Source organism: Vipera berus (assembly GCF_964194415.1).
Source record: "Vipera berus genome assembly, chromosome: 6".
Classification (NCBI taxonomy): Eukaryota; Metazoa; Chordata; class Lepidosauria; order Squamata; family Viperidae; genus Vipera; species Vipera berus.
The window spans coordinates 41,554,958-41,699,136 of NC_138208.1; the positions used below are offsets into that span (position 1 = coordinate 41,554,958).

The 144,179-nt window shown below is 40.6% G+C and overlaps 1 protein-coding gene across 6 annotated transcripts; it reads left to right on the forward strand.

Annotated features, from left to right (window-relative positions):
• The first annotated feature begins 9,602 nt into the window (after positions 1-9,602).
• Positions 9,603-120,405, forward strand: MON2 (MON2 homolog, regulator of endosome-to-Golgi trafficking). Of its 6 annotated transcripts, none has more exons than XR_014026975.1 (36): positions 9,603-9,932; positions 31,034-31,097; positions 36,280-36,407; positions 38,639-38,770; positions 46,078-46,207; positions 46,852-46,949; positions 48,409-48,534; positions 48,938-49,132; positions 49,519-49,643; positions 49,927-50,066; positions 50,845-50,998; positions 53,715-53,950; positions 57,304-57,385; positions 59,137-59,318; positions 59,816-59,928; positions 65,007-65,111; positions 65,502-65,582; positions 65,674-65,747; positions 65,939-66,029; positions 68,455-68,556; positions 71,020-71,130; positions 72,934-73,109; positions 74,781-74,943; positions 76,080-76,373; positions 84,002-84,200; positions 85,438-86,066; positions 91,038-91,181; positions 91,625-91,642; positions 91,893-92,021; positions 98,945-99,135; positions 100,780-100,840; positions 101,085-101,208; positions 102,204-102,411; positions 103,562-103,702; positions 116,516-116,598; positions 118,756-118,883. XR_014026975.1 is itself a non-coding variant. In XM_081331627.1 (36 exons), the coding sequence occupies exons 1-36, from the start codon at positions 9,822-9,824 to the stop codon at positions 120,093-120,095; spliced, it is 5,208 nt and encodes a 1,735-aa protein (XP_081187753.1). In that variant the 5' UTR covers positions 9,603-9,821; the 3' UTR covers positions 120,096-120,405. The 6 variants fall into 6 exon arrangements, 4 of the variants coding, with proteins under 4 accessions (XP_081187753.1, XP_081187754.1, XP_081187755.1 ...); XM_081331627.1 differs by lacking the exon at positions 103,562-103,702 and adding an exon at positions 120,030-120,405 and having other exon boundaries at positions 118,756-118,898; XM_081331628.1 differs by lacking the exons at positions 91,625-91,642; positions 103,562-103,702 and adding an exon at positions 120,030-120,405 and having other exon boundaries at positions 118,756-118,898.
• Positions 120,406-144,179: the final 23,774 nt, after the last annotated feature.

Here is a 144,179-nt window from a genome sequence, read left to right on the forward strand (position 1 = left end):
GCATCATTGGTATTGCACATGAACCTTGGACTGGCCAAATGAAGCTATCAAGTACTTGTCCCAATGTTTGGATGTAATGAAAATTTGGATAGGGAAAAATCAGGTTCAACCTTAGCAAGACTGGCTAATTTTATCTTTAATCCTAAGTAGAGTTGCAACTCCCTATTTAGGACTGGTACACAATTTGTGATTTTTCTGTTTTCCCTTGATCTGCAGTCCTGCTTCAAAGGGCAGGTGGAAGCTGTGGCCAGGAAAATCTTCTGCACCAGTTGCACCCATTCCTGGACCAGGAGATCCTACAGAAAGTCACTCATACCTGGATCACTGCTCCTGTGGATAACTGCAATGAACTCTATATGTGGCTGTCCTTAAAGACCACTTTGAAGGTGCAGTGTCCAGAATACAGCACCATGGACAGTACTGGCTATTCTCATGTAATGCCTCTGATTCATGAATTGTACTGGCTGCCAGTTAGCTTCTGATTGAAATTCAAGGACTGGTTGCTACATTCATCCACAGCAGAGTGTCTGGCTAAAGGACTGCCTCCATAGTTTCTGCCCACCCTTTACAATTGGACAGAATTAATACACACCAAATTGATTGATCAAGCAGTGCCATCTGATGGGATGCAGGAAATAGTTATTCTCTGTTGCAGTCTCTGCTACCCGGAACAGCACTCCCATTCCCAACCCCAGATATGTGGATGGCCCCTGCCTTGTCTGTAAACAGTCCTTTAAAAAGGGCTCTTATGGGAATACATATACAGTACTCATCCTTAATTGGTTCTGGGAGCTGCAATGAGTACTAAAAATGATGAGTACCAAACAAATTGTTCCCATAAGCAATAATGGGAGTCACAAGGCAGCCAATACCAACAAGTTCTAGCTTGTGGCATTGAGTACCAAAAAGTATTGGGACAAAATTTTCATGTCAAAGTGTGTTGAGTTTAAAATTCAATGAGTTTCAAAGTAGTTGAGCACTAAGGTACACTGTATTCAGTTATGCTTTATTACTCTACCCATTTCATTAACCTGTCTTCATTATAATTGTGCTGTTTTTAGTGTTGTACATCAGCAGAACTATGGCCTGTTAACTACACAGATATATATGCATGTTCAAGTAAACCTGCCTACAAATGTATCTAAACAGCTCGTAACTCAGGGATTACCTGTAATGGATTCTTTTCATGCACATACAGTATGTGGCAAATAAGTAATAACTGAATAGTGTTTTAATTAGTGACTCCATAATAATTTGAATAAAGATAACATCTTCAGTATAAATGGAAGAAAATATCTTCAAACGATTTTCAGAAAAATAAATCTCACAACATTGATTGACTGTTTATGTGCCATTGAGTCATTTTCAACTCCTAGCAAATATATATATATATATATATATATATATATATATATATATATATATATATATATATATATATATATATATATATACACACATATATATATATATATGTGTGTGTGTGTGTGTGTGTGTGTGGAGAATTGAAGGTATAGGAGCAACGTTTCAACGGAATCCCATCCGTCATCCTCAGGCTGGTGGCTTTAGCTTCCTTCTTCTGGGAGAAGCATGTGGCTGTTTGTTCCTCTTTTTTAAACTGCCAGAGGGGGTGTGTTCTGTGGGTGGAGGTGTGCTCTGATTGGGTGGGGGATTAGGTGTGTTCTGATTGGGTGGGAGTGTGTTTTGAATGGTGGGGGTGTTCTGATTGGGTGGGGGTGTGTTTTGAATGGATGGGCTGGTCTCAGCTGCCAGCCTTAGACTGGATGACTTCCTCACACACCTCAATAGCCTACACCCCAAAATACAATTCACCATGGAAACAGAAGCTAACAATCAACTTCCCTTCCTTGATGTCTTAGTCTACAAGAAATCTAACGGCTCCTTAGGACACACTATCTACCATAAAAAAAACACACACAAACCGCTATCTGAACGCACTCTCACACCACCACCCAGCACAGATCAACTCCGTAGCCAAGACACTCATCTCCAGAACAAAACACCTAGCTGACGAACAACACCTAAAAACCGAACTACACACTCTCACTAATGTACTAATAGCCAATGGATTCCAAAGAAACACGATTACCAACTTAATCCGAAGAGAGACACCCACAAAAACCCAAGACAGAGAACAAGAAAATGGCAAAGCCCTCCTCCCATACTTAAAAGGGACCACAGACAGAATCAGCAAGATCCTCCAAAAACACAACATCAAAACAGCATTCTACACAGACAGAAAAATATCCACCACCCTAAGAAACCCCAAGGACATAATTGGGTTAGAAAACCAAGGAGTATACGAAATCCCATGCACCACCTGCCCCACCACATACATCGGACAGACCAACAGAAGAATAAGTGCACGCATTGAAGAGCACAAAAACTCACTCAGAAAGGGAGAACAAACTTCATCGCTGGTCCAACACTTTGAAGCCACGGGACATGAAATTGATTTTAAAAAAACCAAAACTATCGCCAAAATTGAACATTTTAACAACAGAATAATCAGAGAAGCCATTGAGATAGAAAAACGCCCCCACAGCATGAACAAACGAGATGATACCTCTCGCCTACCAGCCATTTGGAAACCCGCCTTGATTGACAGACGAGTCCCAACCACCAAGAATGATACCAGACCCAAACTCATGATAACATCACATGACATCACCACCACACAACCATTCAAAAAGCAAATCCGAACCCACAATGATAACGAGGCACAACCACAAAACAGAAACCTAACTACAGCTGCAACATCAGCCACTTTAAACCCCTCCAAACCACACAATAAGCAAACTGACACCCACTATAAAAACATGGCACCACCACAAACACGAAGCCGAACAAAAGCATCACAACTCACCAGCTCAGGTCTAAGGCTGGCAGCTGAGACCAGCCCATCCACTCAAAACACCCCCCACCCAATCAGAACACACCCACCATTCAAAACACACTCCCACCCAATCAGAACACACCTAATCCCCCAGCCAATCAGAGCACACCTCCACCCACAGAACACACCCCCTCTGGCAGTTTAAAAAAGAGGAACAAACAGCCACTACCACATGCTTCTCCCAGAAGAAGGAAGCTAAAGCCACCAGCCTGAGGATGACGGATGGGATTCCGTCGAAACGTTGCTCCTACACCTTCAATTATATGCGGGGAAAAACCCGAATGACCAAAGATCCACATATAAACACACACACACACACACACACACACACATATACATATATATATATATATATGTATGTATGTATGTATGTATGTATATATATATATATATATATATATATATATATATATATATATATATATATATATATATATATATATATATATATATATATATATATATGTATGTATATATATATATTGCAATATAGAACTTATAATTAAAAAGTTACTATTTACACTTAGTAAACTACAAATGGAAGAAATGAAATGCCAGTCATAAGATCTCATGAGTTCTAAATGACACACACACACGCTATTGGTAATATTCAGCTAAGTATTATGTAACAGTAATTTAATGTAACAATCTATCTTTAGTCATATTTAAAGGAAGTATGCATTCAGTCTGGAAATGCAAAAAGATGAATCACCTTATAAGAAAAAGATCTTATATGCAAATCATAATACTAATTTTAAACAGTAAGGAAAATATATTGTTTGAATGTTGTTTTCTCAGGTAGATCTCTATGACAGTCGAGACAAGAATTTTGGTCATACGTCATGGTCCATGGTCGTTAAGATGCCCACATGTCCACTTTGCTCAATGAAGTATAGTAAATAGTATTCAAATTGTTTTAGCTATGTTTTCTTTTCATAACTTATGCCTTTCTTTAGCTTACTATTCCTTATACACTGTCTTGTAGGGACCCTGCCTTAGTCTAATTCAGACTGGAAATATAGCAAAGGAAAATATTGTCCCCCACTGCTTTGTCCTCTTTTCCCCCCTGGAAATTGGCTGTTAGCAAAACACAAGGAGGGGATACTTTCCTAAGAGTTCACAATTCAAGAATACCAATGTTAACTTGGATTGCCAACAAAGTTCTGTCTCTGACAAAAGAGAACACAAAATTGCTTTCTCCTTTGAACTGGGGCACTTCCAACCAAGTTGCCTTCCTTCCTTCCTTCCTTCCTTCATGTTTCCCTCCCTCCCTCCTTCCCTGACTCACTCCTTCCTTACTTCCCTTCCCTTCCTTCCCTTCCCTTCGCTTCCCTCCCTCCTGCTTTTTTTTAAGCTGCCAGAGGCTCTGGGCAGAGATGGCAACAGCCAGGCAGCAGTGGGCAGAGGCTTCCCATTCTGACCCCTACCCCTATCGTTGCCTCTGTGTGGCTCTCAGTTCATCTCTCCCAGACCTGCGCACATGTGTGTGTGTGTGTGTGTGTGTGTGTGTGCGCGCGCGCGTGTGTGCACACATGCGGGAGGTCTCACCCCTTGCAGCCCCATGTCCTCAACAGAGACCTTCTGCAATGGCAGGCTGCAAACTAATAAAAGCTGTTTTTTTGGAGTACTTGTTTCTTTTTCTCAATGTGCCGACAATCACATCGCAGCCTGCCCCCCTCAGCTCCTGCCCCCAGCCCCGTGGAAGGCTGCAAGAAGCTCCCATCACAGTTTCTCTCATCTCTCCCGTTCTTTTCCTCCCCAATGTCACAGTGTGGGCTGCAAGAGGTGAGTCACCCCCCTCGCCCATACACAAACACGTACACGGGTCTGGGAGAGGTGAGCTGAAAGCCACGCAGAGGTCCTTCAGGCACAGAGGCAACAATGGGGGGGAGGGCTCAAAATGGGAAGCCTCCTGCCCGGAGCCTCTGGCAGCTGAAAAAAATGAAGCTGCAAAGCACTCAGAACGCAGTCCCTTTCCCAGCTCCTTCCTTCCTTCCTATTCCCATCTCTCTTTCCTCTGCGCTCAGGAAGGGATGAAAGGAGGGGGAGAGATTGCTAGCACTGCCGGTGGCCATGCTGCCGCTGGCCATAGCTATCCCACGCAGGCAGGGGTGGTCCCAGTGAAAGGGAAACCTGGTGGCTACAAGGCTAGGTCAGCGAGCAGGCATGGCGCTGATCTACTGGTGGGGACCATCAAAGCCACAACGCGCTGAACCTTAGATCCATGGGGCAGCCCTGGAGCCAGCAAGCCCCACCACTGCCATCTTTGCCCCGCCCTCTGGGGCTGCACATATGAGGAGGCGAGCGTGCGAGTGCTGGCGTCCTGGGGGAAAGGAAAGCGCTTCTGCCTATTTTCTTTCTCAGTGGCCAGCAGGGACGGTCAGCAGGGATGCCGGGTGCGCGCCACCTCCAGTGCGCGTACCGGAGGGGGGCAGCCCCTCACTGGCCCTTTCCTGCCCAAACCTTTTATATCCTCTCTCCACCACCACCACCTTTTCAGGGCACCTCCAGCTTCCGAAAGCGCCGATCAGCTGGATCCCGGCGCTGATCCTGGGGCTTCCGCTGAGCTAAGCCCCAACAGTCCTGCAGCAGTCTTTCCCTCAGGCTTGTGTGGCGCTGCCGCCGCTTCAGCTCATTCGTCTTCCCCCCTGCTACCTCTTCTCTAGGACAGTCGCGTACCACCTGCCAGGTGCCAAAGCCTTGTATTAGAGATTGAGTTACTTGCATTTTCCTGATAATTGCACAAGATGTGTTAAAATCCCCTTTCTTCCTAAATAATCAGCCATGGAAATACAGTTAAATTATCTTGTTCTGCCAACTCCTCTATGCAAATTGGAACCCAGTATGAAACTTTAAAGGATTTTGCCAGACTACTGCTGTTTATTTTAGAGCAGATGTGAAAAAACTATGGCTCCTCAAATATGGATGTCTAAATTCCATCACTTCAGTTTTGCTAGGAGCTATGATTGGACTAGCAGGGATGTCAAACTGTCAGCCCACGGGCCGGACGCATCATTGGGAAACCACGCCCACCCCATTCCACTGAGTAGAAAAATTAAGCAACTCACCTTTCATATTCAACTCAAAGTATTGCTACAATAAACATTAAAAGAACTGTCAATGATATCATGTGATATAGATTACTTTAATAACATGACAGTAAAACAGGCATATAATTAAGGTTTATGCATATGATTAAATTGTGTTTAGCACAGCTATTCACATGCTTAAGTCTTAGCTTCTGAAATATTTTAATTACCATATCCTGTCACGTGTCTTGTAATTAGATCTTACATTATGTTGAGGTAAGAATGCTTATTCAAGAAACTAAAGGTAATGCTGATGAGAACATATATACATTAAGTAATAGCTCCCAATTTTATTCCATATGTTGAGTGCTGCTTTGAAATGAATTGTGAGACTTTGTCATATTGCTTTAGTTGCTTTAGTTATTGAACTTATTCCCTTTTAAGGATTATGTATTAATAGAAATAAGGGACGCGGTGGCTCAGTGGGTTAGGATGCTGAGCTTGTTGATCAGAAGATTGGCAGTTTGGTGGGTCGAATCCCGAGTGCCACGTAGCAGAGTGAGCGCCTGTTACTCGTCCCAGCTTCTGCCAACCTAGCAGTTCGAAAACACATAAAAATGCAAGTAGAAAAATAGGGACCACTACGGTGGGAAGGTAACAGCGTTCCGTGCGCCTTTGGTGTCTAGTCATGCTGGCCACATGACCACAGAGACATCCTCGGACAAACGCTGGCTCTTCGGCTTTGAAACGGAGATGAGCACCGGCCCCTAGAGTTGGAAACGACTAGTACACATGTGCGGGGGAACCTTTACCTTTATTAATAGAAAAGCAACTAAACTATCTCTGCTCCTAAACACTAAAGCTTTTGCGCATAAAAAACGGAGGAGTTCTGATCAACTATCACAGCCACCATTTTGAGAGTTTTGCTGTACTGTAGTCTGTGGATGTCCCCACTAAATGCAAGCACAAGATAAACTGAGGCTGGTTTGTTCTCAATCTTTTAAGTAGCACAAACTACTAGGAAAAGTGGCATTTGACCGCAAGGCAAGGAGGCATCGAGAAATACTTCCCCTTTTGCATTTCAGCATCCAAGAAGGGACAGAAAAGGAGAAAGGGAAAGTGGAAAGACAAAGAAAAAGAAGGAAAGAGGGGAAGGGAGCAAGGAATGAAAAAGAAGGAAAGAGGGGAAGGAAGAAAAAGGATATGAGAATGAAGAGGGAAGGAAAAAGAAGAAAAGGAGGGAGGGAAGGAAGATTATGAGGGAGGGAGGGTCTAAGCCTAAGGAAAGTTCTGCTTTAGCACTTGGCCACAATGAGCCCTGCTACCCTTTTGCCATCCCCTTGTCCCCTCCTCCTGATCTCCTGGTAGTCTCCCATCCTATCGCTGAGGATGCTTTGGTTACAAAGTCAGGTCTCCTTGCATGGAGTGGGCCTCCCTCTGACCCACATATTTTGCCCTCCCGCACACACTATGCGCAACCTGGCCAAGGAGAGTGAGCCAAGCAGCAGCAGCCTTGAGGAGAAGGTAAGTGTATCTGGGCACCCCCTTGAGGAGGGCTGGGCTGAGCTGGGCACTTGCCCTCCACTGCCCAGGGCTCTGGGGAGCCTGCACCGCTGGGGGTCCTCCGCGTGGCCCAAGAGCAAAGGAACCACCACTAAAGAAATTAAAACTGGTATTTTTTTCCTTTTTTTACAGTTTGTAACATTTTATTAGATTATGGAATAAAATACAAAAATACAAAAGCAAATAGTAGGACACAGCGCGGAGGAAGAAGGAAGAAAAAAAGTGAGGGGGAGAAAGGGGAAAAGAAAAGGCACTGGCTTCCAATTTCCTCTGTCACAGTAGAATGAAGCCTTAACATCAAACCTCAACTTTTTACTTTTCCATAATAGTATAAACTAGCCATTTCTATAACAACCAATGAATCTAATCAGTAAAACACAAAATCCCACCCCTTTTTTCAGTCATCCATTTTTGACACTTTGCTAAACATTTGAGGGAAGTCAGCTCTCCAGAAAAGGAAATATTAAAAGGGCAGAAAAATATATTTCCTAAAAAGATATTGAAGAAACAGAAAAGCATGCCCAGTTTGCTTAATAGCCCTAACTCTCCCTCCCCCAAGTTCTATAGATATGCAAATGTAAGCCATCAAGGCTGGAGCTAGAAGCTTAGGAAGACAAAGACATACCCCAGCTCCAGGGAAGCAGGGGCTGGGACATACCCACAACCATCAAGAATCCTAGAAGGGCACACCTGGACTCAGGTCAGGATACATGATACAGGAAATAGCCTCAAACAGGAACAGGAAATAACTCAACAGCAGAGTCCAGGGGCTATAAAAACCCACTACCCACATGTGCTCAGTCCTTTTATCCTGAATCCATCTTTCTGTCTGGCTTTCCTCTACAATAAACTGTAACCTTCTTCCTAAAGCAGTCTCCATGTTGTTTATCCCCAGCTTGGATGGAACCATGATGAAGACTTTTCTTCCTACACATTGGTAGTACTGAAATATTGTCATGTCCTAAAAGTGGTACAATCTGTGAAAAGGTTGGAAAGCCCTGCTCTAATACAATAAACATTTTCATACAGGAAATACTGTTCCAGGGAAGCAGGTATAGAAGTTCAACCAGAGTGCAGAGTCTTTAAAAAGACACTCAGCCAAGGAAAACTTTTGGTATCTCCCAAGAAGACATTGTTTTATTGTTTTGCTTTTTAAATACAGGTTGCAGGATAATGTGCAACATATGCATTTTCATATAGCAACATTTATTAATCTCCTGAAGCAGTTTCCATTTGAAACAAGGAAAGCATCCATAGACCAGGGGTCCCCAACTCCCCAGTCCATGGACTGGCACCAGGCTTCAGCATGCCAGCAACCGGGCAGCACAAACAAGCAAAGCCCCATCTGTGGCATCCAGGCAGTACATGAAACCACACCCCCTCCGGTCCACGGAAAAACCTCTCTCCACAGAACCGGTCCCTGGTGCCCAAAAGGTTGGGGACCACTGCCATAGACCATTAGACGACTGCCAGTAGGTAATGCAAAAAAGAAAAAAATAGTTTAGGTTAAAACTGTGATGGAAATACATTATTATACTGCATGAAATAGCTGAAATATATGAGGAAGGATCAAAGCCCACAATACTCGCAGAGAGAAATCTAACTAAATGAAAGTAAAAACATAGGCAAGTAGATTTACTTCGAAAGCTTAATAAAGAGCATTTGTTTGCTGATCTTATTCGTTAGCTGGCAATCTTACCTATACTGTACCCAACAGAAAAGCCTACTGAACTACAAATAAAAGATATACGCAGCCATTCACTTTTTGCGCCTTATCTTTAATAGAGCAAACTGAAAAAGAGTGCTTAGAACCATAGACATACATCCAAAGCCGATGCTATAGCTGAAGACAATACCGGATGTCATGACTGAGTCCTGACACCAATTAAGCCCCGATATTGGCACTCCGCCTGCCGCGGAACCAAAAGTCACGGTACTCTCAGGTCACGGAACCCACCCGACCCCGAGGCCCGCTTCAGAGACCGTTCTCCGAGTCGCCCTATCGTCGTCCAGCTCTTCCGCTCCGCCTCTTCCTCCGAGGCCCCGCGGGCGGAAGCGGGGCTGACGTACGCAACGCTTGGCATTGTGGGAGCTGAAGTGGACGTGGACTGGGAAACGGCCGGACCGGCCCCTGCAGGGGGGAGGAGGAGGAGGAGAAGGTGTGGGACTGCCTTCTTGAGGCAACAATACTTTCCTCGATATTTATTGACTTCGGGACGCCCACCGAAAAACGGGTGAGGCTGCTCAGCGGTCTGGTCACTTGTGGGCCTTCTCTCTTTGCCCCGCTACTGTGCTCATCCCTCGGCAGAGCCATGGCCGGCACCAGCAGTCCTGAGGCCGTGAAGAAACTGCTGGAAAATATGCAAGGCGACCTACGGGCCTTGAGCCTGGAATGCCGCAAAAAATTCCCTCCGGTCAAAGAGGTGAGCGGGACTTGGCGCGGGGAAACGGGGAGGGGATGTTTGTATGGTACTAAGGTTCCTTTTGACGCGTGTGTGAAATTGTTCTGGATTCTCTTTTTCTTTTGTCCTGGAAGGATTTTCTCGAAGTCCTTGGATATGACAGTGCCGTCGCTTTTCTCCTCTGTAAACTGAAAACAGTTGGATTTAGACGCGTGGGTCTCTTTGCTACAGTTGTCCGATTGCATTGCTTTCCTTTACATTGTTCGCGCTGTCGGTTTCGTGCCTTATTCAGATTAATTTATCTCCTGTCTCTTGTACTGAATGTAGGATACTGTTCTGTCTCCTGCACGATGTCTTTTCGATAACTTTTTCCGCTCAAAATTGTCTCTCAATATAGAATACATTGTACTTAATTTGGCTGTCTTTATAGGGCAATTTTCAGTTCTGTTTGAAGATGATCTGATAATAGGAGTGTTGTCGTAATCAAAGGAGACCTTTGTTTACACACACATATACACACACACACACACACACACACACACATATATATATATATATATATATATATATATGTAAAAAATTTTTGGATTGCTAACAAAGAATTAAGGGAGACTGATATGCATTTCAAACTTATTTGTTCTCATCAGTCAGCCATACCCTTCTGAGATTCGAACCTGGGCTGATTGCACATTAGGCAGCAGTTTCTAGGCCACAGGCTATTACTATTTTCCCCCCTTATTTAGATAAATAGGTGTCTGATTTACTTATCTCTATATACTATAATATTAACTCTCCCACTTGTCCAGCAGTGCTGGCATCAGAAGTATGGTAATCTTACACAGATTTTCGAGATTTCAGATTTGTAAGATGTATTTACAATAGTTGCTGATAAGTTTGCATATGTCATTTACATATTATTCTCTTCCATGCCTGACATGTTAGGATATAATAGTTACTGATTAATTAAGGATCAAATAATATCAGCGTGTAATTAATAAATTTTGTAATACTGCCAAGTATACATTGTCAAAATTTTATTTATTTAGGATGCAGTCCCAGTCTTGTTGCTACATCCCAGCAGACATATTATTCAGATTCCCTTTTCTAGCTTCAAAGAGAAAAAGAGCTTAAATCTAGAGAAACAATATGAATGGTGGATGTAATAATATTAGTCTCATCTTCTTACTTTCCCAACAGTTTCTACAATTGTAAAGCAGAGAAGGTCTAAGGCAAAAACAGTAAATTTACAAAATACAAAATGATCCTAAGACCTCCAAGCCGAATTCTTAGGAAAACAGGTTGCTCCTTGACTGGGTAAAACAATAGGACCAGGAAAAGTTTTATTTAATGTTCCTTATTTCATTGACATATTGCTGTTAGCAGAATCTTAGTTATATCATTGGACTCCTGCCAATGCTTAGTATTGTTTTACAGTTAAAGAGTTTTGATAATTCTTTAAAACACATAGCTGATATTTGCAAATATTTCTTTATAATTTCTATTCTGCGATTTATGTAAAGTAGTATCATTTTACGTGGTTTGCCTGTTTCTTAGGCAAATAATGTTTGAGGAGCATTGTGTAAGAACTAAGCTAAATCTCTTAAAAATTATTTCATTAGTTAGTCTTCTAAAATATCACTTATCTGCCTATCAATTTTTGTTCTGATTTTTTTCATTTTCAATATTGAACTTGGTTTTACTTAAATTGTATTAGGAATTCTTACATTTTAGATTGTATATAAGCAGGCCATGCTTTATGTAAAATCATACTTATAGAGTAAAATAAATATTGTTAGATGAATAGCAACTATGTCTGAATCAGCCCCATCTGCCAATTGTTATTTATACCTTGATTGCATCATGCTTAAACTATTATGATATCCTCTGTTGAGGTCTACCCTTTAAGAATATCTAAAAGCTTCAATTGCCAGAGGACAGTTATGTTGTCAAATTGTACAGTATTGTGATTTTAGCTCTCTCCATATGTAAAGATCCTAAACACTGGACTTAAAACTTTACAGCCTAACGTTTAGGTAATTAAAGAGCTTCTTATTTCATTGCGTTCCCATAAACAAAGACCTACCTTTAGCAAGTATTAACTCATGTATAGTAGCATTACTAAGCAAAAAAAGTGTACATTTGTTGTAAGAGTCCTCTAAACATTCTAAGACTTAATATGGTGGAACCTAAAACAACCCCTTGCTGCCTCAATTTTCATCCTGGAGCCACAAAAATGTGTGCAGTATGGTCTACGTCAGGGGTGTCAAACTCAATTTCATTGAGGGCCGCATCAGCATTGTGGTTGCCCTCAGGGGGCCGGGTGGGTATGGCCTGGGTGGGTGTGGTCTACTGGGTGGGCGTGGCTAGAGTGCATATGGCCTACTGGGTGGGCGTGGCCAGCTCTACATCGTTCCAATCAAGGGTGCCTATGGGGACCTGGGCAGGAGTGGGACAGATCTGAGGGTCTATGACAGAAGTAGGGCCTCTGGGCCAGGGCCAAGGCAGTGGGGGCCGTTCCCTCACTGTTTCCAGGATGGCTTCGCGGGCCACGTGAAACCACTTTGCGGGCCGCATCTGGCCCCCGGGCCTTGTGTTTGACATGTCTGGTCTACGTGGAGTGATATTTTACCACTCCGTAATATTAGTCAAGGAAATTACTACATTATATAATAACGTACTAATTATTTCTGCCTACCCGATCTGGCAGGAAGAGCCTGCTTCAGGTACCATTGGCAAGGGAGTGTTGGCTGGTGGTGCCCAGGAGAATCTTTTCTGCCATGGCAACTGTCCTATGGAACATCACCACTCCTGAGATTAGATTTTTCTGTTACGGTTAGACTTTTGTAAGATCTTGAAAACTTGCTCTTGTGCCTAAGCCTGGAGATAGCGCTCATCTGCTGGCTGTGAGGATGATGGGTTAGATAATGTTTGGCTGCTATGTGTTTTATTTTTTGTTTTACAATTGTAATCTATATTCTACTCACCTGGAGTCACATAATAGTGAAATGGGAGGAGATATAATTTAAATAAGAAAATTAAATAAATAAATTAGTATTTTGCACATGACTTGGCTAAAGCAAATAGACACTTTTCAGTAAAGAAGCAACAACTATATATTTATTTCAACAGAGTCTTTGAGCAATATAAGAATAGCAAAAATATATTTATTTGACTGATTACTTGAGATTTTTTCCTAGAGCATGTTTGCACACTGACACTTTTTACATTAGATAATCTGCTTGCAAAGATAAACATGCAAACAAGACATCATTTTTTAACTTGGCAGCCTGACAGCCCAACTGTGTAGCCACCCTATGTATAAGGAGATGTAATAGAGTGCACATTTTTACATTCAACAGTTTGCTTAAAGCACAATCCACAAAGAAAGTATAGAAATGACATCAACTATAACTCATGAATTTTTAAGTGTAAAATTTGCAGTAAAGGACTTTTCTGCCAGGCAGACTGTTTTTCCCCCCTTAGTCTCTGAACATTTGTTTAACTGAATACCATCTCACTCTCAAGACTCCTTGTTTCTACCCAGTGTCAACAGGTATGGAACCCATGCCTGCTATACTACTGCCTAATGAAATCTCTGGATTTCTATGGCTTGGGGCATTATTTCCTTGTCACACTCAAAGCAATATGGAATTAATCTTGTTAGTTTTGTATAATAAAGGATTATCAAACCTTTACTATTTTTCCATCTAGATCTTTTCAATTTTCGTCATTTCTCAAAAACATTCTTTTTACTTCATTCACAAGCATAAATGATGTAGATATGGGGAATACATTTGTATGAGAATCATCTTAGAAAAAAATATTAAGAGATGTTTGTAAACTGATCTTTCATTAAACCCTTGTGAAATTGAGTGGCATAATATATAATCACATGGGAAATAACTAATAACCTTAATTTTTACATTTCAAAAAGACAGAAAAAATAATCACCGTTACACTATTTGACTTGCCTTCCAGAGGAAAAAAAATAGCAGATTGAAGATTGCTCCAAAAAGTGGAGCTGATGACTGTGGTGAGTAGACTGGCTTTTCAGAAATTCCTCTCTGGACAAAGAGAGGACTAGATCATTCATGAGTGCTCCAGACAGATGTTCCTTCCAAGGAGACTACAAGTTAGCAATCTCTGGCATGTTTAGAACTCTGGGAGATAAAAGAATAACCATTTTCTTCAAATTATGATTGGCATCTTTGAAAGGACACCAAGTTTGCATATTTCCTTTTCTAATCACTCTTGGAAATTGCTTGTAAGCTGCTTTTTAGCTATTATGGTTTGGATTAATAAGCTTTACAGCACTGTGAGTTTCCTTCAATCCTTAGCAATATAACTTTTAACTACAAGTTTAAGATTTTTTTTTTAAAAAATGGAATAAATAGTAAAATTTATAAATGATTAAAATTTTGATTTTAGAAAGTTATAAATGGACTAAAGGGCCATATAAATTTGAAATAAGATTTTGGAATTAATTATAAAGAATCCTTCCTGTGGGAAAATGCTTTTGTTTTTATTTTATTTTTTAAAAATAAGATTTTAAAAATTGTATACTACAGGGAACTAAACTTTATAATTAAAGGAAAAGAACATTTAAACTTGACTTACAATTGCAGAATGAAGCAAGATATTCTAACATTGGGTATTATTGAAGAATATTTTTGAACATGGACCCAGAGGTTTATTTTAATATTATCTGGCTCTATGGCTAGACTGTGTATAGCAATAGCACTTAGACTTTTATACTGCTTCACAGTCATTTGTAAATCCACTTTAAATCGCTCAAGGTTGACTCAGTCTTCCATCCTTCTGAGGTTAGTAAAATGAGGACCCTGATTGTTGGGGGCAATATACTGACTCAGTAAACTGCTTAGAGTTTACCAAGTCAGCATATTGCCCCCAACAATCAGGGTCCTCATTTTACCGACCTCAGAAGGATGGAAGATTTTTTTTTATTAAAGAGTTTTACAAAAAAAGATTTTACAATACATATCCCCAAAACCCACCCACCCCAAACCACCCCTTCCCCCCCACTTCCCAGAGCTAAATACAGGGTTATAGATATAATAATCATATTCTAACTAAAATTATCCATAATATAAAATTAACCAAATTCATAATGTGCTTTAACTCCCCTTTAACATAGATACATACAAAGTACTAACACTAAAATTAATAACAATATCCCTCTAAAATCTACTCATAAGCTAAATGGAACTTTTTAGTCCCATATTTATTCTGAATATAATCTATCCATCTCCTCCAAACTGAAATATATCTTTCTTGTGAATGATCCTTCAAATAAGCAGAAATCTTAGACATTTCTGCAAGATTCGATACTTTAAACACCCATTCTTCTATAGTAGGCAAACTATCCTTCTTCCAGTATTGTCCCACCAGTAACCGTGCTGCTGTTATCAAATTCAACATCAAATTGGTTTCTTTAACATCACAATCTATAACAATGCCCAATAAAAACAATTGCGGAGAGAACTTTATCTTTCTCTTAAAAATCTTTTGAATGTTCCACCAAATTTTAACCCAAAAAGCTTTTACATTTTTGCAAGTCCACCACATATGAAAATAGGTGGCTTCTAAACTACCACATCTCCAGAAGGATGGAAGATTGAGTCAACCTTGAGTGACTGAAAGTGAGTTGAAAGTGGATTTACAAGTAACAGACTACTAGAATGACATACAAAAAGTTGTAACACTGGATATAGAAAAGAAACTGACAGATGTTTTAATAATTAAAAAGGATTTCAAATAATAAACCAAGATAATGAGTTGGATAAATGTACTATGTTGGATTTACAAATTTACAAAAGGCTTATTAAAGTTTTGTAGAATCTTGTAAGAAGGGACAAAGAAAAAAATGAAAAGAAATAAAGTTCTATGACATTATTTGAAGACATTAAAGATTAAGATTGTTAAAAGTAAAAGGAAGAAATATAAAGTTAGTTTATTTGGTCAAAGTTAAAATACATGTTATCTCTATTAGTGGATAGATTAATGGATTTTGCTGACGTCAGGCCTGAAATGGCATTGCTTTATGGATTTGTTTACAGATAAGATAAGGAAAAAGAGGTCAACTTGTATTGTAAAAGAAAGTGATAAGTTATTAAACTGTTTACTTGTTGTGAGGAAGGTAGGCATCATTTTTATATGTTTTTACTATATTCTTATTTTTTCTTTTTTTCTTTTTCCTTTTCTGCACTTCTCTTTATTCTATCATTTTCAATTTGTTTGGTTTTTACTGTTTTAATAAAGTTACTATTAAAATATGGCTAGTTCAATCAATAGTTTGTTTTACAAATCATCAAATGAAGCCTTCTTAAATTTTCCAGGTGTATCTATTTCTTTGTCTTTTCCTAGAAAAACATTAATTTCCCAGAAAATTTATGCATTTAGAAGTTATTCTAATCTGATCTGTCATTGCCTTTTAAAGAAAATGATGGGTCTCAAGGAAATGTTTGTTACCTCCTCATCTTCTATAAAATACTTCCATAACTTTGCCAAGTGTATTTTGTGAATCGCCAGCAGAAATTAATTTAAGGACAACTTTATTACTTACATAATGGTAATAGCAAATGGACTATCTCCATAGTTAAGCCACTTAACATGATTTCATTTCATTTTAGAGCCACCCAACTCCAAATCATCACTGGGCAGCTCACACAATAAATTCTACATTCTTTTATATGCAAATAATTTCTGAGAAAATACTAAAAAATATCATGGGGGGGGGTGTACAGGAATGGCAAGAATGCCGACTTGAAGCCTGGGATAATGTCAGCTACCCAAGGTCATTTGGGAATGTCTGCCAGAATGAAGAGCCTGTTCTCCAAACAGAAAAGAATGCAAGTGATTGAACAGTGTATAATAACTATGAGCAGACCAAGGGAAAAAGGAAACGTTAATTATGCTTTTTGCATGCAAAAATATCATTGGCTTCACTTTTCTTCTGTATGTCAACTTCTGAAACGAGAGTGGCTGAAGCCATCTTTGTTGTTCTAAGTTGCCACATAGGTTGTGGGGGGAAGGGGGAAAGAAAACAAAAGTATGCTAGACTAAACAGGGAGCGATTCCGTGGGAACCAAAGTCGTTTCCACAGGTACTGAAAGGAGGAGCAAAGACAAGTTGCAGAGCCCGCCAATTACTTTCATTGGGTAGCATGATTTATAGCATAATAGAGGGGAGGGGAATGTTACATTTAGTTACATTGAATCCCTAAGAAAAAATTTAGAGTTGGTTTCACTTTTGACTGTGCCGATATTATGTATTCAATAAACATGTGCTATGAGGAAACTTCAAGCTTTGGTTTCATTAGTTGGAACCTTGACATTAAACCAACTCTCAATAACTTTTTTACTGCTCTAAGATAGAGGGCTATCAAGGAGCAATCTTAAGAGTCCTGAGCCCCAACCACCTACCCGATTCTTTTGGGAAGACAGTAAAGACTTGGAAGATTCCAGGATGGAGAAGAAAGGGGAAGCAACTGCTAATCTGGTGCAGCCACTGCAGATGGAACATGGATGACTGCCCAGGCTGGGGACGGAGCCCCACTGACCGGAGCACAACTGAAAGTCCATGCGGACAAATCTGACAGGCCAGTGATGTGGGAGGAAGCTCTAGCCATCGGGGATCTTATCGTGCAGACGAAGGTTTCTCACACAAAAGCAACCCCAAGGCTGCTGAGGCTGTTCCCCTTGATCTCTACCCATAATTCTGTATCCCCTATGCTTAAGTGCAGGGTGAAGAGGGTGGCTGGTTGGGATGAGTTGGGAATGGAAGTACCTAACGGCAGTGCATGGTCACTGTTGTGATTCAGCATCAGCCTGTGATACCGGCAGCTGAGTCTGATGATTCTGAAGAGGAGGAGGAGGAGGGGTTTGGAGAGCCTTTGCTGTCAGAGTAAGGCTCTGATGCACTGCAGGACTCTCAGCCTGGCCCCTCCCATCATGTTCCTCATCAGACTCAGCCGTGTAGATGATTTACAGCTGGATCTATTCAGGGACACTAGGAGCAGGAGGCAATCCAGCAGAGTAGAACAGAGAAAGGCAATGAGACAACTCGGTGAGAGGAAGAGAAGGCAATAAGAAGCCACGCCTTGGGACTGCTGATAAAAGGGGAAGGTGTGGGAGGTGCTGGTTGCTGAAGGCAACCATTTGAAGATCTGCTAGAGTCCTGGTCTGTTATTCCTGTTTAACTCTTGTTTGAACTTTTGGTTTAATTCTTGTTTGAACTTTTGATTTCTTTGTAAATAAATTTGGTTGGGTTTTTCCACTATACAAAGGGGTTGTCCCTGACATTCAAACAGGGCCAGTCGTAGGCTAGAACAGGACAGTCACTCAGTCAAGAAGCTGAAGGAGAAATTTGATTGGTTGAAAATCAGGGAAGTGACCCCGATCACAAGATCTTAGCCGGAGCTGAGGCCAGAGCAACACAACTGCTTCCTACCTGTCGCAGCCCAGGTCCAGTTGTCATAGCTCATGTAGCCTCCCTACTTCCCGGGTTGGCAGCAGCACTGAGCCCAGCACACGGGCAATGCTCCCACATTCAACAGCAAGCTACAAATCCAGCAGGGCAACTGAGAGAGTTCCAGAGGTCAGCTGAACCTTAACCACGGCCTCAGTACCAGAAGCTTGGCTGGTGCCTGGCTCACTGGGCACCTCCGCCCCCTGCGGATCCCCCTTCGATCAGAGCCATATTTGATGGGAACTCGGATAGGCTGACGTTCTTTATGAACCAGGTGTAAGCCTCCCTGGATTGCTACGCTTCTGCCTACCCTGATAAGAAAGTGATGGTGAATGCAGTGGCAGCAAATCTAGATAGGGAAGCCACAGAGTAGGTGACCTGTCTTCACGATGAGGATGCACCGGAACTTGGAAACATCTTTTCCTGGAGAGTTGACAGCTAGGTTTGAAGATGAATTCCAAGTGGAAATATGCGCACTAAAGCAGAGAGACCAACCAGTTTAGGAATTTGTATGAGAGGTTTGAAGGGTCACAGGCAGAATAAGGCAGTGGCTGAAGCGATTACTCATCCAGTGCTTTAAAGAGGGCTTATATCAGGCTTGCTCCTACCGGGAGATTCATGAACAAATCCATGAGTGGTACGGATGGCAGTGACCTTAGATATCAAACATAAGCGCTACAAGAAGCCCAGTGCCCCAGAATCAAAGCCCAGGCGAAGCCAGGAGGGACACCAGTTTGGACGACACCCAGCAGTGGCTTCAGTGACCAGTGCTCCCAGAGCTCTTACTGGCCCCCTATCAAGCAAGGACATCAGGCGGCTGAATGCCCAGGGGAAGAGCACCCCAGCCCCCACATCAACACTGAAATAACCACAATGGAGAGGCCGAGAGAAATCGAGCTGAGCACATCAAAGCCAACCCATTGAGGTCTCCTCCCCTCCAAGGGTGAGAGAGAGAACTCTGGTTGAATGCTAACCACTACCAGCCCTGTATGACAGTGACGATGAAGACAAGAGTGATCCAATGGTAAGTTAAGCCATCCCTCTTTTTGCCATCTCTGCTAAACTTACAGTACCTAAAACAGGGGCCTAAATAGAATTAGAAGTCCTAGTAAATTCAGGCTGCACCTGATGCCTGATCAACCTCCAAACTGTGCTTAAGTTAGGAATCCAAACCAAGTGACTGTCCCTAGCCATGAAGTTTGAGCAGGTCGACGGGTCATTAATTGGAGGTCACCTGCAACACACCTAACTGAACCAGTACACCTGGAGATCTGTGGGAAGTTTACTACCAAGTAAGAATTAAGGAGGGAGATGAATGGAAAACTGCCTTTAATTGCCCACTGGGAAGATTCCAGTTCAAGGTGATGTCCTTTTGTCTCCAGGGGTCTCCTGCTGTGTTCATACAACTGATAAATGAGGTGCTACATGACCACCTATACAAGGAGATTCCTAGTTTATCTTGACAGCATCCTCATCTTCACAGAAACAATGGAGGAACATGTGAACCTGGTTCACGAGGTGCTTAAGAAATTACTAAAAGCAAATCTTTATGTCAAACTGTCTAAATGTGAGTTCTATCAAACATGCCTCGACTATTTAGGATACCAAATCTCGAACGAAGGGGTGGAGATGGACCCAGGAAAGATTAAAGCTGTTCTGGAATGGCAGCCCCCTCGGACTCGCAAGCAGCTACAGAGTTTTTTTTGGGTCCGCTAACTTTTACCGGCAATTCATCCCTTCCTTTGCAAAAATTGCCTTGCCAATTATCAAACTCTTGAAAACGGGGGGGGGGGCAAAACCCCATTCTAGTCAACCTTTAAAATGAACTAAAGAATGTCAAGCAATGTTTGAACAACTCAAAAGGTTATTCGCGGTAGCACCAGTCCTCAAACATCCCAACCCCGAGGAACAGTTCATCATCCAAGCTGATGCAAGCGATGTTGCAGTGAGTGCAGTTCTCCTTCAAAAAAATAAGGGAGAACTGCAACTGTGTACATATACCTCTAGAAAACTCACCGATATGGAGCACCATTGGGCTGTATGGGAGAAGGAGGCATTTGCTGTGCGGTGGGCATTGCTAACTTGGTGTCACTTCCTAGAGGGGAGTAAGATACACTTTGAAGTGTGAATTGACCATAAGAACCTTGAGGCGCTAAAAAGTGTGCACAAATTATCCCCCAAACAAGTTTAATGGGTGCAACATTTCAATCACTTCAGCTTCTCCCTCAAGTATATTCCTGGAGGAAAAAACTTCCTGACTGATTCCTTATCTAGGATGCCACAGTATAAAAGCTATCAGGAGGAGGTGGTAAACACTGTCATCCCCTCCTCAACAAGTTTCTTAAGTCACCATTAGACATCAAGCCAGAAAGCAATGCATCAGCCCTGACAGCAGCTTAACCCAGAAACTCAGAACCAAACTGAAATCTGACCCCTAGTTCAAAGACAACAGACAACTGTTAATTTATAGGGATAAACATGGAAAGGTTCTAAGTTGTACCTTCCTAGCACCCTCAGGGTACAAGCCCTGCAACAAAGCCACAATGCTAAGCAAGCTGGTCACTTTGGATTTTTAAAAACTTTATACTTAGTAAGGCAGCAGTTCTGGTGGCCTGGGATGAAAAAGGACATTGAAAGCTATGTTAGAAGCTGTGTGATTTGTGCCGCCATGAAAAAAAGACCAGGAAAATCCCCGGATTGTTACAGCAGCTAGCAGAAACTCCCTGAAAATAGCAGAAATATCGTAATTTGGACTGTGGACCTTTTCTCAAACCAGACTCACTTTATAGCCTGCCCTGCTCTTCTCTCGCCTCAGAGACTGGCAAAACTGTTTTTAAAACATATCTACCGCCTCCATGGAGTGCCAAGAAGAATCATATTAGATCGAAGGATCCAGTTCACTGCCAAATTTTGGAGGGAGTTCATGAAGCTGATCCGATCCACCCATTTGCTCAGCTCAGTTCTTCATCCAAGTACGAATGGAGCTATTGGAACGAGCAAACACAATGGTGGAGCAATACCTGAGAAGCTATGTTAACTATCAGCAGACTGGGCAATCTCCTGCCTTTTGCTGAAGTGGCATACAACAGTACTATGCACAGCAGTACTGGACTTACTCCTTTTAAAATAGTTACAGGCAGGGAGTTCGTACCTATACCTGAATATCCTCAAGAACCTCCCCCCTCCTCACAAACACAAACCGAGTATGTAAACACACTGCAAAGTGATTGGAAAAATATTAAATGTGCCTTAGTGAAAGCCACAAAGATTCAAAAGGAGCAAGCCGATAAGAGGCAATCCCACCAGAAACCCTTTCATATAGGAGAGAAAGTCTATCAACCAAATACTTAAGATTAAAATTGCCTTGTAAAAAGCTGGGACCTAAATTTATTGGTCCTTTCCCCATTGTAAAGATTATTAACCCTATAACAGTTGAGCTAAGCTCCCATGGCTATTGGGGAAAGGACATCCAGTTTTTCATTGCAGTTTGTTGAAACCAGTTATAGAATCAACCATGAGACCAATATCTTGAACCACCCCAGGTCCCATTATAGTGGAGGGTGACACCCATTATGAAATAAGAATTCCAGACTGTATAAAGGGAAATTGTAGTATCTAGCTCAATGGAAGGGTTACCCTTTGTCAGAAGCTATGTGATTGAAGAGTAGAGAGGTAAAGGCAGAGAGGTTAATAAAAAGTTTCATGACAAACATACCCAAAAGCCTAAGAAACCATCAGGAAATAGAATAGAGGGCTTCTGGTTTGTTCATGCGGTGCTGGCGATTGTGCAGGAAGAAGCCTCTCCCCGTTGTCCGGTCTTTCTTCCTCGGAGAACCCTGAAAAGCGTCAAATGTTACCCTGGAGGGGCAACCACCGTGAGGAGGCTCTACCCGCGATCGCAGAAGGGTGGCAGCCCTCCGTTTGATGCAGAGCAGCTCCTCTGGCCCGAAGATGAAGAGATCACTCCCTGCCGAAAGCCAAAATCACTATCAAGCACAACGAAGCAATCTGGAGGATTTGGGTGATACCTTACCTTTCTTACTTCCCTAATTACTTCCTTGTGGGACTTTCCTGAAATTCTTCTCCCCCCTTCTTGAAAGATTGGCAACTGCCTACTTGGGGAATTAAAACCTTAAAGCCTCAAAAGAAATCAAATGACTAAGTTAAATAACTAAGCAACCTTATTTGTACTTCTGGAATTTTGGGGCCACTACAAAGTTTTTAATTCCTTATTTCTGCGGGGACCTACTACCATATTTACTGCTAAAAATGGATTAATTGGATAAAAGCCTTATATTAAGTCTGGAAAAGGATTTTACATGCTATTGATGACATCTTGTGGTGAAAACCTGGTATAGCAAATAAACCTTTTTTTTTACTCTGAGAGATGGCTGTAACAGATTTGTCCTTTGACGTTATCTTTAAAGGTAAGAATTGGGAACACCTGGCACTGAAAATAACCTTTAGAAATAGTGGAGGTGGACATTTACTGACTTTTAATAAAATAGCCTCCACTAAAGGCCTATCTGTAAATACTAAAGAAATGGAAGAATATATTCCACCACTTGACTATAAACTCATACTTGAAACAATTTTGGCAATACCGAAGAAATGAAACCCAGACTTAAAGACAAATCTGACAGCATAAACTCACCTAATGAGACTCTGACTTCAATTGACGAACTGACAACCCAAAAACTAACAGAGGATGAGAAAATCAACAACAAAATAGGGGACTTTAAAGAACTACAAGTACAATCTACTGAGAGCCGTGATGCCCAAACTTTGATCTCAACTATAAAACCTACAATTCAACAAACAACAGAAGCTGAAGAAAGCAATACTAAGATGGAGGATGCCAAAGGCCTTCAAATACAATACATTAAGAATCTAACCAACCAAACATTAACTATAACACCAGACATGACCTCTTACCTAAGCCAGATGGAATTGAAACAAGAAGACCAGACTGAATTAATGACAACTGTACTATGCCAAACATGGAGATTTGATTTATTAGAACGAAAATTTAATGACTATAAAGGGGTCACTCTCTTTGAAAAAGTGATAACTGGATGGTCTCCCTGGATTCAAACAACGTATGTAGGAAGAAAGGAAGACACACTTGAGAAATTAAAGGCAATGATACGGAAGCCTGCCTGGCACAAGTAAGCTAGAGTCAGATTTAAAAATGGGTTATTTTTGTTGTTGTAAATGTTGGGATTTGTAATAATAAAGCTTAAATTTTCTTTTGATGGGCCAAGGGGAACTGTTAAAAGATATAAACTGACTTTATATTTAGAATGAAAATTAGCTACTAGAGCATAACTTTGAATTATTTATAGAACTTGGAATGACACAATAAAACATACTTTGTTAATTATAGATAAATTGCAAAGATGACAAATAGAATATGTTTTTGAAATATAATAAGAATACACTTAAATGAACAGTGTATGTATTTCAGATATGATAATTACTTTATAAAGAAATAGGGGAAATGTGAGGCGACAGTGGCGCAGGTCCAGCACCGGCTAAGTCACCAGCCTGGCTGACATGGGTGAGCACAAGGAAGGAGTGTGCATGGACTCTGCAGAACCCACCTCCCACACCTTGTCCTCACTTACCTAGTTGAGATGGTGTAGTTGGGCAGCAGGGAGGGATGTAAAGTTCCTGCCAACTCACCTTTGCTGTAGACAAGTTGCCGGTGCAACGTTTGCCAGCCGGGTCTTCTGGCGCGCTCAGTAGCAATTCCTATTGGCTTTCGAAAGCCAATAGGCTTTCGAAAGCCAATAGAGGGAGTAGCATAGCTTGGGCAAAAGCTTTTTTTTTGTGCAAAAAAGGTGCCGGAACGCCATTCTGAGCGTTCTATGAGAAAACAAACCCTGTTTTTATGTTTTAATCTTATGATTTTAAAAATATATTTTTTTCTATTGTAAGTTGTCCCAAACCTTGCCATGTAGATTGCATACAAATGTTATATAATCTGTAAATAAAGGTAGAACATATGTTAAATATACATCAAATGATAATATGCTTCCCTATAAAGTCAATTCTTGCTCAGTGATAGACCAAGGAGTTAACTCGGAAAGGTAAGAGGAAAATCTAGAACAGGTCTGTGCAACTTGTAGAAGGGAAAGACCCTCACTGATAAATTAAAAATCTTTGTGGTCTGCAAAGGAATGCTGATGGGCTAATCAGTGATTTGGTGACTAGAGGAGCATCTACAGGGTTGGAGCTCATAGTCATGGTAAGCCATGGAGGCACTAGGCAACATGACTTTCAGGGCAGTGGTGGTGATTTTATTACTTTTTTTTTAAAAAAAAGTCTGTGCTCTGTCCAAGGGTGCTTGGTAGGCTGCATGTACAGGCCTGGTCTAGAATTCGTTTTGGAGCATTCAACTATCTAGAGCAGGCATGTCAAACTCGCGATGTCATGTGACATCGCTGTGCTTCATTAAGTCCAGGGTCAACACAGCTGTTTACCAGGAGATTTTGGAGCACTTCATGCTTCCTTCCGCAGACGAGCTTTATGGGGACGCTGACTTCATTTTCCAGCAGGACTTGGCACCTGCCCACACTGCCAAAAGCTCCAAAACCTGGTTCAATGACTGTGGGATTACTGTGCTTGATTGGCCAGCAAACTCGCCTGACCTGAACCCCATAGAGAATCTATGGGGCATTGCCAAGAAAAAGATGCATCAAGAGCCACCACACACAGACAGATCCTGGACATGGGCTTCAAATGTTGTATTCCTCTTGTCAAGCCGCTCCTGAACAACAACGTCAGAAATGTCTTACCTGGGCTAAAGAAAAACAGACCTGGTCTGTTGCTCAGTGGTCCAAAGTCCTCTTTTCTGATGAGAACAACTTTTGCATCTCATTTGGAAACCAAGGACCCAGAGTCTGGAGGAAGAACGGAGAGGCACACACTGCAAGATGCTTGAAGTCCAGTGTGAAGTTTCCACAGTCTGTGTTGATTTGGGGAGCCATGTCATCTGCTGGTGTTGGTCCATTGTGCTTCATTAAGTCCAGGGTCACATGACGTCGCGAGAGAAAGATGAGAGACATGAGACTGAACTGAAGGCCGCTACTGAAGCATCCTGGTGTTCCATAACACCTCAGCAGTGCCACAGGCTGATAGCTTCCATGCCACACCGCACTGAGGTAGTAATTGCTGCAAAAGGGGCCCAAACCAAGTACTGAGTACATATGCATGCTTATACTTTTCAGAGGTCCGATATTGTTCTATGTACACTCCTTGTTTTATTGATTGCATGTAATATTCTAATTTTCTGAGATTGTGGATTTGGGGTTTTCATGAGCTGTACGCCATAATCATCACAATTATGACAAATCACGGCTTGAACTATCTTGCTTTGCATGTAATGAGTCTATCTCATATATCGTGAACTTTTGCACGATATTCTAATTTTTCGAGTTTCATCTGTATATATGCAACTGCCATTATTTTTCAAGCTACATTAATTGAACACATGGCACACATCACAAATCAGATTTCTTTGTAATGCACTATTTCTTTGCATGAGTATAGGACATTTAGAAACACAGTTAAGTTCTTATGCTTCCAAAGCATTCTTCCTTATCTTCCTGTTACATTGATCACCATAAAAATACTCAAGGTCTCTTGGGATAAGATAGAATAAGTATGGTATTTAAGGAACGCAACAGAAAGCATTCACAATGCACGATGTATTTAAATTTCATTTTGTTTGAGGCAACTTCTTATAAAAGAATTGCCATTAATTTGTTTTAATAAAATAATTTAAATCAATTTTTCACTTGATTTCAAATTAAATGAATTATATTGGTTGACAATGAGATTTTTTTCTTAGTACAATTGCCAAATGCAGTAAACTGGTTTTAGGTATATGTGTGCACTAATTATTTCAACACCAATACATTTTAACAACATATTATGAATGTAAATCAATGCAGATGCAAATTATACAATTTTTTGTACAAAAATAAAACAAAATAACAGATTTAAGAGCTGTTATCATTAGTTATCCTTAGATAAAAAATAATTCCATCATCCAAAACTTTGTTATACTGTATTTAACAAACAGATGCTTTGGGATTAAAAAAAAGACTGACTACATTTGATTGTGTATCACCATGGCATTAAAACAAAATTCGAACAGTGTATGAAAAATAAAGGTTCCCTAAATGTCTGCTGGCTATATCTATACTTTTTACTTGATAGCACTCTATTGCCTTCTTTTTAGCATTTTTTTAACTTCCTAGCTTAAAAAAGGCAAGTTACCGGGATCTGAAAGTTACAGAGACTATTTAAGCAGGTTGCTAGGCAACCTGTTCACACTCGGCCCTTCTTACCCTCCCACTTTTGAATTAGCCCGTACGGATCGCATTTCCTTCAATTTGAGCCATCTGAAGGCCCGTTGCTGTGATGCATTCTGGTGCTCTGCAACCTGGCTGCCTCCTTGGTGTGCTGCTGAGGAGAATTTGGCTCTCCAGAACAGTTTCCTTCAGCTTTTGTGTGTGTGTGTGTGTGTGTGTGTGTGTGTGTGTGTGTGTGCAAAAAAAGGTGCCGGAATGCCATTCTGGGCGTTCTATGGGGGAAAAAGCCCTGAGTATATGTGAAAATGTATAGATAATTGTTCAAATTGATTCTGCTACAACCAGAAATGTATTATTTTGATTTTGATATTGTGATTATTATTATTATTATTATTATTATTATTATTATTATTATTATTATTATTATTATTATTATTATTATTATTATTAAATTTTTATACCGCCCTTCTCCCGAAGGACTCAGGGCGGTGTACAGGGCAATAAATATCAAAATGTAAATACAAAAGTTAAAAAAGAGATTAAAAAGAATTAAATAATTATGCCCAATAATACAATACTAAAAGTGTGTTAAAACTAAATCCAACCCCAAACTCATCAGACCAGGCCAGATTGTTCAAATAAATAAGTTTTTAAATCACGCCGGAAGGAGCGCAGGTCGGGAGCCATCCGGAGCTTAACCGGCAAGCGGTTCCACAGGTCTGGCGCGCCCACAGAGAACGCCCTCCCCCTGGGGGGCCACCAATCGACATTCTTTGATCGGAGGCACCCTGAGGAGGCCCTCTCTGTGGGAGCGCACTGGACGGAGGGAAGTTGATGCCAGCAGCAGGTGCTGCCGTAGGTAATCCGGACCCATGCCATGTAGGGCTTTGTAGGTCATAACCAGCACCTTGAATCTCACCCGGAGGGCAACCGGCAGCCAATGCAGCTCGCGGAGTAGAGGTGTAACATGGGAGTATTGGGAGACCCCCAACACAACTCGCGCGGCTGCATTCTGCACCATTTGAAGCCTCCGGGTGGTCCTCAAGGGCAGCCCCATGTAGAGAGCGTTGCAGTAGTCCAAACGAGAGGTCACGAGCGCATGAGTGACTGTACGCAAGGCATCCCGGTCTAGATAGGGCCGCAACTGGCGCACCAGGCGAACCTGGGCGAAGGCCCCCCTAGTCACAGCTCCTATATGATCTTCTAAGGAGAGCCGTGAATCTAGAAGGACCCCCAAGTTGCGAGCCCTATCTACGGGGGGTAATAGCTCACCCCCCATAGAAAGAGATGGAATATTCTGAATATCCTGAGATGCCGGCACGTACAGCCACTCAGTCTTGCCAGGGTTGAGTCGAAGCCTGTTCCTCCCCATCCAGACCTGAACCGCCTCCAGGCAACGGGACATCACATTGAGGGCATCACTGGGGTGGTTTGGGGTTGAAATAAAAAGCTGGGTATCATCAGCGTACTGATGATAACCAACTCCAAAACCACGAATGATCTCACGCAGAGGCTTCATGTAGATGTTGAACAGGAGAGGCGAGAGGATTAAGGTAATTGGAGAGGGAATTTATGTTGATTTACCTTGACGTATGTACAAAAAAAAATTGTTATTGGACTTGATTATAAATATTTGGATGTAAAAATAGAAAATAGAAAATTAATAAAACTTGTTTTTTAAAAAAGGAAATAGAATAGAGGATAAGCAAATCACTAATATGTAGCTATGCTTGTCATCTTTCAGGAACTACTCTTTTGAGGAGTCTGACATGTCAACTTCTTAAAGAAGCCTGGCTGAAGCCATCTTTGTTATTCTAAGTTGCCACAAAGGGTTGGGGGGGGCAAGGGGAAAGAAAATGAAAGTATGCTAAACTAAATACAGAGTGGTTCCATGGGAATCAAGGTCATTCCCACAGATGCTGGAAGGAGGAGCAAAGACAAGTTGCAGAGACCGCCAATTACTTTCATTGGATAATACGATTTATAGTATAATAGACAGGAGGGGAATGTTACATTTAGTTACATTGAATCCCTAGGTGCCACATGCTACTCATAGTCATCCACCAGTCGCTCAGCTAGTGTCCCCGGTAGCACAGATGGCAGGCAGGTCCCTGGCTCCAGGATTTTACCTGGTTCACGAAGAGCATCAGCCATCTCCCTTTGCAGCCCATTTTGATGGGTGGCGAAAGCGTTTAGCCCAGGGGTCCCCAACCCCTGGTCTATGGACCAGTACCAGGTCATGGTATGCCAGCAACCAGGCTGCACAAACAAGCAAAGCCCCATCTGTGAGATACAGGCAGCACACCAAACCACGCACCCTCTGGACCACGGAAAAACCTCTCTCCATGGAACCGGTCCCTGGTGCCCAAAAGGTTGGGGACCTCTGGCTTAGCCCATTTCTTAGCCTTTGCACCACATGGAGTGCTACGAAACATTGTATCCAGTTGGTGCAGCCTGTGTCAATGCCATTGCCATCAACCTAGAGGAAGATGCCTCAGAATGACTGGTATCGCTAGATGATGGGGACACCCCACAGTTAATCAACCTCAAAGCTTTTATGTGAGCCTGGCAAGAGCATTTCAAAGACCCTCTTGCAGCCTGGCGCACAGAGACCCTCATCCGGGCCATTAAGCTGGTGAAGTAGCCAGTAACAGTACATTCAAGAGTTTTGCCAACTGGCCAGCCACCTGGGAGACTGCCTTAAATGCCTGTTGATCAACCATTTCCAAGAAGGGTTGAGAAAGGAGATGTACCACACCTGCCTATCCCGGGGAATGCCGTAAATCCTACAAGAGTAGAATCGTCTCACCACTGATGTGAAAATCAATCAGAGAGTTCCATGAGCATGCAGAATGCGAGAACCAAGGTCACCATCTACTCAAGAAGTGAGGGGCCCCAAGAAGAGGAAGAGGAGTGCGGCCCCTGTTAAGATGGTCAAAACATGCCAAGGCCTTTCCAGGTGGGAGGAAGGGCACAGAGCAGCCAAGTATCCCACATCACACCTGATGACTGCTCCACAACCCTGGGGCCAATCAGAGAAGGGGAAAAACTTACCAAAACAGGAAGAAGGTGGTCATGATCCCTAGGGTAGAAATAATGGTGGCTTCCTCAGGGTGAAAAGGGCACCTGATATTCCTGCTAGACCCAGGGTGCACCAGGTGTCTAGTTAGCTCTGATGTGGGAAAACTAGGGATGTGACTAAGGGAACTGAAAAGACCCATAGCTTTCTCCAGTGCCATCCATGGATCAGTAGCAGGGGGGTGCCAGCTACATTCCTAACCAAAGTGGTGGACATGAGGTAGGGGCTCATGTAGAAACACTCCGACTCATTGTGACAAGGAAATGATTGAAACACTGATCCTGGTTTATGTGGTTCAAAAAGTGGAACCCCTGTATAGACTGGGAGCGAAAAGAGTGAAGATGAGAAAGAAAACCTCAAACCATGAATTTGGCATGAAAGTGCTAAAAAATGCCTACAAGCCACTAATTAGAAAAGCAAAAGCTGAAGGTGTGAGAAAAGCTCAGGCGGGGGAGGGGGCAGATCCATCCTTTCCTAGACAATATTGGGATCTGGCCGAGATGTTCAGTGAAAAGTAGTATGACGTACTTCACTTCCACTGCCCCACGGACTGTGCCATCAAGATTGTCCTTGGGGGCAAACTGCCAAAACCTAAGCTGTACTCGATGGCACCTAGAGAAATGGAGGAACTCTAAGTATTCATTGACAAAAACTTAGCCAGAGATTTTATTCAACTGGCAAAGTCATGCATGGCAGCCCGCATGCTCTTCAGAGAGAAAAAAGACTTAGGATATGTGTGGACTACCACAGATTAAACACCATTTGCATGGAAAACGTGTACCTATTCCTCTTAATGAAAGATATGTTGGGAGACCTTGCCAAGAGGAGGATTTTTACAAAATTGGACTTAAGGGAGGCATATTATCAAGTGAGAATCAAGAAAGGCAATGAGTGGAAAATGGCATTTAATTGGTCATTGAGTTGTTACCAGTTTTGAGTATTGCCTTTCAGACTGCAAGGGGCCCCAGCTGTCTTTATGCAGTTGATAAATGAAGTCATGCACAAGCATTTGTACAAAGGGATTTGGTATATTTAGATGACATTTTGATTTACACCAAAATGATGGAAGAACAGGTGAAGTTATTCAAAGTGTTACTTGAAAAGCTCTGAAAAGCCCATCTTTACACAAAACTTTTTAAGGTGCTATTAACCTTTTAAGGTGCTATTAAACAAATAATTACTTACTGTAGGTAAAGTGTAAAATAAACAATGACTTCTTAATTATTTTTTCACAGGCTGCTGAGTCAGGAATAATAAAAGTAAAAACAATAGCAGCACGGCACACTGACATCCTAGCAGGTAATTATTTGCAAACAGAACAAATAAAAATATTTGTTTTATTAAGTGATATGAGTCAGATCTGTTATGTTTGATCTGAAATTAAGTGTCATTATTTTTAGAATTTGGAAGTAATGGTTTTAACTTTTTAACTCAGTTGAATAGTTTGCTGGAGTGACTTCTAGCTAAAGCTAATAAAACTGTATTAATTGATGTCCCACATACTAATACAAAAGAAACCTATCTTTAATGCTACATAATTTAGTAGTTTTTTTAAAAAAAAATAGGATATATTATATTATTATATTAATTTAATTTCTATACCGCCCTTCTCCCGAAGGACTCAGGGCGGTGAACAGGGCAATACATAAAAACAAGATACAAAAATTAAAAATTATTAAAAAGTAATTAAACAGTGCCCATAATAAATTAATACAGATTAACAGTTAAAATCCATTTATAAAATCCAACCCCATCCCATCAGGCCAGGCTACCTTGTTCAAAGAGATGGGTTTTAAGATCGCGCCGGAAGGAGCGGAGATCGGGCGCCATCCGGAGCTTGACCGGAAGATGGTTCCAAAGATCCGGTGCACCCACAGAGAACGCCCTCCCCCTGGGAGCCACCAGTCGGCATTCTTTGACCGGTGGCACCCTGAGGAGGCCCTCTCTGTGGGAGCGTACTGGGCGGAGGGAAGTTGACGCCGGCCGCAGGTGCTCCCCAAGGTATTCCGGACCCATGCCATGTAGGGCTTTGTAGGTCATTACTAACACCTTGAATCTCACCCGGAAGACAACTGGTAGCCAATGCAGCTCGCGGAGCAGAGGTGTGACATGGGAGTGTCGGGAAGCTCCCAACACAACTCGCGCGGCTGCATTCTGTACCAGTTGGAGCCTCCGAGTGGTCTTCAAGGGTAGCCCCATGTAGAGAGCGTTGCAGTAGTCAAGACGAGAGGTCAAGAGCGCGTGAGTGACTGTACGTAGGGCATCCCGGTCTAGATAGGGCCGCAACTGGCGCACCAGGCGAACCTGGGCGAAGGCCCCCCTAGTCACAGCTACTATATGGTCTTCTAGGGAAAGCTGTGAATCTAGGAGGGCTCCCAAGTTGCAAGCCCTATCTACGGGGGGTAATAACTCACCCCCCCCATAATGAGGGGTGGGATATCCTGAATGTCCCGAGATGCCGGTACGCACAGCCACTCAGTCTTGTCAGGGTTGAGTCGAAGCCTGTTCCTCCCCATCCAGACCCAAACCGCCTCCAGGCAACGGGACATCACATCGAGGGCATCACTGGGGTGGTTTGGGGTCGAAATGAAAAGCTGGGTATCATCAGCATACTGATGATACCCAACTCCAAAACCACGAATGATCTCACCCAGCGGTTTCATGTAGATGTTGAACAGGAGAGGCGAGAGGACCGACCCCTGAGGGACTCCGCAAACGAGAGGCCTCACGGTCGACCTCTGCCCCTCTGCCAACACCGACTGCGAGCGTCCCAGGAGATAGGAGGAGAACCACTGAAGGACCGTGCCTCCCACTCCCAATCCCCTGAGGCGCCGCAGCAGGATATCATGGTCGATGGTATCGAAAGCTGCTGAGAGGTCTAATAGGACTAGGACAGAGGAATATCCCCTGTCCCGAGCCCTCCAGAGATCATTCACCAGAGCGACCAATGCCGTCTCCGTGCTGTACCCGGGCCTGAAGCCCGATTGGTACGGGTCTAGATAATCCGCTTCATCCAGAACTAGAGGGAGCTGATGCGCCACCACACTATCAACAACCTTCGCAAGAAAGCGAAGGTTGGAGACCGGACGAAAGTTATTCAACACAGCTGGGTCCAAGGCAGGCTTCTTGAGGAGAGGTCTCACCACCGCCTCTTTCAAGGCAGCGGGGAAACTACCCTCACTCAAAGAGGCAGATATAACCGCCTGGAACCAGCCTCATGTCTCCTCCCGGGCTGCATAAACCAGCCAGGAAGGGCACGGGTCCAATAAACATGTGGTGGAGCTCAGCCTCCCCATAATCCTGTCCACTTCCTCCGGAGTTACAGGATCGAACTCCTCCCAGATAACATTGACAAGACCACCCGTGTCCTGATTGTCCGACTCTGCCCAGTCGGAGTCCAAACCGGTCCGAATCCGAGCGATTTTGTCCGACAGATGTTGACTAAACTCCTCGGCACGCCCCTGCAAGAGAGATTCACACCCGACTATCTGAAGAACGGTGGCCTCCTGCGGACATAAGGTCTCCCTCATAACCACAGCCACTCCCCCACCCCTACCCTGAGTCCGAGGCCGGTGTAGCACCCGGAAGCCTGGTGGGCAAAGATCAACCAGGGGGATACCACCCTCTGGGCCCAACCAGGTCTCCGTGATGCAAGCCAGGTCCGCATGCTCACCCTCGACCAGATCCCGGACGAGAGGAGCCTTATTAACGACGGACCTGGCGTTCAGGTACACTAGCCGGAGCTCAGGTGGCTGCACATCCTCGCTCCCGGAGCCTTGGGGTGAAGACAGAGGGTCAGAGCGCCTCACCGCTTGTAAATAGCGGGGATGCCCTCCCGGATGTCGATACGGCCCTCTGTTCCTACACCTGCTGCCATTCCCTAATGTCGTGGGAATAGGTAGTCCCACGACCCGCTCCAGAGCTCCGGAGGCAACCGACCCCCGCTCCCCCCCTACGCGATCAATCCCGGACCTGGCCCTCCCCCTTAACCCCTTAAATTTTTTTGCTAAAAAACAGATCAGGGGTCTCTTCCTAACAATAAACTGGAGACCCCAATCCATACCTGACCATCTCTCAGGGTCCCAACAATTGGGCCCGTCATCAAGAGGATGAGTGCTTTATGTAAATAAAGTAAATTTAATAGGGCGAGTCATTGAGAGTTAAGGGGAATTCTATTGTATTATATTATGATTGATCATGGCACAGACAACCAGATGTTCAGACTGTGTTTGGCATTTTGTCTACCTGTTGAGTCCTTACCAAGGACCTGGGATAGGCAGATGTGGATGTTTAATAGTGTTACAGATATCATTGCAGGATTGAAGCTGTTCCCAGTAAAGCCATCTTTTGCAATTGATTGATGGTGCTCCAGTTGTTTTGGGATTGCACCCAAGGCACCTATTACTATATTACGATATGATACGATAATCTTTATTGTCATTGTCCTATACAGAACAACAAAATTGAAAAATCCACATCAACCCCACAAAACCCAACAAAAAACAACAAAATACATATCAACATGCCACCCACCCCACATATACGTACACATTTAACCCCTAGAAACACTCTCTCTAAAAACTAAATACAGAAGTTCTCTCAGAAACTGCATTCTGTTGCATTCAAAGCCAAAACCGCTTTTGGATAAAAACTATTTCTCAAGCAGCTGGTCCTGGTCTTTATGACCCTATACCTCCTTCTAGAAGGCAGAAGCTGAAAGAGATCATTTTCGGGGTGCGTGCAATCCTGCACAATCTCCACAGCTTTCTTATAACACCTGGAGGCATAGATTTGATCTAAAGTAGGAAGAGTACACCCAATTATTCTCTCCGCAGTCTTTATGACCCTGGACAGCATTGTTTTTTCCTGACTGTACAACTCCCAAACCACACACACAGACCATAGGTTAACACGCTCTCTATGGTACAGTGGTAGAATGCCAACAACAGGTCTTTTGAGAGATTATGCTTCCTGAGAATTCTCAAGAAGTATAACCTCTGCTGTTCTCTCTTCATCACAACTTTGGTGTTTGCTCCCCATGTCAGATCATCTCTTAACTCCATTCCCAGAAATCGAAACGCCGAGACCTGTTCCACACAATTCCCTTCAATAATAAGTGGATGAATGTTGTTGTTGTTAATATTATTATTTAGGTCTATGATGGTCTATTACTATATCTTAAGCTAATAAGCATAAAATGTTGGAATAGTATTGCAGAATTTTGAAATTACAGCTCATCAAAAGTGATATATAACATAATCAAGTTTCAAAAAACAGTATTTGCTTTTATAATATGGGAAAAAAATGTGCAGAGTAAATTTACCTGGAATGGCAATATTCGCTTGCTGTATGAAACGTTAGCCCAAGTGTTCTGCATGTTTGTCTATCAGCATGAAAAATAATTGGCTGTAATTTAGCACTAATGTAATTTGTTTTATTTTTTATTATTTTTAATGTATTCTGGAATGCAGAGTTTAAATAAAAATTGGCACTACAGTAGTTGGTTGGTTGTTACAATCTTTACTTGATAATGAAGATATGTTTTAATAAACTGAAATAGGTGTAAACTGTATTTGAAAACGTATACATGGTATACATATTAAGTTTTTAAGAAAGTTTCTTGAGAACAAATTAGTTTTTATACAAGATTTAATAAGACTTTTATCCATTTTCCCAATTTGTCTAATTCTGAATTCAGTCATCATCATATTATTAATACTGTAACTCCAATATATTTCTAGAAATGCTGTATTTTCAGCAAAGGTAATTTCCATTTTCATCATAAATGGACCATTTTAATCAAAAGTAGACTATTACCATAGTTATCTAATATACCAGATCTTTTATCTGAAATAAATCATTTATTGTAATAGAACTAAAACTAAGAACTTTTTTATAGATGAATTTTTTCAAAAATAAAATGCTAATACTACTAGCAATAAAATTATTTATTCTACAATTAACTTATTGTACTATAAGTTAATGTCAGGATATTCTTTGGTAGCAAAACCAATAAGGAGGTTACGTATATATTTGTTACTTAAATTTTGAAAAACTATGTAAAATCATGTACAAAAATATTGTCAGTTGTAACTTTTTTTTCTACTTTCACTATTTTTAACATCCACTAGGGTTTTTTTATGTTTGTGTTCATTACATCCATTAATAGATAAGAAAATATAGTCTCGGGGACAGCTATATAACACTATGATATTTCTCATTTGAAGAACAAGAAGATACCTTAAATAATTTGATAACTGGTTATATTTGCAGCTTCATCATAGATATTGAGTTATTACTGTTTTTCTACTATTATTTACTTTAATTTAGTTTAATTGGAAGCTGCTTAATTATTGCATAGGTTAAATAGGGTACTAGTCTAAATAGGTTATCAAATGTCAAATTTTATCATTAAGATATCTTTAGAATTCCTGATTGGTTTTTTATTTGCTTGCTTGTGCTTTCTCTCTCAATTTCAAAGCTTTGAAAGAGAATAGCTCAGAAGTGGTTCAGCCTTTTCTAATGGGTTGTGGAACAAAAGAACCAAAGATCACTCAGCTATGTCTAGCTGCTATCCAGAGGCTCATGTCTCATGAAGTTGTTTCAGAGGTAAGGTTAAGGTAACCAAACTGATTGATTCATTGATACAATACATACATACATACATAGAGGTGAAACTCGAAAAATTAGAATATTGTGCAAAAGTTCATTTATTTCAGTAATGCAACTTAAAAGGGGAAACGAATATTGTGCAAAAGTTCATTTATTTCAGTAATGCAACTTAAAAGGGGAAACTAATATATGAGATAGACTCATTACATGCAAAGCAAGATAGTTCAAGCCATGATTTGTCATAATTGTGATGATTATGGCGTACAGCTCATGAAAACCCCAAATCCACAATCTCAGAAAATTAGAATATTACATGCAATCAATAAAACAAGGAGTGTACATAGAACAATATCGGACCTCTGAAAAGTATAAGCATGCATATGTACTCAGTACTTGGTTTGGACCCCTTTTGCAGCAATTACTGCCTCAGTGCGGTGTGGCATGGAAGCTATCAGCCTGTGGCACTGCTGAGGTATTATGGAAGACCAGGATGCTTCAGTAGCGGCCTTCAGCTCTTCTGTATTGTTCGGTCTCATGTCTCTCATCTTTTTCTTGGCAATGCCCCATAGATTCTCTATGGGGTTCAGGTCAGGCGAGTTTGCTGGCCAATCAAGCACAGTAATCCCACAGTCATTGAACCAGGTTTTGGTGCTTTTGGCAGTGTGGGCAGGTGCCAAGTTCTGCTGTAAAATGAAGTCAGCATCCCCATAAAGCTCATCTGCAGAAGGAAGCATGAAGTGCTCCAAAATCTGGTAGACGGCTGTGTTGACCCTGGACTTAATGAAGCACAGTGGACCAACACCAGCAGATGACATGGCTCCCCAAATCAACACAGACTGTGGAAACTTCACACTGGACCAAGCATCTTGCAAGTGTGCCTCTCCATTCTTCCTCCAGACTCTGGGTCCTTGGTTTCCAAATGAGATGCAAAAGTTGCTCTCATCAGAAAAGAGGACTTTGGACCACTGAGCAACAGACCAGGTCTGTTTTTCTTTAGCCCAGGTAAGACGCTTCTGACGTTGTTTGTTGTTCAGGAGCGGCTTGACTAGAGGAATATGGCATTTGAAGCCCATGTCCAGGATCTGTCTGTGTGTGGTGGCTCTTGATGCACTGACTCCAGCCTCAGTCCACTCCTTGTGAAAGTCCCCAACACTTTTGAATGGCCTTTTCCTGACAATCCTCTCCAGGCTGCGGTCATCCCTGCTGCTTGTGCACCTTTTTCTTCCACACTTTTCCCTTCCACATAACTTTCTATTAATGTGCTTTGATACAGCACTTTGGGAACATCCAGCTTCTTTTGCAATTACCTTTTGAGGCTTTCCCTCCTTATGGAGGGTGTCAATGATGGTTTTCTGCACAACTGTCAGGTCAGCAGTCTTCCCCATGATTGTGATTCCTACTGAACCAGACTGAGAGACCATTTAAAGGCTCAGGAACCCTTTGCAGGCGTTATGGCTTAATTAGCTGATTAGAGTGGGACACTTTGAGCCTAGAATATTGCACCTTTTCACAATATTCTAATTTTCTGGGATTGTGGATTTGGGGTTTTCATGAGCTGTACGCCATAATCATCACAATTATGACAAGTCATGGCTTGAACTATCTTGCTTTGCATGTAATGAGTCTATCTCATATATTAGTTTCCCCTTTTAAGTTGCATTACTGAAATAAATGAACTTTTGCACGATATTCTAATTTTTTGAGTTTCACCTGTACATACATCTTTAAGGAATTAAGTATGAAAAATTCAGGGCCATGTACTCATAAGGAAAAAAACCCCACGTGGCTGCATTGTTTAGCGATGGCAGTTCCAGCAGTCCCAGTTGCTGTCATTGAATAAGGACTGTGTGAATCATTAAGCAAGGATCTCATGAGACTTTAATTTCATGCCACCTTCTGCATTGAGTTTGCTTGTCAGAAGCTAGCAAGGAAGATTGCAAATAACAGTAACATGACCACAGGGATGTTGAATTGTCTGTAAGTGTGAGGACCTATCATTACTACTCATTCAGTGCCCTCCTACGTTTGAATGGTAACTAAACAACTGGTCATTAATCAAGGACCATCTGTAGAAATCTCACCTAACGTTATCTTTAAGTACACGTGAAAATATCAAAAATAAAAATAGGAAGCAAAATATTTTCAGTATCTATTGTTCTTGTGATTTAAAAACTGAGCCCTCTGTGTCTAGGCATTTACAGTAATTGAATGTCTCAATTTCTTCCAAGGTTGCTGCTGGAAATGTTATTAATATGCTTTGGCAACTGATGGAAAATAGCCTTGAGGAACTTAAGCTGCTTCAAACTGTTCTTGTATTACTAACAACCAATACCGTTGTCCATGATGAAGCACTTTCTAAGGTAATGATTTTATGCTCTTCAGAATTAATGACAAAATGACATTAACTAATTTTATCTGTATCAGAATGACTCATTCCCTGAATTTCTCTAGCCATGTTTTTGTGTACAATCACAGCAAGGGGAATCAACAGGAAAATTACATACCATTATACATTTTTTTTCACTACTGCTGCAATCTTATTTAAAATGTTTCACATCTTTCTTTTTCTATTCTCAAAAACCTTATATGAACCTTTTACTCATCAACTGTCTAAATAGTTTTATTATGAGAAAAATAATAATCCAATAACTCTGTAAATGTTTAGTACACTCTACCTTAGCTACTTTCTTTCCTTAAGTAAAAGAATGTGGTTTCTGGGTTGTTGCTGTTAGCAATAGCAAAGTTAAAAAAATCTGAAATCCCATTTCTATTACTCTACCTGAATTCTGAGTCCCTCTCAGATGTAATTCAGAAAGTAACTGCTTTCTAACACTTACCCAACTCGATGCCTTTGAGAGCTTTTGCACAGTAACTCCAGAACTGTCTGCAGGGCCAGGCACATTTAATATCTAATTTAATATCTGAGCAGTGTTTGCTAGGCATACTATCTGGGTTGCAACAATCCCAATGGCCACTATCACACAAACACACACACAGAAACTGTAAATATTTCTGCCCTCTAATAGATGCCCATATTTTTGCAGCCCAAGTGTGATATACTCAGCTCTGTATAGGAAAGGGGTAGGTAAGCCAGGCAGCAAATGATAATTAGAGTGCATATGGATTTTATTTTTGATATGCTCAAAGCCTTATTCGACCATGGTATCTTACTGCGGCGTCTCAGGGGGTTGGGAGTGGGAGGCACTGTTTTGCAGTGGTTCTCCTCCTACCTCCTGGGACGTTCACAGTCGGTGTTGGCAGGAGGGCAGAGGTCGGCCTCGAGGCCTCTCGTTTCTGGAGTTCCTCAGGGGTCGGTCCTCTCGCCTCTCCTGTTCAACATCTATATGAAGCCACTGGGTGAGATCATTCGTGGTTTTGGGGTCGGGTATCATCAGTATGCTGATGATACCCAGCTTTTCATCTCCACCCCAAACCACCCCAGTGATGCCCTCGATGTGATGTCCCGTTGCCTAGAGGCCGTTCGGGTCTGGATGGGGAGGAACAGGCTTCGGCTCAATCCCGACAAGACTGAGTGGTTGTACGTGCCGGCATCTCGGGAAATTCAGGTTATTCCATCTTTAACCATGGGGGGTGAGCTATTCCCCCCCCCCCGTAGATAGGGCTCGCAACTTGGGTGTCCTCCTAGATCACGGGTCGGCAACCCGCGGCTCCGGAGCCGCATGCGGCTCTTTGAGCCGTCTCCTGCGGCTCCCAGTCGCCTGGTGCGCGCGCACCTCTCCGAACGGGTGGAGGTGCGCGCGCAGCTCTCCAAACCTTCAAGGCGGCGCTTGGCCCAAAGAAGCGGGAACTGGAGGGGCCACGATTTCCCCTCCAGAGGAAGAAGGCGCTGGATGCGGCCGGCTCCGCGGGGAAGGGGGAGCGGTGGCGGGGGCGACGGAAAAGCTGCAGAAACGGTAGGAGAGATGCTGACTGGCGGCGGCCTCGGAGGAGGCGGAGGGGGAGGAGGGAAGGGTGACCCGGCGGGGGGGGGGTGAGCCAGAAGGAAAAGGGAAACTCATCCCGCAGAGCGGTTGCGAAAAGAGGGAGGAGATAAGCCAGCCCGGTACCTGGATCCGCTTCCTGTGTCTCCTCCGCTCTGCCATGATGTCCCCGTTTTGGTCTCCTTGTGAAGTGGGGCTGAGCCGGAAAAGGGGGATGGGGAGACCGAGGGAGGGAGGAAGGAAGAGAGAGAGAGAGACGGAGCCAGCGGGCTCACGAGGGGCAGCAACCTTGCGAGAGGCCGCGCGCAAGCCATTAGGACGCGCACGAGCCCTTGGGGAGGCAGGGCGGGAGCGCGGTCCGGCCGCTGGGCTTCCTTTCCCTCTTGTCCGCATCGCTGCAAGGAATTGCGTTGTTTGGGGAATTTGTTGAATTGGAGCCATGGGCTAGTCGTGGTTAAGGCACTTGTAGGCGAAGCAAATCACAAAAGCCCCCAAATCCTTCTAAATGCAGCCCACGGGCGAGCTTCCCAAGTTGTTTTAATTTAGTTTGCACGTGGCAATAGAAATAAGCTTTTTTCCTCCTCAGCGGATCGGTGCGGTGAAGAGGCTGGGCTTCCTTCGGGGGGCCTTTCATTCCTGTACAAGGGGAAGGGGAACTCTCTGTGCTTTTGTGTGTGTGTGTGTGTGTGTGTGTGGCCCATCTGCAAAGCTGCCGAGGAAGGAGAAGCGGGATACTGGTTGGGTGGGGGAGCGGCAAAAGCGGGGGGGGGAGAGAGAGAAACGGCTCCGCCTTTGGTTCCTCCTAAAGCACAGGGGCGCTAGAGAAAGTTTGGAGTTGGGTAAGGAAGCGCAAAATTCAGGAAGGAAAGCGGGGCGGCGGGCGAACGGGAGACCTGCCGACGTTTGGGGAGGTTTGGGGAGGTGCACGCCGGGGAAAAGGCTGGGAGAGGAGGGGGTCCGGGCTGGGGGGGAAGGAGGCTTCCCGGGCTGGGGGGGAAGCAGAAGCGAGGGATCAGGACTCCTCCCGCTTGGCTGCTGCCGCCGCCGCCACCACTCCTACGGCCGCCGCCACCTGCTCTCTCGGCTGGTTGCTTTCTGCTTCTCTCACCTGCCCTGCCCCCCCCCCGCCTGCCCTCCTTCCTGCCTTCCTTCCCTCCGCCTCGCCTTCCCCGCTCCCGCGTTTTCCCTCTCCCCGCCTCGGATTCGGGGTGATTCCCCGGGAGAGGGCGATGGGATTCCAGCAAGCTTTCAAGCCTTCTCGGCGGTCTCCGGCACGGCTCAGGAAGCGTTTCTGTGCCACCCGGCCGGAGCCTTTGCCTCCTTCCCTCCCCCAAGCGAGGCGTCCTTTTTCAAGTTGCAAAACCAAGCGGGGTGAAGCGGGCTGTCGGGAAAGACATTGCCGCCTCCTCCTCCTCCAGCGGCGACACCTCCGGTCGGGCCCTGGTGGCGGAGGAGGCAGTGGCAGAGGCGGCCGCAGCACCGGCAGCCTTCCTAGCAGCGGCAGAGACAGAGGCGGCGGCGGAGGAGGAGGAGGAGGAGGAGGCGGCGGCTGCAGAGGCAGCTTCCTGGCGGTCTTCTTCCTCTTGGCTTCCTGCCTCTCCGCCCGCGGTGCAAGCTCGGATGTTACGGGGCTGGCCGGCCCGGACTGGGTCGGGCGAGTCGATCACCTCCTCCTTCTCCCGCTCCCTCTCCTCTCCAGGATGACCCTCCTGAATGTCTTTCCCGACAGCCCGCTTCACCCCGCTTGGTTTTGCAACTTGAAAAAGGACGCCTCGCTTGGGGGAGGGAAGGAGGCAAAGGCTCCGGCCGGGCGGCACAGAAACGCTTCCTGAGCCGTGCCGGAGACCGCCGAGAAGGCTTGAAAGCTTGCTGGAATCCCATCGGCCTCTCCCGGGGAATCACCCCGAATCCGAGGCGGGGAGAGGGAAAACGCGGGAGCGGGGAAGGCGAGGCGGAGGGAAGGAAGGCAGGAAGGAGGGCAGGCGGGGGGGGGCAGGGCAGGTGAGAGAAGCAGAAAGCAACCAGCCGAGAGAGCAGGTGACGGCGGCCGTAGGAGTGGTGGCGGCGGCGGCAGCAGCCAAGCGGGAGGAGTCCTGATCCCTCGCTTCTGCCTCCCCCCCAGCCCGGACCCCCTCCTCTCCCAGCCTTTTCCCCGGCGTGCACCTCCACAAACGTCGGCAGGTCTCTCGTTCGCCCGCCGCCCCGCTTTCCTTCCTGAATTTTGCGCTTCCTTACCCAACTCCAAACTCCGCCGGCAGAGGCTCGATCTGCCGTTCTGCAAGCCTCCGCCGCCGGTTAATACCCTGTATTCAGCTCTGGGAAGTGGGAGGGAGGGGGAGTTTGGGGGGAGGGGGAGCTCCACGGTGCAAAAATAAAGCCCTGCCGCTCTTCGCGTTGCTTGCCCGACTGGCTGTCACGGGACCAGCCCTGCCCCCATCCACCTCCAGTATGGATGGCTCTGCCAAAAGAAAAGCAGCCGAAGCAAGTCTCCCATTGAGAGAATGGGGCGGCGGCGGCTTGCAAAACGGCGGATCCAGCCTCTGCCGGCGGCAGAGGCTGGATCCGCGCTCTGCAAGCCTCTGCCGCCAGCAGAGGCTCGATCCGCCATTCTGCAAGCTGCAAGCGTGTCTGCCGGCAGAGGCTGGATCCGCCTTTTGCAAGCCTCCGCCGCCCCATTCTCTCAATGGGAGGCTTGCTTCGGCTGCTTTTCTTTTGGCAGAGCCATCCATACTGGAGGTGGATGGGGGCAGGGCTGGTGCACGTTTTGCCTTGTTTTGCGCATGCGCGTGCGTGCATGCACGCGCGTGCACATTTTGCGGCTCCCACTTTTTTGTGTTTGTGACGGAACCGGTTCTGAGTGGCTCTTTGCCTTTTTCCGGTTGCCGACCCCTGTCCTAGATTCACAGCTCTCCCTGGAAGATCATATAGGAGCGGTGACTAGGGGGGCCTTTGCCCAGGTTCGCCTGGTGCGCCAGTTGCGGCCCTATCTGGACCAGGATGCCTTGTGTACAGTCACTCATGCGCTCGTGACCTCTTGTTTAGACTACTGCAATGCTCTCTACATGGGGCTGTCCTTGAGGACCACTCGGAGGCTTCAAATGGTGCAGAATGCGGCCGCACGAGTTGTGATGAGGGTCTCCCGATACTCCCATGTAACACCTCTACTCCGCGAGCTGCATTGGCTTCCAGTTGCCCTCCGGGTGAGATTCAAGGTGCTGGTGATGACCTATAAAGCCCTAAATGGCTGTTGTGATTCAGGGTCAGCCTGTGGGTTCGGCAGTTGGGTCGGACGATTCAGAGGAGGAGGAGGGGGGTGTTGGAGAGCTTGCTGATGAGAGCCCTCAGCCAGGCCCCTCCCACCTGGTTATGACGCAGACCCAGCTGTGTGAGCCTGACAGCGTGGATGAAGATGACCCACAGCTGGCCCTGTTCAAGGACGCCCGACGCAGGAGGCAGTCAATCAGGAGTAAACAGAGGAAGGCAGTAGGGCACCTCGGAAGAAGGCAGAGAGAAGCCACGCCCTGAACTGTTTAAAAGGGGAATGCATGGGAGGGCTGGTTTGCTGAAGGCAACCATTTGAATAGCTCCTGTTTCATGGTTCGTGTCTTGTTTTTGCTCTGTTTGCTTTTGTGTCCATAAATTTGACAGGCTTAGTTCCAGCCTCTTGCCTTCTTGTAAAGGGGTTGTCCCTGCCTTATCTGCAGGGCCGTTAGTAGGCTGGTACAGAACAATGGCATGGGTCCGGATTATTTACGGGAGCACCTGCTGCCGGCATCAACTTCCCTTCATCCAGTGCGCTCCCACAGAGAGGGTCTCCTCAGGGTGCCGTCGGTCAGAGAGTGTCGGCTGGTGACCCCCAGGGGGAGGGCATTCTCTGTGGGCGCGCCAGGCCTTTGGAACCATTTACCGGTTGAGCTCCGGACGGCTCCTGACCTTCGCTCCTTCCGCCGTGACCTGAAAACTTACTTATTTGAACAAGCCGGCCTGGTCTGATGGGTTTGGGGTATTTTAATATTAATTTTAATTAATTTTTATTGTAATTGGGCCTTATATTTAATTTTATCTTAACTTTTGTATAGTGTATTTTTATTGTATTCATTGCCCTGTACACCGCCCTGAGTCCTTCGGGAGAAGGGCGGTATAGAAATTAAATTATTATTATTATTATTATTATTATTATTATTATTATTATTATTATTATTATTATTATTATTATTATTATTATTATTATTAAATTTATTTCTGTTTTTCCTAGGATTAGGCTGTGTAATAGAAAGCCTGTTCTTCGTAAATAAGTTTTTTTCCATAAATCTAGCATCCATATTTCCTTTCGTATTTATTTATTTATTTATTTAATTGGATTTATATACCGCCCTTTCCTGCAGGACTCAGGGCGGTTTACAGGGTATTTAAAACAGGAAATACAAAAGTTAAAAACAATTAAAAATAATTACAACAGTCCCTGAAAAAGTAAAAAAAACACCATTTAAAATTAAAATTAAAATTCTCAGCCTGGGCCAGAGAGCTCGAAGAGCCAGGTCTTCAGGTCCCGGCGGAATGAACGGAGGTCGGGGGCAGTCCTAAGCTCCACGGGCAGATGGTTCCAGAGGGCAGGCGCACCCACTGAGAAGGCCCTCCCCCTGGGTGTTATCCGCCGGCAATCTTTTACCGGCGGCACCCTGAGAAGACCCACCCTGTGGGAGCGCACTGGACAAAGGGAGCTTGATGCCGGCAGCAGGTGTTCCTTCAGATATCCCGGACCCAAGCCATTCAGGGCTTTATAGGTCATCACCAGCACCTTGAATCTCACCTGGAGGGCAACCGGAAGCCAATGCAGCTCGCGGAGTAGAGGTGTTACATGGGAGTATCGGGAAACCCCCATCACAACTCACGTGGCCGCATTCTGCACCAGCTGAAGCCTCCGAGTGGTCCTCAAGGGCAGCCCCATGTAGAGAGTGTTGCAGTAGTCTAAACGGGAGGTCACGAGCGCATGAGTGACTGCGTAGGGCATCTCGGTCCAGGTAGGGTCGCAACTGGCGCACCAGGTGAACCTGAGCAAAAGCCCCCCTGGTATTGTATATTGTCTAATAAACTAAGTGCTAGTGTTTGGTGCCAGCTTGTGTCTTTTTTACAAAAAGCATAAGTGGATGCATGCATGTGTGCCCTCAATCTGCAAATAACTTGGCTGTGCAGAAAGCACACAGAAACTGCCCACATTTCCTCCCCCTCGGCTTTCCTATTATCCTCTTTGTGTACCTCAGCTTTCCCATTGCACATTGGGGCTGCCTTTTTCTTTTCTTGTTTTAAGCACCGATGTCACCAACTTCACATATATCTTCAGTCCTCCTTTGCTGCTGGGGCACTGGACAGTATTGGCAATGCCGGCCATCTGGTTCAACTTGTGAAGTTTTATGGGGGTAAGGAGAGGGGCGTCCTTTGAGGTTTTCATTGAGGCGCTTTCTTCCACAGGGTAGGATTAAAAGGAAGGGAGAAACAGGAAGCCTTCGTAAAGGTGAGGAAGATCATTATACACATAATACCATGTTTCCTTAACAATAGTTTCTGTAATCATTTCCAGAAAAATATTTTATTTTATTTATTAAGCAAATTTGACTCAGCACCTTACAGCATTAAAATTATAAATTGCAAGAATTATGATGTTTCTCTTGAGTAATGAGAATGTTTTTCTGTTGAGTAATGAGAATGTTTTAATTTTTACTGTTTAGGCAATTGTTCTTTGTTTCCGATTACACTTTACAAAAGATAATATCACCAATAATACTGCAGCAGCCACAGTCCGGCAGGTAGTTACTGTTGTTTTTGAAAGAGTGGTTGCTGAGGATGAATGCTATAAAGGTGCGTATGTCTTATAATATAGTAGATATTTAATTTTGTCTTAGGCGTATGCTAAATTTCTCTTTGAAAGCAACTTATTGCAACTCTAGTAGAGGTAGTAATATTAATAGAGAAGACCATCTAGGACACCAGTGTTAAACTCGCTGCATTACGTGATGTGTCGTGATGTATTGAGACTTTTTTTGCATTGCCAGAGCAGGGGTGGGTGCGACCTCTGTATCATGGAACTGGCCCGCGGGCAGGCAGTTTGACACCCCTGATCTAGGACAATCAAGTAGTCTTTAGATCAGACAGAAGTCCATTCAGTCTATTTTCTTAGTTTACAAAAATAAAGATAGTTTAATTTTTTACACACTGCACACACACATGCATTTATATATGCTTAGCAATTGTCATACATATATTTCATTTTGTGATTAGCTGGAGAATTCATTTATTGATTGCTGATTTTTTGCTAGATATGTATAATTTTTCCTACTTAGCAGGAGAACAAAGCAATTGTAAGGATAATATGGACCACAGAGCTTCTTGCAAAACATTTAAGTCATTGAATCAATGTAGGGAGAAAGAATGCAGTATTATTTAGTTTTGATAATCCAACTATTCACTTTAGATTTTCTGAATTGGATCTATATTTAATATAGGTTTTATTGAAGAACCAGTAGGAAATCAAGGAAATAGTAACAGAAGATCTGTAAGCACCTTAAAGCCATGTGGTAAAGATGCATATATGCTTTTTCAGGTATTGACACTTCAATTTTTTATAATTTATGTTTTCCCTTGACTGTTGCCTGTTCATTTAAATTGGTCTCCACTTAAATTATATAGCTAATTGGAGATGAATTAATTGCAATGGAATTTAACTACAATAAATAGATACTTAAAAAATATCCGAAAACTAACTTATGTGAAAAAATATCTCAGCCCTAGGAATAAGGCAAACCGCTTTTACAAAATCTTACCAATAAACCTGCAGAGACTAGTCCAAGCAGTCGTCAGGAAGTACTGATGGTCTAGTAAAAGGTATTTTATAATTCCATGAAAATATTAGGAGCAGTTATATTCCTTTATTTTCTTACCAATGGAAAGATATTCATTATGCCTATCAGTTTCTGATATAAACTTTTCTTGGGAAGTCATGGAGTACTCAAGAACATCCACTGTCAAATTCTGTTTTCCTCTGTCCAATATTCATATCCCAATATAATAAAATAATATTTATTGAAGTAACTGTAGAGAACAGAACTTTTTTTCTCTCTCCTCTGGTAGAAAGGTACTGGATGGGAAAATCTAATTAACCCTTTAGTCATAAAACGTCTTCCCTAGATTGTAGGATTGCAGCATTAGTTAAGATAAACAGACTTGTTATTTGTTTAAATTTGAGGATACATTCAGAACTCATTATACTCAGGAAATGTGCCATATTTAAAGATACTTGTCAAATTGAAAAGGTTTTATAAAAGCAAGTTAACATGCTAAAAATGAATATATAAACAAAAAGCCTTAATGAACAGACAGAATGTTCTTCTCTAAGTGTAAAAGAAACGAATCAATAGTTTATATCAGGGGTCCCCAACCCCCGGTGTGTGGACTGGCACTGGACTGCAGCATGCCAGCAACCGGGCTGCACAAACAAGTGAAGCCCCATCGCGGGATGCAGGCAGTACACAAACCCATGCCCCCTCTGGTCCACGGAAAAATCTTTCCATAGAACCGGTCCCTGGTGTCCAAAAAGTTGGGGGCCTCTGGTTTATATCATCAGAGAGAAAAAAAAATACAGTTGAATAAAAGCAATTTTATTGCATTTATAATATGATAGTTCTCAGTCATTTTGGCGCTACAGACATCTTTAGATTGATATACGTACTCTAACTATTTTATTTTTCCTGGTTTGAGGGAAACTAATTTATGACTTAATTTGAATTGGCAACCAATTATTAACCCATGGCTTCTAGTTGTTATTTACAAGGTAATTATAAGATATGAAAGGCAGATTATATGCTTTATAATCAGCATGAATTATTTTATATAATTATCCACAGGCTCAGAATTATTATTGCAGATATCATACTATGTTTATTAATAAGTAAATTTGTTTAGTCATTCTTTCCTATTTAAAAGGAGTAGAACTTTGTAGTTTTTCCAAACTGATTGCAGTAACAAAGATACAGGATAATTGTTTGTTTGTTTGTTTGTTTTAGGATCTTTGTCAACTAGTTAATGCTGATGCCCCTTACTGGCTTGTAGGTATGACAGAAATGACTCGAACATTTGGTTTGGAGTTACTTGAATCAGTCCTCAATGATTTCCCAGAAGTATTTTTACAGGTGACTTTTATTTATTAATTGTAGAAAGAAGCTGATAGGATTTCTCACAAGTAAGCTTAACAAACTATATTTAGACTTAGAAAGAGGAGTAGGCTGGAAAAAATATTAAGTTAGAAAGTATCTGTTAACATTCAATTGTTGGCAATCTTAATCATGTTTAGATAATCTACTAGGAGAAAAAAAAATAAGCAGTCATAAAATTAATATCATTGATTTCATTTTTACCTATAAATTTTTTAGATAAGATCATGTGTTTTGGGTACACCTATGCCTCTGAAGGTTAAAAATATTGGAACATGTATTTGTGGCTATTTTAGAATGCTAATAGAAAGATAGCATTCCTAAAGATTACTATTATTTTTTCTATTAAAATGTAGCATGTTGACATTCTTTTTACTTTCAGCATCAAGAATTTAGTTTCCTCCTTAAAGAAAGAGTTTGTCCGCTGGTGATTAAGCTCTTCTCACCAAATATCAAATTCAGACAAGGCTCTGGTACTTCATCTTCACCTGCACCACTGGAAAAGCCTTATTTTCCTATTTGTATGCGCCTTTTGAGAGTTGTTTCTGTATTAATTAAGCAGTTCTATACTTTGTTGGTAAGAATGCAGTTTTAATATTATTGTTCAAATGATGTATCTTAAATAATCTTATGCACCAAAATGTGATACTTGTGCTACCTCTGTTCTATATACTGGAAATCACCTTGGGTCATTTTCAGTACAAATCTATGCAAGCCTATTCAGAAGTCAATTTCAGAGGGTTTTGTTGTAGGCCATTGTTTGTACAAATTATAATAAAACTTTATGGCCTTGAAAAATTGTATTCAATTATTTTCTAATTGTTTAGAAATGAGATTTCTTAATCCTGTTTCCCTTTAAAACTGAGGTTGTAGCTAAATGTAACATGTAACCAATAGTAATCTATTGCACACATTAGTGTAAATTAGAATTATTTGTCTCTTAATACAGTGTTTTTTGTTTAGGTAACCGAATGTGAAATCTTTCTGTCATTACTTGTAAAATTTCTGGATGCAGATAAACCTCAATGGCTAAGAGCTGTTGCAGCAGAATCCATACACAGACTTTGTGTGCAACCACAATTACTAAGGTAGAAGCTTTTCCTGAACTTATGTATCAAATGATTTTTTTAATAAAATACTTATATAGATGGACATGTTCTAGTATTCTTACTAGGTGTGCCAGAAAGTATTATGATGCCCTGATTTTAATTTTGAATTCTTGAATTTAAAAGCTTTGATATAAAACATGAGGTCTTTTCCTAATTTTAATAAACTTAAGGACAATTATTTTAAAATATAGGGCCACAAATTGTTTATTCAGCATATGTTTGAAAATAAAACTAATGGTGGTTTTACTCATATTTTTACCAGGTCATTTTGTCAATCTTATGATATGAAGCAGCATTCTACCAAAGTATTCCGTGACATTGTGAATGCTTTGGGATCATTTATTCAATCACTGTTTCTTGTACCAAACACAGGGAGTGCCTCAGCTATAATAAACCAAACAGGTAAATGGAATGTATTGTTTAAATTGTTTATTCAAGGACCAAACCTATTTCAGTATGTATTTATTTTTATTATTATTTTATAATTCTTCTGGTATAACTTGTTTACTTATATGAGTGTTCATTTACATTTTTGCACAAAGAAAATTCATATTTGATAAGAGGGAAGTCTGATATTTAGAATATACTTTACATTTTTAGAACTCTGAGTGCTTATATATCAATAAATTAAACTTTTCACTGTTAAAATCTATTATCTAATTCAGTTCGGATGTTCTTTGACAAAAGATGAAGAAGCAGCTATTTTACATTTCTACTTGTGTATCACTTTTAGAGTTAAAGTTAGATGAAGATGGGAGGGGGAAGGAAGAATGTGCATGGAGGATCAATTAGACATAATAACATAGTAGCAGAGCATTTTCAAGGTTGTATGTAACCAGTCGATAAGCTAAGGAGGGAAAACTTACCTAATTGGAGAATGTGATTTATGACGGTTAAGCAAAGGAGGAAACTATGCCTTAATATTATTGTGCTCAGGGGAGGGGAATCCAGATTATTGCCGATGTTATATTGCTCTATTAAAGTCTTTTAAGGTAAACAATGCCTCAGAGTTCTTTGAAGAGTTGTCAGTCAGAACCTTGACATCTGGCTCATGTCAGAATTATTTACATATTGCAGGACTACAAAAAGTGAAGATTGAATCATTACTATTTAAATTTTCTCAGTCTTTTGTTTTATCACATAAAGCAATATATCACATTTTTCTCATTTGTTTATATAGGAGGCAATGTTCCTGGTGGTACAACCTCAGCACAGTCTAATCCTGGAATGCTAGGTATTGGTGGGGGTGTGACTGTATTACCTGCTTTTGAATATAGAGGTACTTGGATCCCTATCCTCAATATATCCACACAGGGTAGTGCTAAAGCTACCTAGTAAGTGAAATAATTTATTTCTCTGTTTTTATAAACTTGTTTAATTCATCTTCTCAAAATTGCAGAGTAAAATATCCTCTGTTCCCTCAGCATATACATATAGTATTTAGAGTAATAGAAAATTGGTAGTGATGTTGCTATAATCCCATTTATTTTTTTAAAAAAGTCTTAATAAAAAAATCATACACTAAGATGGTGTAAGGAAACACCAATTAGAATTATTTGGAAATTTTATGAAAGAATGAAAAATGCTGTAATACCCCCTCCCCCCGAACATCACTCCCCCTGAGCTGAGGTTGACCCCAGCTCTGTTAGTCTTCCGGAAAGCCTTAAAAATGTGATTCCTCATCAATGCTGGGGATCCTATGGCAATCTTTCGGACTGGTTGAATACGGTTAAATGATGGTTGTCTTCCCACTGTCTTTTATGGTACTTTTATGTATTATTACTTTATGTTTTTATTTTTTTAATTTATATCAAACATAAATGTTAATTGTTTTAATGGTTTTTAATTGTTATTTTGCTTGTAAATCACAGTCACTTGTGAGATGGGCAGTTATGCAAATTTTCTAAATAAACAATTATAATGGACAATATGACTACTTGATAAAAATCACTTGTTGCTGATTAGAATGAGAGCAACTTGCTAGCCCAAGTAAGCCTAAGAGGACTAGAACGTAGGTCTCCCTGGTCCTAGTCCATAACCTTAAACTACTATATACATCTAGTTCTCTTTGTAATTTAAAATGTAATTTTTAATTATGACAATTTATAATGCAGGTAGTCTCAACTTGCAATCATTCATTTAGTGACCGCTCAGAGTTAAAACAGCATTGAAAAAAAGGACTTATGACCTTTCTTCACATGTTGTTGTATCGTCATGACCACATGATAAAAAATTAGGAACTTAGCTGACATGTATTTATAACAGTTGCACTGTCCCAGAGTCATGTGATCACCATTTCTAACCTCCCAGCTGACTTCTGACTAGCAAAGTCAATGAGGGAAGCCAAATTCATTTAAAGACCACATGATACACTTAACAACTACAGTGATTCTCTTACTGTGGCAAAGTTCATAAAATGAAGCACAACTCACTCAACTGATTCACCTGGCAGTAGAAAGTTTGGGCTCAATTGTGGTCATAAGTCAAAGACTAAAACTGGGTATATTTCAGCCTCCAATTGACTCAAAAACATTCGATGGAAATGAATGTTGTAGCACTAAATATATCGTATTTTTAGAATAGAAGATCAAATGTTTGAATTAATAAATGGATATTCTTATTTGACTTGATTCAAATAATTAAAATAACTGAATGAAATAAAGTTAACTTAAATAAACACATATAAGGTTTAGGTTGATTGAAATACTGTCAATACTTAGAATAGAAAAAAAATCTGATTGTTTAATACTGAGCACCTTCTTCCACTTTTGGGCAAACTAACAAGCTCCCTCATTTTGGATGGACTTCGGGTTGATAAATATACAGACAGTCCTTTCGTAATGATTGACAACCATTTAAAGTTATGAAGGACCCCCATAAAGGTACTTACGATTCAGACTTGAAATTCTAACATTTGCAGCCCACCCACACACCCAGCAGTTACATGATCACATTTTGGGCACTCAACAACTACCCTGCATTTACAGCCATTTGCAGTGTCCCATGGTCATAGGAGTACGATTTACATTTTTTGCTAGGCTGGCATTTATTTCTGGTATCCAGCAAAAAAATCATTATGAACAATGAGTTCACTTAATGATTTTCCCATTTGCTTAACTTAACAATTGCCACAAAAACTGTAACATTGTCATGTACACATGCTTAACAACTGGCACAACTGTAATTCCAGGCTCAGTTATGGTCATAAATCAATGACAACCTATAAGAAGTAGAATAGAACTAAAGAAGAATGTAGAACTATAACTAATTTTGGGCTAGAGACTATTTTAGGATTTGTTTCATCACAGTGATGGTAGCAGATAAATATTTCCCATCACTGTTTTATCTTCATAAAATCACACAGATATTACATGTTGTTATTTGACGTTTTAATTAATTACATTGTTATCCATGTGTTTTAATTTGTCCTTTACTTTTAGATTATTTCATTTTATTATATTTGAAATTATGGGTTTTATTCTGTGTGCCTTACAAACTTATCTAATGAAAGACAAGAACAAAAAAGCAATAAATAACACAAGCTATTTTATGGCATCAGCCTTTGCATCAGAATAATATTTGAAAGCTTCAGAGGCTAATTCTTTCAATATACAGATGTTCAGAACATTAAATATTGATCTTATCTTATTTGGTTTAATCAGCTTAGAGCAGGGGTTCCCAGCCTTGGTCCGCAGGCTGCAGCCTGTTGGAAATCAACCCGTGCAAGCGGCAGGTGAATGCACAAAGCTGCATTTGCGCAAGCAATATGCGCTCACTTGAAACCATCCCCCTACCCCGCCACCACCTGTCCATAGCCAGAAAGGTTGGGGACTGCTGGTCTAGAGAATTTCCATTTCCCTAAATCATCCAGCTTGAAAAATAACAATTTAGCCAGTTTTATTTTCAGCTGTCTTATTGACCCAGATTAATATGTTTTAGTTCTCTTTTGAGTATGGACTTGCATGCTGGTCTTTTGCAGTGACTTAAATCTATTCATAAATCTGCAGTTCCATATTATTGATTTTGGATGGGTTTTTCTTCATATCTTAGTCTGGAAATGTTGGACAAAGTTGAGCCACCAACAATTCCTGAAGGCTATGCTATGTCAGTAGCATTTCATTGTTTGCTGGATCTTGTCCGTGGCATAACTAACATGATTGAAGAAGAATTGGGACATAGTAAAATAGACAATCAAGTATCAACAGTTGATGCACAGTCCTCACCGACACCATCTTTGTACCGCCAGGATTTTCATTCAGCATCTGATCAAACTGACAAAGATACAGGTATATGATGATATTCAAAACTGGGTTGATAACAGGAAGAAGGCATTAAGGAGCTGATAGGAGGTATCTCTAAATGAGCTGCGCTTTCTATTCATACCAAACTTTGTTGATTTAAATATATTTACTTGATTTATTCAATATTTTTTAAACGTACAAAACTAGTTCTTTAGATTTTGTTTATTGAGTTCTGTTGAAATATTCCATTAGTTTTGCCCTATAATCAGGCATGTATTATCTTACTAAAAAAAATCCCACTCTATTACCAAACTTCAGATAGCCATATTTAATAACATTTTAGATTGTTTATTACAGGCTTGAATTAAAGATATAATGGAATGTGGGACTAATCTTGGGAGACAGGAGGAGGAGACACAATCTAGACCAGGGCTTTTCAACCTTATCACAGATTGTACCACTTTTAGGACATGACAATATTTGAGTACCACCAGTGCTTATCAAGGTATCAAAAACGTGATGACTAAAAAAGGGGGGGGGGATTTTGGGTTTTACTGATTAGATTCATTTGTTGTTATAGAAATGGCTTGTTTATAATATTATGGAAAAATAAAAAGTTGAGGTTCAATGTTAATGCTTCCTTCTACTGCAACAGAGGAACTCTGTTCTTTTTCTCTTCTCCCCCTCACTTTCCCCCCTTTTTCCTCCCCACTGTGTCCTACTATTTGCTTTTGTATTTTTGTATTTTATTCTATAATCTAATAAAATACTACAAACTGTAGGAAAAAAGGAAAAAAGTACCAGTTTTAATTTCTTTGGTGGCTGTTCCTTTGCTAAATCACTTTCCCTTCACACTGACAAATGTATGATGAATTTATCCATGTTTATTAATATGCACCACTATCAGCTAGCTCAGGGGTCTTCAAATTTGGCACTTTTAAGACGTGTGGACTTCAACTCCCAGAATTCCTCAGTCATCATGGCTAGATGAGGAATTCTGGGAGTTGAGGTCCACAGGTCTTAAAGTTGCTAAGTTTGTAGACCCCTGAGCTATCTGGTTGGCCCTCCTTAGCTTTCCTTCCACAGTGTAGTAAGAATGCACACACACCCCAATCCCTTCCCTGTACCCTTAAAGACACAGGAATCAAGTGCAAAGCAAGAAAGGCTCACAAAATAAAGAAACACATAAACTCCTTTTTTTTCTTTAAGCTGCCTCAGGGGTGTCACATGTCACAATGTTGCAACCCAGACTGAAAGGCTCCAGCAATTGCGAAAAGCTTTAGCTTTAAAATTAAACCTGTTTACCTTCAAATAAAACTTTCTAAAAGCCATAGAAAGACTCAAGATAAGGAGGTAAAACTAATTACATTTGTTTAAAGGGATTAAACCTATGGAAGTCAACACTTTGGACTCATTGCTAGCCTAAAATACAGACTAAAATATTCCAATAATAAAAGCACACAAAGGAGCCTGTGAATTACAAAACGCTGTAAAAACTGTAGAAAAATCCTTATGGTAACTCAATCAAGGTGCCAACTGATCCAGAACTAAATAAACCTACCTCCTTTCCGACATGCCGGCTTTTCATTTCATCAGCGCTGTTTGCATTCTCCTGGCTGGAGAAAACAAACCAGGGGCCCTTTTTTCTATCAAGAGCTGCTGCTTCTCTGTCCCTGTTTCCTCCCTGCCAGCTGACCTCTCATTCTCTTTCCTTGTTGTCTTTTTTTCCCTTTCCTGCCCAAACCACCTCCATTTATAGCCTCTCCTCTGCTCCCCCCCCCCTTTTTCTTCAGTTCACCTCCAGCTTCACTTCCAGAAGTACTAATCAGCTGGAGTCTTCCTGGCTCTTGGGGCTTCTGCTGACCCCAGACAGTCCTGCAGCTGTAGCTGCCTGTCCCTCAGGCTTGGCTCGCTTCGGCTCATTCCCCTCCCCTGCTACACTTGGCTAGCCATCACGTAACACCTGCCACGTGGCAAAGTACCACAGGTGGTACGCGTACCACCGGTTGAAGACCCCTGGTCTAGACAATGATAATAGGCAGCTTAACCTGCAGAAGAAATAGGGACCTGGCAAGCATCTCACATGGATCTTCTCTAGTTTCTTTGACTGTAATTGTGAGGAGGGAGAGATGTACTTTCAGATTTGCAGGATTCTGTTACTGTCAACCTATAATAAAGTTAGAATACTATTTCTGGGTATACTTCTTATCTGCATTACCTCATAAGCGGACAATAGATGAAGTATATTTCCCTAAAGCAATTGACTGCAGATTGAAACTATGAAAATTGAATAATTATTTTGGAATTGCATGTGACTATCTTTGCATTAACAATTTACTTACTCTTCACTATATGAATAAAATGCAGATAGTCCCGGTTTACAATTTCAATTGGAACTGGAATTGTCATTGCTAAACAACACAGTTGTAAAGCATGACATCCTGTGACTGTATCACTTTGTAACGGCAGTTCCAACAGTCCCTGCTGTCGTCATTAAGCAAGGATCATGTGGGTCTTTAAGCAAGCACTTTACATGACCGTGACTTGCAACTTCGTCTGGTGCGCCAGCTGCGACCCTATCTGGACCTGGATGCCTTGCGTACAGTCACCCATGCACTTGTGACCTCTCGTCTTGACTACTGCAACGCTCTTTACATGGGGCTGCCCTTGAGAACCACTCGGAAGCTTCAGCTGGTGCAGAGTGCAGCTGCACGAGTGCTTTTGGGGGTCTTCCGATACTCCCATATTACACCTCTGCTCCATGAGCTGCACTGGCTTCTAGTTGCCTTCCGGGTGAAATTCAAGGTGCTAGTGATGACATACAAAGCCCTACATGGCGTGGGTCCAGATTACCTACGGGAGCACCTACTGCCAGCGTCAACATCCCTCCGTCCTGTGCGCTCCCACAGAGAGGGCCTCCTCAGGGTGCCACCGGTCAGAGAATGTCGGCTGGTGACCCCCAGGGGGAGAGCATTCTCGGTGGGTGCGCCAATCCTTTGGAACCGCTTACCAGCTGAAATCCGGATGGCCCCCGACCTTTGCTCCTTCCGGCGTGATCTAAAAACTTATCTATTCCAACAAGCCGGCCTGGCCTGATGGATTTGGGATTTAATAATTTTATTTTTATTGTATTCTTACTTTATTTCTCTGTACACCACCCTGAGTCCTCCGGGAGAAGGGCGGTATATAAAATAAATAAATAAATAAATAAATAAACTTCCTGCCAGCTCCCCCATTGATTTTTCTTGTGGATAGCTGAAAGGATGTCGGAAATCGTGATCCCAAGACTGTGGGGACACTGTATATTAAGTGAAAACAAAAATGCACCAAGAAATGTATCTTCTATAATTGAATTGCTAAGTATTATTTAATAGTATTTTAAACTTGTTTTCTTTAAGATCACAGAGTTGTTTGGGAAGAAATGGTGAATGCATGCTGGTGTGGTCTTCTTGCTGCACTGTCTTTACTTCTGGATGCTAGGTATTAAATCATTTTTAAATAGTTTCATTTTTTAAAACTGCTTTTTTACAGGCAAGCTGAGACTTTGTATAGCAAATTACACATCAACTAAGTAACTTATTTTTGAAGAGCTAAAAGAGACAAAATTATGCAAAAATATTTGTGGCCAAAAAGCTATAAAGAATTGGATATTGTTGCAATTTAACTGATTAATTAAGCAATACTAAGCTTTTCTATTCTTATAGAGAAAACTTGTGTTGTATCTATTTAACATTAAGATACTGTGTCCATAAATATGGTCACATGAGGTTTATCATTTTTGATACCAGGTAGATGATAATATAACTATTTTATTTATTTTATTTTATTTAGAAAATTTATATCACCTCCTACTTCGGGAGAAGGGCAGTATAGAAATTGAATAAACCTAAACCTAAACCTACTTGCACATGGTGACTCAAGGCGGCTTACATCAATTAAAAACATCCTATAAAAATAACGAGGAAAAATAATATAATAACCCCCCCCCCAGCGACCACACACATTAAACTAGCCATTTGCTGGGCTCTATCTCGCTCTGGGTTCCCCAGGCCCACTGGCAGAACCAGCGCCTTCCGGAAGAGTGCTAAAGTGGGAGCCAGTCTAATCTCTGAGGGAATGATGTTCCAGAGAGAGGGAGCCACCACAGAGAAGGCCCTTCTGGGTCCTGCCAGATGCATCTCCTTAGGGGACGGACCCGCAACATTCCTTGCCTCCCCGCTTAGTGGGTCGGGTAGATGTGACCAACGAGATAGTCCCTCAGATAACCTGGTCCCAAGCCATGAAGAGTTTTAAAGGTGACAGCTGGTACCTTGAATTGCTCCCGGAAGCAAATCGGCAACCAATGCAGCTCCCACAGGAGAGCTGTCTCATGTGCACACTGAGGTTTGCATAAAAGCATGCAGGCTCAGTCCATGGTGACAGATGATCTCACCCAACGTCTTCATCTAAATGTTAAATAGGAGCAGAAAGAGTATACCGAGCCCTTAGGAACCCCGCAAAGCAGTGGGTGAGGGCTGGATCTCTCACCTCCTATCAAGACTGAGAGTGGCCACAAAGGAAGAAAGTGAACCAGGATAGCACAAGCCCCCTCCCTCCCAATCCCTGAAGCTGCTCCAGAAGGATAGCATGGTCGATGATATCTAAAGCCGCCGAAAAGTCAAGTAGAGCAAGGATGGATGCACTACACCCATCCCACTCCCACCAGAGATCATCAAATTACTGGAAATACATAAATTATAACATAAGGCAGAGACCTTCAGATGCACTGACTTTCATCAAATCTCAGATTTTCCTAGCTAGAATTATTACTTCTGAGAATTCTGTAAAATTGATCTTCCTATCTGGACAGCAACAAGATTGGAGCTAATATAAAGGGTTTTGTTACTTTAGTGTAACACAATGCTTTATTGTACTTTTTTTGTAACGCAATACGCAAAATGATTTGCCAGAAAGATTCTACAAAATGTACAGTACATCTTCAAAGCATGTACATTTGAAAGACAATCAGCTCATATTATTAAAGAGCTCTATTTAAAATTTATTTTGTCTCTTCAGAATTATTCTAGTAGTTATCTTCGATGTCTTAATGATACCCCGGTTAATTCTTACATAAATATTTCCTTCTATGTATTTTACTTCCAATGCAATAATATGGATATTTATGCTTTGTTTTTAATCAAAATTACTTTTAATATGTATGGATTATTTTAATAATTTTTGTGCTGTTTCAGCACTGATGAAGCTGCCACAGAAAATATTCTAAAAGCAGAGCTAACTATGGCTGCATTGTGTGGAAAATTAAGTCTTGTAACTTCAAGAGATGCCTTTATTACTGCTATTTGCAAAGGTTCTTTGCCTCCTCACTATGCCTTGACAGTACTGAATACAACTAGTGCTGCTCTTTCCAGTAAAAGTAAGGATATTATTTAGTCTTATTTTACATAATTTGAATTCAAAAATGCTCTGCATTTTGAAAGAATATACTTTTCTTAATATATATTAGACGCAAGTACTTGTCAGAATAACATGTGGCTCTGTGGAACTGTAAGAAGTGAATGATAATCTAATATAACGAGTTATACATGGCCAGATTCTGAAAACCCACCAGTCTTTTCTTCACTGGTTGAATGTTATGAATAGTCCATAGAAATTACAAACTTGCAAACGTGCCTATGAAGACTTTCATTGCTATTTTAGTTGCACAGCATAATTTTAGATGTGAAGGCTACATTAAAATGTCTATTAGTAGCAAACTGATTCTTTAAGGATTTTCTTAAAATCTATTGCTAATAGTTTGTTGTAACTATTACTAATAGATTTAATAAACATATATGTATGTATATGGGTAATATTTGAATTAAAATATAATATTTATGAAAGTTCATATCTAAATATTGTTTTGCTTTCCAGCATATTCTATCCAAGGTCAAAATGTGCAAATGATCAGTCCCTCAAGTGAATCTCATCAGCAAGTTGTAGCAGTAGGGCAACCACTGGCTCTTCAACCGCAGGGAACAGTAATGGTAAAATACAGTTTGTAAATATCCCTTTTCTTCTTCATTATTACCTATCTCTTTTTCTCATTTCCCCCATCACAATTAAACCCATGTATATTTTCATTAACTGGAAAGCTTCCTTAATGTCTTGTTAAAGCAGAATGCTAATTGTTTGTTTAGTCTTTTTTTGTATAAACTTTAATTGTCTTCAGGTGTGTGTGTGTGTGTGTGTGTGTGTGTGTGTGTGTGTGTGTGTGTGTGTGTAAACAGAGAGTATGCAGATTGACACAATATTTGAAAAATATGAACTCTAGATTGTCCAAATTTTATTGTACCGGCCTATCTCAAACTGTTTTTTGTTCCATTGGCTTGACATACTTTGTCAGAATATTACACTTTTTTAAAGGATAGGACAGGGGTCGGCAACCTGAAAAAGCAAAAGAGCCACTGGGAACCGGTTCCATCACACATAAAAAAAAGTGGGAGCCACGTGCGTGCATCCATGCACGCGCATGCGCAAAAAACATTTTGCGCATGAGCAAAACGTTTTGTTTCTTGCGCATGCACAGACGCGTGTGCACGGTTGCCACTATTTTTATGTGTGATGGAACCGGTTGCGTGGCGGCGACGGCCCGTTTGCAGAGCCGACATTAATCTGGCACCCAGTCAAACGGTCACCTCCTTATTGTGATGCCATCTTTCAACCACCCGCATAAAATTTTCTGGCAAAGCTTCCGTAATCTTAGAAATACAGGAAGAAAGAAAAGCAACACAGAGCGTGAGCCTTTTGTTTTTTCTTTACGAGAAAAGATCCTGTTGTTAAAGTGCTCTTTTCCCCACAACATAAAAGCCCAAACCTTACAAACTGGCAGCCCTCCTCCATTGCATCAGCTCTCCACACAGCCTAGTATTGTGCTGATTTAATTTAAAAGGTCCCGGAGAGTTCCGAGGAACTTGCTCCCCAACTTCGACGTTTTCCCATTTCGACAAAATGGCAGAACCCCACCCCTCTTCTTGGTGCCATTCGATGCTTTAATAACTACGAGAAAGGCAGAAATTTAGCACGATCAGCCCTCAGGCAGCGCTGGCTGCCCCAGTATTTCTGCCTCCCATGCAGCAGAAAGAACACAAGGGGCGAGACTGGGTGGAGGGGGGTGGCAGAGATACGACAAACCCTTTTCCTTACCCGCCGCGATCGCGATCGCAGCCTTGGTCACTGAAGCCTCGCATTCTCCCAAGCAGAAAAAGGGGACCTCTGTGCGCGACTACGTGAAGGGTAGCGCTGAGAGGCCCAACTGCGCCTACTCTGAACTTTCCTACTGCTTTGTGGCTATAAAAAGAACTCCCGGGACTTAATTTTCCCAGCTAAACAGCCAACGGGTTTGGTTTTTCTGGAGCTGCTTGGCGCTCGTTAAAAAGCAAACCAGCCTTTCTTCTCCGGCCTCTTAAACGCAATGAAATACGGAAGTGCAAGTCCATAGCATTTCCGTTGCCATCACTTAGTTCAGCGCCACATTTTGAGTGGAAAAATTGCCCAGTTTCCTTAGAAACTGGCAAGTTATGTAGAGTTTAGTAACGGGCCGTGGCAACTTTCCATTCGGAGAGGTGCGCGCGCAGCTCTCCAAAGGTTTAGAGAGCTGCGTGCGCACCTCCGCCCGTTCGGAGAGGTGCGCGCACACCTCCACCCGAACGGGCGGCGGCGCCACCCGTTTACAGACCTGCTGCTGCAGCCCGTTTGCAGACCTGCTGCCTTCGGAGGAAGGCGGCAGCTCTGCAAACGGGCCGCAGCAGCTTTCCCAACGAGTGGCGCACGCGCACCTCTCGGAATGGGCAGTGGCGCCGTCCGTTGGGAAAGCTGCCGCGGCCTGTTTGCAGGCTGCCGCCTTCCTGTGAAGGCGGCAGCTCTGCAAACGGGCCGCAGCAGGTTTCCCAACGAGCGGTGCCACTGCCCGTTCGGGCGGAGGTGCGCGTGCACCTCTCCAAAGGTTTGGAGACGTGCACGCACACCTCCGCCCGTTCGGAGAGGTGCGCGCACACCTCTCGGAACGGGCAGTGGCGCCGTCCATTGGGAAAGCTGCTGCGGCCCGTTTGCAGGCTGCCGCCATCCTCTGAAGGTGGCAGCTCTGCAAACGGGCCACGGCAGCTTTCCCAACGAGCGGCACCACTGCCCATTCGGGCGGAGGTGTGGAGAGGTGCGCGCGCACCTCCGCCCGTTCGAAGAGGTGCGTGCGCACCCGGTGACTGGGAGCCGCAGGAGACGGCTCAAAGAGCTGCATGCGGCTCCGCAGCCACGGGTTGCCGACCTGTGGGATAGGACTTCTATTATAGCATGGTGAAAAGAACAGAACAGAAAAGCACAAATTAAATCACATAATTAAATTAATAAAATATTTATAAAAAAGAAAAGAAAATGGGTCGTGGATGGGTATTCCAGTATGACAATGACCCAAAACATACAGCCAAGGCAACAAAGGAGTGGCTCAAGAAAAAGCACATTAAGGTCCTGGAGTGGCCTAGCCAGTCTCCAAACCTTCATCCCATAGGAAATCTGAAGGCTCAAGCTGCCAAACATCAGCTTTAAAACCTTAATGACTTGGAGTGGATCTGCAAACAGGAGTGGGACAGAATCCCTCCAGAGATGTGTGCAAACCTGGTGGCCAACTATAAGAAACACCTGACCTCTGTGATTGCCAACAAGGGTTTTGCCACCATGTACTAAGTCATGTTTTGCAAAGGGGTCAAATACTTATTTTACTCATTAAAATGGAAATCAAGTTATAACTTTTTTGAAATGCATTTTTCTGGATGTTTTTGTTGTTATTCTGTCTCTCGCTATTAAAATAAACCTACCATTACCAGTATAGACTGATCATTTCTTTGTCAGTGGGCAAACATACAAAATCAGCTGGGGATCAAATAATTTTTTCCCTCACTGTATGTAAGAGAAAGTAAAATAGCCAAGGAACACCTTTGCAGCTGGGGACTAAATCTTCCTGAGCTTTCTTCTATCTTCATGGCACCATTATACTGTAGTTTCACTTGCATGGCTATTGTAAAATGTAATCTGATTTTGAAATGATTTAAAATTAGATGATGGCTTGTAAATTTAGACTTCCTTTGTGTCTGTCAACTGTTCTTCCTTTTTACCATTTTTCTGCAAGCTTTATTTATTTTATATTTCATATTTCGTACCGGGCCATCTGCCTCGGAGAGGCTCTGGGCCGTGATTTCCCTCTTAGTTTTCATTTTTCGCCAGTCTGCTAAGTGGAACAGCCATCCAGCAGAAGCAAAATTTGCATCAGCTCTTCTCCCTTCCTTTCCTGCCTCTTCCCTGCATGCAGAGAAGTGTGAACCCACCTACTCACCTGCATACTCAGGTATCCTGCCAGTCACCATTTTGGATGAGGACTAAGGAGGCACTCTGCAGGTCTTGGTGCTTTCCTTGTCACAGTGGGTTATTCATTTGGCTCATCCCTGCCCTGATAAAAACAGGAAGTTCTTTAAACAGATAAGCTATTCTTATCCATCTCATGTATGGTGAGCAGCCTTGTAAATAATTGAAATGAAATTCATAGTATTTTACGTTCTTTTCCATGAAAAAAAAAATGTTTCTCACTATACTTTTAAGAATTCTTTAAGGATAACTCATTGCCGTTTTACTTTTTCTTGCCCTTAGGAGGAATCTTATCTTGACAGAGGGATTCTTTAGAAAATTTTTACAGTAGCTTTACAGTACCTATTCCTCGTGAACTAGGTTACTGTGTCTGCTCCCTTTATATCAGTATCCTATCAGCTGCTCCAGATATGGGATTCCTTTTACTTTTATTTTTCTACAGCAACACCTTTACCTGATAAAGATATTTAATATTGTACTTTATTATTCTATCTTGATGGCTTCTACTTTGTTCCTATGATGCATGAGCTACGTCTACATCTTTTCATGTTTCATTTTCTGTCATCTCATTCTGAATGACAATTGTGAATTTATGGTCAGAATATCTGATCTAGTAAGATCCTCCAGCTTTATTTATATATCACCTTGCAGTAAATTGAGAAAGGGTTTGGTTATTCATTTCTTAATTTTTGTTATTTTAAAAAACTACTAAAAGGATAATATTAATGAACTTGAATGAACAGTGCACAATGAGGTTTTTTTCTAGTTATTGTTGCTACTTGTCAGTTATAAATATAAATTAGTTCTATCGTGGAATGAATCTGATGAAATTTTTAAAAATGGTTCTGTGTATGTTTCAAATAATAATTGCAGGAGAACACTATAGGTGGTCCTCGCTTAATGACTGTTCATTCAGCAACCATTCAATATTATGACAGTGTTGAAAAAAGGAATTTATGACTATGCCCAAAGACATTGCAATGCCCCCACGGTCACATGATTGCAATCTGGGTTCTTGGTAACTCATTTACAATAGTTTGCCAATGCCCCATGATCATGTAATCGTCATTTGAAATCTTTCCTGCTAGCTTCAGAGAGCCAAAAGGGAAGTCATTAAAGAAGGTTGAAAACTGTTGCCACCTGCTGACAGGACTCCCTCTGATTTCTGGAGTCTGGCTGAAAAAGGTCCATTGGGACCCATTCTCAAAGAGAGTGGAAGGGTTACCTGCCAAATTCATTTTGCCCTGTGCAGGGCAGAGTTCCTCCACCAAGCAGCTCAGTCACTCTCAGAGATGTTGGCTGAAAAAGTCTGTGTCAATAAACAAGTAGAACAGACTTTAAATACTGTTGTATCAAAAGGAGCAAGTATATTTTGGGTTCTCTCTTTTCTGCTTCAGTTTTAATTGTACCAGCTTGTACTAATATTTACTTGTTTTGTAAAGTAAAATGTTTGAATATTTGATCAATATTTTATCAAATTAAAAGGCTCTCTGCCATAATGATTTAAGGATTATGTCAGATGTTGTCACTGAAATCCAGTGTAAAATATCACTCACCCACAATCCTAAATTAGAGAAAAATCTAAGAATAAATTGTGTAGTGTTTTTTTAAATGATTATATTTTTCATTAATATTGTTGAAACAGTTTTGCACTTATAAAACTTTTAGCTTACGTCTATAAAATGCTGACTGTTTAAAATTTTTCTTTTAGCTTACATCAAAGAATATACAGTGCATGAGGACATTACTTAGCTTGGCTCATTGTCATGGAGCCGTCCTTGGTACATCATGGCAACTTGTCTTAGCTACACTCCAGGTGAATTTTAAGAGACTTTGCTTTGATTTATATCTTTTTTAAACTTTTCATAAAAATGGATGTATAATTTTCAGGGACTGAGCAATGAAATTTCTCCTATGCTAAAAATCAGGTCTATTCAATTTGCCAGACTGTTATTGTTATATGACAGTCATCTTGACTTTAGGTATCCAAATATGATTATCACACCATGCATGTAACCACATGGTTTAATCAACAGCATGAATGGAATGGTTATACAGGGCTATAATGATCTTTTGCTATTTTGTATAAGCTTTTAAATTGTGATATGAACTTCACACACTTTGTCACAGAAAAACATACTTACATTCTTAAAGTAAATATTTTACAAAGATATTTCAAATTTTAAAGTGTTTCTTTGCATTTTAGCATCTTGTATGGATTCTTGGTTTGAAACCAAGCATTGGAGGTGCTTTAAAGCCTGGAAGAGCTGTAGAAGGACCAAGCACAGTAAGATATATACTACCTTATTGAATTGAATAGTGATAATATCATATGTTTTTATTATACATTTACCAAAGTTTGCAATTATTTTTTTTAGGTTCTAACTACGGCTGTTATGACGGATTTGCCAGTTATCTCCAACATTCTTTCCAGACTTTTTGAAAGTTCACAGTAAGAAATTGACTTTGCAAACAAAATTTTAAATACACAGTTCTAAAGCTCCGTCTCTAACAATTATATCTATTTTTTATAATTTTAATCACTGTTCTTGGTTGCATACAGCCTCCTTTGGGATTCTTTTTTCTTACTCATTTTGAAATAGTTTTAATACTTGATCTCTCTCCTCCATTCCTTCCCCACAGATATCTGGATGATGTTTCATTACATCATTTAATAAATGCACTTTGTTCATTGTCTCTGGAAGCCATGGATATGGCCTATGGAAATAATAAGGTATGATATGTTTAAGCTTCTTATATAAATCAACCAGATTAATCCAGTTAAGTTTACATATGAATTACATGAACATGAATTATGTAAACATGATTTATATATCCCATATATATAAAGCCCAAACATCAGATTTGCTATTAATTATATGTCATCAAATGTTGTTGACTCTTAATCAGTTACATAGATTTTCTCTGTGATGATCTGTCCTTAATCTGGTACTTCAGGTTTTCGAGCAGTGCAACCATCCCCACTGAGTCCTTTCATCTTACTGCTGGTCATCCTTATCTCTTTTCTCATTCCCAGAATTATAGCCTTCTCTAGAGAGCTACGTCTTTGCATAATGTGTCCAAAGTAGAAGAATTTATTTCATAGTGTGTTGTTTCTATGCATTTTTAGAGTAGGGCCATCAGCATAGCCCAGGTTATATTTAAGGTTTAAGGTTTATTAAATTTATATGCCGCCCTTCTCCCTGAGGACTCAGGGCGGCTCACAACAATAAAAAGTTAAAAGATATAAATACAAAAATTAAAAGAGGATTAAACAATATAAGAAATAAGAACAATTTAAACCAATAAAAAACCAAATTTAAAAACTATGATCAGTCCAGGCCCGCTTGTTGGAATAACCAGGTCTTTAGGTCACGGCGGAAGGACCAAAGGTCAGGGGCCATCCGCAGCTCTGGGGGCAGTTCGTTCCAGAGGGTTGGTGCGCCCACAGAGAAGACTCTTCCCCTGGGGGTCGCCAGCCGGCATTGCCTGGCCAATGGCACCCTGAGGAGGCCGACTCTGTGGGAGCGGACCGGGCGATGGGAGGTTGACATTGGCAGCAGGTGGTCTCGCAAGTACCCCGGGCCTAAGCCATGTAGGGCTTTAAAGGTGATTATCAGCACTTTGAATCGCACCCAGAGGGCAACCGGAAGCCAGTGCAGCTCACGCAGGAGTGGTGTAACATGGGAGTATCGAGATACTCCCATAAGCACCTGCGCAGCCGCATTTTGCACCAGTTGAAGCCTCCGGGCACACTTCAAGGGCAGTAGCTCTGCCTTGTTCTTAGGCAATTCCAAATCCCTGACCATGTCATTTAGTTGATTCTGTGAAATTAGATGTGTGAATGGAATGTTTGGATATTCCATGGTCCACTTCTTTCTTCAGATCTCTTTTGCAATTTCGGGGAACCATGCAAAAATAGCAGTCACTACTATGATTGGTGAGTTCCCTCCACACCTTTGGGACTATGAAAGGCGTAGACTTTTCCTTCTTGTTTAGACAATGACGCAGATAAGTTGCACATGCAATGCAAGGAGCCCAACTCTTGTCCTGATCCCCTATTTTGCATCTAAAATATAGCTGGTATGCCTTTTTTTTACCACTGCCATTTTATTGCACTTTTGAGATGCAAATGTAACCTCACCACAACTGTAGCAGAAGATATCTGCATTGTTTACACAGTTTCAAGGCATCTTGGCTTTTGAAGGAAAATATCACGTAACTGTTCCTTGGAAATATTAGGCAATGACACTTGCCACCAGATGTAATGGTGCATAGATCTGACCAAGACAAATGTGCCTTGCAATTAAAGAACAATAAATTACAGTTAGGTAATGATCTTTAGTCTCAAAGTGAAGATAAATTTATACACTTCCATGTGATACCATTTTCATTGTTCTACTGTACTTTATCAAGAAGTTATGAGGCATCATGATCATTAGATACCTCCCTCCCTTGTGGGCAAATATACTTGCCTGCGTATAAATCTTTATTGTGAAATATCTTGAAAACTTTAGCCAACCAGCACCTTTACCACCTGTTTTCTAATTAACCTAATCAAAATATGTAGCAATTAACACATTTTATCTTGGAGGTCAATAATTTCCCAAAATTTGTAGACCAGTGATGTGCTTATGGTCCAACACCAAGTCACAGAATCTAAAAATGCAGCACACCATTAATGCATGCATAAGTAAATGTATATAGTGCATACGTATATAAAAAGAAAGAACCCTATAAAGTTAACATTTCATTGAAGGCACCAAATGGATTCTGTAAGCTAGGGGTATTAATAAAAAAAGTTATACTGCCTTTGAATTGTATGGGTATTGATCATTTAATAAGAATACTTCACTCTCATCATGAGGGGATTTTAAAATTAAAAAGCAGATGAACTGATCTCCCATGTAGGTACTTTAAAGTAGGTACTTTAAAAGTATGTGTGAAACAAATCCAGCCTCTGTACTCTAACAAATATATACCTGAACTTCATATGGAAAGTTGATGTATGAATTTTATCATATTGGGTATCCACAAATAAAATTTAAACTGCTATAACAACAAACCTTGAAGAGAACACTTTACATCACTGTTCTTCAGTATAATAACTTAATGTATTAGCTGGTGAATTAAATCATTTTAAATACCATTTCATTTAGGAACCATCATTGTTTGCTGTTGCTAAATTGTTAGAAACAGGACTGGTTAACATGCATAGGATTGAAATTCTGTGGAGACCACTGACTGGTCATCTTTTAGAGGTAACGAATCATTTTATAATGTTCTATCAGTGTTTATGTTTGAAAAATCACAGTATTTCCCTTTAATTAAGACTTGAAGGCATAAAATAAAAAGCAAGTAATGTTGCGTAATATTAGTTGCTTTCCTGTTTCTATTCTGTTTTGTTCCTTATTAACTGTAGAGTCATGGAATTAAAAGGTCTAATTAGGCTATTGAATCCAATTCCCTGCTTAATGTTTACTGTGTGAATTCTGTACCTGTGTGGATTGGATGAGAACAAAGTCACATTTTTCCCACATGACCACCATAATTGATTCAGAGAATCACCTTTTCATATATAGTCATAACTTGTAAATAAATAAACCATACAGTTGTGTACTAGCATATAAAACAGTAAGGATTCCTTGACCCAAGACCAGCTTCTGCTGATAACATGGACTAATGGATGTATCCATTGTAGGTTTTCTGGTAGCAGTATGGAACAGTATTTTTTTCTTTTTCTTTAATAAGGAACAAACAAAATGGTTTTTTTTTCTAATTTTCTAATCTATCTTAAAAACTTGGGATTTTTTGACATCTCCTATCCAATACTAACCAGTGGGTTTTTTTAAATTTTGGAATATTAAATAGCCTGTTAATATGTGCCTTTATTGATAATCCCAAATCCTTCCCCCATAAAACACTTAATGGGCCAGAAATTTTACAACTATATGGTAAAAAGTAACATGATTATCAGTTGGGCTGTTATTATTTTACATAATTTAAATCAGGATAATGCTGCCCAGAATACTCTATTGCAAATTAAAATTATAATTCTGCTTTAGCTGAAAAGCAGAACTGGTATACTTGGATTATATACATTATAATGTTTTAGCTACCTACAAAAGGCTTTTAAGTATGTGGATATTTGTGTACATGTGCTGTTTATGCTTCTTACATAAAAAATGCTAAAGCTGAATTGTTTTGTTATACATTAGAAATTTTATATTAGAAACTTTGTTTTTAATAAATATGCTTGAGTACTAGTCTTTCAAAATAGATATGTTTTTTCCCTACCAAAGAGAAGTGCTTATGTTTGATCATACATATTCCTGCAGATAATCCAAAACTAGATTCTAAAAGCAGCTATGTTGCCCTGGGAAAATGTGCAGCTGCTTAATTGCTACAAAGAGTGCTACTTTGCATTTCTTTCTGCTTGTTATAATACACATCTTTGAAAGGATTTACACAGCCCCAAAAGTTCTGTAGCTAGAAATATTACCAGGATTTGTTGTGCTGCACGTACAATATTAGATATTAATGTTTGAAAATCTACAAATTCATATCAACCAGAAATGTAGTTATTCTGCTTAGCAGACATGGAAATTCAGGTAGCCCTTTAAAGTTGCTCAATTTCAGTTCAAGACAACATTGCTAATTATGAAATATAATACTGGTAGCAGTAATAAAATTTATAACATTGGAATATATAGATGTTCACACCTCATTGTCAGTTTTTTTCATTTCTACTATGCATTTTTCTCTTCACAAAATTAATAGAAAAATTACATTTTATTGCATTGATATATCATTAAAATGATTTACTTCTAGGCTGGCAAGCTCAGGAAGTGGGGGAGTAATAGAATTCAGTTTTAAAAAATAGTTCAGTTCCATATCTTAAACTACAAAGCTACACCAAAATTTTGTATTGTTGTTTAATATTTATATGCTGTTAATAAATGATATTATCTTCCCCAGTTTCTTTTTTGAACAAATCTGGGAAATAGGTTAGACTTGGCAGCTATGACAGTTCATTGCAGCATGACTGAATCAGTATTTCAATTCAGATCATTCTGGACAAGGCTGACATTTCAACCACTACTGTATATTACTTCTGGAAATATTATGCATCAGAACTAGAATGATATAAAGCTTAGTTTTGTTATTTAATATTTATTGCTTGAGTTGCCTTAGTTTCATATTTTTCATTTATTTCCCTTTTCCTTTATTGCTTCCTATTTTTTTAAATTCAGAAGGTAAGCATGCCTTGCAAGTATGTCTTACTTATTTACTATGTGATCTTTTTCTAATGTAGAATTATCACATTCTGATGTTGGAAAATAATAGATAAAACCAAACAGATTTGAAAGAGATGAATTTTAATATAAGCAGAATGAGCATTTTATAAGGTAGGGTGGCACAACACATAAATCTACAACCATGCAAGTCGTCAGAATTGGGTAGAGAATATAGTAAAATATGAAACATGTAAAGGTATTATTACTCCACTGATAAATATGCTCTTAATTTACCATTTTTATTTAATGTGGTTTTTGAAAATAAGAAATATGAAGCATTTTGTTTGCTAGTAATGCAACTACTATGATTATATATAAACAGAGTGGTTTATAATTTTCAGTATAGACAGTATTCTTTCAATGATTTTATAGACTAAAAAGCAATATAGAGTGGTGAATATTTATTAATGTGCATTTTGACTGTAGGTCTGTCAACATCCAAACTCAAGAATGAGGGAATGGGGAGCAGAAGCTTTAACTTCTCTCATCAAAGCGGGATTGACATTTAACCATGACCCTTCGCTCTCTCAGAACCAGGTAAATTAGCACGCTAAAAATAATAATATAGAGTAAGAAGCATAAATTGTTTTCTACAATTGTATTCAAATTTAGTTATAGAATAGAACTAGAATTTCAATGCCATGTTATTTGATTATAATGTTCTGCTAATCAGTAGGTTTCGTAGGAAATTATCTGTTTATTGGACTAAATAATGGTGCACTGATAAATAGCCCTGTACAGTGAGGGGGAAAAATTATTTGATCCCTGCTGATTTTGTACGTTTGCCCACTGACAAACAAATGATCAGTCTATAATTTTAATGGTAGGGTTAGGTTAGGGCAGAGAGACCTTGCGGGCGTTGCAGGATTTCAGTCCTTCATAGCATAGTATGTTACCAATTGTTTTCTTGGTGACTATGGTCCCAGCTGCCTTGAGATCATTGACAAGATCCTCCTGTGTAGTTCTGGGTTGATTCCTTATTATTCTCATGATCATTGAAACTCCACAAGGTGAGATCTTGCATGGAGCCCAAGACTGAGGGAGATTGACAGTTATTTTGTGTTTCTTCAGTTTGCGAATAATCACGCTAACTGTTGTCACCTTCTCATCAAGCTGCTTGGCGATAGTCTTTAGCCCATTTCAGCCTTATGTAGGTCTACAATCTTGTCCTGACATCCTTGGACAGCTATTTGGTCTTGGCCATGGTGGAAAGTTTGGAATCTGATTGATTGATTGCTTCTGTGGACAGGTGTCTTTTATACAGATAACAAGCTGAGATTAGGAGCACTCCCTTTAAGAAAGTGCTCCTAATCTCAGCTCATTACGTGTATAAAAGACTCCTGGGAGCCAGAAATTTTGCTGATTGATAGGGGATCAAATACTTATTTCACTTATTAAAATACAAATCAATTTACAGCTTTTTGAAATGTCTCACTGTTAAAATAAACTTACCATTACAATTATAGACTGATCATTTCTTTGACAGTGGCAAATGTACAAAATCAGCAGAGGATCAGATATTTTTTTCCCTCCCTGTAAATGTCTTTTCCAAAGAAAATCTCATTTAGTTGACAGAAGATTGCAGCCCAGATAGGATAAAAATGGATTGTGAGCAAGTTATGGCATATACAATTTATTATCATGGTATCAATTTACTAGTGATTATATTGCTACCAGATATGTTAGAAGATGTAGCCCTATATGTTAATATTACATGAGGGGAGGTTAAAATGTCTTAAAGCTATAAATTATAGTCTCCATAATTCAGAGGTATGAAGTCAACTCATTGCTATTTATATGATAGTCTCCTTAAATAAAATTTATAGAATAGTGAACAAGTTTGGGTGTAGATCAGTCTGGTCATTAGTATGGTAAATTTTATTTATTTATTTATTTAATTAGATTTCTATACCGCCCTATTCCCCGCTTGTTTGCTTTCAGTCCCAGAGGAAAGCATCTTCCCTACACTTAGAAGTGGTTTAGTCACATTTGTTTATATCTACTAGTGCACGGTTGTCAAACTCGATCGTGTTACGTGACGTATGGGATATTTTTTGCCTTTGCGGTAGGTGTGGCCTATACGTGACACATCCAGCCCATGGGTCACCAGTTTGACACCCCTGTGCTAGTGTTTCCAAGCATGGCAGGAGATTAATCACAAAGTTATGATGGTAGAGAATTTGATGTTGATCACTCATGAAACAACTAAAGCATTATTTTATGTTGTTTCTAATTTTATGTTAGTAAGCAACAGAAGATGTTTGCAACTGATAATAGTAACTATCTTACCATTTCTAGTTATTTTGTTACTTTGAATAATATTTTGATTTTTTTTTCCAGAGGCTTCAGCTGTTGTTACTAAACCCACTGAAAGAGCTGTCAAATATTAGTCACCCTGATATTAGACTCAAGCAATTGGAATGTGTTTTACAGATTTTGCAAAGCCAAGGGGACAGTCTAGGGCCTGGATGGCCCTTGGTGCTTGGAGTTATGGGAGCAATTAAAAGTGATCAAGGGTAACTGTATTTTATTTGTTTGGTTTGTTTGTTTATTTATTTAATTTAAAATACTTAAGTGGCTGATCATCTTATGGGGCAGCTCTACCCCACTACCCCTGCCATAGCTTGATTTTCAGGCGTATGCCTCATCCCAAAACTAGGGCTTATTTTCGGGGTAGGGTTTACTTTTGGGGAAACATGGTAGGCATTTTACGTTTAAATGACATGAAATTATTTTTTCAAATTTATTTATGAAATATATATGTTGCTCATTTCTCAGTGTGAGGCAAAATTGAGCGGCTTACAACTTAATAATTTTTATGTAACAGTCATGCTAGTTTTCTATATAACTTTTTTCTGAATATGCATTCAAGTTGCCAGACATACAGCTACACAAATAGACATAGCTATGTTTTATATTACAGGTAGTCCTTGACTTACAGCCACAATGGAGCTCAAAAGTTCAGTTATAAGTTGTTGCAGTTGTAAGTCAAGGTATCTTGTGACTAAACTCGATTTTACAACTATTTTTACAATAAAATGAGTGACCCCAATTGTAAAATGAATCATGTGGTTATTAAACCAATTGATAGTCATTAAGCAAATCCGTTCTTCCAAATGGCATTTTTTGCCGAAATCCAAGAAAAAAGTTGCAAGCATTATCATGCCGCCAGATAATGCTGTCTTAAATGCAAGAGTCTCTGCAGAGTGAGGTGGGCAGCATATACATTTAATCAATCAATCAGTCAATTACAGTTGTAGACCAGAATAGAAGTTTAGTATTGGAATAAAAATAAAAACAAAATAGGACAGGACATAGTAATACATTACAATTGATGGTGAAATTATTAGTAATTATGAAAGTATTAATGGGTAACCAGGGTCTGCCTAATTTTACAGACATTATAGCAAAACCTAACTATGTTCAAAGAAACTGCATCATACTGATCCGATAGTAGTTGTACATAAAAAAGGAAAGGATCAGAATTACTGGCATATTTTGTGTCAGGTAAGGCATTATAAAATGAGTCTTTGAGTCTTTATAAAGGGTGAGATATAGCAGGACGTGGATTGTCTACAGTGGCACAGTCTCAACTCATATGGAACTTTTTTGTACTGGGCCTCCAGAACTCCTGTGGGCAAGTCAGAGTGAGCTAGAGTTAATTTTGCCCTCCAGAATTTAGGGACAGTTACATATCTCGCTGGTTTGTGAAGGGAGGCCTATCTGCTCAAGAGAAAATTCCTGGGTAAAGTGGACAGATCCTATTGGACTTCCTGATCTTTAATACTATATTTAGATGACTAATACATATTCACAGTCCATCATAAGGAACTCTTCCTTGGAGAGGCCAAGATTTTGGAGTTTTAATGAAATAGTCTTAATCCATGTGGATTTATATTTATCCTTAATAAGCAGATGGTTCAAACGAATAAGGAAGAACAGTAGTTTCAGACGGTATATTATAATGCAAACCCATGGACTTGTTTCAGTCTTTATACATTTAAATAAATAAATAAATATGATCATGTGACCATGAGGAACCAGGAGTTGGAACTTCATGGATGGGTCATGGGTAGCTTTCTTTAAATGCATCATAACTTCAAACAGTCATTAAACAATTGATCATAAGTTTAGGACCACCTGTATCATAATTCTTATTTATAAATAATTATTGATTTTGTTAATAGAGAGTCTCTAATCCGGACTGCATTCCAGTGTCTCCAGTTGGTTGTGACTGACTTTTTGCCAACAATGCCATGTACTTGCCTACAGATTGTAGTAGATGTCGCTGGACGTTTTGGGCTTCACAACCAAGAATTAAACATCAGTTTAACATCAATTGGTCTTTTGGTGAGGCTTAATTTATTCTGTTATTTTTACTCCCTAAATGTGAAGATTTTTATGTGAAGGTTTAAATTGACATTCAGTGCTCACTTTCCTATAAATAAACCCAATTAAATTATGTTAAAGATTGTTTCTAAATAAATATGGAGTTATAAAAGCATTAGTAAATAAATATTAACAATAAGTATTATTATTATGGTAAGCGGGGAGCCTGTATAAAAGTTACAATATTATATAGCACCAGCTTAAAAGAAAAAAATGAATATAATAGTTCAGCTGCCATTTTTAAATATCACTAGCATATTAATACAGTGAGAGTACAGAACCTAACAATAGAGTTAGGTGCCACATTTTTAGATCTAATTAAAGAGAGATTAACTTGGAATTCACTAACATATCCATCATTAATATACAATGATACACTATATCATACTCATAGTAACCATGTGTTTAATGCTATGGACTATTATTTTAAGCAAGCTTTACTTATTCCGTGTTGTACCTGTTAATATAATAGGGTATCTATATACCTGTATCATTGAAATAAAATTCACTGATTTTAAAATATAATGTATAAAATATGGTGTTTTGTAAAAAAAATAGCCGACACAATTGCCATATTACATGTTATTTGTTACTATATGAAGTAGGACATACTTTGTGTAATATCAGTAACCTGATTAAAATTGTAGCTGGTCCATTTAAAGCATGTGTATAAATGCCTTAGTGATTTTTTTTAAGAAAATAGTTCACTTCTAAACCAAAATCTGTTTGATGAAGTTCCATTTCTGTAAGAATATGGCTAAAAGATCTGCTTTTTCACCTTACTGGTTTTCATTAAAAAGGGAAAAACCAGAGTGTTCTACAATATCTTTAAGTATTCAAACGAAAAATCATGTATTTAAGAAGGAATATACCTAACAATATTTCCTCAAAATGCCTACATGCATCAATCCATCATAACTAGTGGCTAAAAATAATACCAAGCTAAAACATAGCCAAGTGTTCAGAACAATTCGTTCATAATTTATAAAATATATATTGTCCATTTTCATTGGCTTTCTTTTTACATTTCCAATGCAGGATTGCCACTCTTCTTTGTGTTCAGAAATCATTTACAAAGAAGCATTTTTGTTTTGTAGTGGAATATTTCAGACTATTTCTTCCAAAGAGGTGAAATTATTGAAAAGGAATTAAACAAGGAAGAATCGGTGTTACAGAAGCAAGCAGAAGAAAAGGGGATAACATTGAACCGTCCCTTCCATCCAGCACCACCATTCGATTGCCTCTGGCTTTGCCTATATGCCAAGCTCGGTGAACTCTGTGTAGATCCACGCCCTGCAGTTAGAAAGAGTGCTGGACAGACTCTATTCTCTACAATTGGTGCTCATGGAACTTTACTGCAGCATTCAACATGGCATACAGTTATATGGAAGGTACTGACGTTTACATGTAATAATATTGTTCTTACAATGTTTGATCCCAGTTCTTTTTTATATAAATATAAGACAAAACAGTTTCTAGAATTAGAAGTTTGAGTCATACTGTTGAAAAGGCAACTATTTGCTTTTTTGAAAATTGAAGCTTTTGCTTGGAAATGTCAAAGAAAAGTCAAACTATGTGGACTGCTTCTTGTTCATCATCAAATTACTGTATTGGATTGCAATTAAATACTGTTTATGAAAACCAACCACATACAGGTAATTCTCATTAAGCGACTACAATTGGTTCCAGTAAAATTGTTGCTGAGCAACATAGCAACTAAGAAAACCATGTGACTGAACTAGAGAGATTACAGAGATCACTGATTGCTGTCCTTTCATTCAGTTAAAGATCTCTCATACAATGTCCTCTTCCCTTTTTTTTCTTCCCCCCCCCCTGCAGTGTAGAGAGATTGCTTAAACGAACTGTTAGCTGCTTTTTCCCATTGGGCAAAGCATTCCTTAAAAAATGCTAACTGCAAGTTAACAAACTCAGTTCCTTGGCCTTAACTAATTGATTAGAATCATCTGGCCAGCTACAGCTGCTGCCTGAAACTGAGTAGATCTTAATCACACTAAAGGCTTTTGTTGTCATAAATATATGTTCTGCTTGAAAAACACGTTTTTTATTACTGCTGATTGTGTGAAGAGTCACTATCCAAATCATTATGCAAGACAGTAACTAAATAAGAATTACCTTTATTTACTTTTATGAAAAGAAATTTGGTTTATATTTTATGTCACAGCAGTATAATCCATTGCACCCCTTAATTTTAATTTAAGACAAATCAAGCAGTCAGATGGTTTGAAATTTTATTGATCTTTAGCCACATTGTGTTCTCAATAGAAGACAAAATTTACATGCAAACAACACTTTTAATAAACTGATTACCTATGTCATCTTCCTGCTTATCTTAGTAGAATAAATAATGATTTAAGAAAAGAAAAACTTCCGATTTTCTTATTTCTCTAGGAATTAGATAGAGGAGATTGAACAAAGTTTGTTTTGAATTATCTATCCATCTTATCACTTATTTCCTTCATTGTCAGTATACTCAACAACAACAACAACAACAACAACAACAACAACAACAACAACAACAACAACAATAATAATAATAATAATAATAATAATAATAATAATAATAATAATAATAATAAGTAGTAGTAGTAGTAGTAGTAGTAATAGTTGAAAAGGACCTTGGAGGTCATCTAGTCCAACCCCCTGCTAAGGCAGGAAACCCTATACCATTTCAGACAAATGGCTGTCCAGTCTCTTCTTAAAAACTTCCAGTGTTGGAGCATTCACCACTTCTGGAGGCAGGTTGTTCCACTGGTTAGTTGTTCTAACTGTCAGGAAGTTTCTCCTTAGTTCTAGGTTGCTTCTCTCCTTGACTAGTTTCCATCTGTTGCTTCTTGTCCTGCTTTCAGGTGCTTTGGAGAATAGCTTGACTCCCTCTTCTTTGTGGCAGCCCCTGAGATATTGGAACACTGCTATCATGTCATTCCTCACCCTTCTCTTCGTTAAACTACACATACCCAATTCCAGCAACCGTTCCCTATATGTTTTAGCCTCCAGTCCCCCAATCATCTTTGTTGCTCTTCTCTGTACTCTTTCTAGAGTCTCGACATCTTTTTTACATCGTGGTGACCAAAACTGGATGCAGTATTCCAGGTGTGGCCTTACCAAAGCATTGTAAAGTGGTATTAGTACTTCACGTGATCTTGATTCTTTCCCTCTGTTAATGCAGCCTAGCACTGTGTTGGCTTTTTTGGCACCTGCAGCACACTGCTGGCTCATATTTAAGTGATTGTCCACTAGGACTCCGAGATCTCTCTCACAGTTACTACTATTGAGCAAGGTACCACTTATACTATACCTGTGCATTTGATTTTTCCTGCCTAAATGTAGAACCTTACTTTTTTCACCATTGAATTTCATTTTGTTAGATAGCGCCCAGTGTTCGAGTCTGTCCAGATCCTCCTGTATCTTAAGCCTATCTTCTGGAGTATTGGTTATTCCTGTCAGTTTGGTGTCATCTGCAAATTTGATGAGTTCCCCATCTATCCCCTCATCCAAATCGTTGATGAAGATGTTGAAGAGCACTAGGCCCAGAACAGAGCCCTGGGGCACCCCACTACACACTTCCTTCCATGTAGATGCAGTTCCATTGAGGACCACACGCTGAGTACTGCCTGTCAGCCAGCTACGAATCCATCTGGTGGTGATGATATCTAACCCACATTTTTCTATCTTATCAAGTAGTAGGTTGTGATCTACTTTATCAAATGCCTTACTGAAGTCCAAGTAAATTATATCTACAGCATTCCTCTGGTCCACTAGTTTTGTCACTTGGTCAAAGAATGCAATAAGGTTTGTCTGGCACAATCTGTTTTTGACAAACCCATGTTGGCTTTTAGTGATAACTTTGTTCGCATCAAGGTGTTCGCTGATTTGTTGTTTGATTATCTTTTCCAGAATCTTCCCAGGTATTGAGGTCAAGCTGATAGGTCTGTAGTTTCCTGGATCTATTTTTTTCATTTTTTGATGATGGGAACTACATCAGCTCTCTTCCAGTCCTCTGGTAGTTCCTCAGTGCTCCAGGATCTTTGAAAAATATAGTTCAGTGGTTCTGAGATCACGTCTGCCAGTTCCTTGAGAACCTTGGGGTGTAATCCATCTGGTCCTGGTGATTTGAACTCATCTAGGCTGGACAGGTGCTCACTTACCATTTTCTTGCCTATCTTAACTTGCGTTTCTATTCTGTTTTTTATGGCACTGGTTTTGGTAGGTTGGACTGTTTTTTCCCTTTGTGTAAAGACAGATGCAAAAAACGAGTTAAATAGTTCTGCTTTTTCCCTGTTGCTTGTCACCTTCTTGCCACTTTCCCCCACTAATGGACCAATCATTTCCTTAACTTTTTTCTTGTTTCTTATATGTTGAAAGAAGCCTTTTTTTGTTATTTTTGACTTTAGTCACAAGCCTTAGTTCATTTTGAGCCTTAGCTTCCCTCACTCCATCTTTGCAGGCACGGGCTGTTTGCTGATATTCTGCCTTAGTTATGTGCCCCTCTTTCCACTTCTTATACTTGTCCTTTTTATCTTTCAGTTTATCAGAGAGTTCTTTATGCAGCTGTGCTGGTTTCTTTGTACATTTTAGATAGCTTATCTGGTGTTAAATACCAGTGATACATCATCTTATAAAACTTTTCTTTTAAATTGTAATTCAGTGTACATTTTAAGCTTTTTGTCCACATATTCTCCCATTGTTCCAGCATCAGTTTATATCCAAAGTTCCTTGCCCACTATATCATACAAAGTTTTACGTGTTCATTTTCCAAATTCAATATCAATAGCATTTTATAAAACTTAGTAATATGTTCATCACTACCACATAATAATGTTTCAAATTCATTCATTTTTAACAAAATCAAACCCTTAACACTTTTTATCTAATTTAAATATTTCTTTCAGTTGTTGATATGTAAACCAATGACAAGCATAACCCTCTGATTCTTCCTTCGATTTAAGAGTAGGGTCACCTGAACTGAAAAGTATTATTTTACCGTAAGTCTACCAGTCCGGCTTCGCAACCATTTCTTTTCTTAAAAAAAGCTTCCTGTGGGGACACCCAAAGAGGCAACTTTGTGGAGAATCTTGTTTTATATTTATTCCATACTCTTAGTATGGCACATCTGACAAAGTGATTATTAAAATCAACAATAACTATCATAACATAAGTAACTGTGCCAACCATACCTTAATTCATGACCTTCCAAATCAAGTTGCCTCTTATTCTGGAGGTTCATCAAAATACAATTTTACATCTGGTAAATCCAAATCCCCTCTTTCCTTAGCATCTTGCAATAACTTATATCTAATTCTTGCCATATGAACTTGGAAATATCCCCTTGCCATTTATTAAATGGAGCTTCAGTTGCAAGTATTGGTAATGTCTGGAACAGAAGAAGCATCTGTGGTAAAACATTCATCTTAATTACAGAGATCCATTCAGATAAATGGGGCTGTTCCATAGGACAGATATGGTGACAGGGAAGGTATAATTCCTGGTTCCCATAAGATGACATTGCTTAATAGAAGGGTACTAGTATGATGAGCAAATATGCCCATCTTTGCAGTTCTTCTGGACAGTCTTGCAGATAACATGGCTCTTTGCCCTGTAGGGCTTTATAGACGATAACTAGGGATTTGAATTATGCCTGAAAGCTCACTAGAAGTTACAGCAGCTCCTGAAGCAATAGTGTTATACAGTTAGAGGAAAAATTATTTGATACCCTGCTGATTTTGTACATTTGCCCATTGACAAAGAAAGGATCAGTCTATTATTGTAATGTTAGGTTTATTTTAATAGTGAGAGTCAGAATAACAACAAAAATATCCAGATAAACACATTTCAAAAAAGTTATAACTTGATTTGCATTTTAATGAGTGAAATAACTATTTGACCCCTTCCCAAAACGTGTCTTAGTACTTGTTGGCAATCTCAGAGGTCAGACATTTCTTGTAGTTGGCCACCAGGTTTGCACACATCTCAGGAGGGATTTTGTCCCACTCGTCTTTGCAGATCCTCTCCAAGTCATTGAGGTTTTGAAGCTGATGTTTGGCAGCTCGAACCTTCAGCTCCCGCCACAGATTTTCTATGGGATGAAGGTCTGGGGACTGGCTAGGCCCCTCCAGGACCTTAATGTGCTTCTTATTGAGCCACTCCTTTGTTTTAGGCATTGTCATGCTGGAATACCCATCCACAACCCATTTTCAATGCCCTGGCCGAGGGAAGGAGGTTCTCGCCCAAGATTTGAAGGTATATGGCCCCGTCCATCGTTCCTTTGATGTGGTGAAGTTGTCCTGTCCCCTTAGCAGAAAAATACCCCCAAAGCATAATATATCTACCTCCATGTTTGACGGTGGGAATGGTGTTCTTGGGGTCATAGGCAGCATTCCTCCTTCAAACACGGCAAGTTGAGTTGATGCCAAAGGGCTTGATTTTGGTCTCATCTGACCACAACACTTTCACCCAGTTCTCCTCTGAATCATTCAAATGTTCATTGGCAAATTTCAAACGGACCTGTACATGTGCTTTCTTGAGCAGGGGGAGCTTGCGGGTGCTGCAAGATTTCAGTCCTTCACACAGCATAGTATGTTATCAATTGTTTTCTTGGTGACTATGGTCCCAGCTGCCTTGAGATCATTGACAAGATCCTCCCGTGTAGTTCTGGGCTGATTCCTCACCATTCCCATGATCATTGAAACTCCACAAGGTGAGATCTTATGAAGCCCAGACCAAGGAAGATTGACAGTTATTTTGTGTTTCTTGCATTTGCGAATAATCACACCAACTGTTGTTACCTTCTCACCAAGCTGCTTGGCGATAGTCTTGTAGCACATTCCAGCCTTGTGTAAGTCTACAGTCTTGTCCCTGACATCCTTGGACAGCTCTTTGGTCTTGGCCATGGTGGAAAGTTTGGAATCTCTGATTGATTGCTTCTGTGGACAGGTGTCTTTTATACAGGTAACAAGTTGAGATTAGGAGCACTCCCTTTAAGAGAGTGCTCCTAGTCTGAGCTTGTTACCTGTATAAAAAACACCTGGGAGCCAGGAATCTTGCTGATTGATAGGGGATCAAATACTTATTTCACTCATTAAAATGCAAATTTATAACTTTTTAAAATGCATTTTTCTGGATTTTTTGTTGTTTTTCTGTCTCTCATTGTTAAAATAAACCTACCATTACAATTATAGACTGATTGAGTTCTAAGATAGCGGCACCTGGATCGGCTACGGCTGCATTGGCTCTTGAAGGTGAAAGGTTTTGGGAGGGATATTAAGGGATATGGGCCATATGATTAGGAAGGTTTTGATGTGTTTGAACAATGTGGTGGAAATAAGGTAACATAGCTGGCATAGCGAGTTTCTAGCTGTTTCGGAACTGTTGGTGAGACTGTTAAAAGTCATTGGCATTGTTTGGCAAGATCTGACTGCTGGCCCAGCAACGGATTTTATTGCAAATAAGAGCTGTTTCCAAAGGAGGTAGAAGAGGAGAGGTCCCGGGGCTTCTTGAGCGAAGGAACTGTATGAGGCTCTTGGTAGGCCCAGAGGAAGAGAGAGAGGCTTTTGGAGGAGTTGGTGGTGGTGGCAGTGTACTCTAGGAGCAAAAAGAAGCAAGGCCTCTTTAAAGAAAAGGTGGAAGAATCAGGGTCAGAAAAAGGAAAGGAGGTGAGGTTGCCCTGCAGGAATACAAGCTAATTTGAGGGTTAATCCACATAGAGCTCCATTTCCGTCTGTCCTGTTTGCCATCTTTTGCTCCCTAGAGACTAAAATGGATGATCTGAAACTTGAGCTGGCCACGAACAAGAAGTGTGAGAGCTATATGCAACGAAATTTCATTTTGATGTATGCCAATTGGTGTACATTCAAAGTGACAATAAAGTTGTTGTTGTTGTTATCATTTTTGTCAGTGAGCAAATGTACAAAATCAGCAGGGGATCAAATATTTTTCCCCTCTCTGTATTAGCTTACCATGAAATGCCCCAAACTGCTTATGCTACTGCATACTGAACAAGTTATAGCTTTCAAATGCTTTTCAAGGGCAGAACTATGTAAAGCACATTATGGTACTCGAGATGAGAAGTGACAATGCTATGAGTTACTGTAAGTAAGCCTCCCATGCTAAAAATGGGAACAATTGGTACACAAGAGGAACTTGTAGAAAAGCCTTCCTAGCCACCGCTTCCTTCTGCTCTTTGAATCTGAGTTATGGGTCCAAGAAAACCTCCAAATTTCAGACTACCTCTGGGAGAATGCAATTATATTCACAGCTAAAGATGTTCTTATTCAGGACCTCTCCTGCTTATTCAGGAAACCACAAAATCACAGCTGGCTGGTTCTGTTAAGCACCTTAAATATGGCTTTTGTTATGTATGCCAATGTTTGTTGATGTCATAATTTCATAGAAAGAACAGCACTACAAACTATTTTCCTTTCATTGTTTTACTATCTAAATCAGTTTTGGTTTTGAATCCCTAGTTAATAGAATCAATATTCTGATTGAGCATATTTTTAGAATTAAGTGAAATTAGAAAGTGGCCTAATATTCTAATTCTTTATTACTATATAAGCAACAACTGTTTTTATTATAATTAATGTTTAAAAATTCTCTATTTCAAAAGAAAAGCACTTAAAGAAGCTAGCTCTGTTGTAACACTTAAATCTGTAACAAAAGTGGTAACTCAGTTTAAAATTATATTGTAGTAAAATTAAAATGAGAGCGAGTTTAGTGTAGTGGTTAATACATCAGGCTAGAAACTGTGAGACAGTGAGCCTGTCTTGCATGAAGCTAACTGGATGATCTTTCTCAGCCCTAGGAAGGAAAATGGCAAATCCCTTCTGCAAATCTTGCCTAGAAAATTGCAAGGACTAGTCCAGGTGATTGCCAGGAGTCAAAATCGACTTGAAATAAAATGAAATAAAATACCAATTACAAATTCTTCATCACAGAAAAGACATTTGCCAATGTTTTTATTTAATAATTAGATACTAGTTTAAAGATCTTAAATGTTTTATAGGTTCTCTTTAATTTGCTGGATAGAGTGCGGGAATCTTCTACAACTGCTGATAAAGAGAAGATTGAATCTGGTGGTGGTAACATTCTCATTCACCATTCACGAGATACAGCAGAGAAACAGTGGGCTGAGACATGGGTACTAACATTGGCTGGAGTAGCCAGAATATTCAACACAAGGCGGTATTTGTTACAGTCCTTAGGTACAGTGGATTCTTATTTATATTTAATTCAGGGTTTTTATATAGATGTTTTTCTTCTGCAGATGTATTTTGCATGAATACGAAATTTATTTTTCTTATTTGGTTAATTTATTTACTTCATTATGTCATAAGATTTTCTTGCTGATTCTGCATTGAGAAGTAATCTCTTTTATGACAAAAACCCTGTTTCCTTATTGTTAACTGAATCTAAATTAAATGAATTTCAAGTGCAACCAAACAACTTTCTATCAAAACAGCATCCCAAGATAACAGAATCCACTGTTTTTGAATTAGTTCAAATGATTCTTTTAAACATTATTTGTGTAATTACACAGTTATAGAAATGACATAAAATATGTCATTTATGTACAGGTAGTCTTCACTTAACAAAGGTAATTAGGACTGAATGTTTGTTGCTAAGTGATGCAGTTCTAAAGTGTCATTTCATAAAACTGACCACTTAGTGATGAGGTTCTGGCTCTTACATTAAGCACAATGTCATGTGTTTGCCATTTGCAACCGCCTGCCAGATTCCCCATTAACTTTGTTTGTAGGAAGACAGCAGTAAAAGTAGTAAATGACAATCATATGATTGCAAGATGCTGCAGTATTGTAAGCTAGTTACCAAGCACCTGGATCATAATCATAAGCATGAGGATTAATCAACCACCACTTGTTCAGCACCAGCATAAGTTTGAATGGTTGTCGAACATGTAGTCATTAGGCAAGGACTACCTGTATGTTTATATCACACACAGAGTTATGTAATGATACAAATGGGGTGAAATGACACAAATGATGTAAATTAAGCTTTAATTGACATTCTGCTTTAACAGAGGACTTCTTGTGAAATGGTCTCCTAACTTGAATTTGCACAGTATTGTTTAATAGTGGATTGGGCAGTAGATTTGGGATGGTGTCCACGGAGGTACAATATCTACTGAAATCTCACACATCCTTGACGAATAGTGTAATGCAGGGGTTTTCAAACTTGGCCCTTTTATGACTTGTGGACATCAACTCCCAGAATTCCTCAGCCAGCATGCCTGGCTGAGGAATTCTGGGAGTTGAAGTCCACAAGTCATAAAAGGGCCAAGTTTGAAGACCTCTGGTGTAATGTATCTTATTTTGTATACTTTATAACAAATCATTATCTCTTACCAGTGAGCTTTTTAAAATATGTATCAGTGATGATGAAGCATGCAGTATCTTACTGAGCTTTCTTTTCTCCTAATAGGAGATTTTTCTGAAGCTTGGGATGTTCTTCTTGATCACATTCAGTCAGCTGCACTCAGCAAAAACAATGAGGTTTCTTTGGCTGCTTTGAAAAGCTTTCAAGAAATCTTACAAATTGTATCTCCTGTTAGAGAAACTGAAAAACCTGATACACCTCCTGCTATTAATGTTTCTGTGCCTGTCCTCATAGGATCAGTGACTACCACTGACCTTGGAAGATGTTTTATGAGAACTGATTCTATAGGAGAAAGGATTGGAAAATACAGTGCAACTGAGCCCCCTCTGATAACTGATGAAATTGAAGACTTGAATCTTTGGTGGGCTGCATGGAACAGTTGGTTTAGAATTGGTTCAGAAAGTACAAAACCTCCACTTTCTTTTGATAAAATGACTTTTATTCCCAGCCAGCCTTTTCTCACAGCTTTAATACAGATATTTCCAGCCCTTTATCAACACATCAAAACAGGTTTCAGCATGGATGATCTCCAAAAACTAGGTGTCATTCTACATGGTGCAATCTCTGTTCCAATCAGTTCAGATGCATCTCCTTTCATCTTACCATCTTATACTGAGGCAGTTCTAACAAGTTTGCAAGAAGCTGTTCTTATGGCTTTAGATGTCTTACAAAAGGTAACACAATTTTTAAATACTTTATGAAAAGCATGCAGTTTCTTTAATGCTGTCATCCATGGCCTTAAATATTAGTAAACATAATTAGCTTTAATTACTTAATTTTCCTACATCTTGAAAGAAATACTGTTTCAAGTGTCTGCTGAGTATTCTTTATTCAAAAGATCTGTCACAACATAGATTAATGCTACATTTTTAATTTATTATTTATGTATTTGTAGCGTTATCCCCTCAGAGGCTGCCAGAGCCCAGGTCCTCACAGCCCCGGTCCCCTCCATCGTGCTCTGCAGCTACGCTCTCAATGTGTTAGTAAAGTGTCTCTTCTAGCAGAAGCTCACACAAAGTGAGGAGGTGGCAGACTCTTGTCATCAAAAGGGGGGCTTTCAGGAACAAAGATGACCAGCCCCTATGCCCGATAGTCAATATGTGGTGGTGTTTAACAGCCCCAGCAGTCATGGCAGCAATACTCAATGATTTCCCAGCGACTGTTTGGAAACAAGTGGGGTGGGGAAAACCCCGGCTCCAGGCAGCGATAGGAACACAAACAAAGGTAGTCAACATTCTGCAGTAACATCTCGTCCCTCAGGGCAACTCCCCACAATGTCTAAAACTTGCACAAGTAGCAATAATCAAAGTTCGGATGGCCGTTAGTCTCCAGAGCAGCAACAACCATCCTCTCCTTCTCTTCTGTCGTTGCTCACAGTCTCAGGTCTTGTCGGTGCCAACCCCCTTCCCCCCCTGCCCTTTATTGTTAAAATCTGAATTTAGCAACCCCAGCAACTTTCTCTCCTCTCTCTCTCTCTCTTGCCTCCGTTTTGGACATCCACCCTGCAAAAGAAAGCAGTAAAATTCCACCTTCTCACTCTCTCTCACTCTCTCCTTCCCCCCTCTTTCACAGAAAGGGATCAGCTTAAAACCTCCAATCCCCCTTTGACTTCACCTGGTCTCTCTCTGACACAACCACCCCCACCCACCCTTTCTTTCCTACTTTTTCTTTCCTTCCACCTGATCCACGCCCGCCGCGCCCAAAACCAGCAGCAGTCATTGTTTTGTATTTTTATAATTTCATCAAAACCCTTTAGGGCAGGGGTCGGCAACCTGAAAAAGGAAAAGAGCCACTGGGAACCAGTTCCATCACACATAAAAAAAGTGGGAGCCGCGTGCTTGCTTCCATGCACGCGCAAAACAGGTTTTTTTGCGGGCGCGCGCGGTTGCCATTTTTTTATGTGTGATGGAACCGGTTCCCGGTTGCGTGACGGCCCGTCTGCAAAGCTGCCGCCTCCGCTCCCTTCCTTCGCCCGGCCTGCTTTTCCAACCTCACTTCCCTCCCTGCCAAAGCTCCTCCTTTTCTACTCAAACCGATTTTCGGGGTTCCTCGGCTTACACCCCTTGGCGAGAGACCCCAAACGTCCCTTTCTCAGCGCTCCTCCCTCCCTGCCCGCAGAGGCTCTTACCCTCCCCTGGCTCGTTCAACGGGGGGGGGGGAATAGGTCGGGTACCCCCTTCCCCCCGAGAACATGTGTAAATCTCAAAACGACCCCAGCAAGCTTCGCACAAAGCCGCCAGGCAGACCCGCGAGCTGGGGCTCAGAGCCAGCAGCTGGAGGGGAAGAAAAAGATGGCGCCGTCTGAGGAGTCTCTTCTTCGGCTATCTTGCTCTGCCCATCTCCCGCTTGAAAGAACCTCCTCAGCGGATCGGTGCAGTGAAGAGGCCGGGCTTCCTTCGGGGGGCCTTTCATTCCTGTACAAGGGGGATGTTGTGATTCAGGGTCAGCCTGTGGGTTCGGCAGTTGGGTCGGACGACTCGGAGGAGGAAGGGAGTGTTGAAGACCTTGCTGAGGGGGTTGAAGATCTTGCTGATGAGAGCCCTCAGCCAGGCCCCTCCCACTTGGTCACCACGGAGACCCAGCTGTGTGAGCCTGACAGCGTGGATGAAGATGACCCACAGCTGGCCCTGTTCAAGGATGCCCGACGCAGGAGGCAGTCAATTAGGAGTAAACAGAGGAAGGCAATGGGGCTTCTTGGAAGGAGGCAGAGAGAAGCCACGCCCTGAACTCTATATAAGGGGAATGTGTGGGGAGGGCTGGTTTGCTGAAGGCAACCGCTTGGATAGTTCGTGTTTCTTAAAGCTCCTGTTTCTTGGTTTGTGTCTTGTTTGTTTTTGTAGCTATAAATTTGGCAGGCGTAATTCCAGCCTCTTGCCATTTGTAAAGGGGTTGTCCCTGCCTTTTCTGCAGGGCCGGTAGCAGGCTGGTACAAAACAGGGGAAGGGGAACTCTCTGTGCTTTTGTGTGTGCGTGTGTGTGTGTGTGTAAAGCACGAGAGAGGGAGGAAGAGGGGGGGGAAAGCGAGATCTCAAGCCCCGATGTTTCCTGCCTTCCACTGCTGGCGGCCGCCCCGCATTCTTAGCATTCCTAGGCTGTGACTCCGAGGTCGTTGTCGCCGTCTCCGCTGAGCAGCGCCGCTTGGAAGAGAAAGGGAGCAGGACAGGCACGCTCGCCCCAGCGGAGTGGCCGGCCCTCGTTTTAGTAGCGAGACAGTAATCGCTCCCCTCCGCCCCCCCAATGCTCCCGGTTCTCCCGTTCGCCCGCCGCCCCGCTTTCCTTCCTGAATTTTGCGCTTCCTTACCCAACTCCAAACTTTCTCTAGCGCCCCTGTGCTTTAGGAGGGGGAACCAAAGGCAGAGCCGTTTCTCTCTCCCCCCCCGCTTTTGCCGCTCCCCCACCCAACCAGTATCCCGCTTCTCCTTCCTCTTCCCCCCCTTCCTCCCTCTCTCGTGCTTTACATACACACACACACGCACACAAAAGCACAGAGAGTTCCCCTTCCCCCTTGTACAGGAATGAAAGGCCTCCCGAAGGAAGCCCGGCCTCTTCACCGCACTGATCCGCTGAGGAGGTTCTTTCAAGCGGGAGATGGGCAGAGCAAGATAGCCGAAGAAGAGACTCCTCAGACGGCGCAGTCTTTTTCTTCCCCTCCAGCTGCTGGCTCTGAGCCCCAGCTCGCGGGTCTGCCTGGCGGCTTTGCGCGAAGCTTGCCAGGGTCGTTTTGAGATTTACACATGTTCTCGGGGGGAAGGGGGTACCTGACCTATTCCCCCCCCCCCGTTGAATGAGCCAGGGGAGGGCAAGAGCCTCTGCAGGCATGGAGGGAGGAGCGGCGAGAAAGGGACGTTTGGGGTCTCTCGCCAAGGGGTGTAAGCCGAGGAACCCCGAAAATCGGTTTGAGTAGAAAAGGAGGAGCTTTGGCAGGGAGGGAAGTGAGGTTGGAAAAGCAGGCCGGGCGAAGGAAGGGAGCGGAGGTGGCAGCTTTGCAGACGGGCCGCGGCAGCTTTCCCAAGAAGCGGCGCCGCTGCCCGTTCGCGCGGAGGTACGTGCGCACCTCTCCAAAGGTTTGGGGAGGTGCGCGCGCACCTACGGTTGTTCAGAGAGGTGCGCGCGCACCTCTCGGAATGGGCAGCGGTGCCGCTTCTTGGGAAAGCTGCTGTGGCCCATCTGCAAAGCTGCCGCTTTCTCAAAGAGCGGCGCCGCTGCCCGTTCGCACGGAGGTACGCGCGCATCTCTCCAAACGGGCGGTGCCACTCTCCATTTGGAGAGGTGCGCGCGCACCACTGCCCGTTCGAAGAGGTGCGCGCGCACCGGGCGGCTGGGAGCCGCAGGAGACGGCTCAAAGAGCTGCATGCAGCTCTGGAGCCGCGGGTTGCCGACCCGTGCTTTACGGTATAGTCTTAACAGGGTTTTTTAATTTCTAGATTTGTCCAGACTGTAGTATTTTAAATTTAATTTCAATATATTTCTTTCCTCCTTAGTATTAATTCGTCGCTTCTGTCTATGAGGGAGTGGGGATGTAGTCCCCTCCCTTCACTTTCAGAGCTTTTCTTCCTTTAGGGGTCTTTCTCAAGGATTCAGTTAAAAGATAGAAGAGAGAAGATTGATGCTCTCATTAGTTCCAAGGACACTGTGATGACCCAGGGCATAGCACAGAGGCAATGCAGTCAGCTGGCAATTCAAACAGTTCTTTTATTGCTCCAAATTTTCCCCAAATGCTCCCACATTTGCTGGCAAGCCTCCAACAAAAGAACACACACACACACACACACTCCGTCAGCCTCTGGCTGAAAGTAGGTTCAAATACAGTTTAATTAGCATAAGAAAGTACTCAAGGCCATAGAGGTAACAAGGAAGAAAACATAAACTTAATGAGTCTGTTTGAATCCAAGCTTGCCTGAGCAGTTTTCCAAAGAGAGAATCCGAAATACAGTCTGAGGTCTTTAAACCTTCAAGCAACGTGGTCAGTCAGTCCAATAGTCAGAGTTTCCAGGTTTTCCAAACAGAAGTCACAGATCAGCAACAATACACAACACTCCAAGTATTCAGCATTTGTTCCTGACAAATGCCCCGCCCCACAGCATCTCCTTAAATCTCAATCTCCAGGTGTTCCTTGTGGAGAAGGGCGGGACGCTCTCCTCCTGAGTAATCGAGCCTGCCTGTGTTGTTCCCTCCTTCTGTCTACTCTCCATGCTCTAGGATCAGGTGGGGGTGGCCCTTGCTCATCACCTGAACTTTTTTTTTTGCAATTTGACAAAAATACTATGTCTATCTTTGTGTCTGATCTGCATTTTGCACTGTTACTATTGTATCTAAGTAAATCAAATGTTAGCTAATCTGAGAGTTTCATTGATTTCTGAATTGTTACCATGCTAAGTAATGTATTAATTAATGTATTTAATTTAAAGTTTAGAGGTTAAGTAATTACCCTTTGCATCAGTTCAGCAGACTGGGCTGCTTTATCAGTTAAACATATTTTGTAGGAGTAATAGTAGACTTCATGAAGCTTTCTCATGCTAGAGAAACCTAACGCCTACAGCATTTCACATTCCTAAAATATATATCACAAAACTATATGCAAATGTCATATTTTTGCTATGAATTAAATATTTTCTGGAAAATTAATTTTTAATTGGTTTTTATAGGTTATATGTATAGGTTCAGAAAACATGCAAGTAATGTATCCTGCTATCTTTGATCAGTTGTTAGCTTTTGTTGAATTTTCCTGTAAACCACCACAATATGGACAGCTAGAAACAAAACACATTGCCAATGCAAAATACAATCAGGTGAGATGTAACTGTTTTATTGTAAAAAGCTTAGATTGAAAAATATGTATAGTTTTGCATGAATTTATATTATCGACCAACTGAGTTTGGCCAATATTTATGTTATCAACTAATTAAATATGTAAAGTTACCTTTATTTCAGTTTTCTTTTTTCCCCTGTCACTTTCCTACTTGATATTGACATTTTACTTAGAAAAGAAATTACGAAAAAAGTCCTACTTAACAAAGATGGTTTAACTAACTTTTCATTTTCTTTTGCATATTAAATCACATATTTTACTTTTAATAATTTATTTTATGCAATTCAAACATAATGTCAGTGATTTGACTGCATTTGCACTAGTAATGCTACTCAACAAGAAAAATGAGATAGGTAAAATGTGTAAAAATATATTAATTTTTCCTTATTCTGTTTATTATGCAACACAATGGAATCACTATAGATACAACTGTTTGCACCGGTGAGTTAAAATTCTTTAAAGATCATGCTTAGAATTCTTTCTTCATAAACTGCAATATTGCACGTGCTTAAAAGTGTCTTTGAGTAAACATGTAATTGCCAGTTCAAAATATATATGGGATTGGGAATGTCTTTTAAAACTTTTTTTCATGGATCAGATATATTTTTTTTGTAATCTTCAAAAAATGTGCACATAACCAAACTAGGCCTATTTATTTCCTTTTATACAATCTGTTGTTTGTTTGTTTTAGGCAGAATGGGTAGCACTTAATTATGTACCATTTGCAGAAAGATCTTTAGAAGTTGTGGTAGATCTGTACCAAAAGACTGCTTGTCACAAAGCTGTGGTAAATGAAAGAGTCCTTCAAAATATTATCAAGGTAAACATTTTATATAGACTTTAAGCTTACTCTTTAAAATGAGCTGAATTGTTGTTTCCCAAGGTTGGATTGTGAAACTTGCCTGAAGGCCTAAGAGTAGTTTATTAGTATTATTTTTGCAGTTATAAGATTATTTCAAGAATTACACTCTCCCATATCTTTGTTCTTTGAGAATCAATTATTTTGTCAATTATCAGTGTGGATTACATTTAGTTATGTCTTTGTAACCCTTTTCTGATAGCAAGTATTATTTGGAGGATATGAAGATACAGTAATAAAAAACAATACATTATCTTGTTTTAAATTATTAATTTAATTACTTTTCATGGGGGATGAAGTAAAATCTTCAGTCATGTAAGACTGAAGAACATTGCAATTCAGAATTCTTTCAAGTCTTTATTTCATCTGTGGTGCATACTATATATAATAAAGAGAAGAGGCTGATTAAAGTGTTCAGATGTCTTAAGTCTTTCTACTGTTTTGTAAAGCTGAGGTGAGGTAACATAAAAGCCTATCCACACATAAAATGGTAGGGTTAATGTGAAGTATATTCTTTTTTTAGCACTCTTTAATGTTTAAAAATAAATGTATAATTGGTCCATGTAGAGAATGATGAAAGAAAAGCCATGGACACTATATTTTTTGGTATGTGGCTGTTAGTTATTCACATATGCCCTTCAAACTTTGCATGTATTTCCCAGAGCTACACAGTGGACAACCAGCAGTTTTTCTACCATATTTAGGGAATACCTGAAAAATAGTATGTGAATCACTGTCAGGACCCACCTCAATCCACATCTTAGGAAATAAGAACTCTTGGATGCAAGTTAGTCCAAAAGGAAAATGTTTACTAGGATGGAATCGATTGTGGGAATACAAGACGGAATCTGAGAAAAGTTACATTTCAATCCTATATAAACCATTCCCATTCCAGCCCCTCCCCTCATCCATTTGGTCAGGCTGTCGTCAGTTGGTAGGTGTCAGGTCCTTCCATGGGAAAGGGAACTCTCCTTGGTTTTATGGTTATTGCTTTCCTTTTCAGTTGTAAATGAAGATACAATCCAGACCTGTCTGTCCCCCCTCCCTTCCCCAGTAAAACATCCCCTGTTGTTTGAAAATCGCTTTAGTAACCATCCTCTCCCCCCCCTCGGAGAGATGGCAGAATCCCCAGAAATAGCACGTTGTTCTACCTATACAATTATGAAATGTGATATAAATGGATTCTGACATTCGGCTCTCCTTTCAGAAAAAAGATGAGTCCATCTGTGGGGAAAGAAAACATATAAATGTTAGCCTGGTTTGTTTGGATATTCTGTATGAAACCTCTTAAGCAACTTAGGTGCTTTAACATGGAGTTTGTTAACCCACTCATTTTCTGAGGAGGGGAGGTGTTTCCATGCCACTAAATATTGTATCGTTCCATGGTGTTTTCTGGAATCTAAGATTTCTTTCACTTCAAAATGTTGTTCTCCTTCCACCATGATGGGTGGTGGTGGTGGTGGGATTTTTTCTCGTAGTGGTGATTGTTGTTCTCTCTTTAATAGACTGCAGTGGAAGGTTGGGTGTATTCGTCTAAGATTTTTGGGTAGTTCTAATTCAACTGTTACTGGGTTTATGATTCTTTTAATTGGAAAAGGTCCAATATATTTTGGTCCTAGTTTTTTACAGGGTTGGAGTGATTTCAGGTATTTTGTGGATAGATATACCATCTCTCCTACCCTAAATGGTGTGGGATCGGTTCTTTTTTTGTCTGCCTGTGTCTTGTATGCTTTTCTGGCATCTTCCAACGCTTTCCTAACGATTGGCCATGTATTTTGTAATTGAGCAATCCATTCCTTCAGATCAGGGATAACCGGTTCTTTTGGGGTTAGTTCTGGTATTGGGTTGAAACTCTGGCCTGTAGCTACTTGAAAAGGAGTGTAACCTGTGCTTGAGTGGACTGCATTATTATATGCTACTTCTGCAAAAGGCAGTAGGTCCGTCCAGTCGGACTGCTGAAAATTAATATAGCATCTCAGATATTGTTCAAGTATATTATTAAGTCTTTCAGAAGCTCCGTCTGTCTGAGGATGGTGACTAGATGACAGTCCTTGGGTGGTTCCTAAGAGGGATAAAAATTCTTTCCAAAATGCCGACGTAAATTGCACCCCTCTGTCAGATATGATGCGTTGTGGTACCCCGTGCAATCTGTAAATATGCTGTACAAAAAGTTTTGCTAATGCTTTTGCAGTCGGGATTTTTTGGCAAGGTATGAAATGTACTTGCTTAGAGAACAGATCTGTGACAGTCCAGACTACGGTGTTTCCATTACTTTCTGGCAGTTCTACGATAAAATCCATGGCTATTTCTTTCCATGGGGCTGAGGGGTTTGCCACCGGTTGTAACAGACCTGGCGGTTTCCCTTGCAGTCTTTTGGCCATCGCGCAAATTTGACAGCTACCCACATAGCTTTCTATGTCCTTTTTCATAGATGGCCACCAAAATTGCCTTTTAGTTAAGTGTAAGGTTTTTACAAAGCCAAAGTGTCCTGCTGATTTTGTATCATGGCACAGTTGCATGAAATTGATTCTCTGTGTGGCAGGTATATATAGCTTCTCCCCCACCCATGGCAGTCCATCTTTAATTGTGCACACATGTTTATTTTTCTGGAACCATTCATCACTTTCCAAAGATTTCCTGAATTCTATTCCAGTTTGGCTATCTACCTTCGGCTTCATTTTTTCTTGTGCCCTGGTGGTGACTGGTGCTGCCAGTTGTTGTTCCGGTACAAGTGGTTTAAAGTCAGTAACTCTTGTGCTGTTATATTGGGGCATGCGGGATAATGCATCTGCCAGGAAGTTCTTTCCCCCCAGTAAGTGTTTGAGAGTGAAATTGAATCGGTGAAAATGTTGGGACCAGCGGGCTTGCTTAGGAGTGAGCTTCCTGGGCGTTTTTAGTGCTTCCAAATTTTTGTGGTCTGTCCAGACCTGGAAAGGTATTTTATTTCCTTCTAAAAATTGGTGCCATGTTAGTAATGCCCACCTCAACGAGAATGCCTCTTTTTCCCATATTGGCCAGCGTTGTTCTGTTTCTGTGAGTTTTCTGGATGTGTATGCGCATGGTTGCAATGTCCCCCCATCATTTTCTTGTAATAGTACGGCTCCTACAGCTACATCACTCGCATCTGCCTGTATTACAAAAGGTTTGTCGGGATCTGGGTGTTTTAGGACAGGTTCAGCAGAAAAAAGTCTCTTTAGCCTCTCAAATGCTGCTTGACATTCCATTGACCATTTCAGAGGCTGGCTGGGTTTCACGGGTGACCCCCCCTTCGTTTTCAACAAATTTGTGAGGGGCATGGCTATTTGGCCAAATGCGGGGATGAATTGGCGGTAGAGGTTTGCAAACCCCAGGAAACTTTGCAATTGCTTCCGTGTGCGGGGGGGTGCCCACTCTAGTACTGCCCTGACCTTCTCAGGGTCCATTTCGATGCCCTCTGGAGATATACGATATCCCAGGTAGTCGATTTTTTCCTGATGGAATTCACACTTCGATAATTTAGCATATAAGTGGGCAGCTCGCAACTTCTTCAGGACTGCTCTGACTAGTTTGATATGTTCCTCTTTGGTTTCTGTGAAGATAAGGATGTCATCGAAGTAAACCAGGACCCCCTTATATAGGTGCTCTCTCAGCACGTCATTAATTAATTGCATAAAGACTGCGGGGGCCCCTTGCAGTCCGAATGGCAATACTTTGAATTGATAGCACCCCATTGGGCAGTTGAATGCAGTCTTCCATTCGTCTCCTTCCTTAATCCTAATACGGTAGTATGCTTCCCTCAGGTCTAGTTTGGTAAAAATCTTTCCTTTCGATAGGTGGGATAACATATCCTTCATTAGGGGAAGGGGGTACAGATTACATTCACTAATTGTGTTCAAATTTCTATAGTCCACAACCAAACGAAAGGACCCATCCTTCTTCTCCCTGAACAGAACCGGGGCGGCCACTTTGGGTTTGGCAGGCTCAATAAATCCTCTTTCTAAGTTTTTCTTTATGAATCTCTCCATTTCTGCCATTTCCCTTGGGCTCATGGCATACATCCTGGGTTTTGGGAGTTTTGCCCCAGGTTTGAATTCTATGGTGCAGTCTGTGGGGCGGTGGGGGGGAAGCTCATCTTCTCTTTCCTCACTGAAAACCTCAGTCAGGTCCCTGTATTCCTCCGGTATCTCTGGTAATCCCTTCTCTTTCCCCACTGCTGCTGTCTCCTCCCTCTGGGTTGGGGGGTGCTTTTGGAGTCTAAGTTCTTCTGCCCCCCCTTTGGGAAATTGAGTTCTGCTGTCCTCCAGTTTATCCCGGGGTTCCATTTCTTCAGCCATTCCAGTCCTAGGATCATTGGGCATTCCATGCGTGGGGCCACTATAAACGTTATGTCCTCCTCATGGGGCCCCAGTGATAGGTGGATTGGTAAAGTGGCTAGGGTGGCTGGTCCTCCCCCTGCTATTGTCCCATCTAATTGACTAAAAGAGATTGGTTGTTTTAGCCTCCTCACTGGGATGCTCAATCTCTCCACCAGCGTTGGGCTGATAAGGCAGCGGATGCACCCAGAGTCTATCAGAGCTTTTATTTTGGCTGCTTCAGGCATAGGAGAAGCTAATATAGTCACTGTCTTAAGTATGGGTGGAAGGGGTCCACTTACCAATGGTTCTCCCTCTGAGCTGTCTTCCGAGTTGTCCACCGTCCCTGCGGTGCAGGCCGGAGTCCAGTCCCAGTTCCTGGCAGGAATTGTGGACTCTACAGCCTCTGTCCCCTTCATGGAAGATTCTTTTGTGTTGCCTTGGGGCTTCCCCGGCTTCTTGGAGGATGATGCCTCTGGTTTTCGTGGGGGGGCTTTTGAACGACATTCTGCAGCACGGTGGCCCTCTCTCCCGCAGTTGAAGCAACTTGTTGATTTTTTGGCTGTGGCTGGTGGTTTTTCCCCCTCGCGTGTTTGCTCGGGTGGCAGGCGGCCCCATGGTTTTCCTCTGCGGTGTCTCTTCAGTAAGTCTATTTCCACTTCCTCCGCCAGGATGTACCAGTCGTCGAGGTGGGGTGGGTCTCCTCGAGGCAGGCAAGCATCATACAGGTCGTAGTTCAGACCGTCTTTGAAGTGGCTAAGGAGGATGTCTTCTGGCCAGTTCAGCTTGCTGGCAATGGCTCGGAATTCTTGGGTATAATCAGCCACTGCTCGCCTGCCCTGCCTCACCGTTTTGATTCTCTCCCGGGCCTTACGGTCAGCCAAAGGATCCTCGAACCGTCGCCTCAAAGATGACATGAATCGGTTGAAGTCGTTGAGTTCTGGGGCGTTGGAGTCATGCAAGTTCACCACCCAGTCTGCAGCCGTCCCGTCTAGGGCAGATTGCACAATTCGGATGCGTGTTTTGTCACTGGGGATGTCCCGTCCGTACTCTTCCATGTAGCTGAGGACTTGGGTTAGGAAAAATCCCAGTCGTGATGGCTCCCCCTTGAATTTGACTTCCAGGGGCGGGAGTCTTTGGCTAGAGCGTTGTCTGCGCCGTGGCCGGTATCGCTCCTCATCCTGGTCCCCATCTGTGGTTCTGGGGGGGTGGGTACTGCTGAGGCAGCAATTCCTGTTCCATTGGATGGCCCCGGGGTTTCAGGTGTTGGATCCCCTCCGTTACCTTTCCAGTTGCGTCCCCAGGCGCTGCCTCGGTTGCGATTTTCAGCTCTCTCCTCCCTCAGTGAACTCAGGGTTGCTTTCATCAGATCAATGGCCTTTTCCAGGATCCGCTCCTCCTCGCTGGCGTGCAGGGAACTCTCCATCTCTTGCCTCCATTCCGGTTGGTGGTTACAACGCCTCAGGGTCGTTTCTCCCGAAGCCTTTTCCCACTCACTTTTCCTTCCAACGCCCATCGACCACCGGGGTTTTCGGTCGTACTGCTCCACCGCTTCTTTCCCGGGGGAATATGCTGCTTCAGCTTCCCATTGTCTCTGGGATTCCATTTGGGGGGAAGACTCCCCCTCCATGGGGCTTCCCTCCTCTCTTGCTTCGTCGCCAGACATTTTATTTGTTGCAAAGTCCCCCGGTAAGGTTTTCCCTTCCAGGTTGACTCTTAAAGCTGATTCCGTCTACTGTCAGGACCCACCTCAATCCACATCTTAGGAAATAAGAACTCTTGGATGCAAGTTAGTCCAAAAGGAAAATGTTTACTAGGATGGAATCGATTGTGGGAATACAAGACGGAATCTGAGAAAAGTTACATTTCAATCCTATATAAACCATTCCCATTCCAGCCCCTCCCCTCATCCATTTGGTCAGGCTGTCGTCAGTTGCTAGGTGTCAGGTCCTTCCATGGGAAAGGGAACTCTCCTTGGTTTTATGGTTATTGCTTTCCTTTTCAGTTGTAAATGAAGATACAATCCAGACCTGTCTGTCCCCCCTCCCTTCCCCAGTAAAACATCCCCTGTTGTTTGAAAATCGCTTTAGTAACCATCCTCTCCCCCCCCTCGGAGAGATGGCAGAATCCCCAGAAATAGCACGTTGTTCTACCTATACAATTATGAAATGTGATATAAATGGATTCTGACAATCAGTGTATGTACTGAATGGCATGTCCATTCATTGGAGATGGTTTCCTATCAATAATTTGCAGAACCAACATGAAATGCCTTAAAAAATTTTTCCCCAGATTTCACTCATTCCCATGAAGGCTACACGTTGTGAGCATAGCTGGCTCAGGAATTCTGGGAGTTGAAGTCCACGTGTCATAGAAGAGCCAAGGTTGCCTACCCCTGTTCTATACCCACTCTATACATTTAAGCCCAGCTAAAATTATAGGTTGTTTTCTTCCTTGCTGATAAGTGGGATTTAAATGCAAGTAGTGCAGTTTCATATATGTTTCATATACATAAATCTTACTGAAAGGAATCTAAATGTTTTATTTTAACAGACACTAAGGATGCCTCTTAGTCTGAAATATGCTTGCCCTTCAGAAAGCACATGGAAACTCGCAGTTTCTTCACTCCTTAAAGTTCTCTTGATTGGGTTACCAGTTGCTAGACAGCATGCCTCCTCTGGAAAATTTGACAGTATGTGGCCAGAGTTAGCCAACACTTTGGAAAACTTTTTGTTTACTAAAAGGTAAAGTATAATTGTATAGTTTTGAGGCAATGCAGGGAGGATGAAGTTTAAGTGATTTGAAATAAAATAATTTGAATTTTTCCACATTGTTCCTTTGTATTAAACAATGACAGTGATTTTTGGAGCAGCTGTTTTTGGCTTTTTTAAATCAGTTTTATTTATTTATTTATTTAATTTGTATACCGCCCTTCTCCCGAAGGACTCAGGGTGGTGTACAGGGCAATAAATACCAAAAATACAGAATACAAAAATTAAAAACAGATTAAACCATTGTGCCCGAATACAATAAATTACTTAAAAACAGTAATTAAAACCCCAAACCCATCAGACCAGGCCGGCTTGTTCAAATAAATAAGTTTTTAGATCACGTCGGAAGGAGCGAAGGTCGGGAGCCATCCGGAGCTCAACCGGTAAACGGTTCCAAAGGTCAGGCGTGCCCACAGAGAATGCCCTCCCCCTGGGGGCCACCAGTCGGCATTCTCTGACCGGTGGCACCCTGACGAGGTCCTCTCTGTGGGAGTGCACTGGGCGGAGGGAAGTTGATGCCGGCCGCAGGTGCTCCCTTAGGTTGTAGTTGTAGCTGGGGGTTTTCATCCTATTGCATTATATTAAAATCCCTAAGTAAGAAGGGAAAGATTTCTGCCAATCTCTAACAAGCGTCTTATTGCAGTACTGTAGCTAAAACCTGTCTGATTACCTGAGGGGCTTTCCCATATCAATGCTGTCAGAAAGCTATAAGCGTTATTAGATGAGTTCTGTTATTTCCAAAATATAGACATAAGTCTTTCTCCACAAAAAGTACTAAACAAGATACTATAATGTTCAGTAACATATTATGGATGTGGAACACTAAACTGATCTAGGTAGAGCTCCTAAACTGCCAGTGGACCAGCACATAATGTTCTTCATAAAACTGGCCTCATACCTAACAGAACTGATTTACTCATAGCATAGAAGAGCCTTTACCATGGCAAGGTGTGGTCCATCTTTCAACAGTGCTAAAAGAGAGATACAAAAAAATAATCACCTATCCAAAACAATTGTGACCCTGTGTGGATGAAGAAGTATAAACAAATGAACATTTGCTACTTGCTTGATACAATAACCATGTAAAAGTAACTCTGTTACACAACAAGTAGTAGACTCTCTAGGTTGTCCCACACATTTTTATGCATCTTTTTAATTATCTGACAATACCATGTTAACCAATATTTCCTTCATACAAAATCAGTTAAAAGAGCACCATAAAGCTTGTGTAGTAAAATTAAGAATCATAAAATGTATTTGGAAGGAGCTGTGGTTTTGTCTCCCATAATTTACATAGTGGTTCTATCTTGCTGCTGCAAAGGTTTAATACCATAATAGGTGTGATATGGAAGCCCAGTTTTCACTGTTTTGGTTTGCTTTTTTGCTTTGGGAAAGTAATATGTTTTTAAAACATACTTCCTTCATATTGTAAGTAGTTCTCCATCAGTAAAACTAATAATGAAGTAATTGTGGATTTTTAAACCTTTGATATATTCTGAGGCCCAATTAAAATCACCTTCCTATTAAAATATTTACTATGATGAAGATAATGTTTCTTCAGTATTTTCAAAAGGTTTTCCAATCCCTTAATTAAGGCTATTTTTACTTGCCTTTCAGTGCACCTCCTGATAATCTTTCTATTCAAGAGTTTCAAAGAAATGAAAATATTGATGTTGAAGTGAGTATATATTTCTTAGCATCCAAAAATATTTGCATAACAAAATACTATATAATAATAATTGCTAAATTTGTATAAAATATAGATTTTGCTGTCAATTGTGATATCTGTTTGCAGAAGATTTGTATCTACATACTAAACAAAGTGGCCAACATAATTTCATTTAATTTTACAGTTTGTGACTCAGTCTTGTTATGAGTATTTGCTAAATTACTTTCAAAACCTTATCTTTCATTTGCTATAGGTGGTGCAGCTCATCAGTACAGAGATACTGCCATATGCTAATTTTATTCCCAAGGAATTTGTTAGCCAGATCATGACTATGCTTAATAAAGGTTCAATACATTCCCAGTCCTCTTCATTTACAGGTATGTCAATCAAAAGAATATAAAGATATATATTCAGGCACAAAGTTCAGTGCAAAAGATTTAATATGTTCAACAGTAGTGTGCAATATTCAGATCTAAAACAAAAAAGGGGTGGGCATTGAAGCTGGCATGGGCTGAGTTGTAACTCAGGAATTAATTTTGCTACTTTTTAAAGACATAATTTTAGCTATTCTTTTTTATGACCTGATGATTACAACAACATGGACGTCCTCTTTCTAGTGTATTGGGTTCAGAAAAAAATAGGTTTGAATTAAGGAAACATTAAGGTGGCTGACATGTAATCACATAACTTATTAAAAGTGTGCCTTTTCCTATGTTCACATAGCAGCCATATTTTTTAAAAATATTCACAATCCCAATAGTTTTAATGACTGTTCTTAAAAATTAAGTATATATAAATATATATTTCTACTTGTAGGTAAAACTTAACAAATTGAGAAATCAATGGGCCCTTTCTTTGTACAGTAACATGTCTGACAATGTAGTTACTGAATACTCTGAATAAATACTTTAATTAGCAAATATATAGTGATATAGGATTGATTAAATATGTGATTTCTACTTCTGTGTTGAATTATCTTTATTTCCCAAAGGAAGGTAGGAAGCAAACTGATAGAATTAAGTCATGTTTAAGTCTCACCATTATTACAGAAATTATTTATATCTCATTTAAGCTATTGGTTTAAAAAAAAACTTGATACCCCACTAGTTTCTTTGGAATGCTTCCTGTTAATAGAAAAAAAATGATTCTCTACTTGACAATTTAAATCATTAAAAATGTAGATATGGCTGAAGTTGACTGATCAGATTTGTGTTAATCCTTTCATATACATTTTTATATTATGCCTGTTATACTTTGCTCTGATTAATTTTCATTATGGATATTTTGTCTTTCTTTATGTGTCCTACTATTCATTCCACTAACTACTTTTAAAATAAATTCTTAAAACAAGGATGGCTTTTGAATTTGACAGAGGCAGAGATTGATATTCGTATGAGAGAGGAATTTTCCAAGATGTGTTTTGAAACACTGCTTCAGTTTTCATTCAGTAACAAAGTAACAACTCCTCAAGAAGGCTATATTTCACGAATGGCACTTTCTGTTCTATTAAAACGATCTCAAGATGTACTTTATCGTTACATAGAAGATGAAAGATTAAGTGGCAAGTGTCCACTTCCAAGGTATGTTCATTTACTTAATCTCACCCATTAGTGATCAGTTAATTTTAGACCCTAGAATTAATGTTCATGTAGGGTTCTTTTAAGCAAACATGTATTGCACAATAACAAAATGATTTGCTAACTCTGGTTTTAAAGAAAGAAATATTTTCAGAATATACCATCATGATTATAAGAGTAGACTTTGCTTCCACTTCTAAATAAATTTATTTGACAGTAATAAGCACACAAAGAATTTCATACTTTTAAAATAAACTAAAAGAAAAAGAACATGTGTAAATTTGTACGTATCTTGCCAGACACTCTGGATATAAATGTTCCAAAAGCAAAGAAGAGAAGAATGTTATAGCAAATGGCACATTGTTCCAGTTCTTTTTGCAAGCCCTGAACTTGTAAAGTCCTGCCTTACTGGCCCCATTGAGCTTTGTAAACTCAATTATTGATGGAATTCCAATCAATGCCTTCTAGCCCTTAGATTTATATAAAAGCTCTGTAGGTAAAAGATGGCTATGACTATGGCTGGACAGCTGAAAATGTTTGCTATTTGCTATATTTTAATTATATATAAACACTAAGTTAAAGTTGGGTTTGATTATCTTGTTCTATTCATTAGTTCAGCTATTATAATTTTCTAGTATATGATACTAAGAGCTAAGAATTTAAAATTTCTGGGGGAAAAGTTTGTGTTTTGCAGTAACAATATTTTGGTTACAATAGTCTCTTTCTTGCTGTTTCATTACATTAAAAATATTACTCCAATAAGTAATCACCTAGGCAATAGTTCTGTATAATATTTGGCTGAGATTTCTTTTTTTAGCTAAACAAAGTTTTAATTTGATTTACTTAAAATTAGAATTTAGAAGAAAGATGCTTAAATCTGTGAATGATTCTAATGTTTCTATGAATAGGGTTGGCAAAAAAATCACATGCACAGTAATCCTTAGATTGCACATTTTGAAATTAATATGGGCAACTATCCAAAGAGTATCCATTTGCATTCCCCCTCACTTTGGACAATAGATTCTTAGATTCTAACAGAAGAAGATTGGATTACAAATTTTGATTTACATGGTGGATTACAATGTATGACTAAAAGATAAAGATGAGCACCCCAAAGTAACTTCTGCTCCCTCCTCTGCTTCTGCAAGTGCAGGTTATCAGAGATCAATTGATACAATGCTCCAACAAGAAAAGGCTAACAACTTCCAGAAGGAAACACAAGCAACACTACAAGCAATCCAAGAGACAATTGCTATTCACATGGCAGCTACGAGAAATCATGAGGAGATGAAAAGTAATCTTGATAAAATGAATCAAAAAAATTAATAACATGGATCTCAATTTGAAAAATTTAAACAGATGGTCACAAAAAATCAACAAAGAATTCAAAAAATGGAAGATAAATCAAGTGAGGTTGACCAGAAATTAGAAAAGTTAAAAGATGAAAACCAGTCATTGATGCAAATAAATGGAGAATTAGAAGACTCGATAGCCGTCATGGAAATGGAAAAGGCTTCTTAAGATTTCAAAATATAATGGAAGACAAGGAAGAGGACCTTCTAGACCTGATAACAGAATTATTGGCAGACGCATTAGAAATTGGGAAACAGAAAATGGAACGAGAATTGGATCAGATCTACCGAGTCAATTCAAACTATGCTAGAAGAAATAAAGTTCCTAGAGAAGTACACATTAGATTTCTTAAAAGAGCCATAAGAGATGAAATTTTGAAAAGAGTAAGAGATGAACCTTTGAAATACAAAGAAATTGTAGTTCTCAAACAAATCCCTAGGACAGGGCTTTTCAACCAGTGGTACAGGTACCACCTGTGGTATATTGGCACCTGGCAGGCGGTACGCGACCATCCTAGAAAAGTGGTAGTGGGGAAGGGGAATGAGCTGAACTGGTTGCAGCACTGCATAAGCCTGAGTGAGAGACGGTTGGAGCTGCAGGGCTGTCAGGGCTCAGCGAAAGCACCAGGATCAGCGCCAGGCTCCAGCTGGAGCTCGGCGCTGATCCTGGCACTTCTGAGCCCAGAAGAAGCGCCGATCAGCTGGAATGTTGCAGCATCTCCAGGGTCTTGTGATTTACATTCAGATGCTTGGCAACGGATTCATATTTATGATGGTCACATTGTCCCTGGGTCAGGTGAAGTGACCAAAACCTGCTGCAACTACCCAGCAGATGGGGGGAATAAAAACCAAACACCCCCCCACCCCTGCTGCCAATCCTCAACAGAAATGCTCACAACGATGAAAACCTCGGACAGGAGGAAGACCACCGCTGGACAGGCAGGCAGGTGTCTTGCTCAGATGTGGCTTGGGAGGCACTTTTTTCAGTGCCACTGTAACTTCAGTCACTAAGCAAACTGTTGTAAGTCGAGGACTACCTATACTTCATCACTTTTTTCCTTTTGGGGGGGCAGGGTCATCCAAGTTTTTGACACCTTGCTAGGCGACTGGTGGTACTCGGATTTCAGTGAATTTCAGATAATTTATTATGACATGAAAAGATATAGATTGGACATGCCACTTAAAGCAATGGAATTCTATGATAAACACAAAGTGTTTATGGAAGGTGGTGATTTTGAATCTGGTACAATGAGAGAAACAAAGAAACAGGAAGTGATAGCCAAAGAAGGAGCAACTAAACCAAGAGAGGAAGAAGAAATTAAAATTACATATACAGAAGAAGGGGCAAGACCAAGAGAAGAGTCAGATAAGATCTTCTAGAAGATTAAGACCTAGATATAATTGAAAGAGATGGAGAAGGAAAGTGGGATCCTGTCTATGAATATAAATGGACTGAATTCTCCCTCAGAAAGGAAAAAAAATTACACAACTACAAAAATTGAAAATATAGTTTGCCTCCAAGAAACACATATTAAGAGACAACACCATAAATTGTTAGAACAACCAAAAATTGGTAAACTCCATTTTGCATTAGCATAACAAGAGAAAAGAGGAATAGCCCTATATATTAAAGAAACTATGAACCCTAAACAAATTTATGTGGATGAAGAGGGAAGAATATTAATGGTGGAAATAATGGTGGACCAAAAACAGATACTGATGGTAGCAATATATGCACCAAATGATAAACAAGAACAATTTTACCAAAAACTATATAAAAAAATATTAGAATTGGACTATCAAAATTTTTGTATAATGGGAGACTTCAGTGCAATAATAGATGGAACTTTGGACTATAAAAGCACTAAACAAGGGAAGAAAGGAAGAAATATATTACCTAAAGCATTTTTTAAAATGGCAGAAGAACTCTGTATTTAAGACATATGGACATCCTCGGAACTTAGCGCAATGATACAAGAAATAGGGATAGAAACTAATATCTGGGCAGATCACAATCCAATAAAGATGACTTGGCGAGGAGCCAAGAAAAAATTAAGATGGTCCTTGAACAAATCTATATTGAAAGAAAAAGAATTTATACAACTAATGACAAAGGAAATGGGGTTCTTTTTAAAAATAAATAAGAAAGAAGAGACGTTGCTTCAAAATGTGTGGGACATAGTTAAAGCATATTTCAGAGAGCTGGCTATAACCTATACTGCTAAAAAGAATAAAGAAAGAAAACAACAACAATTAAAGTTGAAGGAAAAATTTAGAAAATTAGAATTAGAACTACAAATAGACCCACAAAAGAAAATACTTAAAAAAGCAAATGGAGATAATAAAACATAAACTAAACTTAGCAGAGGCGGAAATAATGGCTCAACAGATTAAAAAGGCTAAACAGAACTTTTTTGAAAATGTCAATAAACCGGGGAGATGGTTAGCATATAGATTGAAAAACGAAAAAGAGAAAAAAACTGATAAACAAAGACAGATAAAAAATAACTTAAGAATGATCCTAGATGTTTTAGAGTACTATGAATTCATCCAGGGAAACAGATGGCTTTAATATTTCTAGATGCACAGAAAGCATTCGACAACGTAAATTGGCAATTTATGTTCCAGCAATTATAGGAAATGGATTTTGGAGAAAAATTTACAAATGTAATCAAAACAATTTATCATAAACAAACAGCTATAATAATTGTAAATGGAGATTTTACAGATTTTACATTAAAAAAGGCACAAGACAGGGATGTCCACTATCTCCACTATTATTTATATTAACATGAAGTATTGACTAGAAACATCAGGCAAGATATAGAAATTAAAGGACTGGAGATAAAAGATGAAAAATACAAACTACAAGCATTTGCAGATGACTTGGTTTTCATATTAGAAGACAGCAGGGTTGAAAATAAACAGAGAAAAGATTAAAGTGCTAACTAAAAATCTAACTGAAAAACAAAAAACCTAATTAGCAAAAAAACCAAATCTTTAAATAGTTAAAAAAGTTAAATACTTGGGAATTTATTTAATAGCAAGATGTGGAACAATAAAAGAAGACAACTATTGTAAGATTATTAAAACAAATAAAATTGGATCTGGAAAAGTGGAAAAAATTACAACTTTCAACGCTGGGGAGAATAGCAATAGTGAAAATGAATATCTTACCAAAAATACTCTTTTTATTTCAAACAATACCTATAAGACTGGGAAAAAGCTTTTTTGATGAACTAAATAAAACAATACTGAAATTTATCTGGCAAGGAAAAAAAGCTAGAATTAGACTGAAGAAGTTACAAGAAGTGAAAGAAAGTGGAGGACTTGGACTGCCGGACTGGACACTATACTACCAAGCAACTATATTAACATGGCTAAAAGAGTGGATAATTCTTAGAGTTAAAAGAATATTATACCTAGAGGGGCATAACCTACAACTTGGATGGCATGCCTTTCTGTGGTATGGGAAGAATAAAATACATAGATACTTTCAAAACCATTTTATAAGAAATGCACTTCTTCTAGAATGGGAAAAAATAAAAGCAAAAATCTATATTAAAATACCTGGATGGCTTTCAGCAATGGAAGCATTTGCTTACCCAAATTTAATTAACTATGAGAAAGTTGTGACCTATAAAGATATTTTGGACAATGAAGGGAAACTGAAAGACAGACAAGACTGACAAGAACAAGGTATTGATCTATCATAATGGCCACACTTGCAAATTCAAATGAGATATGAAAGAGATGCTAAATCAATGGGATTTTATAAAGAACAGACAGAATTTGACCAGATGCTGTTAAAAACAGATGAGAAATTGATTAAGAAGCTCTATAAATATTTGTTAATCTTAAAGATGGAAAAGGAACAAGTAAAAGAAGCAATGATAACATGAGCAAAGAACTTTGGACATGATATACAATTAGAAAACTGGCAAAGGTTATGGGAAAGAAATGCTAAATTAACCAAAGCAGTGGCTTAGAAAGAAAACTTATACAAAATGTTTTACAGATGGCATCTAATACTGGTGACATTAGCGAAAATGTTTAAAAGTACATCAAACAAGTGTTGGAAATGTAAACAAAAACCAATTACTTATTATTATATCTGATGGTTATGCCCTAAAGGTAAAAGATTTTGGTCAAAAATACACATATGGTTGGAAAAAATGACTAAAAAACATATAGATTTCAAGCCAGAACTGTTTCCGTTAGGCATAATAGGAGTGTTGTGATTCAGGGTCAGCCTGTGGGTTCGGCATTTGGGTCGGACGATTCAGAGGAGGAGGTGGGGGGTGTTGGAGAGGTTGCTGAGGGGTTTGGAGAGCTCCAACCTGGTTACGACGCAGACCCAGCTGTGTGAGCCTGACAGCGTGGATGAAGATGACCCACAGCTGGCCCTGTTCAAGGACGCCCGACGCAGGAGGCAGTCAATCAGGAGTAAACAGAGGAAGGCAATGGGGCACCTCGGAAGGAGGCAGAGAGAAGCCACGCCCTGAACTGTTTAAAAGGGGGATGCGTGGGAGGGCTGGTTTGCTGAAGGCAACCGTTTGAATAGTTCCTGTTTCATGGTTCGTGTCTTGTTTTGCTCTATTTGCTTTTGTGTTCATAAATTTGGCAGGCTTAGTTCCAGCCTCTTGCCTTCTTGTAAAAGGCGTTGTCCCTGCCTTATCTGCAGGGCCGGTAGTAGGCTGGTACAGAACAGTTTGCCTTCAGCCTCCCACCCCTTACTATTATTATGGAGCAGCTACGTGCTGAGAATGCCCAGCTCGCCCAGCAACTCACTTTGTTGGCAGCTCAGGTGGCTCAATTGCAAGCTCAGGTCCATGCTGCACCCCCACCATCACCCCCACCCAGGAGAAAATGCCAAGTTGCGATGCCGGATAAATTTACTGGCAATCCAGAACTGTTTCCTGCTTTCCTGGGACAATGCCAGCTCTTTATCAGCGTGAGAGCAGCTGATTTCCCCACTGACCGGGATAAGGTGGGGTTTGTGTTAAGCCTTCTTTCGGGTGATGCATCTCGTTGGGGCACGCCTCTGCTGGCTCAACCTAGTCCATTGTTGGACAACTTTGTGGGGTTTTGTGATCATATGCATCTGATGTATGAGGACCCTATAAAGATGCAGACTGCTACTCGACACCTGATAGCTCTGAGGCAGGGTCAATGCCCCCTACAGGGCTATATCAGCGATTTTCGGCTGCTTAGCCAGGATTCCGCCTGGAATGAGGCTGTGCTTGTGGATGCCTTCCAGGATGGATTGTCGGAGGAGATGTTGGATGAGCTGGCCCGTGTGGATATTCCCTCAGACCTGAATGGGCTGATCCATCGCTGCCTGCGGATCGATGCTCGGTTGCAGCAGCGAAGGAGTCGCCATGCCACCCCACAGACCCCTGCAGCCCCTGTTGTGCGTGAGCCCCCAGTTCAAAGGGAGGAGCCAATGGAGCTGGGTGCCGCCAGGTCTCGTCTATCGGTGACTGAAATGAACAGACGACGATCGGGGGGGGTTGTGTTTTTACTGCGGGGACCCTGGGCATTTGGCTGCTTTTTGCCCAAAGAAGCGACAGCAGGCATCAGTGACCGAGTCTGCCCCGAGAAAGTCCCCTACTTTTCTGTCGGGAAACGCCCCGAGCCCGATCTAGACGGTGTGATAGATCGGGCGTCCCACAACAACACTGAGCGATATCTTTCCGATGCTGCCTGTGGACCTCCACGGCATCTGATATTGGAGGCACGTCTGATCCTTCCTGGCAAGCCAGAGGGGATTCCAGTCCATGCCTTAATTGACTCTGGGGCCACCACAAATTTTATGGACTCAGCATTTGTGGCCAAATGGGCTGTTCCCCAGTGCCCAGTGGATCCGCCCATGTTAGTGGAGACTATCGTTGGTCGAGTGCTCCTGTCTGGGCCAATTACGGCCGCCACGCAACCATTATGTATTTTATTTATTTTATTTTAATTCCATTTATATCCCGCCCTTCTCCAAAGACTCAGGGCGGCTTACAAGCTTGGCCATCAGTTCCCATGTGGAGGCCATCCAGTTCTATATCACCTCAGATCTGCATTTCCCTGTGGTCTTGGGACTGGCGTGGCTCCGGGCGCATGACCCACAGATCTACTGGTCACAGAACCTGGTCACCTTCCCAAGCTTGCAGTGCGTGAACCACTCCCGCCATATCTGTGCCGGCCAGGTGGAGGGTTCCCCAGGGGTTTCCTTGCCTCCTGAACTGTCCAACTTTGCTGATGTGTTCAGCGAGACAGAGGCGGATCAATTACCCCCGCACAGGCCCTATGACTGTTTCATCCGGCCCTCGTCCTCGCCAGTGTCTGCACCCATGCTCTTCGTCAAAAAGAAGTCTGGCGAATTGCGGCTTTCCTGCAATTATAGGAAACTCAACGCCATCACAGTGCGCAATTGTTACCCACTGCCCCTCATCCCCGAACTCTTGGACCGACTCCGGGAGGCTAAGATCTTCACGAAACTGGACCTGCGTGGAGCTTACAACCTCGTCAGGGTTCGGCCGGGTGATGAGTGGAAGACGGCGTTTGGTACTCGCTATGGACATTTTGAGTACACGGTGATGCCGTTTGGCCTGACCAACGCCCCCGCTGTGTTTCAGCATTTCATGAATGACATTTTCCGGGATTTGTTGGATCAGTTTGTCGTGATCTACTTGGATGACATCCTGATCTACTCCCCGTCACGTGAGGTGCACCATCAGCATCTCCATCAGGTCCTGCAGCGACTCCGAGAACATCGGCTGTTTGCCAAGTTGGAGAAGTGCCAGTTCTACCGGGTGACCATCGATTTCCTGGGTCACCGCATTTCTCCTGAGGGCATCGCCATGGAGCCGAGTAAGGTTGAGTCTTTGCAGAGTTGGCAACCCCCACGTCGTGTGAAGGATGTTCAGTGACTTCTTGGGTTCGCCAACTATTACCGAGCTTTCATCCCTGGGTTTGCTGCTTTGACAGCCCCCCTCACCCGGCTCCTGCAGAAGAAGACTCGGTTTCAGTGGAACGCTCCAGAACAACGGGCTTTCCAGACTTTGAAGGAAGCCTTCATGAAGGAGCCCATCTTGAAGCATCCTGACCCGCAAGGGCCATTTGTCGTGGAGGCGGACGCCTCTGACATTGCCATTGGGGCGGTGTTACTCCAGGCAACGACGCCCCACAATACCCTCTTCCCTTGCGCGTACCATTCACGAAAACTGAACCCTTTGGAGCGCAATTATACAATCTGGGAGAAGGAGCTGCTGGCCATCAAAGTGGCGTTCGAGGCCTGGAGGCATCATCTGGAGGGAGCGCGGCATCAAATCGAGGTCCGGACGGACCATAAGAATTTGGAAAGCCTGCAGACCGCTCAGAATTTGAACCAACGCCAGATCCGGTGGTCTCTTTTCTTTGCGAGGTTCGACTTCCGAGTTCGGTACATACCTAGCGGACACAATCAAAGAGCGGATGCTCTGTCTAGGAAGCCCGAATATTCCCGAGTGGAAGACAAGCTTCTGCCCAGGACAGTGATCCCCGTCGAGTCTTTTGCTGCGGTGCGGGAGCCGGTTGATATGCGGGCTCGGATCCGGGAGGCACAGCAGCAGGAGGTGTGGGTGGCTCAGCGGAAGGAGGAGGTGGGGCCAGATTCTCCTTGGACGGTCACGGATGGACTCTTGTATTATCGTGACCGGCTCTACGTTCCGGGAGGGCCACTCAGGGGACTCATCCTCAGCCAGTGTCACGATAACCCGGTGGCGGGGCATTTTGGCCTGTTCAAGACCCTGAACCTGGTCTCCCGTAGCTTCTGGTGGCCCCGAGTCCGACGCGACGTCCAGTCCTATGTCACCTCCTGCATCCCATGCAGGCAGGCCAATCAGCGACAGGGGCCCCGCCTGGATTACTGCAGCCCTTGCCGACACCCAAAAGACCCTGGGGGGAGATTGGGTCTGGTTGTCCACCAGGAACCTACCGTCAACACGGCCGGTGAGAAAGTTAGATCACCGATATTTAGGACCGTTCCCAGTCGAGTCTGTCATCAATCCGGTTGCCTATCGCTTAACTCTGCCACGTTCCCTGCGCGTGCACCCAGTTTTTCATCGGTCTCTGTTGGTCCCCGAGCAACCGGCCTGTCCACTCCGCCGAGCGGAACCTCCCCCATCAGGACCTCGTGATGGAGACAGCACCCCCGAGTACGAGGTCGCCAGCATCAGGGACTCCTGTTGGCTGAAAGGTCGTTTCCAGTACCTGATTGAATGGAAAGGCTACGGACCAGAGGAGTTCACCTGGGAAGACGCGACCGCTGTTCATGCCCCTGCTTTGGTGACCGCTTTTCATGAACAATTTCCATCCCAACTGCATCCGGATCGGCAGACCCGGGGGAAGGGCCCTGCGGTGCGGGATAGTGTTGTGATTCAGGGTCAGCCTGTGGGTTCAGCATTTGCGTCGGACAATTCAGAGGAGGAGGGGGGGTGTTGGAGAGGTTGCTGAGAGGGTTGGAGAGCTTGCTGATGAGAGCCCTCAGCCAGGCCCCTCCCACCTGTTTACGACGCAGACCGAGCTGTGTGAGCCTGACAGCGTGGATGAAGCTGGCCCTGTTCAAGGACGCCCGACGCAGGAGGCAGTCAATCAGGAGTAAGCAGAGGAAGGCAATGGGGCACCTCGGAAGGAGGCAAAGAGAAGCCACGCCCTGAACTTTTTAAAAGGGGAATGCGTGGGAGGGCTGGTTTGCTGAAGGCAACCGTTTGAATAGTTCCTGTTTCATGGTTCGTGTCTTGTTTTGCTCTATTTGCTTTTGTGTTCATAAATTTGGCAGGCTTAGTTCCAGCCTCTTGCCTTCTTGTAAAAGGGGTTGTCCCTGCCTTATCTGCAGGGCCGGTAGTAGGCTGGTACAGAACAAGGAGGAAACTACGAGAAAGATTATATATATTTAATTTTACATGTATTAACTGCAGCAAGAATTGTATTTGCTCAATATTGGAAAAATGAAAACTTATCAACGGAAGAAGAACTAATTAAGAAAATTTTAGTTTGTGCCCAAATGGACAGATTGACATTAAAGATAAAAGAGAAAGAAGACTCAGTGTACTTTAGAATATGGGACAATTTTTACCAATTGCTAGAAAAGCAAATTAGAGAGAAGGGAACATGATATGTACTATGTAACATTGAATATATACTAGTAAGAAGAAGACTATTGAGCGATTAACTAACATATGATAATATAGAAATTAACTCTTACTTATTGTTTTTTAAATACATGAATCCAGACAATATGCTGTTTGCTAAATATTAAGAATGTTTTTAAAAAAATCTTAACCCTAACTCTAACCCTACAAAAATTAATAAAATATATACAAAAAAACAGATTTTGAAATGCCTATACTGTAATTTTAGGGATTTCTTTCTTAAGATAGAACAGCTTAAAAACTCAGTATCTGAAAGAAAAATAAACAATTCAGCAACAACCTCTTGCTTCATCATTATTTACATAGCCAGGGTTCAAAATTTCTAGAAACAAATAGGATCTGCAATAAAATGTCACCATTGCATACCCCAACCCACCCCAGGTATTTCTGTCCTTCAAAATATACACCAAGCTGAGCATACTAAGAATACCTTATGGTGAGAAGGAAGGAATTTACTTCAGTTGTTCTGCAAAGCTTGGGCTCCCCTTCCTTCCCAGTATATTCAGGTCTTGCCATTGTCAGCAGGCGTGTTTTGACTACATACTATGGACAGTACTTGCTCAAATAATTGTTAGTATGCATAATGAAAACAAAACTATACTTACAGTGGAACAAAAAAGTATTTAGTCAGCCACCAATTGTGCAAATTCTCCCACTTAAAAAGATGAGAGAGGCCTGTAATTTTCATCATAGGTATACCTCAACTATGAGAGACAAAATGGGGGGAAACAATCCAAGAAATCACGTTGTAGGATTTCTAACGAATTTATTTGCAAATTATGGTGGAAAATAAATATTTGGTCAATAACAAAAGTTCATCTCAATACTTTGTTACCGTATTTTCCGGCGTATAAGACGACTTTTTAACCCATGAAAATCTTCTCAAAAGTTGGGGGGGCCGTCTTATACGCCCAGTCGTCTTATACGCCGGAAAATACTATTCACCTCTCTGATCTTTTCCTCTTTTCTGCTGGACGGTGGGATCGCTGGGTGAATGGAGGTAGGCGATGGCGACCCGTGGTTAAGATGGCGAAGGGGTGATGGAGGGCAAACTCTTGTCAGCTCCTGGGGCGGCTACTGCAGCCGCCGCCATTGCTCTCTCTAGGACTGGCCATGCTGGCGCTTCCAATGCTGGCTGTCAGGTCCCCGACGAGAGGAGGGGCAGGCGGTCCCCAGAGGCGCGCTGCTCAACAGTAGGAAGGGAGCATCTTTGCACCCGCCGAGGCACCGCCTGACCCGCGCCGACCAGAAGAATCGCCCGGTCACGGAGTGCGGAACTGAGAGCAGCAGCGCACCAGGCGAGAGAGCTCAGGGGAAAGAAGGCAAGGCGCCCCTTTGGCGGGGAAGGAGCAAAGCTGGGCCAATCACAGAGTAGGCGGAGCAGGGAAACGTTACGGGAGGAAAGGGAGTGGAATTTAAAAGGCGAGGCAGGCGGGACGTGGGCGTGGAGACGTTCCATTAGAAATAATGGAGGAGGGTCCGGGCGCTTTCCCGGATCGGAACGTGTGAACTGAGGGTGCCACCACAGTCCTCATGTTTCCCAGGGTTGCCCGTCATGCCAGAGGCATTCCCTATAGCCCCAGATTCTTTAGGTCCCCACATTCCTTAATTTGGGCGAATTTTGTCCGTGCTCCGTGGAGAAACATTAATACGCAAAAGCCGTTTGTTTAACCGCGCAAAACTTGGGGGAAACCTTGGTATTTGGGAACAGAAAGCCTTAAGACTTTTCATTTCTGTTTTATGCACGGGCTGGGAGGGTCACAAAGTTTACCTCTTTTATTTTAGCAACACTGTGGCACTTACTAACGCTAAACAAATTGTTAATATGCAGATTGTGTGCCAGGAAGTGAAATATTGAGTTATTAGCCCAAACCCTATAATTTAACAAGAAAAGTAGGGGGTCATCTTATACGCCCAGTCGTCTTATGCGCCAAAAATATGGTATATACCCTTTGTTGGCAATGACAGAGGTCAAACGTTTTCTGTAAGTCTTCACAAGGTTTGCACACACTGTTGCTGGTATTTTGGCCCATTCCTCCATGCAGATCTCCTCTAGAGCAGTGATGTTTTGGGGCTGTCGCTGGGCAACACGGACTTTCAACTCCTTCCAAATGTTTTCTATGGGGTTGAGATCTGGAGACTGGCTAGGCCACTCCAGGACCTTGAAATGCTTCTTACAAAGCCACTCCTTCGTTGCACGGGCAGTGTGTTTGGGATCATTTTCATGCTGAAAGACCAAGCCACATTTCATCTTCAATGCCCTTGCTGATGGAAGGAGGTTTTCACTCAAAATCTCACGATACATGGCCCCATTCATTCTTTCCTTTACACGGATCACTCATCCTTGTCCCTTTGCAGAAAAACAGCCCCAAAGCATGATGTTTCCACCCCCATGCTTCACAGTAGGTATGGTGTTCTTTGGATGCAACTCAACATTCTTTCTCCTCCAAACACGACAAGTTGACTTTTTACCAAAAAGTTCTACTTTTGTTTCATCTGACCATATGACATTCTCCCAATCCTGTTCTGGATCATCCAAATGCTCTCTAGCAAACTTCAGACGGGCCCGGATATGTACTGGCTTAAGCAGGGGTACACATCTGGCACTGCAGGATTTGAGTCCCTGGCGGCGTAGTGTGTTACTGATGGTAGCCTTTGTTACTTTGGTCCCAGCTCTCTGCAGGTCATTCACTAGGTCCCCCCGTGTGGTTCTGGGATTTTTGCTCACCGTTCTTGTGATCATTTTGACCCCACGGGGTGAGATCTTGCGTGGAGCCCCAAAACGAGGGAGATTATCAGTGGTCTTGTATGTCTTCCATTTTCTAATAATTGCTCCCACAGTTGATTTCTTCACACCAAGCTGCTTGCCTATTGCAAATTCAGTCTTCCCAGCATGGTGCAGGTCTACAATTTTGTTTCTGGTGTCCTTCGACAGCTTTTTGGTCTTGGCCATAGTGGAGTTTGGAGTGTGACTGTTTGAGGTTGTGGACTGGTGTCTTTTATACTGACAACAAGTTCAACCAGGTGCCATTCATACAGGTAACGAGTGGAGGACAGAGGAGCCTCTTAAAGAAGAAGTTACAGGTCTGTGAGAGCCAGAAATCTTGCTTGTTTGTAGGTGACCAAATACTTATTTTACCGAGGAATGTACGAATTAATTCATTAGAAATCCTACAATGTGATTTCCTGGATTCTTCCCCCCCATTTTGTCTCTCATAGTTGAGGTATACCTATGATGAAAATTACAGGCCTCTCTCATCTTTTTAAGTGGGAGAACTTGCACAATTGGTGGCTGACTAAATACTTTTTTGTCCCACTGTATCTAGTCTTATTTTCCACTACTTTATTGAAGATACTTTAATTAGATTCTCAGAAATGACCAATATTCTGGAAATAAATCTAGTAATACTTTGAGAAAAGTATAGATAAATACAAGGCTTTTATTTTAATTAAAGTGCAGTAAGAAATATAAAGAAATGACAAAAGTGTCTTTTACAAAATAAGTGTAATCAGATTTTAATTATAACTTTCAGGAATTTTAACATCAAGTCTTATTTTTCATTCCTACTTTAGGCAACAAGTTACAGAAATAATATTTGTGTTAAAAGCTGTCAGTACTCTCATAGATTCTCTTAAAAAAACTCAGCCAGAAAACGGTAAGTAATATTTTCTTATAGGGTATCAACTTTTCCTTTTAATTATAGTTTTGTAAGATAAAGACAGACTGTTAAATTTGGCTCTGATAGTGTAAATCTGACATTGTAAAGACTTTCACAATGAGTCATAATTTGCAGTTATTAAGACATAAATGCTTTAAAATAAAGTTATATAAGTTAGCAATTTTGTTCCTACTGCAGTATGTATCTACTATGAATTTTTGGAAGATTAAAGTATTTATCCTAAATAATTTGAGAGAGAGTTGGGTATTATTTTAAATGTTTCTAACATGGAATTTGAAAAATATACTCTTACGTTTTTTTTAAAAAAAAATAAGTGAAATACATTTTGATTCTTTTAAGAATATTTATATAATGGGTTGGATTATGAAGGATAATCATACTCACTTCAAAACTGGCACATGAATAGAGTGCCTAAATGCAGATGTTCTACAGGTAGTCCTTAAGTTACAATCATTCATTCAGTGACCATTCAGGGTTACAGCATTGCATAACGAAGGCAGTTACAGCCAAATCTTGAAACATCAGGCCATTTCAGCATCCCTGCAGTCTTGTGATCAAAATTGGGCACTTGGTAGCTGCCCACTCTTACAATCGAAGGGATGCTTCAGCTGCCCCCATCCACCCCTCTCCTCACATTTTTGTCCATTTGGCCCTACATTCTCTGTGTTCACCTTTGCTGTCTTCTTGCTACTGCTGCTGGTCTAGCCTGGTCCTTTACGAAGCAGCTGCTGGCCACACAAGGCTTTTTCCCCAGAGTCACATATGGCAGTTTTTTCATGAAACTTGAGGAAGACAGTCTCATGGTCAGCAACTGCCTCAAAAGGGCCAGGACGGACATGTGTTGTCACAGTGGTAGCAAGAAGATGGTGAAGTCAGCTGAGGAGTCCAGGTTGGTGACTGTGGCTGGGAATGCAATGGGGCATCTGGGGCTTTCCAAGGTGCTGCAGCTTTGCACCATGTTGATAGGGCAGCTGCAGCTAACAGAGGCTGTTGAGGCTTCATACTACACTGTGGGTCAGGGGCTTCTTGCAGCCCCAAAGTCATGGCATGCCAAAAAGTCCTTGAGCCACAGTTGTGACATTGGACTTTATGGCTACGCTGCTTAGCAATGGAAATTCAAGTCCCTATTACCATTGTGCCTTGAGGAGTACCTGTACTTAATGTGCTTTTGAGCTGCTTGTAACATGTATGAAAGTTATGTTAGTTTTATGTGTCCTGAAATAAATTTAGCACAAAATACTTTATATTTCAGTCTTGGTACCCATTTGAATCATTTTCCCATAAAACCAATTCACATTTTGAAATTGTCTCCCAATTTATTTAATATCTATTTATAACCTCTAATTCTGTACAGTCTTGTATTTCTGGTAGCATTAACCAATACCAAATAATTTAAACACTTTTTTTTCAAATATCACTATGGTTTTACCCATAATTCTAGAAACAGATTGACTGAATCTTATTAGCTTAAGAGTAGGTAAGCACATGGCTACTGAAAGCCTAGAAGACAGAATGCTGGGAACAGCAGACTGTTCCGCATTGTTTGGAGATTTGTGTTGCTGAGAAAGCAATCTCATGCTAAGGAAGGATTCCCCGTGCCTCCTTCATTGCCTTACATAGCTTATTTGTCTATCCATCCCATCTCATTTGAGAAAGACTGTTGTAATAGTTTTGCATTCTGAACTTCGTTATTCCTTGAAAGTATAACTCTGATTTAATTTCTTAATAGAAGAAGAGAAAAATCTAGACAGAATGACTCATTTCCTTTAATGGCTAAAGACATTGCCATGACTGGCATCAAAATAGGTTTCTGCGGAATGTAATCACAGGAGTTCTTTAGTGTAAGATGCGTTCACACATATATTCAGGCAAGATTCAATTGCCCAAATGTTATCTGGTTCCCATCAGGTATAGTAGCATGTTCCCTAGACAACAAGAGCTGTCTTCTGTCAAGATAATCTCCAGTACTTCCTACTTGCTTTGTTAATTTGACCAATCTTACACTTAAGAATTGCAAGAAGTAAAAAGCACTAAAAAAGTCCTCCAAAGTTTTCCCCAAATTTAAGCAATATTAATATTCTTGTGGCAGTGAAAAAGGTTCTAAAAATCTCATAAATTTACTTATTGTTACAGTTGATGATAACACATGGGCACAGGTTATTGCTCTGTACCCAACACTAGTAGAATGTATCACCTGTTCATCTTCAGAAGTCTGCTCTGCTCTCAAAGAAGCATTAGTGCCCTTTAAGGACTTCATGCATCCACCAGTATCCAAGGTACAGAATGGAGAGTCATGACCAAGAAAACAATTCATCTAATAAAATGTTTATTACGATTTGACACATCTCTAATAAATCTGACATGACTTGTACTTAGTAAGCAGCATTGACGGCCTCTAAACTTTATAACCAGAACTCTGATTCATATCAAGCTCGCATCTGAATCTGGTGAGTGGAGGTAAAAAGTACAAGCCTTTGAGAAGAATCCATTTTAAAGTACAGTACTTGCTACAGTAACTTGAAGTGGTGATTGAAAAGTGGACTTATGTATAGCTTGTTGTGGATGACTTAATGATGTAATTAAGAAAGAAACTGATTTGTTCAATTTATTAGGCAGGAGTTTTACACTCTTTTTTTCAAGTACAAACTGTACTACAATTTTATGCAAGATGGTACTGTAACATTCCATATTATCTGTAACCAGCCTTTGTAAACAAAGGGAATGTGTATTTCTGTGTAAAATAAATCGTACAGTTCTGTAAAAAAAACCTGCATTTATTATTTAAATTATTTTTAAATATAATGCTTAAGGTTAAAAATATATTTATTATGAACATTAAGTTATATGCATTTTTACTTAATAAGCACATTCATATCTGAACATACAGGGTTTTTCTTTCTTTTTTAGCATATTTAAATGTATATTATCTGTGGCCATTGAATAATAATTTTACTAACAGCTCATGTGAATAAAGATAGTGGCAAACAGGTTGCCTGTGAGCTGCTATGTTAAATTGATCTGCATAGGCAGAACATTGCTGTGTAACACTCAAAACACTATCATACTGTGGTATGAAACATACCTCATTTCACAAACTAATTGTTAGCCTTTTCATGCTACACTTTTAAAAAATCTTGCATTTGAAATGTATGTTTTCTTTGTTTTGGTTCTAAACAGCTTTGAACACCATTAGTTATAACTAAAGCAACGTATTTTCAAGTATCAGCAATATTTTAACTGTGTGTCATCGTCACGATTTTAGCTGTCTTAAGTCTTTTGTAATATCTTTTCAAACTAAAATATCTTTTTGGGTATGATGTGTGTTTGATACAAGGAAAGAAGTGCATTTTTGAAGATAATTTAGTGATACAGTAAATTGTCAAAGTACAATTCTTGTTTCCCTTTAGAGTCCAAGGGGGCCTGGCGTGTTAAAGTCCATGGAGTTGCGAAGAGCAACACCACTTAGGAACTAAACAACAACCCCAAGGTTATTTTTAATAGAATAATTTTGTCATAAAATTATTATGTTAATATGATATACATTTTACTATAAATTGTTTGAGATCCTAACCATGTCACTTCAGTTGCTTGACCTGCTTAAAGCAGTAACTATTTCAAACCAAGCAGATATTTCAAGTCGCTCACTTTTGTAATAGAGTACTCTGGATATTGTTACAAATATTGCATGAGTAGGTACATTTATAAGATTGAGCTGTTCTTTTTTCCTCTTAAGAGTTTTGGTGAAAAGGCAAAGATGTATAAATAAAAATCTTTTTATAGCAATATACCTTCAAAAATTATTTCAATGAGCCTTTTAAGTTCCCTAAAATATTTCGAAGTGCCCTGAATTTAGAACAAGAGAATATGAAAAATAATCCTGGTAGCACTGATAACAAATGTGGCTCCTGAAGCAACTTTGCCAGAAGACTCAGAAGATGCAGATTCCACACCCTGCTTCTAACTATATTGCCTCATGACCATTCAGCGTCTCCTGATAACCAACAAGATTAGCCTGTTTTCTCCCATTTTACTTCAAATGCCAATCCCCATGCGGGCCATCATAGAGGTCTCCCTCAGCTAATTGAGCCCTCTTTAAGATCTGGGATAGAAGGAAAAACTCCGGAATTATTGGCAATATTTCTATTAAAAATAGGCTATCTTTCAGGATATCTTTAGACACAACTTATAGCACATGCTCCATGCTAGTTAGTAATAGAACAAATGTCATGGTTCCGATAGATGAAAATGTGGGCTCTCCCAGCTTTTCAGCCAGCCAAAACTCATATCAGGACTGACCTTGATTCTTACACATAAGTATTGTTATGGCTAACTGAGAAACATAACATCCCCCCTCCCCCTCCTTCAACTAAAATCTCTAAACTAAAACTGGCAACAAAGACAAAATGAAAAATGGCTTCAGTTCAATTTGTCACAACGTTGACAACAGACTTTGGTTGTACAGATACTGATTGGTTCACATTCTGCTGATTAAGTCACAATGGAAATGTTAGTATTTTCAAATAATTTTAGTTCTGAATATGGTGAAGTGTAAATTATGCAAATTCTTTGTTCAAATGTAACAGTTTTGGTATGTTTTCTTTAATAGTAAACTACATTCCATGAAAATAACAAATCCAGGTCTCTGTGTGAACAAATAGGTTGAATTATTTCAGGGTCATTATTTAATTGATGTTGCCCATTTTTTGTGGAAGAGTAAAACCACCATCCTTCCCCTCAGTCTGGTTAATTGGAAGGGAGTTGAAGTTACAGGTTTGATAGCTATAGTATACTGTTAGCATGCTAATCAGATTATATTAAATCTTAATCTGGAACAGAGCTCACAATTGGGGCAGTCTCAACAAGTGATCCTCAGTTTACAACCATTTGTTCAGCAACTATTCAAAGTTGTAACAACGCTGAAAAATGGATTTACAATCCTTGCCCAAATGTATTTAAAATATGGATGCTTGGCAGCCTACCCACATGACCCAGGTATGCTCCAGCTCCCACCCACCCCAACTCTTTGACCACCCTGCACCCTCCTTTGCAGAATGGCAAACAGCTCCAATAGCTAGGGCTGCTTGCCATGCTTCAGAAAGTTGCAGTTGCCTTATATAGGACCCTTTCTAGCCTGCACTCTACCACCCTAGCTCATCTTTGTTGTTTTCTTCCACTGCTGATGACATGGGCCCACTGTCAATGGGCCAGGCTGAGCTTCAGTTACAGGATAAAAAAAGCCAAAACAGTCCTTAAGCAGCTTGCCAAAATTCTCCTGGAGTCCAACTCATCTAAACACCCCTTTGCAAAAAAAAAAATGCCCATGCTCCAGATCGAGATTTGTAAGCCATCTGGAAGAAGGACAGATCGAGATGACACTCCTTCACAAGCAAACTGGAGGCCAGATGGCTTTTGGAACACAAAAATTAATCTCTGCTACGCTTCTCTCATATGTTGTGATCTGCTTTCCTGACTTCTGGTTGCAAGCTCATGGTGGATGAAGCAGCAGGCTAGAGATGGGCAATGCATGGAGAAATGGGAAGCAAACAAAACGAACAAAGTTTTAAACTCAAATGATCAATGAGTACCAGCCAAGATCGTCTAAAGTCATCTTTTACAATCAACCCAATGTCAAACAGAGGAAAACAACTCTGAGGTGGGTTAGGCTTAGAGAATGATTGGCCCAAAGTTATCCACCCAACTTTCATGCCTAAGGCACAACAATAACTCATAGTTTCTAGGCTTTATTATGCCCAATTGGGTCTCTTCAATTTTTGTTTGTGAAATTATATAGTCCCATAGATTCAATTTTTTTGAAGGCCTACTTCCATAATCATAGCAAACCTTTGGTAGAAGTAGTACTGTAGTATTAAACATTAATAAACTTCATTGTTAACATTTTCTTTTAGAAACTTTCCATAGATTTGGGATTTGAAAGATGTTATGACTTCAACCACAATTGAGCTAGAAGGGACCTTGGAGGTCTTCCTGTCCAACCCCATGCCCAAGCAGGAGACCCTGTACCATTTCAGACAAGTGGCAGTCCACTCTTTTCTTAAAAACATCTAGTAATGAAGTACCTACAACCTTTGAAGGCAAGCTGTTCCACTGGTTTATTGTCCTCATTGTTAGGAAGTTTCTCCTTAATTTCAGATTCCATCCATTGTCTTGCCTTCTGGTGCTTTGGAAAATAAGCTGATCCCCCCCCTTGTTTGTGGCAGCCCCTCAAATAGTGGAATATTGCTATCAGGTGACCAAAATTGGATATAGTATTTCACATGTGGCCTTACTAAGGCTTTATAAAGCAGTACTAATACTTCGTGTGATTTTGATTTTATGCCTCTGTTTATACAACCAAGGATTTTATTAGCTTTTTTGGCTGCTGCCGCACACTGCTAGCTCATGTTTAAGTGATCATTCACTAGGACTCCAAGGTCCCTCTCAGTGTTACTGATTTTCACCTAATTTGGAACTTTGATTTTTCCTGCCTAGGTATAAAATCTCCACATTAGATTTCATGTTGTTTGTTGAGTAGGGCCTATTGTTCAAGTCTGTCAAGATCTTTTTGGATCCTGAGCTTCTCTTCTGGGGTGTTGGCTATTCCTGGCGGCTTAGTGTCATATGCAAATGTAATGAGATCCCCTTCTATTTCCTCATCTAAGTCATTTATGAAGATATTGAAGAGTACTGGGCCTAAGACAGAACCTTGTGGTACCCCACTTCTTACTTCCCTCCATGTAGATGTAGTACCATTAAGGACAACTTGTTGAGTAGTTTGTCAGCCAGTTACAAATCCACCTGGTGGTGATGCTATCCCACATTTTTAAAGTTTACCAAGTAGGTTGTGGTCTACTTTGTCAAATGCCTTGCTGAGGTCTAAGTATACTATGTCCACAGCATTTCTCTACTAATTTAGCCACTTTGTCAAAGAATGAAATAAGATTGGTTTGGCATGATCTGTTTTTAACAAACCTGTGTTGGCTTCTTGTTTTAACTTTGTTTCTAGATGTTCACAGATCTGGTTCCCCCCCATCTTCCCAAGTATTGATATTATGCTAATTAGTTGTAGCTTCCTGGTTCTGGGTCCCCCCCCCTTTTTTAAAAAAAGATGGAAACCACATCAGCTCTTTTCCAATCCTCTGGTAGTTCCCCAATGCTCCAGGACTTTTGAGGTTCTGAGATAACATCTGCCAGCTTCTTCAGAACCCTGGGATGTACTCTGTCAGGTCCCGGTAATTTATATTCATCAAGATCAGACAGGTATTCTCTTACCGTTTCTTTGCTTATTTTAATTTTTATTTCTAGTTTGTTTTTTACAGTTCTGTTTTTGGTAGGTTGGGCTAGTTTCTTTTTGCATGAAGACTGATGCAAAGAATGAGTTAAGCTCCTCTGCTTTCTTTCTACTGCATGTTACTTCCTTGCCATGTTCTCTCTGTAGTGGACTGATTGTTTCTTTGACTTTTTTTCTTGTTATTTATATGTTATATGATGTGTAGTCCACTTGTATGACTAAAAAGCTTAAGTTAAACAAACAGCAACCTTTATATCAGGAATCTTCAAACTTGGTCCTTTTATGATTTGTGGACTTAATCTCCCAGAATTCCTCAGCCAGTGTGCCTGTCTGAGGAATTCTGGGAGTTGAAGTCCACAAGTCATAAAAGGGCCAAATTTGAAAAGCCCTGCTTTATATATTCCAAGCTTTGTAGTAGAATAAGTTACAATGACCATTAGAAGATAGTTTCCCAAATACTAAAAATATGTTTGATCCTAGTTTCAGTATGTTTGGAACGTGGCTCAAGATCCAAAACAAAACAAACTTACTTGGAATTCCAGCAACAAAGTTTTATTTCAAAAGAAGAATTTGCAAAGGCTTGGTGGACTGAAACACACAAAGGAAGTTCAGCCACACCTTACAGAGCTGTATGACACATTTTTATATCCTATCCCCGACGCAGATTCCCAGTCCCCTATCGCACTCAATGCCCCTTCCCTAATCATCCGATAAACTTTACAGACCACCTAAAACCAGTCCTTTCCATGTTCCAGGAAGCCCCTTGGTCCATATCCTATCTTTCATCATCTAATTTTCTGTTACCACAGTCTGTCTCTTATAGTTGTTTCGATATTTCCTCTTACAATTTGTAACTTCTGCTTTTCACATTTGTACTTGTCAATACTTAGATAAAATATTATTTCTGATCTTCAGTTGGCTTCTGCTTCAACCTTTAGACTCATTAGAAATTTCTGAATAATACTTTTATTCCTTTCAATCCACCCTTTATCCTTTCAGAAATTTATAAACAAACAAACAAAAAAATACACTTTGCATATATGAGCTACGTTATATACTTATATGTTGGCATAATGATCCCAGTTATAAAAAGGTCTGGGATGTTGTTTTTCCTTGTTATCCCTCAAACACATTTCCTCATTTTTATGTGGTGTAGGGGGGGTTTCTCCTAAAGACATTCTTTTAGTAATGGCAGTTTCTATTAATCTCTGTACCAGTCCTCTTATTTTTGATTAGCCTGTATACACCTTAAATCTATCCATTCTATATTCTGTGGAATTTGAATATCACTATCTCCCAATATAACTGAATTTAAGTTAGGCTGTGTTTCTGCTGCCTAAATTTCAATTTCTCCTATAATTGGGTATGTGGGCTAAAGAGTCTGTTGATGTCAGACCTTTACATATTTTTAACCAATCCTCCACTATTACTGTCACAAATTTCTTCACAGGGACAGACTGTCCACAATCACAACAGTGATAAGAACATTCAGTGACACCATTGCAATCACAGAACCAACACATTATGTAGAAGTTTGTAGAATGCAGAGGTCCACAGCTTCTTCTGGAATCCTTGGATGGAATAACATAGGACACCACTCAGATTGAAAAAGCCAGAAAGCTGCTACTCCTGCAATGAGAAAAATCACAAACAAACCCAAGCTATTATTTCTTCACTCCACAATGACCACATCAGGTTTCTGTAATTTTTTATTCCAAGAGGGTCTTCTCCAGGAATTATTTTCCACTCTTTTGGTCCACCCTTTTTTTCGAACTGCTGTTTCAGTTGTTAGGAGGACTTGTAAGTTTTTCTTCGCACCAGCTTTTTATCAGGACCCAATCACCAGGCTGAAACTTGTGGACAGCAAACTCCAATGGAGGTGTCTGGGCTAACAATTCTTGCTTGCTGAGAAAAGACAAATCAGAAAACAGCCCCAGTATCTATTTTTTTTATAAACATGTCATTAGTTGGGGAACACCTGCTGCCGACAACTCCCCATCGTCCTGTGCGCTCCCACAGGGAGGGCCTTCTTAGGGTACCGCCGGTGAAGGATTGCCAGCGGGCGGCTCTCAGAGAGACGGCCTTCTCTGTGGGTGCGCCTGCCCTTTGGAACCAACTTCCTATGGAACTTAGGACTGCCCCCGACCTCCGTTCATTTCGCCAGGACCTAAAAAATTGGCTCTTTGAGCTGTCTGGCCTAGACTGAGGGGTTTTTAATTGGGTTTTAAAGTTTTAACTTTTGGGCTTCAATTTAATTGTTTTAAATTTATTTTAACTTTTGTATTGTATGGTTTTAATTGCCCTGTAAACCGCCCTGAGTCCTATGGGAATAGGGCGGTATATAAGTCAAATTAATAATAATAATAATAATAATAATAATAATAATAATAATAATAATAATAATAATAATAATAATAATAATATTGTGGAATTTCCCACTTGAGGTAATTTAAAATCAACTTGAATGCATTGAAATAGCCTCACCATTAGATATTATAGAGCATTTTATGCATTTGTTTACATATCATACTTATCATATAACCAACCATATAATAACCATAGAAAAGTATCAACCATCCCTCCTTCAGTGGCTGCTTCTGTGTCCGAGTTATTGCTTTATTCAACAATGCTAACCATCAAGACTTCCCCAAATGTCAATTTTAGACAAAAATGCCTGTTTTCCTCCACTTCTAGGTAAAACCCCCTTCCTCTAGCCATTCCTTTGTCTGTATTTACAAACAAATTGCTTAGTAAAAAGCCAACAAAGGAATGCTCACCAAACTCTGCTTGAGTTTGTTTGCACACAAATCTTTACTTAAAACAACATAGCTCATTTATAATCCCAAATTTTTTCTCAAAACCTTCGTTTTAAACAAGGGTTGAATTACAAGTCCTTCAATTCTCTTTAGATAACTATTATTATAATTACAAGGAGCTGTTCACAAGCCAATGAGCTCCTTTGGTTTTTTTAATCTCTTTGTTTGTAAATAAGGCCTTTTTATTAATTATTAGTATTAGACACAGCACAGACACTACCTCCACACTCCTCTAAAAATGCACTATATATTGCCTTAGATCCAACAGGCATATAAACTTTTATTAACCTATATGTTTAGTGCTTGACATAGCCAATTTTTAAAACTTCCATATTTTGAGCAAAACGCACTAGTGCTTTTAATAGGATTTCTTGGCCACTCAAAATAACAATATTGAGTCATGGTACCTTTACTCTTATCCCAGGTGTATTTTCCAGATGACTCCATCCCATCCTGCTAACATTTAAAACAGCAATACTTTATCATAATACTTTTACTTTTACCTCAAGTATATAGTTTATTCTGCCAACCTTGCCCTCAAATGAAGTAATTAAAACTACCTAACTGTGGCCACTGAGTTCCCTCATCTATTTGTTTTTGTCCCCAAATAAAATAACAGTACTGAATCATGTATTTATCTAAATCTTTTACCATTCTACTACAAGGAGGATGATTCCATCCAGCCAGGATCTTTCCCAGGGTACTGTGAGAAGGGATGAAAACATTCTCTCCCTTTCCCACATCTTTATCTCCTTTTCCCTGATCTTGTGATTCCCCTCTTTGATCCTTTTGTGGCCTTTTGGATCTTACCCATCAGTGGTTACCATCTGGTTCTCTTATCCTTCCTTACCAACCTAGTGAGATCACCTCACTTCCTCCTTTTCACAGGTCTCAGATTCACACCAGCTTACCCACTCAGCCACCCAGGTAACTAAAAATGCCCTGATTTTCTTACCTGGGTCTGTGCACAGTTTCCTGGCAGTTGGTACTTGACCCACCTCCTTGCCTTGCCAGTCCTTCGGACCCTCAGGACATTCACACCTAGTGTATGTATGTCTTGCCAGTCTTCCAAGACACCCCCCCAAAAATTTGACCTGACTTCCTTTGTTCCTGGAATCCACTATTTAGCGTCTGGTTCTTCACGGGTACTGGGCCAGGAGTGGTCACCTTTCAAGAAACTGTCAAAATAGACATGGCGCCTGTCCCCTTAGGGATGGCCACTCCACCAGGGACCGTTTGGATATCCCAAGATGAGCCCCCAAGTTGTTTGGAACGTGGCTCAAGATCCAAAACAAAACAAACTCACTTGGAATTCCAGCAACAAAGTTTTATTTCAAAAGAAGCGTTTGCGAAGGCTTGGTGGACTGAAACACACAAAGGAGTTCAGCCACACCTTACAGAGCTGTTTGACACATTTTTATATCCTAACCCCAACGCAGATTCCCACTCCCCTATTGCACTCAACGCCCCTTCCCTAATCCTCTGATAAACTTTCCAGACCACCTAAAACCACTGTCCTTCCCGTGTTCCAGGAAGCCCCTTGGTCCATATCCTATCTTTCATCATCTAATTTTCTGTTACCACAGTCTGTCTCCTATAGTTGTTTCGATATTTTTTCTTACAATTTGTAACTTCTGCTTTTCACATTTGTACTTGTCAATACTTAAAATATTATTTCTGATCTTCAGTTGGCTTCTGCTTCAACCTTTAGACTCATTAGAAATTTCCGAATAATACTTTTATTCCTTTCAAGTATTTAAAACAGTAGGATAAAGGGGAGGACAGACAAAAGTTCTTGAACAGGTGAACAAAAGCTTGGATTACAGCTAGCGATAGTTCCTATTTAACTGAAAGCCATTATTTCTGTATTACATACAAAATAACGTGCACGCTTTATGCATTTTTCTGGGTAATGCGTTTCCTCTCAATTCAGACCGCAACTTAGTTGCAACGCGACCTTTCTCTGCTATTCAGAATGCGTTTACTCTGCAGGCAAATCTTTGTTCTTATTTCACGTAAACTGTAGCCACTGGTTCGAGTTAGCGAGTTCTGAACTACATTTCCCACTATTCCTCACCAAGAGCGCGAAAAGGGTAGCCTTTCAAGTTTCCCGCTGATTTTGGTTTTCTGCTGAGTGGCCCTTAACGTGACGACAGAACGGAAAAGTGGGTTGCAATGGAAATCCATAAAAATTCCAACATTCTTCTTGGTTCCGATTCGTAAAGGTTCGATCTTCACATTGCTTCTCGACAAGATAAGCAAGAAAAAGGACTCTGGCTTGCTTTATTCCCCCCCTCCTCCTTGCTCAAAATGGCGCCGGCAACAGCTTGTATGACACAGATCTAGTCACGTGGTAATTTGCGAGCCCTTCACCTCCCGTGTTCTCTATGGTTCAGCCGGTTGGGCGCGAGAGGCAGCCATCGGAAGCGAGTTTTCTCATCCTTTTCGAGAAAGCCGCGTGGGGGGGGAGGAGGGGAAGGGGAGCCGAAAGCAGTGGGAGCGTCAAAGACATATATGCCGTTGAAAAGATTTAGCTCTAGTCGGGAGGAAAAAAGGGGGGGCAGCCGCTGTTCACAAAACAAGAATTCAGGGTCTCTGGCATCCCTCCTCCACCCATTTCTGTCTCTCATTCTCTCAGCCGGGGCAGGAGACAGTCGCCGTCGTGTGTCTGCAGTCGTGGACCGCTCGGAATGGCGCCTCGCTGGGTGGCTCTTTGTGAACTCGTGCTTTTCTTCCAAAAATGAGGCGATGCACGCCTGAAGAGGGTACTCTCGTTGCTCGGACAAAGGCGAGTAGCCGCTGAGGGGGAAAAAGCGGGTGCAGCGCCGTGGATTTCCTCGGAGTTTTCCGCTGTGGCGCTGCGGGCGACTGGCTATTATGCGCCCCGCGACGGTCACAGCTGGGCCTGTAATGTGCCTAATGAACGAGGTGTTCAGATCAGACGAGGAAAATGGCAAAGCCGGTGGGGAGAGCAGCTATCGGGGCGGGGTTTTCGTAGCTTTGCGAGGACAAGACCTGGCTGATGTTTGCGGCAGATAAAGGGGCGAAAATCTTTTTTTCTTCAGCTTCATTGAAAGTTATGCGTGCTTTCTATCTCTCTTTTCCCCCTTCCTTCTCGCCCCCGCCTTCCCTTCCCAATTCAAGATGGGCCGGGTGCACCACGACCCTGGCTGAGGTAGTAGTTTGTGCTGTTCGTCGGGTTGTGATATTGCCCGCTGTGGAGATAACTGCGCAAGCTACTGCCTTGCTAGTGCTGGTGATGATCAGCTGCAGATAAAGACAATAACAACAGGAATCCCCTTTGTTTTCCCAGGGATTATATTCGGAAAAGACGGGAACACAACTTGGCTTTCTTTTGTAATGTTAATGAATGCGTAGATTTGCCGGAACTTTAATGAAAAAACAAATATTTAAGAATTTTCTTTCAGCGAATATTCTAGGAGAATTATGTTAATTTATGGTTGCAAAACAATCAGAAGCATTTTTTCAGTGTAATACTATTTAAAAGCACAAACATTCTATTACAAAGGCTTATAAACCTTTTATAAAATCTTAATCTGAGTAGGTGCTTCTAGTCTCCTGACAGTTTTTATTGCCTTTGAGAAACAGAATACATATGACATGCTGAGAAATATTGTAATTAGTATGGCTAAATTAATTATAGGTAGAAATTTAAAATAGCAAATATTTTTGTACTTTGGGAATACATACAAGATAGCCTCATAGTTTCTCTCTCACATCTTAAATTTGATATTTAATCATACCATAAAGGATTCAAATCATGTTATTTTAATTCTGACTGTAAGATAGTTGAATGATAAAAGCATCTGAAGTCTGAACATTGAAAGTAGTTTAATAGACATTAAATGATTCTGATGTTAATTATATGTCCTGTATAAACTACGTACTTTGCACTGATCTACAGTTATTTTTATTAATATATTTTAATATTGAATGCCTTCCTATTAAGAGATATGATAAATTAGTGCTCAGGATTTTGTTTCATTTTGCAAGTTTTTTCAAGTTTAATGGCATCAAAATTGCATGAAATCATGCATCTATATTTCAAAGTTTAGACTAATAAAAAAGTTACAACTGCATTAAGATAATTAAAACAACTACTGAAACTATATTCAAACATAAATTCTTTTTGCATATTATCAGAACCCATATTTATAAAGATCTCTATATTTTCACCTTTGGTAAATAAAAAAAGAACCATGTAAACATTTTCTAAATCATTTTGAAACTTACTATAGGAAAATTTGATTGAAAGACCTAACCTATGAATACTAAAGAAATTCTACAACTTGCTTTTAGTAAAGAATTCATATAGTAGGTTACTTCTTTGTGAAGGTTCACTACCCAACCATAATAGAGGTCATGGCTCATAATATTTTCTTCCATATTTTTTAGTTTTATACTATTTTAGATGTGTAAAATACATAAATTATAAAAGTAAATCTGAAAAGTTGTGCATTATAGTGTATTTGGACTGATAATCATGTTCATTAAAAATGATCATTTTTAATTGAGTTAGAAAGTTATAAATTGTAGAACAGTCTGTTTAAAGATATAATTCAATTATAAGGATTCTAGTAAAAGAGTAAAGAAAGATCTAAATAATAGCAATATTTTTCAGGGTTTTTGAAGTGAAGTTTTAAGAAAATTTTGTATATATGCAAAATCCTGCTTTAAGGTAAACCACACCTGCTTTAAATAGCTTTATAAAAAAATTTAAATTCTGCTAAAACCTCCTTTTAACTTCTCTAGATTGCTAGAAACAGTAATAAAACACTTGTAAAAGAAGGGGAGCACTAAATGCTCAGCTGTGTTTTTACAGAACTGATATGATTATAATTGTCTTTTTGACATGTTTATTATAGCTATCTCCAATGTTTTTAAAAGCAATTTGAAAAACTGGCTGTTTGGACATAACCAAGCATATTGACCAGGTGTTTATGGATGAAACAGCTAACTATGCATTGCAGACAATATGCAATGCAGTTTTAGTATCATTATTGTTCAACATGTATTCAGAAGTGTTTTCAATTATCTTTACCTCTTTTAATCTTATTCAGGAATATTGTTGAAGTCTAAGGGAACAGAGATTCAATTGTGCAAATGTAAAACTCTTGTTAGGAAACATGATTCGTAAATCATAAAGAAATGTAAGGTCCCAGTCCCTTACTTAAACTTGAGATACCATATCAATCTAATCAGATAACCCAAGCGTAGACTTCTTGATCAAGCAGCACTTTATTTGATCAAATTAAGCAGCTGGGTGACCAACAGTCTGGAACACTGGCAAAGTTACGTCCAGAAGTGCCACGCCTTAGAAAGTTGGTAGCATTGCTTTATAAACTTCGTTAGCCAATGAAAATCAGACAACAAAGCCATTACATCATAAGAAAGACATAAATCATTCCTGTACACTCCCTTATTCCCTCGTTCAGTATATCTCATCCATGTTCATGTTTCCTCACTTGCATGAATTTTTCTGGTGCAAAAGCCGATTAGAAAAAGCAAGAAAGCAACAGACTAAACAATTTCCCTTTGTTTCAGAACTCTTCATTCCTCCCTTTAATTTTTGTAACAGAATGCTTTGTGTTACTTATTGACCAATGACATGTATTCCTTTGTTATTGTGGTGATAATCAGGACCTTGGCTGGCTTTACGGGGTTTATCACTACTTACAGAGGATGCCATGACCTTCATCCCCGAGATGGTAGAAGTAACTGTTCTTTGGATAACAGGAATCAAAAGATGGCAAATCCAAAAGACTTCTAAATGCTAACATAACCAGAAAATTTTCCCTTCACCAATCACCAAAGATCAGCTTGTGTCCATGGCAGCTGTCCAGGTTTCCGAAGAAGCTGGGTGGATTTCCTCCACACACAGGCAACAACATGTAAAAGGAAAGCCATACCCCACTTTATTTTTTTAGTGTTATTTTAACCAATTAATTTTCTTTATCTTTCTGTACATGTACTTCTCGCCTCTGGCTAATGGAGGTTCTTGCACAAGCATAATATAGAGAAGCAAAACAGCATTATGTTATTCTAAATGCCCTTGATTTGTAATTATGTCTGATACAGCTTGCAGTCTTAACAATTCTATTAAGCATATAAACAAGAGTCCTATAACTTATACATTCCATCTTCTTGCCACATAGTAGGTCCATCTGGGGCAGTTCAGTTGGGGGCATCTGTTAGATTGGTCCATAAGGTAGACAGTTGGGAATGTTTGCCAGGGGAGTTTGGGGCTGGGCCAAATTGGTGGTAATCCACCAAAAGGATACTGAAGTGCTCACCTACAAGTCATGTTCACATCTAAGTCTCTCTAAGGTTTTTACCAAAACCTGTTTTTAAAACACAGACTTCCCACTATGAAAGTGGTTAGAGTCCACATATTGAGTCTATTGGTGGCTTTTCAAATGAGATTTTGACTAGTCAGAGCAGTAAAATTTATTTCATGTGCTTCCCAAGGCCATTGTTCACCCATGTTAGTACCCACAGACATATAACAGTCACATTCAGAGATGAAGCAATTCTTTTGGGCCAGATCAATAAAAAGATTCTTTGATGCTGAGAGAATTTCAATTGTGGTTTCCAGTTCATTGTAAAAAGAATAAAAAACTCAAAAATGTTTCTAGGATGGTGATATAAAGTGTCAAATTGAACCCATATTTGTTTCTGGTTTAATCGATAGCTGGTCCAAATGATGCTGAGAAGTCTGCTTGTCTGGTTATCTCAAAGCACACCAGGTTGCAAGAATCAGCGTTGCACTGAGAAGTGCTGTCTCCTTTAATCATATTGAATTTTCCTTTGTTTGTGCCAGGTTGGGTAGGATGTAGTTTGCGTTAAATAAGTAAACCTGTCTCCATACTTAGTCCATTTAGCTTGATTATAGTCAATAGGTTTAACATGTATCAAAGGAGCCTCTGTCACTATAAGTCTCGTGTTATTCTCAAGAGGTATATTCTGTGTCCTTCCATATGGCTAGATTTGAAGTTGTTGGTAGGGCTTTACTGTATTGACAGAAGCGTAACAAATGACCCTGCCCCCTAGTTTGCAAGTAGAATACGTAGTCTTGTTATAAACACAACTCCCTTTTGTTCCTGTAAGTATTGGACCCATGGTTTGAAGAAAGGTGTGAGGGAAACAGCAGCAAAAAAATGTAGCAATACACAGTCTAGATATTACGAACCAAAGTTCCAGGGTAGTCCAGTCCATTGAAGCTTTTCTCCTAGTTAGATGGAAACAGTTCAACAGGTGAGGCAGGTCAAAATTTCACTTTCAGGCCGTCAAGCTGTGGAGCTTGTCACTGAAGAGGGAATGATGGAACTCTGCATAGACTCGCACCTTGATTCACTCTCACTGCAGTTGAGGTCAAGAAGACTGGTTGGGACCACTCAGGACTGGTTAATAATAATTTGGAAGGGACCTTGGAGGTCATCTAGTCCAGCCCCCTGCTCAGGCAGGAAAAACTATACCATTTCAGACAAATGGCTGTCCAGTCTCTTCTTAAAAACTTCCAGTGTTGGAGCATTCACAGCTTTTGGAGGCAGGTCGTTCCACTGGTTAATTGTTCTAACTGTCAGGAAGTTTCTCCTTAGTTCTAGGTTGCTTCTCTCCTTGATTAGTTTCCATCCGTTGTTTCTTGACCTGCCTTCAGGTGCTTTGGAGAATAGCTTGACTCCCTCTTCCTTGTGGCAGCCCCTGAGATATTGGAACACTGCTATCATGTCACTCCTAGTCCTTCTCTTCATTTATAGGTGACAGTTCTTTCACCTGAACCCACTCTCTAGGAACAATGGTCAGAGACAGGTGGTAGGGCAGCCTGGGCCTGTACTGAAATAGACAAAATCTCCACCAGATTATCTAAATACTGAGCAACATTCTTCTCTTCTTCGTTGATATTCTTAAACCCTCATGTAACAAAAGTCTCCCATCCATCATTTCAAACAGGACAAGGCAAATTTTCTAGAGTTGAGTCCTGTATTGAAGTGGCCTCACCACTAAGATGTCCCAATCTGTCCAGCCATTGTGTACCATCCACAACATCAGCCAAAAACAAAACATAACTCCTCCCCCTCGACATTCATTTCCTTCGTGTACCTGCCTTCCCCATTTCAGCCTCCCATGTGCGTTCTCAACTTTACGTAATTTTTTCCCTTTTAATCTTTCTTTCCAACTTTCAAAACTTTACATAAGGGTCTTCTTCTTCTTAGCCTGGCTCAGAGCCCAGAACTACAGCCTCCACTAACATTCTCTTCTCCAACATCCAACATGTCTCTTTCTTATCAACTTTGCTATCCATAAAAAATCAGGCTGAACCTTTATATGTAATTCTGTATCTTCATGTTCTAATCAGATTAGCCCAGTGCTCTTAAGAGCTGGGCAGGTTTCAAATCAGCTGATTTTTTCTTTTTAGCTCAGTCCTTTTGCTCAACACAGCTTTTGCTATTCCAGAATCAACATTTATAAAGAGATAAACTTATTTTTCAGTGCAGCTTCACAAAAGAAAAGAAAGTTATTCTGAGTTAATGTACTGAAAATATATGTGTGTGTATGGAAAGACTGAAATTAGAGCATCAAACTTTTTGAAAATATTTACACATCTAAGCAAAACAATTCAAAATCATTTTTCTAAGGTTCTTCCTTTTATAATATATTTAGCTTTAACAAGAGTGGAGACCTCTGTTGTCATTGGTTACATTATCAGGTTAGGTTCATTTTGCAAGCAAAAAGGAAAAGGGTGACAGGATGTTACAGATTCTGCATTTCTAAGCTTTGAACACAAACTGCAGCAGGGAAACTGAAAATGATACATTTATGACAAGGATAAGCTATATTAAACAAGTGATCTTTGTTCTTTGTCCCTGAGCAAAGTTAGAATAGAAGTCAAAAAAACTACAATCTCAGACTTTGCACCACCACCCCTCCTTTTCCCTCCACCTTCCAGGCCAGAGTGTGAAGAGTCACATTTTAGGGTCTTTTGAGATACCATTGGGGGAAATTTCAAATGGGGGGGGGGAGCCTCATTCCATAGGGTAAGTTCCTTCTGTATATGTATGGATATGGATATGGATATTCATTAAAGTAAGTGGGGAATTTGGTGTAACTTTCTTATGTTAATATCACCATTCCGAAAAATTGAATTGGATATACAGTTTAAGGTAAAGGTTCCCCTGCACATGCGTGCTAGTCGTTTCCAACTCTAGTGGCCGGTGCTCATCTCCGTTTCAAAGCCGAAGAGCCAGCGCTTGTCCGAGGACTTCTCCGTGGTCATGTGGCCGGCATGACTAGACGCCAAATGCGCACGAAATGTTGGTACATTGTGCTTTAACATAGCACTTCTGTTATCAGCTTTTTTTGCAAATTGTTATCCATAATTCTAGTTCTTCAGTTTAGATATTTGTTTCGTCTTGAATTTATTTCTTTGACTTTTGTAAACAATGTAGTCATCATTTGATTGTACAGATATACATTGAGCAGTACTTCAAAGAATCCAACCTAGGTTATCTAACTGCAGTATGAAAAATAGAAGACATAATTTCAAATTAGAGAAATAAAGGATTCTTAAGAATTTTAGAGAAATTTCTTGATTTTTCATTAGTATTGCTCATACTGTCTTTTCAACATTAAAAAGCCGTACTTAAGTAGAAGTTCTAATATTTGCCTACAGTTAAATACTGTATAGAATAGACAATAATGCTTGATGTTAGATGTCATATTACATTGATCTTATTCAAGCAGAAAATATGGAATGAAGCCAAAGAAATGTTTTAATGCTGTTTCAGGAATTCTGATGCAAGCTTTTGTACAATGCAGTTCATCATAAAGAATAGTGAAAAAGAAAGGAGTAAGTATATAAATGTAAAAAAATAGCAGGAAAGAGCTTGTGCAAATATTTTGGTTTGGGGTCTCTAAATTCCTTTATTCCTCACTTAAATCTCTTTTGTATTTGAAAGACTGCTGAAACAGTCCTGCTGGTGGAAATAACTGACATCCAGGTGTTAGTGAATTATATCTATTTTTGGATATCCATACATAATTATTTGCTAAAAATATTATAGACCATAGAGAAGGAACAATAAAATATAATTCTGTTATATAAAAATGTGGATGTCACCAGGTTTAGAAACCTGGGAATATAGTCATTAAATTTTACGACAGTCCTAAACTTTAAATTTACGGTATTCTAAAAGAGTTAAATCATAAAATGTAACCTCAAGAAATTTTTAAATGAAATATCCAATTATAGTTAACTGCTAAAATATAGCCTACATTTTGAACATTTTAGTTATTTTTTATTGGTTAATGAGTAGATAAAGTTTCTATCAGTGAACTCAGCTGTTGGGAGAATATAGTATTAATATCCCTAAAAGCTAATGATAATAGCAATACAGAAGAATTTTAATAGGATATAGTATTGTCTCAGAAAAAAAAATCTTAATAAACTTAAAAGCATGATATTTCCTGTCAGTGTTTGTGGAATATGTATCATATTCTGGCACATCCTGATGCTATTTTTCTTCAGTAATATTTTCTGATTTGATTTACTAATCCATAGTTATTCTGCATAATGATAACTTTTCTTTTACACTGCAAAACATGAAGTAGCAGTTATTTACAGGGTAGTACCATCTGTACAAATAGAAACCACAGAAAGTTGCCTCAGTTATTAACAATTAGGAAAGGAGTGATCCTCCTGAAGACATACTAAACCGAAACAATGTTAATATTGTAAACATTCACAGGCAGAAAAACAAGATTTTAGAGTTAACAAATGCATTTGTTGCCAAAAACATGAGTTTTTCTTTCTTCATTTAGAAAATAGATGATACAAACACAGAAAATATACAGTTTATTATGTACCTGCTAATTGTTAATTGTGTTTTGGAATGCTAGCTGCTATCACCATTATTTATTTATTTAATTTATGTGCTGCCCATCTCAGATGAGATTCCAATATTGATATTCAGATCTCACTATAAAATATTTGTGAGGTTTTAGGCCATTCACTAAAATTACTCACCTGCACTGGTTAGCACATCAAGTTAACGTCTAACAAGTTGTTGTTTTTTAATGGTTGGGTTTATAAACATTTACACAGAATTTCGTTATCACTGAAATAACATATGTACTCAGTGTCACCATAAATACTATTGGCATGGGCATATCCAAATACTCTAAAAACAGGAACAAATTTGGAGGGGGAAAAAGAGTTTCCAATATGAGTACAGTACCTACAAAATTTAATCTTTTATTAAAATAAAAAGAGAAAATAAGAATGTAAATTTAATTTTCTACATTTTTAGCATGCCTATGAGAGAACAAGAAAGCTGTGCATGATTGTTAAAAAAACTGTTTATAGTATTTATATTAAATTCCAGAAATCAAATCGCAGGATTCAAAGGGAACGTATAATTTCTGAAGCAAATATCAGATCATTATTTGGTTTTGGATTAATGTGTAAATCAAGTAAATTGTGGCATAATCTAACCAGAGTTAAACCAGAGTTTAGTTCAACATATTAAGACAATTTTTTGATGTACTTACTATAGCAATCTAAAGAGATGAGTCAGGAATTACTATTGTAAGTGAAAGCACCTACTTGACTAATTTTCAAGCATTTTTGCAGTGATCATTAAGTGAATGTAGTCATTGGTAAGTGAACCCATTCATTTCAATTGGCTTTTTTTTTGGTCGGAAACTAAAAAACATGAATTACAGTTTCATGACCATGGAATGCTATAACAGATCATAAAATTTACCAGGCCAGCAGGCAGTCATATGACCACAAGTGACAGCCCAACCATTTGCAATGATCAAGAATGCATAATGGTTCTGTAACCATTGTAACTTTGAGAAGTTTTTAAATGACCAGTCGTTAAGTGAGAACTACCTGTCTATGGAGAATCTCTATAGATAACTATCTGTATTAGCACAGTTTGCAATTTTATGTCAAAATTTTTTGCTAATCTACTTGTTTAATATTTATATATAAATTCTAGCATAAAAGTTAAGATTTTCCTTAATTTAGCCATAATATTATCTATGGAATTTATTACAACACGTAACTTAATTTGAATCTGGCTTGAACAGCTACAGTGAGGGGAAAAAGTATTTGATCCCCTGCTGATTTTGTACGTTTGCCCACTGACAAAGAAATGATCAGTAATTTTAATGGTAGGTTTATTGTAACAGTGACAGAATAATAACAAAAAAATCCAGAAAACTGCATTTCAAAAAAGCTATAAATTGATTTGCATTTTTTTATTAGCCTATGGGCCATATCAAGGTGCAGAGTTACATTACTAAAATGCAGTAAAAACAATTCAAAATGGAATTGGTTAAAACAGAAATTAAAATAAAATAGAAATAAAATACAATTTAAAATGAAGTTGGGATAAAATACCCTTTTAAAATGAAATTAAAATCAAATACAGCAATTTAGTATGTAGATGGATAAAATATGAGAAAATTATATTTCATTATCACCCTACAATCTACCCCAATCAGTCTCACATATGCCAATCTCAGCCAAACCATTTTGTTCAGGTACTGTGCTGTGTTAAATGTATTTTTCAAATTCTGGCCACACATAAGGTAAGTTATTTTGATATGGGGATCCCAATGGGTCATTCGTTTAGTGTATAGGCCAAGGTATGGTCTCACCCTCTTATACAGGCAGCAGTCAAATAGGATGTGAGACAGGTCCTCAACCTCTGTCGCTCCACAGACATCCATTATAGGGTATAGAGTAGAATCTCCCACATCTGACCATTGTGCCAAGCTGTTTAAATCTTGCTCATGTGAATATTTACCTAAGATGTTTTCGCAGTTGTAACTTCAAATAGCTGTCTGCTTGAAAAGTGTGTTTGTATTTGCTCAGCCATTTCAAGTTACCCACCTTATTTTGTGCTTAATTCTTTGGGTATCTCTTTTTTTTAGATCATTCCTGTTACGCAAGAGACAGGAAGGCCACAGCTTCTTAAAAATTTATCAATTTAGCAAACCAGGAAGTTTGCGATTGTAATTTTATCTGCTCCAGTAGGCATAACGTGGGGGTCTATCACTCTCCATTTCATTAATTTTATGCCAGTAATTATATATACTGCATCCAGTTTTAGTCACCACGATGTAAAAAAGATGTTGAGGCTCTAGAAAGAGTACAGAGAAGAGCAACAAAGATGATTAGGGGACTGGAGGCTAAAACATACAAGGAACGGTTGCAGGAATTGGGTATGTCTAGTTTAAAGAAGAGAAGGATGAGGGGAGACATGATAGCAGTTTTCCAATATCTCAGGGGTTGCCACAAAGAAGGGGAGTCAAGCTATTCTCCAAAACACCTGAAGGCAAGACAAGAAGCAATGAATGGAAACTAACCAAAGAGAGAAGCAACCTAGAACTAAAGAGAAATTTCCTGACACTCAGAACAATTAATCAGTGGAACAACCTGCCTCCAGAAGTAGTGAATGCTCCAACACTGGAAGTCTTTAAGAAGAGATTGGACATTTGTCTGAAATGGTATTGGGTTTCCTGCCTGAGCAGGGGGTTGGACTAGATGACCTCCAAGGTTCCTTCCAACTTTATTATTATATGTTCTGATTTTGGATAGAGCATGAATTGTATCGATTCCTAGTTCAGCTCTAACTGCTGCAGCAGACATTCTTAGATCTACGCCCAAAATACATCTCGGGTGCTGGGACTGCGTTTGCTGTAGTGTTGTAATTGAGTATATACCCCAAACCTCTGCTCCATACAAGAGCAGAGGAGTAACCTTAGCTTTATATATTCTGATTAATGGGACAAGGGACCCTGGATAACTGATTCTTTAATTTAAGCAGTAGATTCAAATGAACCTTTGCTCTGAGCGTGCTCCGTTGATGATGGCAAATCCAAGATCCAGTCCTGGAAAATGTTATGCCTAAGTATACAAAGGTGTTAACCTGTTCAATTGGTTCATCATCTAATTGCCATCTATGTCTCTCATGATGTTTTCCAAACACGATGATTTTTTTATTTAGATTTACTAATGGTTAGGGAGTTATCCTGGCAATAGGAGCTAAACCTTCTTAATATCCTGCATAACCCTACTTGTGAATACGATAATAGGATCATATCATCAGCATAGAGCAAGCTGCTACAGTATGTGTTTAGGATCATCAGCATATTGACCATGAGATCCTTCATTAGCCTTGGCAGGTCATTAATGTATAGATTAATAATAATTATTATTAATAATAATGGGGCCAGGATACACCCTTGCCTTGCCCCTTTATTTGTGTGAATCCTGTGAGGGCCCTATTAACCCCATTTACACAGTTACTTATGTAAAGGGCTTTAATCAAAGCTAGCTGTATAGGTTCTATTTTAAGAGATGTCAATTTACTCCATAGTACTTCTGTTTACAGTATCAAATGCTGTAAGATCTATAAAAGCAGCAAACGGGTCTCCTCTTACAGGCATATTTGGCAGTTAGATGGTCCAGGACAAAGCAGTTATTGATGGTAAATCGGTTTTGTCTAAAACCTTTTTGTTCTGCGAGGATATGATTTTCTTCTACCCAGATTTCAATTCTATTCAAAAGGAGCCTAGCATATATTTTTGCTACAAGGTCAGTAAGACTAATGGGCCTATAATTACTAGGATCCTTTTTATTCCCTTTTTTATATATGGGGACAACTATTGCCATCTTCCACCCATCTGGTATATGGCAGGTGTTATTTATATGTGTAAAAAGACCTGCCAGTACTGGATCCCATCAGTTGGGGAATTTCTTAAATAATTCTGCTGGTAAAAAATTCTCACCTGGGGCTTTATTGGCTTTTAATGATGGATTGTATCTCCTTTATTGAGACTGGAGGCCAAAAGAGGCGGAGTTCTAGTGTTTACTAAGTTTCTGTCCAGACTTTAGCAGAGGCTGAATTTGAGTGGCATAAAATACCCAAATTGGCAGAATACAGTATTTCCTTAGAAAGTTATCATACCTAAACAGCATAGATGGAAGAACAATCTGCCCAAAGGTTAATAATATTCTTTTACAACCATGTCTGCTGGGGAACCATGTAATCTCTATTAGTTCATTAGAATATATACCCTGCAGTGTAAAAGATGGGAAAGAATTCAGTATTATTTGTCTGTTATCCCACCTGCCCGTTCAAGGGAACATCTGCAACTTGTAGTAGTATCCTGTGTCTCTGTAGAACCAGCCTCTCTCCATCTTGAGGTCCCCAGTCCATGTAAGGCTGTCCGTGAATTCAAAGTAAGTTTTGGAGCATGGGCTTTGCTGTTTACTTCCTTATCTAATTTAGAAATTAATTAATTCTTTAATTTTTCAATCCTTTTATTTGCTTCCAAGAGCTGAACAAATATAGAAATAACTGTTTGTGCTGTTCTATCCTTGTTAATAGAGGCATTCTTTGCTTAGCCATTAATGTTTTAGAATTTTCAAGGTTGGAGTCAGCCTTCCTTGCTGTCTTCGCTCTCTGCCCAGATTTTAGCAAAGGCTGAATCTGGGTGGTATAAAACACCTATAGTGGCCGAATACAGTATTTCCTTAGAAAGGTTTCAAATCTAAGTAACATTGATGGAAGAACTATCTGCCCAAAGTTTAACAATATTCTTTTACAACCATGTCTTGCTGGGGAGCCAAGAAATATCTGTTAGTTCATTAGGATATACCCTGCAGTGTAAAAATTGATAAAGGGAGTTCAGTATTACTTGTCTGTTATGCCACCTGCCCGTTCAAAGGAATATCAGGAACTTGGAGTAGAATCTTATACCTCTGTAGAATTAGCTTCCATCTTGAGGCCCCTGATCCATGTGGGCTGTTTGTGAATTAGAAGTTTTGGAGCATGGGCTTTGGAATTTACTACCTTATCTAATTTAGAGATATAGTTTCCCATTAGAGACTTTAATTCTTCAATCTTTTTATTTGCTTCCAAGAGCTGAACAAATATAGCAATAACTGTTTGTGCTGTTAAGAGGCAATTCTTGGCAACCAAGTCCAAGTCTGTCTTAAAATTGCTTTTAATATTATCCTTATTCTCCCCTCTGTCTCCTAATGGAGCCTCATTTTCCATAGAACGGCAGTCATCCTCCTCCCAATCCAGTAAGGAGCAGAGATTATTTAAAGTGGTTACAAGGGGTGAAGAGAAAAAAAGGAGAGTTGCAGTGTCCATTATCTGAAATTGGTTGTTTGGGTGTTGTAGCTGCCATGTTGTGATTAGGGTTTCCTACTGACTGTACATACAAGTTTATGCCTCCTTTTAGACTTTCTTTTAGAGTCCCTTTTTGCTTTTACTGTTGCCTTTTGTTTTGGCATCCTTGGGTGGTTTAAAGGGTTTTAAAACATACTTCCACTTCATTGATAAATGTTTGAATTCGTAGTCTAAAACCTAATCCTATCAAATCCTAAATTTAAAATCATAAAAATACAACTAGTAAAAAAATATTAGATTAAAAATTAAATTAATTATACAGATAATGAGCTGAGATTAGGAGCACTCTCTTAAAGGGAGTGCTCCTAATCTCCGCTTGTTCCCTGTATAAAAGACACCTGTCCATAGAAGCAATCAGTCAGATTCCACACTCTCCACCATAGCCAAGACCAAAGAGCGGTCCAAGGAGGTCAGGGACAAAATTGTAGACCTACATAAGGCTGGAATGGGCTACAAGACTATCGCCAAGCAGCTTGGTGACAAGGTAACAACAGTTGGTGTGATTATTCACAAATGGAAGAAACACAACTGTCAGTCTCCCTCGGTCTGGGACTCCATGTAAGATCTCACCTCATAGAGTTTCAAACATCATGAGAACGGTGAGGAATCAGTCCAGAACTACATGGCAGGATCTTGTCAGCCCCGACCATAGTTACCAAGAAAACAATTGGTAACACACTATGCCGTGAAGGATTGAAATCCTGCAGCACCCACAAGGTCCCCGTGCTTAAGAAAGCACTTGTACAGGCCTGCCTGAAGTTTGCCAATGAACATCTGAATAATTTAGAGGCGAACTGGGTGAAAGTGTTATGATCAGATGAGACCAAAATTAAACTCTTTGTCATCAAGTCAACTTGCCATGTTTGGAGGAGAAGGAATACTGCCTGTGACCCCAAGAATACCATCCCCACCATCAAGCATGGAGGTGGAAACTTTATGCTTTGGTGGTGTTTTTCTGCTAATGGGACAGGACAACTTCACTGCATAAAGGGATGATGGACGGGGCCATGTACCGTCAAATCTTGGGTGAGAACCTCCTTCCCTCAGCCAGGGCATTGAAAATGGGTTGTGGGGCTTCCAGTTTTGCATCGTTCCGACGTGGCCAAGGGGTTGCAGAGCTTTGCAACCCATGGCTGGTTTCTCCCAGCCTGGGGAAGCCTAAATGGGTTTAAAGTTGCCCCAATGATCGTGGAATGATGGCGGTTGATCCGTTTGATC

Excerpts from the sequence above, each read along its gene's own strand:
- MON2 (XM_081331627.1), top strand. The coding sequence starts at position 9,822 with ATGGCCGGCACCAGCAGTCCTGAGGCCGTGAAGAAACTGCTGGAAAAT. Across the intron at positions 46,950-48,408 it reads ATGCATATATGCTTTTTCAG|GATCTTTGTCAACTAGTTAA; the intron begins GTATTGACACTT and ends TGTTTGTTTTAG. Across the intron at positions 74,944-76,079 it reads TAACATCAATTGGTCTTTTG|TGGAATATTTCAGACTATTT; the intron begins GTGAGGCTTAAT and ends TTTGTTTTGTAG.